At 45.3% G+C, this 121,896-nt stretch overlaps 18 protein-coding genes, 1 long non-coding RNA gene and 2 pseudogenes across 39 annotated transcripts; 10 read left to right on the top strand and 11 right to left on the bottom strand.

The window, feature by feature from the left end:
* Positions 1-310: 310 nt before the first annotated feature.
* Positions 311-13,279, top strand: LOC6595767. 3 transcript variants are annotated; one of them, XM_026989853.1, is made up of 3 exons: positions 311-2,070; positions 12,732-12,920; positions 13,161-13,279. In XM_026989853.1, exons 1-3 carry the CDS (start codon positions 414-416, stop codon positions 13,277-13,279), a joined length of 1,965 nt encoding a protein of 654 aa, XP_026845654.1. In that variant the 5' UTR covers positions 311-413. The 3 variants fall into 3 exon arrangements, with proteins under 3 accessions (XP_026845654.1, XP_026845653.1, XP_026845655.1); XM_026989852.1 differs by having other exon boundaries at positions 12,669-12,920; XM_026989854.1 differs by lacking the exon at positions 12,732-12,920.
* Positions 13,280-23,038: 9,759 nt separating this feature from the next.
* On the bottom strand, positions 23,039-26,910 carry LOC6595769 (A-kinase anchor protein 9). The gene is made up of 4 exons (XM_026989545.1): positions 26,809-26,910; positions 24,542-26,741; positions 24,358-24,486; positions 23,039-24,300 (listed from the first exon to the last, which is right to left on the bottom strand). Exons 2-4 carry the CDS (start codon positions 26,732-26,734, stop codon positions 24,058-24,060), a joined length of 2,565 nt encoding a protein of 854 aa, XP_026845346.1. The 5' UTR covers positions 26,735-26,741; positions 26,809-26,910; the 3' UTR covers positions 23,039-24,057.
* A 2,920-nt stretch (positions 26,911-29,830) lies between these two features.
* On the bottom strand, positions 29,831-33,507 carry LOC113566011. The gene is made up of 5 exons (XM_026989691.1): positions 33,463-33,507; positions 33,288-33,410; positions 30,677-30,841; positions 30,485-30,609; positions 29,831-30,397 (listed from the first exon to the last, which is right to left on the bottom strand). The coding sequence occupies exons 3-5, from the start codon at positions 30,747-30,749 to the stop codon at positions 29,831-29,833; spliced, it is 765 nt and encodes a 254-aa protein (XP_026845492.1). The 5' UTR covers positions 30,750-30,841; positions 33,288-33,410; positions 33,463-33,507.
* On the top strand, positions 31,476-32,396 carry LOC113565992. The gene is made up of 3 exons (XM_026989587.1): positions 31,476-31,511; positions 31,955-32,030; positions 32,088-32,396. The coding sequence occupies exons 1-3, from the start codon at positions 31,476-31,478 to the stop codon at positions 32,285-32,287; spliced, it is 312 nt and encodes a 103-aa protein (XP_026845388.1). The 3' UTR covers positions 32,288-32,396.
* LOC113566012 lies at positions 32,492-33,293 on the top strand. 3 transcript variants are annotated; one of them, XR_003408881.1, is made up of 4 exons: positions 32,492-32,711; positions 32,851-32,883; positions 32,942-33,086; positions 33,145-33,293. It is a non-coding gene; the product is annotated as an uncharacterized LOC113566012 (long non-coding RNA). The 3 variants fall into 3 exon arrangements; XR_003408882.1 differs by having other exon boundaries at positions 32,848-32,883; XR_003408883.1 differs by lacking the exon at positions 32,492-32,711 and adding an exon at positions 32,769-32,785 and having other exon boundaries at positions 32,851-32,859; positions 32,916-33,086.
* Positions 33,508-33,808: 301 nt separating the features above from the next.
* LOC6603850 (alsin homolog) lies at positions 33,809-35,731 on the top strand. Of its 7 annotated transcripts, none has more exons than XM_026989539.1 (3): positions 33,809-35,294; positions 35,358-35,390; positions 35,585-35,731. In XM_026989539.1, the coding sequence occupies exon 1, from the start codon at positions 34,011-34,013 to the stop codon at positions 34,716-34,718; it is 708 nt and encodes a 235-aa protein (XP_026845340.1). In that variant the 5' UTR covers positions 33,809-34,010; the 3' UTR covers positions 34,719-35,294; positions 35,358-35,390; positions 35,585-35,731. The 7 variants fall into 7 exon arrangements, 4 of the variants coding, with proteins under 4 accessions (XP_026845340.1, XP_026845339.1, XP_026845337.1 ...); XM_026989538.1 differs by lacking the exon at positions 35,585-35,731 and adding an exon at positions 35,447-35,526 and having other exon boundaries at positions 33,809-35,219; XR_003408867.1 differs by having other exon boundaries at positions 33,856-33,870; positions 35,358-35,526.
* Positions 35,732-36,242: 511 nt separating this feature from the next.
* On the top strand, positions 36,243-38,239 carry LOC6603848 (alsin homolog). Of its 4 annotated transcripts, none has more exons than XR_003408868.1 (4): positions 36,295-36,309; positions 37,799-37,831; positions 37,890-38,034; positions 38,093-38,239. XR_003408868.1 is itself a non-coding variant. In XM_026989546.1 (3 exons), the coding sequence occupies exon 1, from the start codon at positions 36,450-36,452 to the stop codon at positions 37,155-37,157; it is 708 nt and encodes a 235-aa protein (XP_026845347.1). In that variant the 5' UTR covers positions 36,243-36,449; the 3' UTR covers positions 37,158-37,658; positions 37,799-37,831; positions 37,890-38,034. The 4 variants fall into 4 exon arrangements, 2 of the variants coding, with proteins under 2 accessions (XP_026845347.1, XP_026845348.1); XR_003408869.1 differs by having other exon boundaries at positions 37,796-37,831; XM_026989546.1 differs by lacking the exon at positions 38,093-38,239 and having other exon boundaries at positions 36,243-37,658.
* Positions 38,240-38,753: 514 nt separating this feature from the next.
* On the top strand, positions 38,754-40,745 carry LOC6604003 (alsin homolog). 6 transcript variants are annotated; one of them, XM_026989928.1, is made up of 3 exons: positions 38,754-40,166; positions 40,307-40,339; positions 40,396-40,540. In XM_026989928.1, the coding sequence occupies exon 1, from the start codon at positions 38,958-38,960 to the stop codon at positions 39,663-39,665; it is 708 nt and encodes a 235-aa protein (XP_026845729.1). In that variant the 5' UTR covers positions 38,754-38,957; the 3' UTR covers positions 39,666-40,166; positions 40,307-40,339; positions 40,396-40,540. The 6 variants fall into 6 exon arrangements, 3 of the variants coding, with proteins under 3 accessions (XP_026845729.1, XP_026845727.1, XP_026845728.1); XR_003408917.1 differs by adding an exon at positions 40,599-40,745 and having other exon boundaries at positions 38,803-38,817; positions 40,307-40,540; XR_003408916.1 differs by adding an exon at positions 40,599-40,745 and having other exon boundaries at positions 38,803-38,817; positions 40,304-40,540.
* A 550-nt stretch (positions 40,746-41,295) lies between these two features.
* LOC6595768 (alsin homolog) lies at positions 41,296-46,371 on the top strand. The gene is made up of 5 exons (XM_026989924.1): positions 41,296-43,873; positions 43,931-44,555; positions 44,619-45,782; positions 45,849-46,000; positions 46,067-46,371. Exons 1-5 carry the CDS (start codon positions 41,518-41,520, stop codon positions 46,288-46,290), a joined length of 4,521 nt encoding a protein of 1,506 aa, XP_026845725.1. The 5' UTR covers positions 41,296-41,517; the 3' UTR covers positions 46,291-46,371.
* Positions 46,372-46,600: 229 nt separating this feature from the next.
* LOC6595770 lies at positions 46,601-48,688 on the bottom strand. The gene is made up of 2 exons (XM_002021315.2): positions 48,232-48,688; positions 46,601-48,156 (listed from the first exon to the last, which is right to left on the bottom strand). Exons 1-2 carry the CDS (start codon positions 48,686-48,688, stop codon positions 46,691-46,693), a joined length of 1,923 nt encoding a protein of 640 aa, XP_002021351.2. The 3' UTR covers positions 46,601-46,690.
* Positions 48,689-53,819: 5,131 nt separating this feature from the next.
* On the top strand, positions 53,820-54,598 carry LOC6595772 (endocuticle structural glycoprotein ABD-5). The gene is made up of 2 exons (XM_002021316.2): positions 53,820-54,080; positions 54,166-54,598. The coding sequence occupies exons 1-2, from the start codon at positions 54,069-54,071 to the stop codon at positions 54,568-54,570; spliced, it is 417 nt and encodes a 138-aa protein (XP_002021352.1). The 5' UTR covers positions 53,820-54,068; the 3' UTR covers positions 54,571-54,598.
* A 493-nt stretch (positions 54,599-55,091) lies between these two features.
* On the bottom strand, positions 55,092-62,387 carry LOC6595773 (ankyrin repeat and BTB/POZ domain-containing protein 2). Its single transcript, XM_002021317.2, has 8 exons — positions 62,010-62,387; positions 61,845-61,925; positions 61,450-61,790; positions 57,570-59,694; positions 56,761-57,505; positions 56,055-56,418; positions 55,666-55,993; positions 55,092-55,594 (listed from the first exon to the last, which is right to left on the bottom strand). The coding sequence occupies exons 1-8, from the start codon at positions 62,385-62,387 to the stop codon at positions 55,352-55,354; spliced, it is 4,605 nt and encodes a 1,534-aa protein (XP_002021353.2). The 3' UTR covers positions 55,092-55,351.
* Positions 62,388-81,242: 18,855 nt separating this feature from the next.
* Positions 81,243-81,845, bottom strand: LOC113566008 (copper transport protein ATOX1). Its single transcript, XM_026989671.1, has 3 exons — positions 81,676-81,845; positions 81,524-81,599; positions 81,243-81,376 (listed from the first exon to the last, which is right to left on the bottom strand). The coding sequence occupies exons 1-3, from the start codon at positions 81,679-81,681 to the stop codon at positions 81,243-81,245; spliced, it is 216 nt and encodes a 71-aa protein (XP_026845472.1). The 5' UTR covers positions 81,682-81,845.
* A 638-nt stretch (positions 81,846-82,483) lies between these two features.
* LOC6595738 (aldose 1-epimerase) lies at positions 82,484-83,747 on the bottom strand. The gene has a single exon (XM_002021319.2). It carries the CDS (start codon positions 83,663-83,665, stop codon positions 82,562-82,564), a length of 1,104 nt encoding a protein of 367 aa, XP_002021355.2. The 5' UTR covers positions 83,666-83,747; the 3' UTR covers positions 82,484-82,561.
* A 538-nt stretch (positions 83,748-84,285) lies between these two features.
* LOC6595739 (probable fumarate hydratase, mitochondrial) lies at positions 84,286-85,966 on the bottom strand. The gene is made up of 3 exons (XM_002021320.2): positions 85,761-85,966; positions 84,685-85,693; positions 84,286-84,615 (listed from the first exon to the last, which is right to left on the bottom strand). The coding sequence occupies exons 1-3, from the start codon at positions 85,899-85,901 to the stop codon at positions 84,356-84,358; spliced, it is 1,410 nt and encodes a 469-aa protein (XP_002021356.1). The 5' UTR covers positions 85,902-85,966; the 3' UTR covers positions 84,286-84,355.
* A 1,202-nt stretch (positions 85,967-87,168) lies between these two features.
* On the bottom strand, positions 87,169-88,561 carry LOC6595740 (aldose 1-epimerase). Its single transcript, XM_002021321.2, has 2 exons — positions 88,452-88,561; positions 87,169-88,368 (listed from the first exon to the last, which is right to left on the bottom strand). Exon 2 carries the CDS (start codon positions 88,339-88,341, stop codon positions 87,211-87,213), a length of 1,131 nt encoding a protein of 376 aa, XP_002021357.1. The 5' UTR covers positions 88,342-88,368; positions 88,452-88,561; the 3' UTR covers positions 87,169-87,210.
* An 847-nt stretch (positions 88,562-89,408) lies between these two features.
* On the bottom strand, positions 89,409-90,749 carry LOC6595741. The gene is made up of 2 exons (XM_026989458.1): positions 90,285-90,749; positions 89,409-90,190 (listed from the first exon to the last, which is right to left on the bottom strand). Exons 1-2 carry the CDS (start codon positions 90,357-90,359, stop codon positions 89,534-89,536), a joined length of 732 nt encoding a protein of 243 aa, XP_026845259.1. The 5' UTR covers positions 90,360-90,749; the 3' UTR covers positions 89,409-89,533.
* Positions 90,750-90,807: 58 nt separating this feature from the next.
* Positions 90,808-91,673, bottom strand: LOC6595742 (ORM1-like protein). 2 transcript variants are annotated; one of them, XM_026989459.1, is made up of 3 exons: positions 91,439-91,673; positions 91,220-91,389; positions 90,808-91,154 (listed from the first exon to the last, which is right to left on the bottom strand). In XM_026989459.1, exons 1-3 carry the CDS (start codon positions 91,613-91,615, stop codon positions 91,019-91,021), a joined length of 483 nt encoding a protein of 160 aa, XP_026845260.1. In that variant the 5' UTR covers positions 91,616-91,673; the 3' UTR covers positions 90,808-91,018. The 2 variants fall into 2 exon arrangements, with proteins under 2 accessions (XP_026845260.1, XP_002021359.1); XM_002021323.2 differs by having other exon boundaries at positions 91,220-91,371; positions 91,439-91,668.
* A 1,223-nt stretch (positions 91,674-92,896) lies between these two features.
* LOC6595743 lies at positions 92,897-94,690 on the bottom strand (annotated as a pseudogene).
* A 3,183-nt stretch (positions 94,691-97,873) lies between these two features.
* LOC6595744 lies at positions 97,874-99,667 on the top strand (annotated as a pseudogene).
* A 531-nt stretch (positions 99,668-100,198) lies between these two features.
* On the top strand, positions 100,199-106,690 carry LOC6595745 (mediator of RNA polymerase II transcription subunit 1). Of its 2 annotated transcripts, none has more exons than XM_026989526.1 (4): positions 100,199-100,330; positions 100,396-101,682; positions 101,768-103,860; positions 104,963-105,282. In XM_026989526.1, the coding sequence occupies exons 1-4, from the start codon at positions 100,291-100,293 to the stop codon at positions 105,203-105,205; spliced, it is 3,663 nt and encodes a 1,220-aa protein (XP_026845327.1). In that variant the 5' UTR covers positions 100,199-100,290; the 3' UTR covers positions 105,206-105,282. The 2 variants fall into 2 exon arrangements, with proteins under 2 accessions (XP_026845327.1, XP_026845326.1); XM_026989525.1 differs by having other exon boundaries at positions 100,202-100,330; positions 104,958-106,690.
* Positions 106,691-121,896: the final 15,206 nt, after the last annotated feature.

Raw genomic sequence — 121,896 nt, 5'->3', positions numbered from 1 at the left:
TCACAGAAAAACTCAAGACACATTATGGGTACCGCTATGGCCAAAACGCTCGTTCTAAGACTCTCGTTTACCTGCTCCCTCTCTACCTGTTCGAACTGCAACTCGAACATCGCGTTTGGGGCTGCGTGGTTCGCTTCAAACTTGTCTCAAACGACAAGACAAAGCTGCCCCAAAGTCCGACTTGCAGAGCGAGCTGGTTTTTCAAAAATCTTCGAAACTCCGAGCCGAGCGGACGTGTGAGCGCGAGGAGCGAAAGAAGCGAAAGAAGCAGCGCGGAAAAGTAGAATCCAGCGAATCCAACGAATCCAACGAAACGAAACGATCGCGATCGCGAGTGAGATGTGCCGCATCTGAAGCGGGCTACGGATTAAGTGTTGCGGGTTACGGCTTACGGCTTACGGGCAGACGATTCAATGGCCAGCAGACGCCGCCTGCAGCTGCTGCTCCTGCTGGTCCTGCTGGTTCTGCAGTTGATCGGCACCACGCCGGCGTCTCGCAGCCTCAGTGTCAACGGGAACAACATCTGGCGAAGAGTGCGTCTCGTGACCAGCCAGGAGAGCGATCGCAATGCTTACCAGGTGCTCAAGCCGAGCAGCCGCAACTCCACCTCCACCTCCACCTCCAAGAGTACCACCACAAGTCCAAGCACAACTAGCACTAGCACCACATCCACACCCACATCGACAGCCATTCCTCCACACTCACAAAGATCAGCAAAGCAATTGGATCTCAACTTTCCGGGCAGCAACGTCTCGAATGCCGCCCGCCTGGAAATGTCCACGGAATTCTTCGTGGTGCCCACTCTGACGGCCAGCAGCACCACCAGCAGCAGCAGCTCCACCACGTCCACGCCCACGAGGAGTCTGGGAGCCAGAGCCCGATCCGCCAGCACACCCCGAGACAGCCAGGGGAACAGTAGCGGCCACGGACACAGCCACGGCCACGGCCATGGCCACGGTACCCCTCCAAGCATCGTGTCCACGCACCTGCCCTTCGCCGGACTCCGGAAGGAGCCGTGGGTGGTGCCGGTGCTGGTGCTGGCCACTCTCACCATGCTCATGATGGCCGCCTTCGAAATATTCGTGCTGTTCAAGGCCTGGCGAACCTCGCCCTCGCGACGTCACCTCTTCCTGGGCCAGATGCTGCTGCTTGGACTGTTCGCCTGCGCCAGCCTGGGCGCCATTATTACCGCCCAGCCCACGCTCCTCAGCTGCGGGGCGATCCGCTTTGGGGTGGGTGTTGCCTACGCCCTTGTCTTCGCCGCCCTCCTGGTGAAGTGCGTCTTCCTGATCAGCCTGAACGGGGGAGTATACCTGCCGGCACCATACCAGGGCCTGCTGCTGCTCTTCGCACTTCTCATCCAGGTGGCCATCGGGGGTCAGTGGCTGCTTACCCAGCCGCCCGAGGTGTACACCACCAGTGTGCCAGTGATGGGCAGCGGATTCCTCTCCACAACGGTGGCCTCGCAGACGAATTACTCGGCGCTGTTCTACCCCACGTCATACACCACGCTGGACGGAACGCCGGAGATCTACACGAGAATTGCGGCGGTCAGTACGGTCCTGATCCCGCTGTGTAAGACGCAGTTCTCGGAGCTGCTCTTCTCGCTGATCTACATCGTGTTCCTCATCGTGTTCATCGCCGTGCTGGCCATCAAGTCGCGCGGAATACGTGACAACTACCGCGAGGCCACCTACATTGGCCTGGCCATCGGCGGCGCCATTCCCATCTGGCTGGGCTGGATGCTGTGCGGCCTGGCCGTGGCGGAGCGGCACAAGGACGCGTGCATCGCCTTCGGACTGGTGGCCACCTCGGCCACCGTCTTCCTGGTGATGTTCATGCCCAAGGGCAGGCAGCTGGCCGCCATGGGCAAGGAGGGGCTCTACGTCGAGGATCGGGAGGAGCAGTTCAGCTCTCTAAGTCGCGCTGGGTCCGGCTACTCGCCCTCCTTCTTCCACTTCAAGCCTATCAAGTACGGGGTGATGAGCGGCTGTGGGATTCCCAACTCCGCCTCCAATACGGGCCAGGGCCTGAGCTCCAAGCACTGTTCCAGTGCCAACAATGGTGGAGGTAAGTCCGTCTCCATATCCATAGAACCGTAGATCCATATTCATAGTCTTTGGATGTGTCACAATTTCTGCAAAAGGTCACCAGTCAATAAGTCTGTCAAAATGTACGAGCACTTGGACCCCACCTAGATCGGATTCAATACCCCCATCCCCCACCCCGATGATTGCCTTTGCCCCTTGTGGCAGCTGTCAGTCAGTTCCTGTTAGTTTTGTAATAACTTTCTTTTCTTGCCTCTTGCCTCTTGCCTCATGTGCACGCGCTCCTAGGGGTGGGACTGGCAACCTCTTGAACTTTTATGTTTATCCATACGTTCGCTCTTTCTAAAAGCAAAAACAAAAAAATAAAAAAACACACATTCAAGAAGAAAGAAAAGCAAAAGTCTTAACTTTCAAAGTCAGCTCAGCAAGAGCTCCACCAGACGGTAGCCACGGCGCACAGTGGTTCACCGGCATTGGAAAGGGAATACACAATGGGAAGTACAAAATATGAAAAAGGAAAAGGTCATGGCATATATGTTGGTCTTCTAATAGTACTGTTTCATAGTATGTTTATTTTGAATCACAATTTTTAGTCATTTTCTTTGTTATAAATTATTCGGCATCATAATCTGCCTTCTTCTCCGCTGCTTTTGCTATTTTGTATGCAAATTTGTGCGCTTTCTTTCTCTGTTTTTCTAGCTGAAAATTCTTTGCGGTGCATTTTTCTAACGCCCAACCACTGTGCAGCGGCGGCGGCATTAACTGGGCTTAAAATTGTTTTGCCAGGCCGTGTAATTGTTTGGCATATTAATTTTCCCGACGCCGCGCCGCAGCGTCGTGTAAGCCAAGTGCAGAAAGAGCTCACATGCAGAGATCTGTCTGTCTGTCTGTCTGTCTATCCATCTGTCTCTATCTCTAAGTATCTCTATGCTCGTTTGGCTCCATCTGTATCTCTATCTCCGACTCTGACTCTGACTCTGTCTGTCTGTCTGTCTGGCTGCTGCTTTCGTTTTCGTTGTGAGAACGAACGGGCGAAGTTCGTGGCCAGAGTCTTTTGATTAAATTTCTTTTGCTGCCACTGTGCCGTGCCGTGGCTTAAGCCATTTCTGATGATGCAAATAAAGCCATCATCAGGAATGAAATTTACGATTCCAGATTTCACATCTGCCCATTAAGCGGTGTTAAGTGTCATGGAAACGGTCGCGACCCGGCCCCAAAAACAAACGCTTGGCAGATTGTCAAAGAGCAACCCCAATGAAAAGAAGCACAATACAAATGTCTCTGCAATTTTTGGCTATTTACGATCTACAGATTCGCCAGTGTCAATATTTTGCGGGATTTGTATTTATTACGATTATGAGTATGATTATGATTATTAGTTTTTGTCTCTTTTCTAAACAATAATAAAAAGCCCTAAAAGGCTTTCAAAACTTCAGCTTTCTAATGAAAGGAAAAGTTGTGTGTGCGCCGCATGTGTGTGGCAAGTGGAAAGAAAAGAGAGGCTTGAGCTGAGGAGGAATGTAGGGTAGCACATCAATGGGTGCCGTGCCTGCTTTAGCCATGTAACACTTTACGTAATTTAATTAAAGCAAATACATCAAAAATGTATGATTACAGTCAGCAAAAACATTTTCAATGGAAATGGGGCCAGGAAAACTTCAGGCCACTCAAGTGGAAAACACAGCAGAATTGCTCCAGTGAAAAATTAATTATTGATCCATTTCACAAACATTTCACAAGGTAGCCCAAAAAGGCTTTAATAAAACTATTTTCCCTTTTAGAGATTTCCCTTGTCCTAGAACAAGTTCTCGTGGCTTTAATCCCAGTTAAAGCCCTTTGCCTAGGTAAGGGTATAAAAGCTGCAATAATTTACCAAATTATAACAATGCGCCTCTGGGCCCAAGTAGGAAGCGTTTTACATGGCAGCTACTTGACGACGACGACGACTCCGAGTCTTTGTATGTGAGCCACGCATGAAAGCAAACAGAAACAGGGCCAGAGCCAGAGCCAGAGCCAGAGCTGGGCCCAAATGCAGCTGAAGCTCGAGCTGCAGTTGGAGCTGAAGCTGAAGCTGGAGCCACGGCCCACAGCCGAAACGATTCGTCGTCAGCCCAAAGTGCCTGTGGGCAGCCTTAGCCTCAGCCACAGCACAGCCACAGCTCAGTCTGACTCTGGGCCTCAGATTCCTCTACCAATTCGGAGCGGGGCGGCTCAGTCTTCGTTTTCGTCTCAGCTATCGGCGCATAAAGAAAGCCAGCAACGACAGACGACAGCCAAAGACAGACAAAATATAGGTAGGTACGTATACACTTATAGATAAATGAGAGATATAGTGCCCTGGCACTCGCTGCATACCCGCGTACATACAAACATTTGTACATATGTATGTATGTATGTATGTATGTGTATACTCGTACGTCAAACTGTCTGCAATTGAAAGTGCATTTGAGAGGGGGGTAACAGCCAAAGAAACAGCAACAACAACAACAACAGCAACAGCGAAAGAAACAACAGCCACAGGCAGAAACCTTAAGACCAAAAGACAAATGTCTGGAGACACACAAAGTACAGAAAATCAAAGTTGGCACAGAGCTTAACAAGCAAACGGAGCAAACATCAGCCAAGAGCTGAGCTGCCAGCAATCGCTGCTATTATCGTACTCGTACTCCAGACCCCCAGACCCCAGGTCCCAGGTCCCAGCACTAGCACCAGCCCATAGCCAAACCCGATCCGATCGGATCCGATCCGATCCCCAAACATGTGTGTGGGTTGACTCTTCGACTTCAGTCGAGCGGAGTGCGAGTGCCAGTCCCAGTCCCAGTCCCCATCCCAGTCCCAGTCCCCATCCCAGTCCCAGTCCCCATCCCAGTCCCCGTCCCAGTTGAGTGAAGTGAGCCAAAGGCACGGACGAGAGACGGCAAGGGTTCCGGCTTGATTAAGGGCAAAGAAAGAAAAAAAAGTGGAGCTGCATGTGGGCTGGCTGCGGCAGAAATTTACATAAGGCAATGAGGCAAGAGCAAAATCAAAAGTTTTTCCTCTTTTTTTTTGCTGATTGAAGAGCAAATGACTTGGGCAACGAACTTGATTTGGTAGTGGAATTGATGGCCAAATCTATTATAGGATTTCTTGATCCCTTTTAATCGTTTGGTCGAGGGATACTCACTAGGAGTATGGTGTGGATATGACACTGTTGGTTAATTAAAAGAGCCCCAAGTTCTCTGACTGACATATTTTACACTGAATGAAATTCTCTTATTCTTTTCACAAACCATAATATACTCGTGACAGATACAGAACATAGCTTGTTGTACATTTATAAGCTCAAAGAATGAGACTGGATACGCGTAAGCCGAAACCGCAAAGTCTTGAAAAATATTTCTAATAAATTTTTGATATCGAATTTCCTGCTAAGCCTTGATGTTTAGATGTGTGCATGTATGTATGTATCTGCCTCTGTATCTGTGTCTTTTCCTCTCTGAGGGTGTCTATAATCTGTGAGTGTGTGTGTGTGGTCGTAAGCAGTTCGGCACATAATTCACTGAGCAATTTGCAACAATAAACTAAACGACAGCTAACGGCGTTGACGCCAAGGAATGGGCCAGGGCCTGGCCTGGCCTGGCCAAGACACACTGGTCTCAAGAGCGACTGGGCAGGGGAGCAGTCAGAGTCAGAGGCCAGCAGCCAGCAGCATTCGCGATGATTGCCACCGCAGCCGCGGCCTCGGCTTCCCAGTCGAAGACGAGGAGACGATGAACGCAGATTGACAGCTCCAGCTCCAGCTCCAGCTCCAGCTCGAGTCTCTAGAGGCCCTACGCTCGAGGCCGCACAGGTCTGGTTTGCTTTGCTCGGCTCTGGCTCTGCCTAAAAGGATGTCGTGGGGCCTTGTCGCGATGTGGCCCGATATGAGCCGCCCGTTGTTTGAACGCGCGCAAACCGCTCGAAATGATACGAGAGTTCAAGGTTGCGGGACTGGCTTTAATTGAAGTCGCATTGTTGTAACAGCTCCGGCAGTGGCAACGGACAACGGACAACGGACTGCGGAGTGCGGACAACGGGCAACGGCAGCTGTCGACAACGAGCTGCGCGATGACAGGCCTAGTCACAAAAATAGATACGAACATGCCTCTGCACTATGTAGATACTTCCGTTGCTGCATGATCATGATGTTATCATTATACACTGCCCTGAAGTTGGCCAAAGAGATCCGCTGCTGAGGAGAGCCGCAACTCATTGACCCTTTTTGTGGAGAGATGCCACCGCTAGGGTGTCTCGTCTTCGGCTTGTGGGAAAGCCTCAATTTGGCCAGTTGGTCAGTAAGACGGGCCGGGCCCATCAATCTGTGCATCTGCCTTGCGGTCTTTGTTCTCTGGCGACGACGCATTTTTTTGTAATTTTATTGAGTGACTTTATGCCAGGCAGCCACATCCATAAAATCAATCATTCATACTTGTACCCATGGAATCGAGCAGAGCAGAGCAGAGCAGAGCGGACCCGATCAGACCTTGGAAGGTTAAAGCCGTACTCGAGAGCCGTCCCGTCCCGTCCCGTGCCGTGCCGTGCGGAAGTTTTTATCTATGAGTATTTGTCTTGCATGTTTATCGATCGATGGGGATTTGTCAATAAAAAGCCGCCCCAGGGAGGCCACAATTCATTTAACTGTGCCCGGTCCAGAGATTGTTTTTCTTATTTTTTCCACATTTTGTGCTTTTTTTTCTTTTTGCCAAGCGCAAACTTGAGGATCTAACACTGAGGCTAAGCTTGAGGTGGAGGTTTGATTGGGTTATTGATGGATCTTACACAAAGGTTGCCTCATTGTCATTAACCAGTTGGCGTTGGCCAACCGATGATCGGCCCAAGGAGAGCCCATTAGGAATATGAGAAATGAATAAATGATTGCCACGATTTGTATTGGTTTTTTTCTGCAAAGATCTTTTCTATTTTTAAGAGTACATACATACATATATGGAAAGTATTAGGTTTCCTGCAAGCAAGTTCTAAAACATTCAAGAATAATATGAATACTAAAAGTTAAGGATCAAATAGTTCTTATGTTTTGATTCGAGAAAGTGCTAGGGTAGCAGGAAGGCTAGGAAGAAGAACTCCTAAGCTTTTCAAACTGAAATTCTCAACTAACTTTACAAGAAATTGGAATGGAATCGATAAGCTGTCAATTACCAGTTCCAATTTTCAATTTAAAACCGAAAAAAAAACAAAAAACCAATAATAATTTCAATCGGAAGATTTCTGCTAACGTTTTCTTTGTTCAAAGACCAACAGCCATCCATGGAGTGCCTTGAGGCTATTGTAGGCTATTGAAACGATTCGACCAGCATCAGCTGTCGAAAATATGACACAAAAAAAGATTCGATTAGCCTCAATTGTTCTAAGACCACTTCAAGCCAAGACCAAAGACTGAGGCAACGAACTTGAAATTGAAAAACCAAGAAAAACAAAGGAACAGAGCAGAGCAGAGCAGAGCAGAGCAGAACAGAACAGAAAACTTGACAACGATTGTGATGACGATGCGATGCTGCATCATCAGCATGCTGATGATGATGATGATGATAATGATGATGAAGATGGCGTAATGTACAAATCTGTGAAGTACGTGTCGTTGAGTATCGTATCGTATCGTATCCAACTCCAGTCTCTGTGTCCGCGTCTGTGTATGGTGCCTAATATATGAGTTGGGTAAACGCTGCCAGCACGTGCTTGAAACGAGCGTCACTGTATATTACCACAAAATTATAGCGGTTTGCAATAAGAGCCGCAGTCAGGCAGTCGGAGCCAGACCCGACAGTTGGATACTGGATACTGGATACTGGACGCAGAAGCGATGATATTTAAGTTTTGCCTAGAAGTGCCAGCAGCCAGCATCTAGCATCTAGCATCCAGCATCCAGCATAGAGCAACGTAATCGATAACCAGTTCCGAATTGCGGCAATGAAACCGAAAGCGGAAAAGCCAACCACCCAGCTCTCCGCTAACTTCCCAGCTCGAAGCAAGTCAGACCAGTCCGTCCAGGTCGGGACAGGCGAGTGTAGAGGGAGAGTGGTGTGTGGGGTGTGGGATGTGGGAAGTGAGCCGTGCGCCAACTGCACATACTCGTACGTTAAAATTATTACGCCAAATTGGCCAAGAGTGTAGCTCTTCCCTGGGTGCTGCTCTTACGGTATCTTCCTGAGTGGCTCATTGAAGTGCCAGGGATGCAAAGTAGAAGTGGGGTGGGGGGAACTGGAGAAGGGTCCGATTCGGTTCGGTTCTAAGCGAGTGATTGATTTAAAGGTCTTAAGTGTTAAGTGCCAAGACACTGCCGTAAATCAGTGGAGATAGTAAAATCCGAAACTGAACAATAAAGCCAGATCGAAGATTTATGCTATCCTCTATTCTAATATATTCTATTATATTATATTCTATTCTATTCTATTGAAGATGCAAGACTGCATAGCAAAAATCTTGGACTTGGACCTACGTATAGGATATCTTAGCACATCTCACAGTGAAGCACTCTTAGCCGCTTTGAATGTAAATTGAATTGTAGCAATTTGAAGGTCATACGCCCTTAGCCGAAATATGCAAATTGCCAACGGTTGTGGCCATGTGAAAAATGCTTTTCTTCCGCCTCCAGATGGGAGGGAAAAACCGCTCGGCCGCTGCCGCGCGCATGACAATGAACTCTGAGCCAGGGGGAGGAAAAGGTAGGGAGTAAGAGGGAGAGGGAGATGGCATAGAACGAACGTGGCCAATTAGTTATAATGCTGCTTCGTGATATCACAACATCTGGCAACTCACTCTCAAAGACCCCAGACAAGAGCAGCAGTCTCGGAGCTGCTGCTGCTGCTGCTGCTGCAACTACTCGTTGGGGGCAGAGAAAGAGAGAAAGAAAGAGTCTAGGACGGAGCCAATAAGGAAAAAAAGCGACTCGACGCTCGCCAAAGAAATTACTCAAGTCTGCAAAGTATGTAGCAACAAGCAACAGCTACAAAAAGATACTTTGCTGTGGTAAGAACAACAGCAACAATTGCAACAACAGCAAGAGCAAGAGCAGCAGCAGCAGCAGCAGCAGCAACAAAGGCGAACAATGACAATCTGCACGTAGCAATCAGTCAACGTGCGGCAGTTGGTTTAACTTTAGCTTGTTGCCAGCCAGGAGATAGAAGATACTGGGCCTTAGCCTGGTCGCTGCGAGGGGGAGGGAAAGGGAAAGGGAGAGGTGTAGCAGGGGTAAGCCGACAAACTGCAAACTGCAAAATGCAAAACGTGGCTCAGGGAGTCGGCGTCTCAGGCGCTGGCTTTTACTTAGAGATGGGCAATTTTAATGAACATTTCCAGTCGCAGAACGAACGAAAGAAAGAACGAAAGAAAGCAAGAAAGGGGAAATAATTAAATGCAAGTGGGGAAAAGTAAAAACGGAAAAAGTGAGGAATCCGAAGGGAGCAAATAATGAGGGAATAAATTGTCTCACTTTAAATGGGAATAAATTATACATAGAATTTATACAGCATGCAAGAATGAAATATTTATAAGAAATTGTTCCTTGAATAATGATTTTTTGACTTTCTGCAGGTTAAATTCTAAAAGGGAAAATACTTCAGACCCAATTAACCGATTTCTAATATGCATCACGCTCAATTTTATTCGAAATATTCGTCACAAATGTTTTCCCAGCATTTCCTCTTCTTTCCCCCCATTTCCCGTGGTATATTAAAATTTAAATTCACAGTCACGTCTTCTGTCATCCCTAAGAATCTATGGTTTTCCCGATCCATGTCCGCCCACACATTCGCGCACACACTGACATACTGACACTACCACAGAGACAGATACAAAGAGCGGAACACGCACACACACACACGGATGCCGGCTGTACCGCAGTAGAGCCTAGGCCTGGGTCCAGGCCTGGGTCCGGGCCTGGTCATACATATTTGCACTTAATTAACGTTTTTCGTTTCGTTTCATTTCGTTGGCCGACAGTGGAATATCCGGGGGCAGTGGTGGCATGAAGCGAATATGAGGGGTACTTAATGCAGGCGAGCATAATCCATAATGGCCAAATCAACGAATGAGCCGACAGACTGCTAAAATCAGAAGCTACGGGGCCAAGACTGTGAGGGAAAAAGAAAGAAACTTTTCCCCCAGCTAAATGGAATTAAGCCAAATTTGCCGCTTCAGCTGACGGCGCTGGCGGCTGCTGTCTGGAAACTAGTTTCTTTTTTGCGCAAAACGCCAAAGCGTGCACACAGATACAGCATACACATACAGACCACAGATGCAGATGTAGATACAGATGCAGATGCCGACACATGCATTTTCATTTTCTGACACATAATTCCACATTCGAGGCAGCAGCCGCCGAGGCAGGCGAGCAAAAACAAGCGAGCTTAATTGCAGTATTTGTTCTAAGTTAATTAGAAAAGCAAGACCGCAAAGCGAGACCAAGACCAAGACCGCGGCCGCGGCCGCGACTAGGAAAGTGCCACACGAAACGAGGGTAGTGGTAGTAGAGGGGTCGTGCCACGGACGGGGGCTAGCATGTGTGTAACTGTTGCATTTAACACTGTCAAGAGTTCAGCAGCAGCAGCAGCCTTAGACCTGGAGTGTTCCTCTTTTCAACCGCTTTTCCAGCCTTGTTTTTGGCTCATTCCCCCCTCTCTTTCTGTTGGCCATTAACACAGTTTCAGCTAAGATTCAGTTAGCTCACAGAGCTGCTGAAAAGTAAAATAATACACATACGAGTATGTAATAGTAATAATAATATAATGATAATAATCATAATTTACAGGCAGCCACAGCCCAGCTACCGGTCAGAGAGCAGTTGGATGATTGGCTTACATTTGTTAGACTTTGCCAGCTGCAAGCTTTGCAGCCTTACATGAATATGAATACATATGAATAAAGAGCTCGGCTAATGATAAGCCCAGTTCATGATTGTGGCCCGCGATGGCCGAAGAACTTTAAAAAGTTGGTTGAGTACATGATTTATAAATAGCACAGCAATTAGGCCTGGCCTGGAATGGGTTTATCTTAAGGCAAAATGGACTTCGAGTTGTCTATAGAAATACATACATACATATACCATAGATCATGCAATTTAAAAAGGTCCAAGATATGACCCACAAAAAATATCTTCAGTTTCAAAAGGTTCATAAAATGCTTAGTAAAAAAAATGTTGTGCTCGTTAAATATTTTTCACTTGAATCATCTACTGCTCTAGATCCATTCCTAAATAGTTCAATCACTTCTCAAAATATTCCCATCTATACTCCGATCTGTTTCGAAATAGCAAACATTTATTAACCCCATAAAGATAATGGGATAATGAAGGTCACATCACACAACCCAATATATCGAAACGAACTAAAAAAGCTTTTGCAAATCCAACACAAACCCATTAAGATCCCAATGAACATCGCTCGGGTTTTTGCTTTTTACCAAATACCCATAAATGGGAACGCACTCAATGAGTATAGCCATAGCCCGAGTTAAATACAGTTCGGAGCGAAACTTTCTCTATGGCTTGAGGGTGTTGTGCGCTGGGGCCAAAGGTAACCCACGGACATGGGAGATGTCCCACATGGCAGATGGGAGATGGGATTGTTTGGCATCATTAAGATCGCCATAAATTGGCCGGCAAAAGTGTGAAATATGGCAGTGTAATTTCCATGAATTGGGGACATCTGTTTCCGAGCTGTGGGTCAGGCCAATTATGACTGGCCCAGGCAAAAGTTGTGACATCTTCACTGATTTATCTACCATTATACACATGTACATATACATATATGTACATTCGTTTTTATACGCATATAGGATTTAAGATCTTAAAATTAACAAAAATATACCTATATATATATATTATATTTATTTGTTTATTTATTTTTTTACTTGTCATCTCATCCATATCCATATATACTCGTATCATCACAAAATCAACCGCAACCAACACGAAAATCTACGTCTACAACGAACCCAAAAACAATAACAAAAAACATTTCATCATCATTGCAACGTCAACAACATAAAACCTCCGACTTCTCCCTATCGTAAAACTCTTTCGATACCATCTTCCTATCATTCTCCATCTCCGAAACCTTGTCAATATAATGATTGAAATATATTCTCGACACGCTCACGACACACACACACACACACACACACACACACACACCACACCACACCATTGCATATGTCATTACATAATCTATTCATGGTTGTTGTTTTTGTAATATTTTTTTCATTATTATTATATTCATCAATCATTTGGAACTGCTTTTTTCGGGTTGGCTTGTCTCTTCCGGTATTCGTACCTTTTTGAAATTTAATTGAATTTACATTTATTGTCAAAAATTGTCTGCCGCAATCCAATAATTACTGTATGTACATATATTTGTCCTATACATAAAATCAATATCTCTGTGGCTCTATCTCTGTGCGTGTGGGTCACAACTGGTTTCGTTATTGGTTTGGTAAACTTTACACACGGCTCTGGGCTCTGGTCTCTGGTCACTGGCCACTGGTCACTGTACTCTGGACTCTGGGGACTTTCAATCACACATGCACCCACACACCACGAACCACAAAAACCACCACCTCTGATCACCACACGACACCACACCCCACCAGATCGGGTTGCTTTGGTCACCGCCGCACCGCCGAGCTATACACGTATGTATCACTATTTTCCAGCACATTTGAGCCCGCACCCGTTCTGTTATTATCCACCCGCACCACCACCACCACTGCCACCGCAACCACCGCCACCACAGCAAGCTGCACCGCCCACGCTCACGCCGTTGACCCTCAAACAGTTGGGCAACTCCCTAACCTCCATGACACAAGCGGCGCAATTGGCCAAAACGTTGCGCTATGCGCCAGGTAATTTATTCACACATATGTATTAGAATATCTGATATCAGGAAATAATACTTACATACATATATGTCTATATGTCTCTCCCTAAAAATCTATCATTTATAATATTGCGTAAGATCCTTTTGAGCCTTTTCGCATTCTAAGGATATCTATCAGCTATCAGTCCTATACTTCATAAGACTCCCCATTCCCCATAAGAACCAACAGTATCTACAATTTTGAATATCAATTTATCTGATATAGGCATGTTCATACGACCCGACGAAACGAATCTGTACACGACGCTGGAGCCGACGTTGAGCACCAATCCGAATGTTTACTTCCAACGCAGCGGAGCCGTCCATCCCGGTATCCTTTACTAGTATCGAAGGAATCGGAGTATTCGAGAGAGTATCGAAAAGTATCGAGAACACTGGAACTGAGTATTTTTTTTCCCGTAATATTAAGTTACGGCTCCCAAGGAGCAGCAATAAGCGAAATGATATTAATGTATCATTTCGAATAGTGTAACATTTTTTTGTCATAACTGCTAAGCTCTTCGAAAGTAAGAAAAGTTATGCGATACGAAGGATTAACTACACACGACTTTGTATGTATAATTAAATAGTGATCTAAGATTCAAGCTCATCTTGTACCCAGGAATTTTGATATATTCTAGCGGGTTCAGAGAGAGGGACAAGTGGAAGCCGAGGCAATAGAACTGCAATGTGTAGTCCTAGTTAAGAGATATGAACCATCTACACTGGTTATATTTTACACAATAGTTTTAGTTGCGATATGATTGCACGAGAGGTCCATCGAAATATGGTAGTCTTAAGAATTATATCCTTTCATTAGATGATTTGAAAAGCAGAAGGTCGAATTTTTTTTTTTTTTGTTTTATTGTCCAGCGCTTAAGCTGCTCTGATATTAAAATATTAATAAGCTCAAGATCGCGGAGGTAAATATTTTTTGTGTTTAAAATCAAATGTGAACGAATGTTAATAAAGAAAATTAAATGGGAGTAAAAGTATCTTGAAATTTCGAGCTACATAAGATGAATCCTTTGCATTCAATATTCGTTTTTATAGAAATTACATATATGCCTCTGTCCATATCCATACTACAGTAAGTAATAAGCTTAATAAACATTTGTCTAGCCAAGTAAAACGATCGGTTAAGCAAACACGAAAATGTTGTACATACATATAGCAATGGCCCCGAGCACAGGCATACACAGATACATATACCACACACCATACACACACACGCACTCTCACATACGCACACACTCAATACACACGATGAACAAACCAATCTCAATAAAAGAAAAGAAAAAAAAAATACAAAAAAGAAGAACATCTTGCCGCACTCTCAATTACCACACAGGAACATCAGCATCATCAGCAATAACGATTACAATTACAATTAAGTATAATTGCAAATTATTGGCATTGCAATGCCTATTAACGCCTCCTGGAACAGTGGAACAGATGGACCAGATGGACCAGTGGCAGAGAGGGTGAAAGGGGGATTATTGGATGCCAACGCGGCGCTGCATGTTTCAAATAATTTGTTAACGCCTCTCCGATTGAGATTGGGTGCAAGGCAATGGGCGGCTGCCCATCGTCGTTGTTTCGAAATGTTATCGTAGATAAACGTTCGACCATTATCGCCTGCTTCTAAGTACTGTGCGAGTATAGAGCAATTCCCATTGCAAGACACGACGACGCCTCTGATGACTTGACCCCATATATGGCAAATGGTCTAGGTCTATGTCCAGACCATGTCCAGATCCAGACCCAGATCCACGTCCAGGGAGTACCACAAATGCATGCCGAGGGCGTGTACAGCAAAACACTGGGAGGCGGATGGTGGATGGTGGACATGGAGGAAGGAGTCTCTTCATCCTCACATTAATTAAGTGCAACAATGCGGTGAAGAAGAAGAAGGCGAGGGGATAGCAGGGGGTGCGAGACTGGAATAGGAAAGGATGGCAACGTTCACATCCACATCTCCAGGCAGTCACATCGTTCGTATTAATGACATTTCTCACGAACATTTTACCAGAACAGTCAACACAAGGAGCTGTCCTAGCTGAATGCACTTGGAGAAAAGGTATATGAAGTTGAGACTACAAACATAATATGTACATATGTACGAAAGAATTTTGCAGAACAATATTCAACTCTATGTTTCGTCACATTCTGAGTGAAAATTAACGAGTTATTCCTAAACTGTGCCTCAAGCTCTCCAGTGCCTACGAGGATGATTCCACATATGGATTTTTTTCAGTGATGCCACAAGCTGGAGTCCAGTGGCAGGGTCCAGTCCCAGAATCTGCTTCTCTCTTTTGCAGCCGCCTCGCTTCAATTAGGCGCGCCTTCAAATCACAAGTCAATCAAAGTTGTTAGATTTGCCGTCCTCGTCGTCATAGTCATAGTCATAGTCGTGGTCTTGGTCGTGGTCGTGGCCGTCGTCTTCGTCGTCGTCGCCGTTGCCATCGCCATCGCTGGCGGGTTGACATCTCCTGACATGGCTCACAATGTAGCAGGACCCTGGAGGCGGCAGCATCAATTACAACATCCATGACAGGCACAGCGTGAAATGTTTGTACATATCTTGGCGGCGCTTCCGAGGGGACCAATTAGCCCTAAGTAGGCATTTCAGATGGACTTCTGCAATTAGCCAAAATCGAATCCAACAATTTCATCACAGGCCTCACCATTCCTTTACCCATTCCTCTATTCCCATCATCATCATCTTAGCCACTACCACTACCACTACCACTACCATTATCATTATCCATCGTTATCAATGTGTCTATCGTTGCGATTTATTTGATCAGTCGATTGTCGATGCTCGCTACCTTCATTCGTTTATTTCCCTTTACTTCCCAGTCCTTCCCCTTTCCACCGCCCGCCCAGAGGCGTGCCTTCTGACGTGCTAATGGCGTTTTGGTAACGCTTTATGGCATAATGGGTATTAGCCAGGGAAGCACGATGGCCAAGCATCAAATGCGGCCTGGAGCAAAAGGATGGCGAGGGAGCTGAATGGGCAGCTGCTGAAATTCGTTAGAGATGAGCTTTGACCAAAGACAGGGAAGTACCGGAAATGGGAACATAACTTTTCCTGGGATCCTCCAAATAAAATCCTATCTGATCAAATCTGAGTGGAAATTACAGTGGTAGTGCAAGCAGTAGTTCCAGCCAAGTGGCCAACTGCACTCTTCGACTCTCACTTTACCATCTCTAGCGTTGGCCGACTGACGATCGCCAATGCCTGAGGTATGAGGGATCTCTATCTGCATCTGTATCTGGGATCTGTCTGTGTCTGTGTCTATGTCTGTGTCTGGGTCTGGCATGGTCTAGCCCGGCTTTGCTGTACATTTTTTTTTTTTTGGTCATAATAATTCGCGTTGTTCGTTTGTTGGGGCATGTTACCAATAACGCTATGGGCACGGGGGCACGGAAACGGGTATGGGTACGAGTAAATTAAATTACTTGCCTGGCCGCACCATTAACCGTAACATTATCCTTGAATGAATGTGCCATGGGAGGGGGAGGGACGAGGCGAGGCGAGACGAGACGAGACGAGACGAGTCGCTGACTATGGGGGCTGGGCTGCGGGTACTATTACAGCTATTATTGTGGTGCAAATGTTATGACCGCTTTATAGAGAGTGCAGAGCAAGGAGCAGAAGACGTTGGCCAAGGGCCCTAAGGGCAGCATCACGTTGCTGATTTGATGGGGTTTTTTTTTTTGCTCTGGCGGAGGAGACCTGAGCTGTGCCTGAACGATCGCTGGATGATAAGCTTGAAGAGAGGAACTGGTACTGCGTGCATTGACCGCACGGCTTTGCTCTCGGCCCTGGAGCGGTGTTGACGTAAGTTGAAATTAAATTTGTGTACAGGCCCAGAGACGAGATGCCTTCCGAGTACAGTTAACCTTATTTAAGTGCGCCACGCACTGCCAAACTCCAACTCCGAGCTCCGAAAGGGGGAGGGACGGACGCGACGCGACGCGACTCGCCTCGACTCGACGGCAGTCTCAGTATAGATCCAATTAACAGTACCCAGAGCGGAGAGACATCGCTCTAACCACGTTTCGCCTGTCCTCTCTCGTCCGTTCTGAAGGAAGTCGGGCTGCAGACCCAGACCCAGCCCCATCCCCAGCCGCAGCCGCAGCCGCAGTCGCAGCCCAAGTCGAAGTCACAGTTTTGTCGCAAGCTCCTGCTTATAGCATAAGTATATGTATCTCTGCCAACTGGTTCTGTTCTGCGTTCGGCTGGCTCGGCGCAGATCGCTTGGAGGCAAGCTAACCAACACCTCTCCAGTTCTCCAGCTCTCCAGCTCTCCAGTGTTCCAGGTATCGGGCTCTCTGCTTAGAGAACCGGCAAATGCAAACGGCAACCCGGCATACGAGTTTATAGCGGATGCGTAAACGTAAACGCATTTGGCTCAAATGCCGTTAGGGCCTTTGACTAAATTGCATGGCCACATGGGCCCCTTTGGCATCGACTCTGGCTGTGGCTGCCGCTTCGGCTTTGGCTTTGGCTTCGGCATTGGCATCTGCTATTTGTAAGTCGTCTAGTGGAGACGCCAGTCCAGGCTTGGCAAAAAGATTTTCCCATTGACATTTTGTCGCAGCTCTTGGTCTGCTCCCTTGCAGCTTCTCCTCCTCCTCCTGCCAGAGAAATGCTAATGCATTACATAGTTTGCGATCGAAAGCCGCCCAGATTGTAGCCCCAATATAGGAGTTGACTCTGCGCGTAAACGAAATGAAAGAATCCCATTTGACGTAATCAACAACAGAATGTGGGCAGACCGCCCGAAAAAAAAAAACAAACAGAAAGTAACAGAAAAGAAGAAAAAAAAGTTTTGGGTCATTGATTTCTTTCGCTATCTTTGCATCTTAACGGGTTTTCTTCACTATTTTGTAATGGGCCCAAGATCAAGATCAATGTACCAGAGTCGAGTCAAGATGTTTCTGGACGCTGAGGTTGAGCGCACGTTTGAGTATCTTCCCTTTTCTGTAGAGAGCACGCAACTGAGCCCCCATTGATTAAATAACCATGGTCCAAGTAATGGAAATACGAAGATGGCAAGGAACGTTGGGTCAATACGAATTTGGGATACACTATCCGCAAAGTACCCAAAATACGGCTTGGAATGGCTGGGCAAACCTTCATTCATACCCAGAACAATAAGAACAGACATTCATGATATTCATTCTCATTGGATATCCATCCATATGAGGGGATCCCATAGAAAGAGCATCGCTTGGAAGAGCAAGATCGCGTCAAGTACCAACTTCTTAATTATTTTTTATGATCTTCTTTCAACCGACTACCGTCTCACATTTTGCTTCTTTCTGTGGGCTTTCTCACAAATCCCATTTTGGTTGCCTTTTTATGGCTGGCTGGCTAGCTGGCTAGCTGCCTGGTCTTTAAATGCTTCAGGATTGTTTGAATTGAATTGAAATAAATTGGGTCAACGTGTTCCAACAGCGATAGATGGAAGATTGCTGTCCATTACAAGTTCATTGAGATGTTTCTTCATCTCGAATTCATATGGCAATACCCAAGGAGCGAGGGGTACAGAGTGAGAGGTAAATTGTGCATGATAATTATGATTTATGTGTAAAGAAAGGCCAGTCAGAGATTTCTGGCTGGGTAGCAAGGTAGCAAGGAGGCTTGTTACGAGTGATAATAACATTTTTATGAATAATGCATTTAAATCAAACAATGGGGAGAGAAATGCGTAAATTTTTTTTAATTGAATGCCTCTCTGTATGGGTGAGAAATTGATTGCAAATGCTTATGAGGAAAAGACATCATACGGTCAGTGAAGCTGTGCAGTATAGCTGTGCAATGGACCCAATTCGATTAAGGATCCTTGGGGAAAGGAAACCATTCAATTAACTGGCTTAGAACTTCGTTTGGCTGCCCAGCGATCTTTTTTACAGTGCCATAAAGTACATAGACCTTTTAATGACTGCGAATGTTTGCTTCCTACTTAGGGGCTTCAATCACGATCTCGGCATCTTCAAATCATCTTCTAGGGATCTGCATCTGCCCTGCGCATTGTATGCAAAATCGAAGTAGAAAGGGGGAGAATAAAGAACACAAAGTCGTGCGCTAAATATAAAATTTAATATTGCAACTTACACATGTTTCCGAGTTGCTCCAAATGGCTGGGCCCGACTTGGCCTCCCTGGGTCTCCTCCACCTTGATGATTCGTTCTGTTCTGTTCTGTTCAGTACTGTTCTGTTCTGTTCGAGTTCAGTTCGGTTTCGGTTCGAGCTGGGCACAGCTAAAAGCTCTCACGAGGTTTAGCTGGGGGTTCGGGGTTATTTGCTGATTTTTACGACTATTTCTATCTTGAAGATACAAGTTTATTTATGGCCCGGGCTCTCCCTCCCTCTGTGGTGAGTGCATAAAATGCAGAGAATGACATTGCAACACCCAGTAAGCAGGATCCGATCCGCATCCGAATCTCAAACCAAATCAGAATGGAAATGCTGATGGTGATGGGAGTGGGTATAGCTATGGGAATCGGTACCAATAGCAGGGCACTAAACATGCCGTATGTACGAGTATCGTACGAGTATGTGGCTAAGATGACTTGAGTTTAATGTGGTTTGCCGGCTAAATGCAAACGCATTGAGCGATCCAGGCCGAGAGCCACTGTGGGGGCCACCAACCATCACAGCCTGAATGCTAAAAGGGTTCGGGCTCGGCTCGGGCTCGGGTTCGGGCTTAGGTCTGGGTCTCGTTCTGGGTCTAGGTCCGGGCCCGCTTCTCTTTTTTTGTACCTCCTTTATATTGTTGATGTGCCTCATTAGGAGTGGCCAGTGGAAACCAGTTACAGCAGGAGCAGCAGGCGGAGGCAACAGTCAGACCCCAGACAATTGACAATTTAAACGAATTTCTTTCAAACACAACACTGACATAGCCCCGGCACAAATGACGAATAGTTGTGGATCCCTCAGCCAAAGTTTACGCATGAAATATGCACCACCAGGAGGCAGCAGCCACAGCAGCAACAGCAGCCGTAGCAGCCTCAGAAGCAGTCAGGAGTTGGCAGTGTCCGAGGACGGGAGACGGTGGGACAGAGGGACGGGGGGACGGACAGGAAGCATGTATGAAGTGTCATTCATCTGGCCATAAACGCATTATTCAATATGCTGGGCAAGAGGAGCGCGATGGGAGCAATGGGATGGGAACTGAGCTAGACAAACGAGTGATCGGTAGACGTAGACGGACACCAACAACAGCTACAGCAACAGCTACAGCAATAGCAACAGCAACGACGACGACGGCTGACTAAATGCCTCATACTGTGCTGGCCCTGGGGTCTGGGGTCTTGTGGGGCTCAGGCAGCCACTGCTGCTCCTTGACTATCTGTCCGGTTCAGTCCGTTTGTCTGCTTAGTTTTCAAGGTTAACAAGTTGCATTTGCAATTTGGGACTAGGACTGGATCCGACTCAAGGCTCAGACTCAGGCCAAGAAGAAGGATTGTATCCACCGACAGACAGATAGACAGATAGACAGAGGAACGACCCATCGACATCGTCTGCCGGCTGGGCGAACTTCCATGCGACCGCATCAATCGTTTGGTGAGAATTAAATGCTTATACCTTTTGTTTGGCCAGTACCATCTTCTCTCCCCAAGTCCCCTGCCCCCCCTCAACAGCTCTTTCTTTAATGAGCGAGCGACCTGCTCAATAGCCCGAACAGAACCAGAACCGAAATCAAAGAGCCCAACAAAAGTACAACAAAAAGCACTCTCATCGAATCAAATGATACCCTTGGAGGGGCCAAGCTAAACGATTCTGGGAGGAGTTAAGGAACTTTTTTAAGGAGAATCGAAAAAGAAGAAAATACGTTTTTTGAATACAAGAAAAAGAGCTTTGTTATAAGGAATTTTGTTTCGTAACAGAAACATTTTTATACCCGATACTCAAAATGAGTATTGGGGTATATTAGATTTGTGGTGAAAGTGGATGTGTGTAACGTCCAGAAGGAATCGTTTCCGACCCCATAAAGTACATATATATATTCTTGATCAGCATCAATAGCCGAGTCGATTGAGCCCTGTCTGTCCGTCCGTCCGTCCGTCCGGCCGTCTGTCCGTCCTTATCAACGCCTAGTGCTCAAAGACTATAAGAGCTGGAGCAACGACATTTTATATATATATATATTTACAAGAATATTTCAACATTTTGTCCCGCCTACTTCCGCCGGACGGACGGAAGGACGAAAATCTGGGGCATCCACAAATCTCAAAGACTATTGAGGCTAGAGTAACCAAACTTGGTATCCACACTCCTGTTAGATCTCACTATTAAACGTATATTTCCAAATCTCATAATTACTCATTAAAAATCAAAAAGAATCATTATACAATAAAAATCAAAAATAATAATTATATTATAAATGTTTTGATCCAAAAATAATAATTATTCGATAAAAAACAAAAATAATAATTATACAACAAAAATCAAAAATAATAATTATTCAATAAATACATAAATGTTTTGATTCAAAAATAAAAATTTTTCAATAAAATAATTATAATAATAATTCTTCAATAAAAATCAAAAATAATAATTATAATAATAATTATTCAATAAAAACCAAAAATAATAAATATACAATAAAAATCAAAAATAATAATTATTTCATAAAAATCAATAATAATTATACAATAAAAATCAAGGATACTAATTATAATAATAATTACGCACAATCATACAAAATTACCATATCTATCAGATTGCCGAATCTGGATCGGAACGGATTATTATTATAGCCAAAAGTAAGAAATCGACAGCGGCGTCTGGAGGCGCCGGAGGAGAGCCATACTGACTAAGTATCGCGTATAAATGTAGAGTTTCGGTCTCCGCAGCAACTCACAACGTTCCCCCTCGTTTGTTTTACTTTTACTGTGGAAATAGTCGAAGGAGTTTTCAATTATTTTTAACCATCGAACCAATTTCGAGTAACTTCCCTCCAAAAACTTTCTTCAAGAATATTCGCACCATCTTTATGCGCTGAGCCGAAGAACCAAAAACTGAGGATTGCGAGAGCATTGGAGCGGGTACTGTGAAATAATACGACGCTGATCTATTATTCGCCAGATTGTAAAAATGTAAAAATCACGCTTTCGTGTTGTGTATAAATTGAATGCAATTTATAAATGTCCAGCATAGAATTAAATCCCCAGCCGTCGGCACAGTCCACAATCGGCTTGGTGATGGTGATTTTTCAAAATAAACAACCTTGAGACGGGGCCAGCTCCAGCTCCAGAGCCATAGCGAGAGCCGAGAACAATTGCCAGCGCAGACCAGAGCAGACCCCTAGAGCACGGTCAACAATAGACAGCAGCCGCAGCCCAAAAGGATCCGCCAGATGCCGGATCGGATCGGGTCCCTTGGAGCCACAGATGAAAAATTGCGCCAATTGAATTTGGCCAGCGATTGTGGTCGATTGGGTCCTCATTGGGTGCTGGCTGCGGGGGGCGGCCGCACGAGATGCGCGGTATGCGGAGTGCCAGGGAGTGCAAGCGGTGGTAAGTCCGCTGGGCGGTCGCTTAGTTTTCAACGCATTTATCAATACCCAAGTGGCTTGCCCCTCGCTCCTAGGGCCAGCCCGGTCCATCGCGGTTCCGCTTATCCTAGTCAAGGCGTTGACAATGCCAGGGGCGGTGTCAGGTCACTTCGTTTAATATATACGAAAAAAAATATCTACCAAGCTGCCGCCGTCTCTGACTGAAGATGAAGCCACAAAAGCGATTTGCCATAGCTTAAATCATTCATGGGTGATAGCCACGAGGTATGGCCCAGCTTTAGGAATTCCTATTCCAACAATGATGATTTGATGCGTGATTTAAGTGGCTTCATTCACACATTCAAATTAAAACTCATAGAGTATTTACATATACGTACGTTACTTTTCAAGTATTATAACTTCCTGCATGTCCAGAGATTTCCATATATTTAAAAAACCCCATAAGTAGTGTTTCTACTCGATACAAAATATTGAAAACGAGTGTAAATAATGAAAACGTTTTGAGCCGCGGCAAGGGTCGCTAGTTACTATGTTCCAATGTTAATTCTTGAACTCCGTCTATCATCTATCCACTTAATGACTTATTTTATTCGAAGCTTAAAATATTTAATCTGTTTTATAATTATCCGCTCCTGTTTTGTTTTCCGCTACATCTGTCTCTCTCTCTTTCACTTCTTAGACAAACAACTCGCCTCCGACAGGATGTGTGTGAGATAGAGAGAGAGTGTCAGTGTGTCAGAGAAGAAATTACTATAATTTGGCACAATTAAGAAGTGTATGTAAGATGTATATTAAAATATTTATCGACTTAGCATATACAATGTTGTGACCACACTAAATACATACGGTTATTCTATAAGTATGTTAGTAAATAATTTATCAAACTGTATATACTCGTACATTGGCATCTAACTTCTAGGTAAGTTAATAGAAACTAGCGACTAAGCAACAAAAAAGTGTGAACAGAAATTCGTACTAAATAAATTAAACGACAACAATAAGCAACTCAAAATACACATTTCCCTTAATTTTGCTAGGCAGAATCTCGGCAGGTTCGCCAGACTAGCATAAGTATCCTATTAGATTGAAAATTTCGAACGATATTCGAGCAAAAAAGAACATTTAAGTACTTGAATCAAAAACAATATAGGAAGTGTTGATTCGGGCTGCGAAACTTGTTATACCCTTGCAAATAGGTCATTCCTGTAATCTATACATATGATTTCGTCATCTATTTATCCAAAACATATGAAAGTACAGTTTTTGTTAATATATCCTTGGAAACACAAGCGGTTTTCTCTTAAACATGTTTGTTAATATGGAACTAAAGTGCATTTGTATAGGATTATGCTGCAAATACCTGTTTTTAACCAAATAACTCTAAAACTGGGGCCCTATTAAACAAAAAAGAAAGGAAAGAAACAGACGGATGGACGAACTTACGAGTATGGCTAGATCGGTTCGCCTATTGATGCTGATCAAATGTCTTTATAGCATCTACTGAAATTCATAATACCATCCGCAAGGGTATTCAAATGAAACTAAATTGGCAGGACTACTATGGGTTAAAGAATTTCATTCTTCTGCCTAAGAATGCTCTGACACTGCGCGCAGCTCTTCCATCAGCGAGGGCATGACCTCTCTCTCCTGCACGGGACCAGAAGCAGCAGCAGCGAGCAGCATGTTCAGCTGCAGCATATCGGAGCGACAGGCGGCAACGCCTTCGCTTAATTGGCACAAATTTGGCTGGCAACGTTGACTTCGCTCGATCAGATCCAGGATGAAGCTGTTGCGTGGGCGACCCGTCTCCTTGGCGGTTTGCTGAACGAGCTGGAGGAAACACGGGGCAATGAATCGAGCGCTGGATTATGCCAAGATGAGCTTTACCTTCTTGTAGTCATCGATCAGATTGGCAACTTCATGGGCGGGTTCAAGAGGCGTTGTGCTGGCCGTGGATTTGCCCGAGTCCGATGCCTCAAAGCGTGCACGTTCCGCGACCAAAGTTTTCTCTAGCATCTGTGAATATACAAATGACAGTTATTCACATTTAATCAGGGCAGCAAGACTTCACCTTGATCTTGACCAGATCCTGCTCGTGCATTCCAGTGACCTCCGCCAGCTTCAGTTTGATTTCTGGGAGCTCTTCAGCCTTTCGCTGGTACAGTCTACCGTTTCGCAGTTCTTTGCGTAAAAACTTGGCCAGCTGTGGCCAGCTTTTCGCACTGTGCAGTTTTCTTCCTGTCTCCATTTCGAGGACTTGTACTAGCGAGCGCAAGCAGTCCACTGCCTTGTGCTCCTGCCGCGTCCTCTGCTCGCGCTCTTCGAGTAAACCTTTCACGTGATTTTGTAGCCGTTGTATGTTTATCGAATCAACAGAGTGTATCTGCAAATTCTCTTGGAATGTCTCTTTCAGCAGCTCCAGCTCCAGACGATTCTCCTGGTCCTTGGCCTGGCTCAACTGTTGCAGATTTTGCAGCTCTTCATTTTGTCCAGCAAAGAGGTCATTCAACCTATCCAACTCGACCGTTTTCTGTTGAAGCTGTAGTCGCATATCCTGCTCCATTTGTTGAGTGGCTTGCAAGGCCTCCAGGAGCTGACGCCAATCAGCTTCCATTTCAGATGTACTCTTGATCTTCGCATCCTGTTGCTGGAGAAGCTTCTGGAGCAGTGAAACAGTTTGCCTTTTCTGGGCGTTGACTTCTGCCAGGTGCTTCTCCAGCACCTCAATGCGTTGTATCAGATTTGGGTCGTCGGCTTCAGTTTGCGTGCTTTGGTTTTGACAGTTTTCTTGCACTTGCTCCTTCTTCTGGTCCATCTTTATGAGCTGCTCTTGCAATATCTCTGCTTGCGTCGATTGAAAATCTAGTTTGGCCCCTGCTTTGACCATGGCTTTCTCCAGCCTAAGACACTCATCGGCGTAGTTTTTTAGCTTTTCACTGAGCGCACTTTCCTTCAAAGAACTTTCCTGCCTTAGCTTTGCCAGCTCGATTTTCTCTAGTTCCAACTGCAGTTTGGCGTCTTCGCACTCCGAACACATTTCTGCATATTGCCTGTGCAGTCGATGTACCTCCTGCTCCATATTTTTTAATGTCCTAAGTGCCTCCAGGAGATTTTCGCTGAGGACTCCCTTTTCAACTTGCAGGGCGCCAAGAGAAATAGTTAGTTTCTCCACCTGATCCAGCTTCAGGCCATCACTTTGCCTTAGTTTCCCTTGCTCCAAAAGCTGAGCTTGCACAGTAAACTGCAATTGCTCCAACTGTCGCTGCTGCTCCTCATTCTGTGCCTCCAGTTGGGACATGACCATCAGCTCCGATTGAAGCTCGTTCAGTGAATTTTTCAGAGTGGCTATTTCACTGGTCTTGCTGTTGATCTCCTCGTGAAACTTTAAGCTATATGTGTGCATGACGTCTATGCTGGTTTCCCTGCTCAACTTTTGCTGATAGTACTGCTTGAGATCCAGAAACTCCTGCTCCTTTAGGGCCAACAATCGCTCTTGCGTCAGCAATGTATCATTTAGCTCGGCAATGACCTGACGCAGTTGCTCCCGCTCGGCTGTAACACCGCGCAGGGCAGTTGCTTTCAGTTCCAAATGATACTCGAGCTTGCTTTTCTCGTCCAGCAGCTGCTTACACTTTCCCGTCATGAGTTTGCTTTCCAGCTCCATTCCGGCCAAGGCCTGCTGCAGCTGCATCAGCTTTTCGTCGTGCTCCAGACCCAACCTTTGTATATCCTCTAGGAGCATCTTCTTTTGCTTGCGGAGCACATCTATTAACTGGCGCTGGTCCACGAGACGCGCTTCTTGCTGCTGTGCTTCAAAGGAGTCCCCACAATTGCCATCTACGTTTTCAAATGTAGACGAAGCGAGTGGCAATGGATGTCCCATCTCATGCTGCTGTTCCAGAGATGCACACTTGGCATGCAGTCGCATTGATTCCTGTTGCAGTCTCTGATTCTCCATCAGATATTTGCGCTCCTGGGCATACAGACGCTCCAGCGTCTCCAGGCGACTGTGTTTCTGTGACTTTAGCTCCTGCTTGTACCACTGCTCAGACTTCGCGAGCCGCTCGATTTCGCTCCGCGACTTTAGCAGCTCCTGCCTAACAAGAAACATTGATTTCTCCGGTTCCTTGTCCCGATCGCCGACCCTGCCTTGCTGCCATTTGCTACTGGGGCTGGTTCTAGTTCCCTCATCGCTGGTGAAACTGAAATGGCCGGAGTCGTCTGCCAACGCAGCAGCAGCAGACCACTCACAGTCCGAATCCATTGCAGTGCTGCGAAAATAACATTTTGGGTGGGTGATATCATGGTCAAATACGGGTTTTGTGGGCGGTCTCTCACCTGATTTGGCTGATGCTGTGGCTGCTGATGGGACACTTCAGTGGATCTTTTTGGAGAGTTTTAACAGTAACATATAATGTGACCAGGTGCAACAGCAAACAATTAACAACAAACTACATTTTAAGCAAAATAAACATGAAACGATGAAAACACCCCGCGAGCAAACAGCTGTTGGCGGGTACACAGAATGTGACCAAGCTCAGAGAAGTAAAAAAAAATACCAACAGAGTTAAAAACAGGATAAATAGAAACCCAACCCAACAAATAAATTATAACTTTAATTTTAATTTATATTTATTTCAGGCTTTTGTTTCATCTAACATATGTAAAATATTTAATTATCTAGTACAGTACCAGTGCTGCCAAAATGTCAGAGTCAAAACCAATAGACTAAAACAAGAAAAAAAGCTAAAACCAAAAAATAATTAAAAAACGAGAGCTGGTACGCTGTATACTAATATTACTTACATACATATATACATACCTTTCTATTAATTTTTTGTTTAATGTGGAAGGGAGGAAGCTCTCGAACTTGTCATTCCAGATGGAATATATATAGGAACCACATCTTTACACCTAATGACCTATTTTATTACAATTTTTAATTATTTTATCTGTAGATACGTAAAAATCAATACATTTTTCTTATATCTCTCCCTCTCTTCTCAATTCATCAAAATCCATCTGATCTGATCCAGATTTGGCAATCTGGTAGATACGCTTGTTCTTAGTTATTCTGCGCTTGTAGTTTTCTAATATGGATACAAAATTTGTTTGCTCTAGCACTTATAGTCTCTGCGATCTATTCCCTTATCAAGACAGGCGGACAGGTGGATTCTGATAAGCGAAACTGATCAACAGAAAAACTTCCTTCTAATATATAACTAATATATATCTAGACTCTTCGAGTACCAGGTATAACAACAGAAATTAAACAAATTGTGATGCATAACACTTGATTTATTTGTAATAACATAATCGAATTGAAAAGAAAAAAAAACTTTTATATGCCCAAAAAAATATCTTTTTCCGGCCTGCTTCCACATACGTACATTGTTTTTTATATAACAGAAGTTGCTAGCGTGCTGGTGTAGGTGTAGCTTTGGTTTGAAGTTCCTCCATTTCGACGATATCCTTGTCCATCATTTCCATTGGTGCCCGTTCCGGTATTACCATTATAATTACCCCGCCAGTTACCAGGACCCATACCATTGCCATTATGGTTATTACCACCACCCATTCCAATTGGTCCACCCATTCTATTTGGCCCACCCATTCCTCCGGATCCCATACCGTTGTTGCCCATTCCGTTGTTCCCCATGCCATTTCCATTTCCCCCTCTTCCACCCATTCCATTCATTCCGTTTCCTCCACCATTATTACCACCATTATATCCACCACCCATTCCTATTTGTCCTCCCATTCTATTTGGCCCACCCATTCCTCCGGGTCCCATACCGTTGTTGCCCATTCCATTGTTCCCCATGCCATTACCATATCCCCCCCGCCCACCCATTCCATTCATTCCGTTTCCTCCACCGTTGTTACTACCACCCATTCCATTTGGTCCTCCCATTCTATTAGGTCCACCCAATCCGTTCATTCCGTTCCCACCGCCGTTATTACCACCACCAATTCCATTTGGGCCTCCCATTCTATTTGGTCCCCCCATTCCATTCATTCCGTTTCCTCCGCCCATTTGATTACCACCCATTCCGTTACCGTTTTGTCCACGTGCACCAATTCCATTTCCACCATTATTACCGCCCCCATTTACATTGCCTTTTCCCATTCCACTACCACCCATTCCATACCCAACACCCTCTTGGTCGGCTTCACGTTTCCTACGTTCCAGTGCGACACCTAAAAATCAAGAAAAATTACAACTTCATCGTTTTCCAAATGACATTCCTAAAGACAGCTTAAAAAATTTAATTAACTATTTTTACCAACGATATAACTTGGTTTATTTGTTGCAAGTTGGGCAAGCCGAGTACAATTTCTAACCATATGCATTGTAATCATTATAATTGTTGTTGCCAGTATTTGTATAGTTATTGTAATTATTGTAGTTGTTATTGTTATAATTGTTGTAGTCATAATAGGGTCGAGATGTGGTGTAGGTGTTATAGGGATTATAGGTTGGATAAGCGCCGCCAGGCCCATAATATTGGTTCCCATTGATTCCCACGCCAGGTGACGTCCCCATGCCCATTGGCAGAATGATTAACGGTTCAACGATTATGTTAGTACCACCCGTCCCCACCGCTCCGGCACCATTCTGCGGAATCATTGGCATCATGGGTACTGGTCCTGCAATGTTCATGGGTTGCCCCATATACTGAGACTGTGGAATCGGAGGATAATATACCCGGCCGGGAACTGGAACATTCATGGGAACTGGGCGAGGAGGCATTGGCATTGGTCCGGGTATTGGCATTGGCATTGGTATGGGCCTAGGCAATGGGACTTGCCGAGCTGAACGGTTGTGAAATGTATGCGATGTCTTTGACTCTGATTTGTATTCGTTTTCGGGATCTGTTTTTGATTCCATGTATTCCAGAAAAGCTGGTAAAATGAGGAACAAAAGAAGAAATTGAGACATGTCAGAGAAACATTTTTGGAAGTGAACATAACGCAGTTTTATATTGTCCTAAGTGGAACTGCCCGAAAATGGTAGATTTATATTATAATAGTAAGAATTGTAGCTGGGCACGGACGGATTATAGAAATATGATGAGGATCCTCCTACAGCACGCCTTTCGTAGTTCAGATACGATGGATAGGTAAGACCAATTGAGAAATAGAGTTGGTGCTGACGCTGAGGCTGTTGTAGAGGCCTATTTAGTGGTTGAATCGCTGACTGGGGAAGGGCTTGACGCGGTTGCTGGACAGGAATGGGATACGGTGGTGGTAGCCCGGGACGTGGTGCAGGTGGAGGTGGAGGAACTGGCAACCACTGAGGCGTACGCCGAAGTCGGCGCAGAGCTGGCGGGAAGAAGAATAGAAATACGGACCCAGTTTAGCCAGCAAGTGAGAGGTAAAACAAATAGTTGTTGGTCGATGTGACGGGCCTGGTGGATCGGGCAAGGGGATACCCATATTGAGCGTAGGGACTCTGAGGCCCTCTGGGGTAGCAATTGTAATAGCAAGGTGGGGTGGGTGGCACTAATTGGGGAACATTCGCTGCTCTTGTCTGGGGATAGGGGGGTAATCCAATGCCTGTGGAGAGGGAACCAGGCACGTTAGAGCGGAGCGGGTAGTTACAGTTATACGGATAGTAGGGACTAATAGTGCAGGGCGGATACTGTCCCAGGCCCCTGTTTGGTAGCTGGGACTGCTGAGGTCCATCTTGCACAATGACCAGAACGTTGGCCTGTCGTTGTCGTTCAAGAGTGGAGGAGGAATCTATGTTTTCGTAATCGTTCAGCAGCTCAAAGTCATTTTCCCTGTCCGGCATGATTTTCGGTCGGTTCGGTTGGGTGCGGTTGGTGCTCTTGATCGTGCTGGTGAGTGTGGTGATGCTACTGCGAGTGTTGGCTATGGTCTGTGTGGTATCGATCGTGAAAGCGTTTGTCTTCTGATCTGAAACGTACCAGTGCCTGAATGTGACCGAGGGATGAAAATGGAAACTAATTTTGTACGAACCTGCACTCATTTGCTTCTGCTCCACCTCCTCACACACTGGATATTGCCCGCATTGATTTTCCTCAAGCTCATCTGGAGCATTGCATGGAACTCTAGAGATTATGCATCTCTCTCCCGGAGCACACGCAATATCCCGACAATCGCGTCCGAATTCTATTTAATTAAGGGGAATATTTGAATGAATTTTTAATATTCTACGGACTTTTCTCTCAGAACTTACTCCTGTACGCATGCACATCGGCAGCTATGACCAGGATCGTGACGAGCACGCAACAGCTAACGATTCCCTTCATTTCCAAATGTGTTGTAGACTGACAGCGCACTGATGGGATTTCCCTCTGAGTTGTCTATCCTATGTGCGGTTGACTTTATACCATTTTTAAATCTATGGTTGAAAAGCTTTCATTATTACATCTCTTAAATTAAATGAACACATTTATGTGCCAGTTCACATTGGTCAGAGGGAAATTGCATTAAATTTCATTGATTAATTAAACCAACTTGTGTGATAGTCATGGACTATTTGCCAGCCCATATTCGAAGAGAGGTAAACTTGTATTCATATACTGGCCATTTTGAAATAAATTAACACATTAAGTGCCATTAGAGGCCTTGAACTTTGTCTTCGGTAAATAGTTATTTAGCTTCTATTATTCGTATAATTTCATAATTGTATTTATTTTAAATATTTTCAGCACCTCCTTCTCCTCCTCCTGTTACTCCTTCTATTACTACTATCTCCTGTGCAATGGGGATATCGCGAATCTAATTTGCTCCTTTACTCCTTTAAACACGTTGAACATCGAAACTATGAAAGTTTATATAAGATAATAAAATGGATTTTCAGTGATCGTAATACATTTCTATTGAAAATGGCTTTGAATTTTATATTTGCTCCTTAAAAGAGGTAACGGAGTCAACAATTTACAGATGTTGGAAGATTTTATAGCTCGATTTAGCCCAACACGAGGTATCTTTGATCTACCAACCAGATAACATGTAAAAAATCACATGGTGTAATGTCGTGTCGGGATGTGATTCCATCTCTAAAGCCCGTATGCAGTGCGAAAAAGAAAGCCTGCCAATAGAAAGCGAAAGGGAGGCATAGATATTTGGGAGCAATACTCGTAGAAATGGTAGTTAACTTGGGCCCTTGTTGTTTAATTTGTGTATTTATGATCTTCCTCTTAAGTCTTAATTTATTCCCAAATCCTAATGTATGCTGATGATGTCAAGCTATGTTTTTCCGAACCGAAGTCCCTGCTATTTCCTCAATCTAATCTTGACGCTCTCAATAATTTTTGTTTAATTAACCTTCTTCCTCTTAACATTCCTAAACGTAATGCCATGACTTTTCATCCCTGTAAGCCTTACCACTAATCATGCAGTATATGTATGTATAGATCTGCCATTAAATACACCGAACATGTCGGAAAATAACTTTCTGGATTAGATCCTAGGGTCTTCGCCTACCGCCGCGTCATCATGAGCCATCCAGCCCAGCTTTTGTTTTTTGGGTCCGGCCCACATTCATACGCCGCCGATTCAAACACTGGGATTCAGCTTCAAAGCGCGTAAGTGAATGAAGTATATAATTGTGGATATATTTTGAAATATATCTTCCTTCACAGACCTTCACTTATGTACCCTACGCTTTGCCTCAAACCGAGTTGTATCCGGTTTCCTCCCGCCAGACGGAGTCCTATCCCAGCAGGACAAAACCGCACCCCTTGCAAGATCCGAACCTAACAAGACATCGTCATCCTTCGACCGGGCCATCAACAAGGACAACAAGGACTTTGACTATGCCAACCAAAGGAGGGGCTACTAGATTCTAGATCTTAAGCGCCAGACCAAGAATTTTCGACTTTCAGATTTTCTGAGTTTGTAGTATCCCTGTCCCGTTCCGTCCCGTCCCGTCCCGTCCGACTAGACATTACTTTCACCTTCAACTCTGTCTTTCTATAATTTAACTTATGGCTTTAACTTATATCGCTTATAGTGTAACTGAGCACAGTTAAACTTCGAGCAACAAACAATCAAATGGCAGCAGTTTGGAGAATCGTTTCGCCAACTTCGGTCTTGGATATCGAAAATCCCAAAAATGAGTACCGGGTATAAAAACTGGGATAAGTATGTAGAAATAGTAGGCTGTGGAATCGAACAAAACTTAGAAAAAATCCGAACAGGGAAAATATTCTCGGAAATATTCATTCAGTCCCCAGGTCTCGGCTGGGGAACATCAAAATTTTGAGGTGATTTTTTTTTAGTAAGCTAAAGTTATATCCAGCAAACAAAATAAAACAAAAAACTCTCCGCACTCTTACTGGTTAGAGAAATGTAAAATCTGCTGAGACTTTTCAACGTTTCTGATCTTTCGCTTCTCTCCAGCAGGATATAGCCGTAAATCCATATCCACATCCACAGGTTTGTTGTTTTTTGATTTTGGTATAACGCAGAATAAAGAAGACACAGAAAAGGAAAGGTAGCTGCTGCTGGAGCTTTGCTGGTTACACACAATTGTTAAACATTCATTTCAACTCCCTCTGGAACTGGAACTGGAATCGGGTTATTGCATCCTGGCTAATAGCACTCAATAAATACACTAAATAGAAGCAGCCATTATCTGGGTACGAGTTGAGAATCCGAATTGATAATCATAACCATTCTACTCTTTTCTATTAACAGAAAAAAAGGCTCTGCTCTTGATGGTACTGACATTCGTCGCTTTGGAGGTGGGCTCGAATGTTCGTGGATCGCATCAATACGATTATTAATGGAATTTAAAGGCTTTTATGGTTAATAGTTAAAATCATTAAAAAGTTCTTTACCCATTTTTTGTATTGTTTTCTTTGATTTATGTGATTGGGTTTCCTTTCTGACAGGCACATGTGGAAGCTGGAAGTTGTGGGAAGGTCGTCGCCGCTAAACTTATTGCCTCCCCAATTCTCTCTCTGCAAAAAGCAATTTCAGTAAAATGAATTTCAAGTGGCAGGCAGACTTCACCTCGCCTTCTCCTTTTTTCGTTTGAAAAATTGTATAAAATAGTACAATGAATTTACGCTTATAAAAAGTAATCAATTGTATTTAATATTACTTCTCCTTTTAAAATCTCGATTGAAAAGCTCTTATCTATGGTTATATGTATAAACCATAAATGGTTTTTGGGTTTATATGGGTATATGTAAATGTTCAAAAGCTATTTCGTTAACAAAAATGCTAGCTATAGCCTTATATAAGCCGAAATGAAATCACTGGACGTCACCCTGCTGGGGATGCTCAGAGTACCCCCAATGCTGATTGGTATTTTTAGTATTATTTTGGTATTTCTAGGGCACGGGCACACTAAACTCAAGAAACCATCACAAATGGAATCCCATCGAAAACTCTTGTTAAAGATCCTGGCAAGGCAAGGTGCGTCCAAATTGCGATCGTAGAATGTTCGATAGCCATGCACTGAGTGGATAGTGAATCCCAATGCGCGTGCGGCATGTGTCGTGTTACAAAACTTTGGCCCTGGCCAAATCCAACAACAACAAGAGGTGACGAGTACTATGTGCAGTGCGGCCAATGACAAGGCAATGAAGGTAGCTGTGACCCCTGGCGATGACGAATCCTTCATTATCGATCACGACGGCACGCCGCCACTGACACGACCGCCCGCGCTACGGATCTGTCGCATAGGCGATGCTGACCGCGGCGGGGTGCTCCAGTTGACAACAGACCACTCCCTTTACTCGGCTCAGTTGCAGACAAACAGGAGCTCGCTGGACCTCACCCTACTACGTACGGACGTTGTCGATGTGGACTACTGCAGTGGCAGCCTGGAGCTGTTCGTGGTGCTCGCTAATGGTTCGGTGCAGCGCCAATTCATCACGGGCCTCGGGCTGGATAGGTACGTGCACCACCCGCATGCCTGGCAGACGCTGAGCTTCGATCCCCTAGAGATTATCGACGAAGGCGTCCGTATACGTCGTGTCTGCTGCTCTGCCCAGGGTGTGGTCTTTGTGAGCGCCAACGGCGAGACATATGTGATGGGCAGTTGCGGGGAGGTCTTCAAGGCGGAGCTGCAGCCTCGGCACATGCGTCTCTACGAAGAAGGAAAGGAGCTGCTGGATTTGGCGGCGGGAAATGAGCATTTCGTGATGTTGGTGGCGCCCTACAACCTGGCAGATGATGTTCTACAATTCCCGCTGACAATTGCCAGACGGAGTCCTATCCCAGCAGGACAAAACCGCACCCCTTGCAAGATCCGAACCTAACAAGACATCGTCATCCTTCGACCGGGCCATCAACAAGTACAACAAGGACTTTGACTATGCCAACCAAAGGAGGGGCTACTAGATTCTAGATCTTAAGCGCCAGACCAAGAATTTTCGACTTTCAGATTTTCTGAGTTTGTAGTATCCCTGTCCCGTTCCGTCCCGTCCCGTCCGACTAGACATTACTTTCACCTACAACTCTGTCTTTCTATAATTTATCTTATGGCCTTAACTTATATCGCTTATAGTGTAACTGAGCACAGTTAAACTTCAAGCAACAAACAATCAAATGGCAGCAGTTTGGAGAATCGTTTCGCCAACTTCGGTCTTGGATATCGAAAATCCCAAAAATGAGTACCGGGTATAAAAACTGGGATAAGTATGTAGAAATAGTAGGCTGTGGAATCGAACAAAACTTAGAAAAAATCCGAACAGGGAAAATATTCTCGGAAATATTCATTCAGTCCCCAGGTCTCGGCTGGGGAACATCAAAATTTTGAGGTGATTTTTTTTTAGTAAGCTAAAGTTATATCAAGCAAACAAAATAAAACAAAAAAACTCTCCACACTCTTACTGGTTAGAGAAATGTAAAATCTGCTGAGACTTCAACGTTTCTGATCTTTCGCTTCTCTCCAGCAGGATATAGCCGTAAATCCATATCTACATCCACAGGTTTGTTGTTTTTTGATTTTGGTATAACGCAGAATAAAGAAGACAGAAAAGGATAGGTAGCTGCTGCTGGAGCTTTGCTGGTTACACACAATTGTTAAACATTCATTTCAACTAAATAGAAGCAGCCATTATCTGGGTACGAGTTGAGAATCCGAATTGATAATCATAATCATTCTACTCTTTTCTATTAACAGAAAAAAGGCTCTGCTCTTGATGGTACTGACATTCGTCGCTTTGGAGGTGGGCTCGAATGTTCGTGGATCGCATCAATACGATTATTAATGGAATTTAAAGGCTTTTATGGTTAATAGTTAAAATCATTAAAAAGTTCTTTACCCATTTTTTGTATTGTTTTCTTTGATTTATGTGATTGGGTTTCCTTTCTGACAGGCACATGTGGAAGCTGGAAGTTGTGGGAAGGTCGTCGCCGCTAAACTTATTGCCTCCCCAATTCTCTCTCTGCAAAAAGCAATTTCAGTAAAATGAATTTCAAGTGGCAGGCAGACTTCACCTCGCCTTCTCCTTTTTTCGTTTGAAAAATTGTATAAAATAGTACAATGAATTTACGCTTATAAAAAGTAATCAATTGTATTTAATATTACTTCTCCTTTTAAAATCCCGATTGAAAAGCTCTTATCTATGGTTATATGTATAAACCATAAATGGTTTTTGGGTTTATATGGGTATATGTAAATGTTCAAAAGCTATTTCGTTAACAAAAATGCTAGCTATAGCCTTATATAAGCCGAAATGAAATCACTGGACGTCACCCTGCTGGGGATGCTCAGAGTACCCCCAATGCTGATTGGTATTTTTAGTATTATTTTGGTATTCCTAGGGCACGGGCACACTAAACTCAAGAAACCATCACAAATGGAATCCCATCGAAAACTCTTGTTAAAGATCCTGGCAAGGCAAGGTGCGTCCAAATTGCGATCGTAGAATGTTCGATAGCCATGCACTGAGTGGATAGTGAATCCCAATGCGCGTGCGGCATGTGTCGTGTTACAAAACTTTGGCCCTGGCCAAATCCAACAACAACAAGAGGTGACGAGTACTATGTGCAGTGCGGCCAATGACAAGGCAATGAAGGTAGCTGTGACCCCTGGCGATGACGAATCCTTCATTATCTATCACGACGGCACGCCGCCACTGACACGACCGCCCGCGCTACGGATCTGTCGCATAGGCGATGCTGACCGCGGCGGGGTGCTCCTGTTGACAACAGACCACTCCCTTTACTCGGCTCAGTTGCAGACAAACAGGAGCTCGCTGGACCTCACCCTACTACGTTCGGACGTTGTCGATGTGGACTACTGCAGTGGCAGCCTGGAGCTGTTCGTGGTGCTCGCTAATGGTTCGGTGCAGCGCCAATTCATCACGTGCCTCGGGCTGGATAGGTACGTGCACCACCCGCATGCCTGGCAGACGCTGAGCTTCGATCCCGTAGAGATTATCGACGAAGGCGTCCGTATACGTCGTGTCTGCTGCTCTGCCCAGGGTGTGGTCTTTGTGAGCGCCAACGGCGAGACATATGTGATGGGCAGTTGCGGGGAGGTCTTCAAGGCTAAGCTGCAGCCTCGGCACATGCGTCTCTACGAAGAAGGAAAGGAGCTGCTGGATTTGGCGGCGGGAAATGAGCATTTCGTGATGTTGGTGGCGCCCTACAACCTGGCAGATGATGTTCTACAATTCCCGCTGACAATTGCCAGACGGAGTCCTATCCCAGCAGGACAAAACCGCACCCCTTGCAAGATCCGAACCTAACAAGACATCGTCATCCTTCGACCGGGCCATCAACAAGTACTACAAAGACTTTGACTATGCCAACCAAAGGAGGGGCTACTAGATTCTAGATCTTAAGTGCCAGACCAAGAATTTTCGACTTTCAGATTTTCTGAGGTTGTAGTATCCCTGTCCCGTTCCGTCCCGTCCCGTCCGACTAGACATTACTTTCACCTACAACTCTGTCTTTCTATAATTTATCTTATGGCCTTAACTTATATCGCTTATAGTGTAACTGAGCACAGTTAAACTTCAAGCAACAAACAATCAAATGGCAGCAGTTTGGAGAATCGTTTCGCCAACTTCGGTCTTGGATATCGAAAATCCCAAAAATGAGTACCGGGTATAAAAACTGGGATAAGTATGTAGAAATAGTAGGCTGTGGAATCGAACAAAACTTAGAAAAAATCCGAACAGGGAAAATATTCTCGGAAATATTCATTCAGTCCCCAGGTCTCGGCTGGGGAACATCAAAATTTTGAGGTGATTTTTTTTTAGTAAGCTAAAGTTATATCAAGCAAACAAAATAAAACAAAAAAACTCTCCACACTCTTACTGGTTAGAGAAATGTAAAATCTGCTGAGACTTTTCAACGTTTCTGATCTTTCGCTTCTCTCCAGCAGGATATAGCCGTAAATCCATATCCACATCCACAGGTTTGTTGTTTTTTGATTTTGGTATAACGCAGAATAAAGAAGACACAGAAAAGGATAGGTAGCTGCTGCTGGAGCTTTGCTGGTTACACACAATTGTTAAACATTCATTTCAACTCCCTCTGGAACTGGAACTGGAATCGGGTTATTGCATCCTGGCTAATAGCACTCAATAAATACACTAAATAGAAGCAGCCATTATCTGGGTACGAGTTGAGAATCCGAATTGATAATCATAATCATTCTACTCTTTTCTATTAACAGAAAAAAGGCTCTGCTCTTGATGGTACTGACATTCGTCGCTTTGGAGGTGGGCTTGAATGTTCGTGGATCGCATCAATACGATTATTAATGGAATTTAAAGGCTTTTATGGTTAATAGTTAAAATCATTAAAAAGTTCTTTACCCATTTTTTGTATTGTTTTCTTTGATTTATGTGATTGGGTTTCCTTTCTGACAGGCACATGTGGAAGCTGGAAGTTGTGGGAAGGTCGTCGCCGCTAAACTTATTGCCTCCCCAATTCTCTCTCTGCAAAAAGCAATTTCAGTAAAATGAATTTCAAGTGGCAGGCAGACTTCACCTCGCCTTCTCCTTTTTTCGTTTGAAAAATTGTATAAAATAGTACAATGAATTTACGCTTATAAAAAGTAATCAATTGTATTTAATATTACTTCTCCTTTTAAAATCCCGATTGAAAAGCTCTTATCTATGGTTATATGTATAAACCATAAATGGTTTTTGGGTTTATATGGGTATATGTAAATGTTCAAAAGCTATTTCGTTAACAAAAATGCTAGCTATAGCCTTATATAAGCCGAAATGAAATCACTGGACGTCACCCTGCTGGGGATGCTCAGAGTACCCCCAATGCTGATTGGTATTTTTAGTATTATTTTGGTATTCCTAGGGCACGGGCACACTAAACTCAAGAAACCATCACAAATGGAATCCCATCGAAAACTCTTGTTAAAGATCCTGGCAAGGCAAGGTGCGTCCAAATTGCGATCGTAGAATGTTCGATAGCCATGCACTGAGTGGATAGTGAATCCCAATGCGCGTGCGGCATGTGTCGTGTTACAAAACTTTGGCCCTGGCCAAATCCAACAACAACAAGAGGTGACGAGTACTATGTGCAGTGCGGCCAATGACAAGGCAATGAAGGTAGCTGTGACCCCTGGCGATGACGAATCCTTCATTATCTATCACGACGGCACGCCGCCACTGACACGACCGCCCGCGCTACGGATCTGTCGCATAGGCGATGCTGACCGCGGCGGGGTGCTCCTGTTGACAACAGACCACTCCCTTTACTCGGCTCAGTTGCAGACAAACAGGAGCTCGCTGGACCTCACCCTACTACGTACGGACGTTGTCGATGTGGACTACTGCAGTGGCAGCCTGGAGCTGTTCGTGGTGCTCGCTAATGGTTCGGTGCAGCGCCAATTCATCACGGGCCTCGGGCTGGATAGGTACGTGCACCACCCGCATGCCTGGCAGACGCTGAGCTTCGATCCCCTAGAGATTATCGACGAAGGCGTCCGTCTACGTCGTGTCTGCTGCTCTGCCCAGGGTGTGGTCTTTGTGAGCGCCAACGGCGAGACATATGTGATGGGCAGTTGCGGGGAGGTCTTCAAGGCGGAGCTGCAGCCTCGGCACATGCGTCTCTACGAAGAAGGAAAGGAGCTGCTGGATTTGGCGGCGGGATATGAGCATTTCGTGATGTTGGTGGCGCCCCACAACCTGGCAGATGATGTTCTACAATTGCCGCTGACAATTGCCAGACGGAGTCCTATCCCAGCAGGACAAAACCGCACCCCTTGCAAGATCCGAACCTAACAAGACATCGTCATCCTTCGACCGGGCCATCAACAAGGACAACAAGGACTTTGACTATGCCAACCAAAGGAGGGGCTACTAGATTCTAGATCTTAAGCGCCAGACCAAGAATTTTCGACTTTCAGATTTTCTGAGTTTGTAGTATCCTTGTCCCGTTCCGTCCCGTCCCGTCCGACTAGACATTACTGTCACCTTCAACTCTGTCTTTCTATAATTTAACTTATGGCTTTAACTTATATCGCTTATAGTGTAACTGAGCACAGTGAAACTTCAAGCAACAAACAATCAAATGGCAGCAGTTTGGAGAATCGTTTCGCCAACTTCGGTCTTGGATATCGAAAATCCCAAAAATGAGTACCGGGTATAAAAACTGGGATAAGTATGTAGAAATAGTAGGCTGTGGAATCGAACAAAACTTAGAAAAAATCCGAACAGGGAAAATATTCTCGGAAATATTCATTCAGTCCCCAGGTCTCGGCTGGGGAACATCAAAATTTTGAGGTGATTTTTTTTTAGTAAGCTAAAGTTATATCCAGCAAACAAAATAAAACAAAAAAACTCTCCACACTCTTACTGGTTAGAGAAATGTAAAATCTGCTGAGACTTTTCAACGTTTCTGATCTTTCGCTTCTCTCCAGCAGGATATAGCCGTAAATCCATATCTACATCCACAGGTTTGTTGTTTTTTGATTTTGGTATAACGCAGAATAAAGAAGACAGAAAAGGATAGGTAGCTGCTGCTGGAGCTTTGCTGGTTACACACAATTGTTAAACATTCATTTCAACTCCCTCTGGAACTGGAACTGGAATCGGGTTATTGCATCCTGGCTAATAGCACTCAATAAATACACTAAATAGAAGCAGCCATTATCTGGGTACGAGTTGAGAATCCGAATTGATAATCATAATCATTCTACTCTTTTCTATTAACAGAAAAAAGGCTCTGCTCTTGATGGTACTGACATTCGTCGCTTTGGAGGTGGGCTTGAATGTTCGTGGATCGCATCAATACGATTATTAATGGAATTTAAAGGCTTTTATGGTTAATAGTTAAAATCATTAAAAAGTTCTTTACCCATTTTTTGTATTGTTTTCTTTGATTTATGTGATTGGGTTTCCTTTCTGACAGGCACATGTGGAAGCTGGAAGTTGTGGGAAGGTCGTCGCCGCTAAACTTATTGCCTCCCCAATTCTCTCTCTGCAAAAAGCAATTTCAGTAAAATGAATTTCAAGTGGCAGGCAGACTTCACCTCGCCTTCTCCTTTTTTCGTTTGAAAAATTGTATAAAATAGTACAATGAATTTACGCTTATAAAAAGTAATCAATTGTATTTAATATTACTTCTCCTTTTAAAATCCCGATTGAAAAGCTCTTATCTATGGTTATATGTATAAACCATAAATGGTTTTTGGGTTTATATGGGTATATGTAAATGTTCAAAAGCTATTTCGTTAACAAAAATGCTAGCTATAGCCTTATATAAGCCGAAATGAAATCACTAGACGTCACCCTGCTGGGGATGCTCAGAGTACCCCCAATGCTGATTGGTATTTTTAGTATTATTTTGGTATTCCTAGGGCATGGGCACACTAAACTCAAGAAACCATCACAAAAACATGAAAACTTATTAGAAACTTGGAATCCCATCGAAAACTCTTGTTAAAAATCCTGGCAAGGCAAGGTGCGTCCAAATTGCGATCGTAGAATGTTCGATAGCCATGCACTGAGTGGATAGTGAATCCCAATGCGCGTGCGGCATGTGTAAATAGCCTCCAACCATTTCGTGCAATTGCGTCGTGTTACAAAACTTTGGCCCTGGCCAAATCCAACAACAACAACAGCGACGAGTACTATGTGCAGTGCGGCCAATGACAAGGCAATGAAGGTAGCTGTGACCCCTGGCGATGACGAATCCTTCATTATCTATCACGACGGCAAAGCTCTGCAACTCCATTGGAAGGGTGTGCCGCCACTGACACGACCGCCCGCGCTGCGGATCTGTCGCATAGGCGATGCTGACCGCGGCGGGGTGCTCCTGTTGACAACAGACCACTCCCTCTACTCGGCTCAGTTGCAGACAAACAGGAGCTCGCTGGACCTCACCCTACTACGTACGGACGTTGTGGATGTGGACTACTGCAGTGGCAGCCTGGAGCTGTTCGTGGTGCTCGCTAATGGTTCGGTGCAGCGCCAATTCATCACGGGCCTCGGGCTGGATAGGGACGTGCACCACCCGCATGCCTGGCAGACGCTGAGCTTCGATCCCCTAGAGATTATCGACGAAGGCGTCCGTATACGTCGTGTCTGCTGCTCTGCCCAGGGTGTGGTCTTTGTGAGCGCCAACGGCGAGACATATGTGATGGGCAGTTGCGGGGAGGTCTTCAAGGCGGAGCTGCAGCCTCGGCACATGCGTCTCTACGAAGAAGGAAAGGAGCTGCTGGATTTGGCGGCGGGAAATGAGCATTTCGTGATGTTGGTGGCGCCCTACAACCTGGCAGATGATGTTCTACAATTGCCGCTGACAAGCAAAGAGGAGACCGAAGACGATCGCGCGTCCGTCAAGTCGCTGAGCAGTGGAAACTCTGTGCGCAGCTTTGCCGCAAACACGAGGCACCTGCTTCATCAGGGATATGCCCTGCTGCACACCCAGCTATTCACATTCGGAGCCTCCAACAATGGACTGCTCGGAACGGGGGATCACATCCGACGAGCCAATGTTGCCCGTCTACAGAAACTGGACAGTATGGGTGTGTGCAGCATTGCAGCGGGGCTGGAGCACACGGTGGCACGCACCCTAGACGGCAGGCTGTACCACTGGGGCCTGAACACTCACGCGCAACTGGGCGAGGATGTGAGTGCGCCCAAGGAGATTACCATTGCGGATCAGGCAGCTGCGTTACCCCTGGAACAAAACTCTGCACTGGAGGCCACCTGTGGCGACTACCACACTTTGCTGCTGAATGCGTCTGGACAAATACAGTCGCTACAACCGCCACCTCCAATGCGACACCTGCAGCAATCCAGCACCTACGCCCAGACGCTGCTGCAGCTGCAGTTGGGTGCAGCCTGGCCCCACCAGTTGCGTTTGCTAATGTGCTCAGGCGGGTATACTGTGCATAATCAACGTCAGTTCCAGCGACACTACCACTACTACCTAAGCCACCTCCAGTCGCAGCTCCAGCTGCTGCTCAAGCACCGCCAGGCCGTCCAAACTCTTCAAATTTGGCAGCAGCAATCCTCGCTGGACGCCCTCAGCGCTCTTGGCCCGCTGCTGGTCAACTGGGAACGAATGCTCTGTCTGCTGGTGGCCACACTACACTCCTTGGAGGGATTCTACCGGGCTGACTTTGTCCAGCCTGCCGATTTGCTCTTCATCTGCTACCATAAGGAATACATTGAGCTCTTCGAAAGCTACACCAAAGCCTTCTGCAACGTTTACTCGGTGAACGGATTCGGCGAGGCGGTGGCCTCGATTGCCGGCCTCAGCAGTCCCCTCGCGGAACTAAACGAGGAAAGCTATGTGACGCGGCTGTTCCAGCAACCTTTCAGCATCCACCAACTGTTCATTCAGTTCATGGAGCTGTTGGTAAAGACGCAGCCCGAGTATAACGAGCATCGCCTGGCCTGGACGGAGTTCGCGCGGCAATGCTGTATTAGCCAGGAGCTGGCTGTGAACACCAAAGATTTCTGGAACAGCAACGATCGCAACCCACGCATTGTGCAGTTCAGACGCAGCCAGCGACGGGTGATCCTCACCTCCGCTCTGGTTCCCCTCAAGCTGGTCAGCTCGGTACTCAGCATGACCAGCAACAGCTTCATCCTCTTCTCCGACTTCCTCTGTCAGGTGGAAGGAAAATCGCTGTACTCCTATCCGCTGACCACATTATGGGTGTGGTCGGAGGGCGAGACTGGCCTGAGGCTGACTACACCCGAGAAAAGCTTTCTTGTAGTCACGCGCTCCCAGGAGATGCGCAAGGTGTGGCTCGATCAGCTGCAGTCGAGCATCGTGTCTGCTCTAGGGAGACCTCTGGGCAGTCCAGTGCCCAGTACCCGCTCCACGGGCTACGAGTACAGTCGCGAGCATCCGAAGTACGCCAGAGTGAAGGCGTGTGGCACTTGGAGGAAGGGAGTCCTTCATGGCAACTGCTATCTGGAGTATCCCGATGGTAGTGTATATTGCGGTGAAGTCAGTCAGGGAATAATAGAAGGTGTGTTTCAAGGCATTCTTGTGTATAACCTATAACCATCCCTCATTTTCTGTGTAGGTTACGGCAAAATGGTGATTCCCTCGACGGGTCTCTATGTGGGCCATTTCAAGGGCAGCCGCTTCCACGGTCATGGCCTGTACGAGATCCACTGCAAGGACTCGCACGAGAGCGAGATTTACGAGGGCAACTTCTGTGAGGGCCTCTTCCACGGGCATGGGATGATGCGCAACAACCGCTACATCTATGTGGGAGAGTACCAGGCCAACACCCGCTGTGGCTATGGCGTCATGGAGGACTTGATCAGCGGCGATAAGTACATGGGCATGTTTGCGGAAAACAAGCGCGTGGGCATCGGAAGTTGCATTACCAATCGAGGTGACTACTTCGAGGGCAGCTTTGCCGGCGACGATCTAGTGGGCAGTGGGGTAGCGATATTCGAGAACGACTACTACTACGAAGGTGAGCTTTCGCTGCACGGACCGAATGGGCGGGGAGAGTACTACATGCCCAGCGGGGATGCGGGTATTGCGGGGGCATCAGCAATGGGGTCCAGCGAGGAGAACGACGACAATTACGAGCTTATTGGCAACAAGATGTTTGGTCAGCTCAGCGGCAGCTGGGAGACGGTGCGCGTGCAGGCTGGCGAACTTGTGCTGAACCGACGCTTTCCGAAATACCCCAGGTGAGTCCTCTTGGCCACGTTCGAGGCATGTTCATCTTTTGTAAAACTTGCTTCTTTGCTTAGTTCCCTGGGCCGAAAAGTCGTGGATCATAATCGCAAGTGGCGTTCGTTGTTTCAGAACTTTGAATCTGATCTGGCCAGTTGCACGGCCAACACTAGCTCCGGATCCACTCTAGCAGCTGTGTCTGACAGCACACTCAAGAAACCAGCAAAACCCTCGCTCAGCACGGCCCAGCTCTGGAACTGCATATCCGTGTACATGAGCAAGCAGCGGGCACGGGCGGGGTCCAAGCCAGGAAACTATTTCAACAATATTTTGCTCAGTCTGCCGCTGCCTCAGAAATCGCCATCCCCAGTGGCCAAGGCAAGAACAACGACAACTGCATTGACCAAGCTGCATGCGGAGGCTGCTTCGGCACTGGATTTCCTCGGATTTCCCCCGCGCCGCATTCACTCGCAGGAAGCGCTGAACAGCAAGCAGAGCGGTCTGCAGCGAGCTGACAGCCTACTCTCCATGGGCCACAACTCGACCAGGGATTTGGACACAAGTAGCTTGGCCAGCTTTCAGCTAGATCGCAGTCTTCTGAACAGCACCTTCAATGGGGATGGCCACGAGTCTAGTACGCTCAACGAGAGCTTCGGTAGCATGACACAGAGCAGCATTAACAACAATAACAACAATGTTTCCAAGCATACCAGCAACGGCAGCGATTGCTCCATAACCTCGACCAACTCCTCGACGAGTGCTATGCTGGAGCAGGTGCCCAGTTTTGGCATGGCCTCGACTCTAACCGAGCAGGATGTCGCATCCATTCGTGTGTATCTGGAGCAAGCCTTCAAGGATCGCCACCACCCACTGCACGCCCTGAACGAACGGATTGCCAACTGCTTCCACTACTCCTACGGCTATTGGAAGGTCAAACCCACACCAATCCTGGCCAAGCAGGCCATGCGCGAATGGGAATCCATCTCCCGACGCATTTACCGCTTCGTGCGAAAAATGTTTCCAGCGCTGCCAGAGGACTATTGCCACTTGGAGGGCAGCAGAGAGGTGATCTCCCACATTACTCTGCTGTATCCGCTGGTGCTCTCGGAGGGCATTTACTCTACTCTTTTTGTTCTGTATGCTAACAAATACAGCCGCAAGGACGAGATGTACAGGCAGAACCTAAATCATGCCGAGAAACTAAACGACCAAGAACTTGTGGTCCTGATGGGCCATGAGAGGTGAGAGTATACCTTAAAATGCACACATTTGGAAGCCACTGCAATCAAATTCTTCTTTCATTGCAGTTTTCTTCACACTGTGATGCTGGACCCCAAGTTTGAGGAGTCTGTGCAGACCTTGAAGCAACTGCAGGAGAAGTTCAGTCCACAGGACATGTTGACTGTGATACAGCGCAGTACGCAGCTGCTAACAGAGGCGTATGAGCATGCCATGTCAGGTGAGCATATTAGCTAGATCGCTGCCCATCGTTTCGATCATTGATATCCATTGTATCTACTTGCAGCCAATGCCGCCCAGCTCAATGCGGACAACATGATACCGCTGACCATGCTCACCATGCTACGTGCAGCCGTACCCCATTTGGGTGCGGAGCTAGCCCTGCTGGACGACCTGACGGGTGGACCGAATTTCCAGGCAGAAATGAATGGGATGGCGGGCTATTGCTACACTACTCTAAAGGCTGCCTACGAGCATGTGACTCTAAAGGCTCTGCAAAATACGCCCTGAGTCCTAGGCGAGGCTAAGATGTTATATATGGCAATGCTTATCAATAATTACGATTTGGAGATGTTATGTCTCGAATGGAAAGCTTTAGAGCATACAATTTATGCCAATATTGATAGTTGTTTGGCTTTACATGATGTACGATTAGAGCCCGTTATATTATCTGTATATATGTAGTTCTTGGACGAACCTTGTGCAAATACCCCTCATAGGCTTACGAATGTTATTTATATACATATGCATATATATGTACAGTCCAGTGTGTGTGTGTGTGGACGCTCGATCGCCTGTCGATCAGTGTAACAAAAGTGTATCTATATCTGTTTCATATATTCTAAGCCAAACACCTTAACACATTCCGATTATTTACCAGAACAAATAAATTATATAAATTTAACTGCTCTTAGTTTTCGACATCCGCATCCTCATTGGAATCTTGCTGAGCTTGCTTCGTGGAGAACATGCAGGCGGACATGTGCTCGGAAAAGTGAGATTTGTCAAATTTATAGAGAATATACTTTTCGGGAAAGGTGGTTCCCTCTTCGTTGCTGTACACCAAGATGACATGGTCATGCTGCCGGGCGATCTTACGTTTGGCCAAATAGGCCAAGGCATAAACGCCCTTGCGGAAAATGTTTTGACGGTGCGTGTGGAATTTTTTGGTGCGGAACGAGAGCATGGTCACGTTGTAATATAGCGACACGTAGTCCTCCGCAGAGCGCATGTGGCTGACAAAGATGATGGGTGCCTCTGGGCGGAAGTGGGCAATCTTCTGTACCATGCGCGTCGTCACACCGATGACAACAATTGCCACAGCATGCACTTCCATGGCGGCACTGACCACAGCCCGGGCCAAGCCATCAGCGCCAGTATGCGATCTATCGCAGTAGGGAACCTTGGAAAGCGCCTCGGGCGGGATCTTCTCGAAGATGGCGTTCTGCAGAAAACTGAAGTAGAATGACTGCTCTGTCTTGTGGCCTTTGACCAGGTACTTGTCCGGATAGTAAAATGTGTAGAAGTAGTGGGCGGGGTCAATGCGAATCTTCTTCTCATAGATCAACTCGGGATCGAAGATGATCGGCTTCTTGGCCGCGTATACCAACTGCAAGAAGCACTCGGCATCTGGACACAGTTGCATGACATCGGGAACTATTTCGGGCTCGGCAAGTTCCACAAGGAAGCCATCATACCGCTTGGTAGCCCAGTTTATTTCGCCATCGCATCCCTTGACCTCGTTGAGCACCAACCGGGCATAGATACGCAGATTCTCGCACTGCATTATAGCCATGCATTTTTCCAGATTATCGAGGTACTTGGCGGTGCCAACGATGTTGGAAACTACCACATTGACTCCTACCTCGCGGGCAAATGTAAGATCCTCCAGTTCCTCGTATGATACCCGAAACTTGGAGCAGCGTTTTGGGAACAAAACGGGCATATATGACTCAAGCATTCCTCCACGGGCTACACAGCAGTTCAGATGATCTGGATGCACGCTGTGCACCACCAACTGGATCTCATTGCCGATAAGGATGAAGTCATACTCCACGATATCTCCCAGCAGGAAGCGGGCGTTCACATATAACATCAACGACGAGGAACAGTCGGAGAACTTCCGGTCGACAGTCAGTGTCAGCTTGTTCCCTTTCTTCAGCTCCACACAGCTGTTGTCGCCCTTATACTGTTGTGGGTTGAGGTAGCCCGAGTACTGAAAGCGCGGCGAGAGCTTCACCAAAATGGTGGATACGACTGGGAAGCCGTACTCCTTGGACACGCTGATCTCTGCTTCGCGCAGCTGCACGACCAGTGACTGATTGGAGCTCTGGGTGCCCACGAAGAGATCTAGGGCAAAGCACCGAACGCCATTGCCTAAAAATAGGGGAAATCCATCATACGGGTACGGGTACCTTTGAGGCAGGGCAGCTGTTTCCCCAGGCTACTCACGGAGAAAGGTCTTGAGTTCCTGATCGCACCCAAGCATTTTAGACAGCTGGATGCACTTGCGATTATCGTTGGAATCGGGACCATGGCGCGAGCTCAGTACCTGGAAGCCGGAAAAGTAGCTATGCCAGCGATTCTCCTCTTGGCACTGCCAGACGCCACACAGATCCTCGCTCAGCTCCTCGCCACCAAGCTCTTCATCCCCGCTCGATATGGACGGATACGAGAACCTGGACTCCATGAGTTTCAATTCGTTGATATTGTAGTTAATGCTGCCATCGTCGTCGTGACCCAGCAGGTGGAAGAACGTCTCGCGACGCTGCAGGCTGGTCAGCAGCTCCTTGGCCCGCAGCACCTTCTCCACATCTACGGCGATGACCTTAAGGCGGGTGAAAATTTTGTCGATGGCAGTCTCAATTGTAGGAGCCGCAGACTCCAAATATTCCTCAACATCCCCCATTAAAAAATTTTAAAAATAAAATAAGTATAGATATGTAAATGTAAATAAACAATTTGAAACTGTCAAATCAGATCTTTGTATAACAAGGATTTTTTACAAGTATTTTTATCTAATTTTTCCTGATCTTATACTTATAACTTTTGTTGCTAAAAACCATAAGAAAATGACGATATGATATGCTATTCTTATCGATCTTTCCTCTACTATATGACTAAATATGTTAAACAAATCATTAAAAACATTTTAACACGCTTTATTAAGCCTATTATCCACAAAACAGGGTTTTCAGCTAATTCTGCTACTATGGCAGCTATGTAATTTAAGTAGAGATCCGATTGTAAATAAATCTTACTGAGATCTATGAAATTATCCTCAATCAAGAATGGTTTTTCACCATTGATTAATTTTGAACTGATTGTCCTATACAACGGCATGATATATTGAAACAATCTTGGCGGCTGCCACTTTTTACAGCATTCATGCCATGTTATCGTATACCACGTTTAAGTCCATGTCCGTGCCGAACCCAAGGAGGTTTCGTGGTATTTTTTCTGTTCTTTGCCACCTAGGAATTTTCCAATTTCTTTTCTTTCTTCGTTTTTGTAAACTTTTCCACTAATAAAATTAGTTTGAGGCGCAGGTAACTTTATTTTGTTACTGCCGCTGTATCTCATTTCGGATTTTCGGTTTATGTTATTTATTTGCCTGTTTTTCCCGCAGGCGAAAATGTTAAATATAGCACCGAGCGTCAAGTGAAATGTTTACAATGTGAGAGAAAGGTAAATGGAAACGGACGGAACGGGGAAGGAGGAGGAGGAGGAGTAGGGCACAACAAGCTAGTCATAACTAAGCGTTTTAGAATCTTTTTAGAATCTTGTTTCCAACAAACATCATGGAGTTCCACCCCGAAATGGCAGAAGGCAGCGGAAAACAGAAGAAAAAAGAACATCCAAAAACATAAACATCCAGGAATGTTTAGAGAATAAAAATGTTCATATTCGAAGCGAGTTTTCATCTTTTTTTCCCCGCATTTTCCTCTCTCTGTTGTTTATTTTCTCTCGCCAACTGACAGATACTCGTACTCGTATACCGCCTGACTAAGGCCCCGAGTGGAATCGGGACTGGGAATCGTTCTGGATGGAGAGTGGAGAGAGGTGCTGACTGGATGCTGACTAGATGACTGGGTGTGGCCGCAGCCATGTTTAGACTAAGCAACCGATCGCGATCGTTGAATTACGAGTATACTCGTAGAACTTCCTCTGCTCCAATCACTCGAGTGCGAAAAACCGCTTGAACTTTGATGCTACGAATGCTGAACTGCACTCATCGATTCTCCTCCTTCCATTCTCCATACAATTAATTTTCCCCCCTTTATTTGTGTCCGATTTTAGAAAAAAATTTCTATGCCAGAGGGTGGCGTGGGTGGTGGGTGGGTGGGTGGATGGATGGATGGATGTATGGACGGATGGGGAAGATGCTGCAGCACTCTGCCGAGGTGTGGGGCTCTTGGGGCTGCCCATCTGCTGCCACTGAGCAAAAGCATAAATTGCCCGGCTCCTTCGCTCAGATCGTGTGCCTCCCCTGCACTTGAGTATATATCTTCCTCTCCCTTTCTCTCTCTCGCTCTCTGTATGGCGCGCTCCCTCTCTCTCTCTCTCTCTTTCTATTTGACTCGCTCGCACGCCCATTCATTTCGTGAATAGAATTTTCGAAATGTCTTTGAGTTTTCAAAATTTTGGAGCGTAGGTGCAGTGCGTCTCGTGGCGTCAACGTGTACGGTTCACTTTTCACTAAATGTACATTCGCTCGGAAAAAGAGAATAAATTCAAAGATCAAATCCACCTGCATACATTTTTTTTATCAGTTCAAAAATTAATATCCAAATTAAATTGAATCAACTTGAATCCGAATCTATGTTATATTTGAAGTGCTGCTCTGGAACAGGCAGAGACAGGAACGGAGACAGGAACAGGATCAGGATAAGTCGGCGGCCTGCCAGGCGGAAGTGGGCGTACATTTTCCAACTGTTGCCAAGTTAGCCCACACACACACACACAAACACACACACAACCACTCACCCACAACCACACACACACACACGCATAGCGTTGATAATTTTTCATCTTTCCAATATCCCACTCGACTGGCAAAATATTCGGTTTTTGGCTTTTGGCTAAAAATATTTAAAAATCCAAAAATCCACTCGTGTCTATGGCGAATGCCTCTGTTGCTGTTGCTACTGCTGCTGCGGCTGCCTGTTTTTCATAATTTTCAGTTTTATTTATTTATCCTATACATATAGGATACCCATATAGTCAAGTAGACGTCCGTCTCTCTGACAGTCTCTCTCTCCCGCTCCCTCTCACGTTGCGTGTGTGTGTGCTTCGTTTTCGTTTTTCTTTGCCTTTCTGCTGGCAACTGTCGAAAGTTTTTGCGCTTTTCGCATTGCCCATTTCATTTGGCATGTCGTCATTTTTGTTTATTCCACCGCCAGCACCACACCTTACCACACCACACCGCACCGCACCGCACCGCACCAGACCAATCCAATCACTGCCCAAGCTCCCTGCTATCTGCTGCCCCTGGCCAGCTTTCGCACCAGCCACCACCCTTGGCCATGCATTTTCCTTGCGAATGTTCCCACATTTTGGCGGCCTTTGTCTTGGGAATATTTTGGAGTAGGTGGATGCTGCTCTTAATTGCCAGCCTCATGAAACAAATCACAATTTAATAGGCATCCCATCCCCCAACCCAGTGGTTTACAACTTCCTTGCTTAGATACATATACATATATGTATAAATACATACAGACTATACGTATCTACGATTCTATAGAGAAGAGTACACTGGCGTACTCGGTCGTACATTTGGCATGGGGAGACAGCTGTGTGCATTGGCAGATGCCATCAGCATCGGCATCGGCATCGGCATAGGCATAGGCATCATCCTCATCCTCATCATCATCGTCCGTCCCAGCGCGTATGTGGGGGAAGTCCATAAAAAAAGAAACCAAACCAGCACACAGTTATAAAAATAAAACTATTTTCGTATGGCATGTGCATATAGACCCTCGATCATTAGACGGCAGCGATGATCAGCAGCAGCCGCCTCTTGGCACAGTTTTCCAGAGCACCGATTGGTCCATAAATCAATCGAAGCAAATTAATTTAATTCAATTTCTAAACACGCTGAAGCAAAAAACCGTCCGCCTCGTGGTGCCATGTGTTCAAAAAAGTCCGAGGTTTTCGCAGCTAAATATATTGTAAAATATACAAAGATCAAAATTCTAGTCGATTTGTCTTTTTCCGCTTACTGGCGTTTTATTCGATCAACGACAGGAAAGGGAAAAAGGCGTATTTACTATGAGTTTATCCAACAAACAACCGACCCAATTCAGCTTAATAATAGGTGAGTACATCCCCATCATATCTATCTTTGCAAAGTTCCCTTGGGGACATATTTTATCTAGCTAATCAAAGTCAACAGCTCCAACGATGCATTCGAATCATTTTGCGGCCAATTTAAAAACATTATCATCAAAATTTCACAATTTTCCCTTTCATTTATTCGAGTGTGGTGTGTGCAAAGAGAAGAGAGTTTCTCGACCAATGGAGATGAATAATGCGAGAGTCTCGCACGATTTCAATATGTATAAATGTCCAATTTTGTCAAAATTTGTAGAGAATTCCTAAAGACAAAATGGAAAATACCTATTATAATTACATATAACATTTCCTACAACATTATAATTACAAAGTTGATTAAGTCAAAGAAGTATTTACTGTACAGATAACTTGCCCAAACAGAAACCTCTCCATAGTAATCGCAAAACATACTAGTATGTACTCGTATGCGACGAGGTGACTAATTTCCTAAAATATACAAGTATCTATACATTTTTCAAACACAAACATTCGATTTCGGCACTTGAATTCCACAAAATTCCAAAAACTTACAATTTCTGTGGTCTTTGCAGCTCACTTTTCGATCAAAAAACGCCAACCCAACCTAAATCTGGAAACGTTCATTCATCTGTACTAGTATTGTACATAAGATACTATATCTTTCCGCCTATTCGAATATTTCAATTGCGCAAAATGTACTCCGAATTCTTCGCGTTCGATTAATAATTAATTATTTCACAGCCAGAACAAAGAAATATGCAAATCTGATTGCAAAAACCTTGCCAGATATTGCCGGTATAGTGAAATCGGACAAATTGCTTCACCCTCGCGCTGCTCGCCGCGTCGGCGGAACAAATTCAGATCCAAATCGGGGCATTCTTCGGTATTTCTGTAGCATTTCAAATGAAACGAAAATTAAATGTAAAATTTATTGTTGCATAAACAAAATGCCAAGAAACCGTATCCAAAATCGAACGATGCGTATGTGGCACCTTTAAGTATTTTGTAGCTGCCCCTCCATTCCTCCATTCCTCCTCCCAATGCCCCAACCTATCCACCCTATCGACGCTATCCACCTCCCATCTCCCATATGCCGCTCGCAACATCTTCATCTGACCGGCTGCTGCTGATACTGCTTCAGCCTCTGCTCTCGGCTGTGGCGGGTATGTAGAACAAATACTATATAGAAGGCTGGAGGAGAATGGAGAATTTAGTGCTGCCTCATGCCCAGTGGCCAAAAATAACATCAATGGGGGCACGAAACGAGGCACAAAACATGTTGAGGGTGGGAGATCAAGACTGAACGGAAAGGAAGGGGAGGGGAGGGGAGGGGAGCGACGCCGTGTGTTTGCTTTGTTTATAGTTTTCTTGTAAACAATTGCGGATGGAAAAACCAAATCCCCGACATGTTCGAGAAAAATCAGCTCTGGATGATGCCCAAAATCAAAACGATCGAATTTAAAATCGGACTGAACCAAAAGTGCAGAGTGGGGCCAGCCGATTCACCCCCAATCGACCTCCTCCACGATGATCATCGGCATGGACCGCAACTTATGTACATACATACATGGCGTCGAGTGTAGGATAAACAAGTGCATGGGGTGCCAGAGAGAAGAACAATAAGAGCCTGTACCAAGATCGGGAATAAATTAAGATTCTGCCTCAAATTGCAGCAGAAATTTTTGTTTAGGATCGAAGTTGGAGCGGAGCGGAGGGGAATGGGAATGGGAATAAGAATGGGAATTGCAATGCAAGATGGGAGATGTGAGATGGGTCTGATCTTTAATTAATTCTTAAAACGGGTTTCAAGTAAATGTTTGCAAATTCATATTGAACGAGTACGAGTATGCACGGGTATGTATATGGATATTGGTCAATAACCGGTAAGCAGGGCAGCGCCAATTTTCGGCAATATAAAGAGGTGTCTGGGCTGAACACGACTCAAATCAAGATCAGCTTCCCATCCAGACAGCAACATGTTCAAGATTGTAAGTATCGCCATCGCCGCAGAGATTCCATCTCACCTCCAAGGATTACCTCATCTGATGACCTCCACCTCCACCTCCACCACAGCTCATCATCTCGTTGGCCCTCTGCCTGGTAACGGTTGTTTTGTCTGCTCCAGTGGATCATGTCACTTCCACCACCCAGCCACCCGTGGCCATTCTAGAATCGTCGAATGAAAAGCACGAGGATGGTTCCTACAACTTCTCCTACCTTTCCGAGGACGGCACCCATCGGCGTGAGGAGGCTGTGCTGAGGAATCCGGGCACGGACAACGAGTACCTCGAGATAAGCGGCTCCTACTCCTACTTTGATGCCAATGGCCAGGAAGTGACCGTCACATACAAGGCCGACGACCATGGCTTCGTACCCGAAGGCGGTGCCATATTGCCGCAGATTTCGGTGGCCGCCAAACAAGTTAGCCAGCTGGTGGCCCAGCCCGATCTGGAGTACGCCAAGCCCCCAAAGCCCTAATAAAGATCTGATACTCGTACGAATCGAATCGAATTTGTAGTGTTTTTTGATTGAATAATGTGGTGGATTGGTTGATTCTCAAGGCTACCGTTCCCGTACAGAAGAATTTACAGAAGGGAAGGGAGTACTCTGCTGAGGGCCATGGTTGCATCCTCGATTTTTCAAGCGAGAAGCAAAGAACCAGCTGAAATCTATAATGGATTCTTACAACCTGTTTTTCTAGTATCAGTTTTTCTAGTTTTTTCAATGTATCATATTGGACAGCAACTCAACAAGGGCCTGTTCCTATAAGCTTCGAATTCATGATCTGCCTCCTAGCCCAATCACAAGATTGATTGTAAGTATCATAGCGGAAAACATCAGCAAGGATTTCCCCATAACTTAACAAGCTACTTTTTGTTTTGGAGACCAATGAAAGCCTTGGGAAAAATTTGACAAATACCTATGTAGATCGAGGAAATTCACTAAAAGGTACCGCCAAAGGAAATTAATTGGAATAAAAAAAAGGTTACGTTCTTCATTTAATGCAGAAACAATTTCAACTACAAAATAATAGCTAGAGGATCGGCTTCTTGACGATCCTGGGGTTCGTATAAGTTAACAGTGCGCTGAACAAATTGAGAATACAAAAAAAAATAAAAAAAAAGTACAACTAAGGTAGAGTCTTGAAGAAGGGGATCGGTATCCGGCTGGGAAATTATTATAATACATAAAAGCTCAAAGATTCAATTAAAAAAAATAATGTAATAAATACGAATTGAATTCTGTTATGGGGAGAGGGTTACTTCTTGACGGGCGTGGCCGGAGGCGATCGATAGGAGTGGACCAGGCCGCCGCCAGAATTGGGCTTGCGCGTCTTAAGGCGGGTCTGCAGGGTCTGCAAAAGGCCGGCGAGGACGTCGTGATTGGGTATCTTCTTGGCGAACAGTAGACGCTTCACCGAGTCATCGTAGGTGAGCAGAGCCACCATATTCTGAAGCAGGAAGCACTGGCAGTACTCCAGCAGACGATGGGCATTGTAGACCTGGGAGGAATGAATGTGGATATCATTGAGATTCGTTCAGGTGGTATTGCTGGAGGAGTACGGTGGCTCACCTTGGCATGTATGTACATGGCCACCACATTGTCCACATCGACCATTTCGGAGCAGCGAGCCTCTGTATATCGGAGCAGACCCTCCAGCTGGAAGAAGCTGGCCGCAGCCATTAGCTCGAGGACATCTCCATGGGCCACATCTAGAGAGCCGCATCCGCCGCTGTAGAGGAACTGCATGACCAGTTGGAAGATGTGATAGCGTATATCGTTGATCTGGACCGTGGGCGTGGAACTGGCATCGCTCAACTTGGAGCTAAGCATGCTTTGGAAGCGCGGCGAGGCTGTGACCAGGACGATCTTGTGCCCATAGAAGATCTTGCCCTCAACTCTGAGTAGGGAAACGAAAGTATTACCCACTCAAATGGATATATTTGGGTCCTTAATCTCACCTAAATGTGACATCGCTCAGTTCCGGGTTGTTCACGAACTTGGGATCTATGCGAGAGCCCTGGACTGGCTGCATCTGTGGCTGCTCCTTTACCGGCTGCAGCGTCTCCCAGCCAAAGCAGGTGGCAAATATGTCAGCCAGCAGCAGGGTGGTGCCCTCGTTCTTGTTCCGGAATATGTTGAAAAGCAGCGGCAGACACTCGCTCACGAACTGAGCGCTGTAGTCGTCCGGGCAAACCTGGAGGAAGTCCTGCAGCAGTTGGTCGATAACAGCATCCAGCCGCAGCTCGTGCGCCGCCGACAGGGCATGCATCCAGCAGTGGAGAGTCCAAGGTACCCCCAGTTTGCGCAGTTCAATGGTTATGTCTGAAATTCATAGAGATATACTCTGTGTCAATTACATACATATACTCGTACATATGTACATATAAATTTCACCAAATTTAAGCTTATTCTTCATTCAATACACATTCTCTGGTAATTCGATCAACAATAAAAATCACATTTTTTCAGCACTTAAATATAAAAATAGGTTGTAAACAAAGCTCTTTCAACGTTTTTGCGCCTCATCCGGTTTTAAATTAAATGTTGACTAGCTTCAGCCGACTATAAACAAATAATAATGAATGTGCATTCATTTGAAATAAGTAATCCAGGGATTCGTTTTTAGAGCCATTTTGTTATTTTCGAAACTCTCCCTTAACTCACCCAAATGGTTGTTCTCGGCACTGTGGTACATGGCCTCCTGGAGTCGCTTGATCTGCGTCTTGTTCAGCAACGGTAGAATGTCCTCGCTATTGGCATTGGTCGGGATATTGCCTGGACCCCCTCTTACTCCAGCCACATCGCCCTCTGCCAGCATTTCCTCCAGTGAGAGGACATCCCGAGTGCCAGGCAACACGGGATGGGTGAGCAGCTTGCGCAGGCACGACCGATGCCCGTGGGCGGCGGCAACGGAGATAGCACAGAAGCAGCCTTTCTGCGCCGATCCCGCAAAGCAAAGGGAGTCCTTCTGCTGGGTGGAGAGGAAGGCGTTCGCTCCATGTGCCAGCAGGAGGGCCACGATCTCTAGGTTGCCCGTGCCCGCGGCCAACTGCAGCGGCGTCAAGGTACACTTTTCCTCGCTGCTGCGAGCTCCGCCCTCAACCTTGCCGCCCCGCTCTAGCAGAATCCTCAGAGCCACGTAGTTGGCGCGACTGGCGGCGAAGCTCAGGGCTGTCCAGTGCTGCGTGTCCGGCAGGATGGCCGGATGGCCAGAGCTGCCGGCGGGCGGCACCTCCACATTGGGATCGCAGCCGGCGTCCAAGAGCGCGTGCAGAGCCACCTCGTCGTTGCGGATGCTGGCAACCATCAGGGCTGTCAGGCCAGCGCTGTTCTGGGTGTCGTAGCGGGTTGTGGGCGGCAGCAGTTGGGCAGCCTGAGCCAGTAGCTCGGCGCGGCCAGTCAGAAGCAGCTGCAAAGAAGATGGACAGGGATTAGGTTTTGCAATGGGTACCGATATTAACCATCGCACTCACCTTAAAGGCCACTCCAATGGTGGCGCGCCTGCCCAGCTCTGAGGTATCCTCGCCAATCCCGATACCAATTCCACTAACCACCGGCGAACTGGAGCTGCTGTTACCTGTGCCCGTTCCCGTTGAGCTACTGGAGCCCGCATTGAAATGAGTCTTCTTGGTGGGCAGCTCCTCATCGTGGGCCACGGGACGGATAGGACAGTCGACGCCCGGGAGCAGGAGCCGGGCCGCCTGCATCACATCATCCTTGTCTATCATCAGAGCGCTGCGATGCTCGGCATGCGCCGAGGCGACCCTCAACCATTCGGCCAGGGGGGGAAGGACAACATAGGCGCGCTCATAGCACAGCTCCTGGACATGATGGCTGCCAGTATTATTGGGCGGCACTGGGGCGGCTTGGCCGGATCCCGATCCGGAGGCGGCCAGCAGCTCCGTGTGCTCCAGCTGGGAGCAGCGCATGAAGTAAAAGAGCGCAGCCAGAGCGGAGCCAGAGAGGGCGGCGCCCAGCTGGAACTCCTGCTGTGTGCGCAGGGCTTTCTCCTTGAGCTCCCGGATGCTGCCCACGCAGGTGGCCAGGGAGGAGGCACTGGCCCAGCAGGGCATGGTCAGAGCACCGGAGGCAATGCGTCCCGCATTTAGATGGGCAAAGGGCTGCAGCAGACCCCAAACGTCACCCGAGTTGGCTATGCTCTGGTCGAGGGCGGCCGCTGTGCTGCCGTTGCTACACTGCAGCATGATCTCCTCGAGGAGATTCTCGACGCCGGCACAAAGATACACTGCGGCATATTCATGTATAAACTTGCCGAGTCGAGCGTCGGTCATCCAGCGATAGAAGCGACCGACGGACAACTGGAGGCCTGCTCGCGAGGACTTGCTCTGCTTCAGCGCACTCTCCCCCGGCACGGCGAACATGGCCGCCGCACGCATGCAGGCCTTGGTACAGGAGTCGGCCAGAGTCGAGCAGAGCACAACCCGGAAGGCACCGGCCACCTCCTGCTTGGAGCACATTCCCAATCCCGCCGAGAAGCGCTGGATCTCCCTAGCAATTCTAACTAGAGCCCGCTGCAGCAGGTAGCCCAATCTGGAGACGACCTCCACGGCCATGTGCTCCGCCTGCTGCTTACAACGGCCGCCCCTCAGCACCCGTATGATGCACTGCTGGCTCCACGGCGGATGCTGCAGCTCCACCAGGCGGTTGTGCGAGTCCACCCACACAAACTCGTCGGCACTCGTACTGGTGATCACCGTCTCCAGGGAGGAGTAACGGCCCAGACGTCTGGCTGGCTCGGAGCTCTCCGATCCGGCGCTCAGACTGCTGTACGTGCTGCTGCTCGTCTGGGAGCGCAGTGTGAGCATGGCCAGCTTTATGTCCTCCAGGCCTGTCCCGCTCCAGGGTGCCTTGCCCGCCGGCAATATGCCCCGGTGTCGTCGAGATCGGGTGCTTCTATTGGTCACTCCCGCCGCCAGCCGATCCTCGGGCAGAGGTCCCAGGGTCATGCCTCCTGCCGGGGAGGAGCTGTGGCCTCCCGTGTCCGACATGCTGGCATGGCCCGAGCTCCGGTTCTCATCCGAGGAGCTGTGGCATTCCTGTACGCGCTGCAGTGCCCGGAATTGATCGTGCTGGTGCGTTCGTGCTGGCGGGGGATTCCCACTGGTCGTGCTCGTGGCCGTGGTGGGTATGCCCAGTGTGGGTCGGCTGGGCGAGGTCTGGCTGAGACTCCCACTCAGCTGCGGAGGCTGCGATTTCACGGGCGTACTCTGGACGGTCAGGCGAGCGGGACCCGCCACCGCTCGCTGGGGAATCAGCGCCTTGGTGGCTCTAACGGGCGAAGTCATCTGGCTGGGAAGCGGAATCTGGCCTTGGCTCAAGGCGAGATTTCCCGGGACCCCCACCTTGTGCCCCACTCCCTTGTTGGGGTGCTGGGCTAATTCTTTGAACACCCGAGGTGCTGGCGCAGCCATCGACACCGCCAGACCGCTGTGTGGTCCATGGGGCGACAGTGGAGTCGACTGCTGTTGCTGCTGCTGCTGTGATGGCTGCAGCAGAGGCGGAGGCATGGGAGGCAGCCCAGTAATCTGACTGGGCGCCGGGAGCTGTCCGAAACTGGGAGGCAAGTTGCCAGTGGGTCTGCAAGAAATAATATTCATTATATAAATTATATTATATATATATATATATATATTTGTAAAATATAAGTCTTACAATGTTAATCAAAGCGGTTGCCCAGGAATAAAATACTTAAAAAACATCGATAGTAAACATGGTGACAGCAGGGGATCTCTTTAAAATAGGTATTATATGTTTCTCTCTGTTTCATAATTTAGCACCCAATTTTATATTAAATACCGCTTCATTTCCTTAACCATAATACAAAAAGTTGTATTAAATAATAACAACTGAGAAAACTAAGACAAACAAAGGCTACGTCTAACGTGGACTCTAATCTCTCTTCACACCATGATACCAATCTTCTGGTTAGACGCGAGCCGTGCGCTGAATCAGTGGCACGTAATTAAAAGTGGATGCACACACGGGGACAAGATGTCTAAATTCCGTCATCAGGTCGGGATTCGGTAGGAGTTGTTCTCAGAACAGGCTCATAAGAATCAAATATCTTGGTGAAAAACGAGGCGAACAATGGGAGAGCTTCTAGCAATTGTAAATATTGGAGAGGATATTTTGATTCGTTGTCAATATAAATGAATATTGTAATATTAGATGATGCAAGACTGAGAAATTTTCTGTATTCTTTCTCCAGTTCAAAATTTCATTTTGTATTCGAAAGTAGGTTTATCTTAGTCCCCACGATTCATTATCGCATTTCTTTGCGAGTTCCCCATGATTATCGTCTTCTAACTGGGCTCGGCCAAAATAAAAAACAGCATAAACAAATGATATTTAAAGCCAGTTACGATGTTTCATTTGCATGCGAAAAGTCAGTCGTCAGAGTTGTCAAAATCTTTTCATTCTTTTATGAGTGTATTCTTTGTAGAATGCAGAATAAAAAACACAGAAGAATGAAGATATTTCGCCCAACCCCAGAGTGGTCTATGCTGTAACTTGAGCTCCGATTGACCCAAATTTTTAATTTCGCCGTAGCCTGACACATCTTCCATTGTCTATCCAGACGAATCTACAACTGTTCTGTGCTAAATAAGATTTATGGACAGCAGCTGAAATTTCTTTGGGACTTGTTGCCATGATCCCATTCCTAAGGAAGCTTGATTAGTCTTTTTATTGTCGTGCAGTGACCTTTCGTTTGGTTTTTCTTACAAGCATTTTATTTGACATTTTTTTTTTGAATATCAAACTATTATTTGTTTTGGGAAATATGATTTGGGACCACTGATGGTCTTGGATTTGTATATTTCGGATGTTATAAAATTAGTTGGCTTGTCTTTAAAATGGTTTCCTAATTTGTATTCAGTTTGATTTTAATGTGAGCAGTTTTTATGTGACATTAAATGTATGAATGATCCACATTAAAAGATTCAGAATTGTTTATTCAATTGCTATAGAAATATGTAGTTTATTCTGTCATATGCAAATTTGTGCTCTATAGACAACTTTTACGATTGTTCTTTTCTGTAAATGTTTTAATGAGTTAAAAAAACGGACCTAATTGAACGGATGCCTTTAAAAATGATCAGCATTTTTGGCAAAGAGCTTTTTGACTCGGCTTTCTAATTCTGTCTGGCTTACCGTGGGTTTTCCATCCCAAAACTGACTCCTTTCCCTTTTCTAATCAATTTCAATCAATTCTCTACCTATAAATCCCTTTTCTACTCAACTTTCACAAAAGAATTGCAGCAGAAAATATATAAATGGAAATGGAAAAGAGGCAACAAATAATTGCGTATAATTTTAAATATTTTCCAGTACCGTCTGGCTGCTCGTCGCCACTCCTGAACGTAGCTCCAGTCGCACGAGTCCGTCTCCGCATCGTGGCCAGGGTCGTTGTCGTCTCCGTCATCATCATCATCATCATCATCATCATCAGTGGCATCAGTGACAGCAGTGGTAGCATCAGATTTCGTTGGACCGACCACGGCCAGAGTTGGCTTTGCCACCGTTTCCACCAGAGCACTGGCTCGCCGGTAATTGCCTTCAATTCTGATATTAATTACGCCATTCTGCACGCTCTCAATGTAGGGCGGCAGTTCATCATCCGCCCGTTCTGCCCGTTCTGCCCGTTCTGCCCGTTCCACCCTATCAATCCCCTCCTCCACGGCTCTGGCCTGCTCCACCTTCTGCATCTCCACCTCCTCCTTCTCCACCGCTTTGTCATTGGACTTCAGTTTCTGGGACATTTCTTGGAGCAGCTGCGAGTGCAGTTCTTTGGGCGATAACAATGGTGAGGCTGCTGCAGCTGCAGCTGGAGCTAGAAGTGGAGCTGAAGACGGCGGCTGGATCTGGGCTTGGGTTTGCGGTTGCAGTTGCACTTGCGGTTGATTGCGATTGATGGAGTCCCCAAAGTAGATGACCACCTTGTGGTTGGCCGGTCGCGTCCTGCTCGTGTCCTCCACCCAGTCGGGAAGCTCCTCGATGGGCGTGGGCGAGGGTGTCTGTCCGGGCCGTGGCATTGGCAGCTTCTGCTGCTGCTGACACATTTCGCTGTTCCGCAGCGACTGCGGCTGAAAGTTCTTGAGAGAAATGCCCCGCCGTCGCAGGATGAAGTTCTCGTTCAGCATCCTGCCCAGGAGGGATGTGGAGTTCGCTGTAGGCGGTGGCAGGGGGGGCGGGGGTGCCTTCTTGGATCCTATTTTGTAGTTCCGCAGCTCGCGGCAGAGGCTGCAGGAGCAATCTTTGGTGCAATACATGATTGGGTGCTGTTTTGATTTAGTTTGGTTTCATTTCACTTCGACACGGCCACACACTTCCTCTTTTTCTCTTCGTCTTCCTATTGGCACTTTTCTTTTCTTTCTTTTTCTAGTCCCGATTCCCGATTTCCTTTTGCTGCTTTTGCTGCTTTTGCAGCTGTTTTCTATGTTACTCGCACAAATAATAACAACAATTATGCAAATTATAAATTATCATTGCTCTCGTGCTCGGCGAGCCGCGACCGAAACTCAAAATTCGAAATTCAAAGCTCCAAAAGTCGAATGTCCGAAAAAAAAATTCCGACAGTCGCCAAATTTCGAACCCGCATTACCGTTCGCTCGCGCACATCAAGCTCGACTGAAAAACGAAGCTCACCTGAGCCGCGGCGGCGGTTCAAAGTCAGACAGAGCAGAGCCGTGCCACAGCTGCTGGCGCTCTCGGCTCGGCTCTGCTCCGCTCTGCTCTGCCCCGTCATTGTCTACGCGCTGCGATATCTGTTTTTCCTCATTTTCACAGCGCGTTTTGGGCCTCTGGAGCCCCCAGAGGCGGGCCACCTTGCGCACATAGGGTCTTTGGCATGGCTTGGCTTGGCTCGGCTCGGCTTGGGTAATTTTTCCATTTGCTTCTCAGCTGTGGGCCCAAAACAATGGAACAGCCATATCGTCGTACCGTCGCACCGTCTCACCGTCGCACCTTCGAATCGTAGGCAGCCAGCGTTTGAGGGCTCACTGTGCGGCAGTAGTGCCTGTAAGGTACACGAATTGCTCGTACTGAAACATTGCGAGTACGAGTGTATCTGTGATTTTTCATTTTTCCTTTTGTTTTTTTTTTTCTTTGTTGCTGCTGGTGATAAAGTGATTTTCAAAAAGTCACTGCGACTACTGGCAGTGATGCTCAAAGAATGTTGTATAGCCAAAGGAATATTATTAGCTCCAGCCAAAATAATTGAAAATTCCATTCCATGTTGATTATTTTGTAGAAAATAGCAAAAAACATTTTACTTCTAAAACCAAATGGTGGTAAAACAAGTATTACGAGTATATTTATAGCAGAGGGCAGAACTGTTATAAAATAAAAGATGTCTAAGATATTGAATTGTTCCCTTAGATACATTCAGTTTCATTACATGCAAATACCCCTTACATTTCTATGGGTATTTTTATAACGAATATTTATTTGGCTTCAAGGCAGTCGCAGAAACACTGCAAACATCATCTGGCTTATCCCGCTCCAATAACGTGACTGGACAAAGTCTCACTCCCATCTCTGATAGCTACTCTGGCTCTGAATTTAATTATGTATAACTGTTTGGCGGGGCCAAGGGAGATCTCTCGCACCATACCACACCGCACCGCACTCGAAGGTTATACAATCTTGACACCTATCAGATAGTTTTGCCAGCTTCCTTGCTTGCTTCGGCGCGCAGGCTGGGCTGGCAGTCCCCCAGTCCCAGTCCCAGTCCCAGTCCCAGTCCCAGTCCCAGGCCACAAGATGCTTAGATTCTAAGCAAAGCTCGGCCTGACGTATGTGTTCTGAGCATGGGCTTGGGCATGGGCATGGGCATGGGCAGACGTGCGTAGGCTTCGAGATACATCTACAAGATACGTTTCATGTGTGGAGCAAATAAATTGCCGAGCGTAACCTGCCTCTAATGATTTATACTCGTACTGGCCTACGAGTATGCGCGCTGACATAACGGCTTCTTGAGGTTGCCTTGGCGTTGGCCTTTTGTTTTTCCTACCATACAGACAGACAGCCACATATCCATATCCATAAGTACATATATATGTTTGTATATATGTATTTTTTCGGCAGCAGCTGCAGAAGCTTCTTTTTTGTGGACGAAGAATGGGAGCGGCCCCATGGCTCCACCACAACCACGAAGCGGAGCACAATTGCAATTAGAAAGCCATGACCATTTGATCCAAATACCCGAATAACCCCAAAACAAAAACCGAACATAAAAAAAAACGCCGCCCACGTAATACGGAAAACTCTACTCTACGTTCCTCTAACCATCTCCCATCTCTCTACCTGTCCGATTATACAATAACTTTCTTCACTAGCCGCCGCGGCGGCTGTTCCTAGGCCAGGCTTCAAGTGCTCTGCTCCACTGTGGATTATTAAAAAAATTATGCTCTAAGCAATTTTCGCATTAAAAAGTTTAATTTACGGAAAAGTAATGACAGGCCATAAATATGCTTACACCCATTAAGCAGCCGAGCTCCACACTCCATCCACACTCAGACACAAAAGACCTCCCAAAAATTAAAAACAGAAAAAAGAGCAAACGAAACGAAAACCAGAAAAATATATACCAAAATGTTTAATGTAATATTCGCGTGTTTATAAAACAACTCGGCCACAAAGGAGAAGAAAACAAATCGAAACGGCTGGAAAACGGTTGGCCGAAAAGGCAGTAAGTGCAAGTTACCCAGAAAGTACATAAAAAGAGAAGTATCAGTACCCTTGGAACTATGGAGAGATACATATGGGTATGTGTGTCACCCAACTAATGGGAGTTGGGTTGGTGTTCGGGTAGCCTCTAATGCGCACATCAAGATTTAGGAACTTTCGTTTTTCATGCCCTGACAGTATTAGACAGGAAATGGTTTTCGGTTTTCAGTTTTCAGTGTTCAGTTTTAGATTGTAGATCATTAGAACCAACTCTTCAAGTAAGATCATTAATAATCTTTAGTTGGCAAAAATATCAGCGAATTATCGGATGGAAATGGAAGTTAAACCTGTGGCAAGGTTAGCGCTAGCACAAACACACAAAATTTGTGCCTAATGTCGTTCGAGGCTCGAGGCGACCAGAATTTGTTGGATAAGATGCGTGGTGACTTCACCGAATTTTCTTCATTTGGTTTCCCTTCCCCCTACCCTTAGCCCAATGCAAGATATTTCTACGTTTGATTGACATGGATTGCTTAAGCCCCGCTTTTCTTCGGCTGAGTCATGGTCTGAGTCTGGGAACAGTAGAAAATCGTTTTCGAAACTTGGATATAGAAATCTTAATGGCATTTTGTTCGGAAATTTAAGATATTTTGAAGCAAGCTTATAGATATGATTGCCTGAATCTGAATCGTTCGACATTCTCATCTATTATTGCTATTCCTTCAATTGGGGTGATTCTACGAGGATTCGTAGAGGCAAAATACGAATATCTGCCAGGAAATCTCACATATGTACATCACCTCTTCACCTGCATTTCCTTCATGTGAGCCATGACCAGCCCGAACTGGTATCCCGACACCATCAGTGACAAGGCAATTGGCTGTAACTGTTATGAAACCCCAACATCTGACAAATTGCTACCTATTCCGAGTGCTTCGTGGCCCTATCATATCATCACATCTTGCTGATTAGAGTTTAATACGCGGCGTCCCCGACTACCACTGTGACTTCAGACTGCCATCCAACAAGATTTCCGCATTCAACCACATCCCCAACATCAATTGGAGATGCGCCCAGCCCGGAGAAGATGAGGATGAGACTGCGCAGAGCAACCGACTTCGCTTCCGTTCGAAGACGGCGACGAAGACGAAGATGAAGATGAAGATGAAGACGGGGGTCGCTGCTATCTCGAACGACTTAATTAGTCCGTCCGTCTATCCAGATCTATCAACAGCCTGTGCTCTGTCATTCCTCGCTCGGCAACAGCTGCTCTCAAATCTCCCACACTTTCGCGCCTCGGATTTTCCATTTTCCATTATCCATTATTTTGGGCTTTTGTTTTCTGGTTTTGGCTGCATTTCGTTTTGTGGCTTCGGTTTTTGGCCGGTCGATTCTGTAAGTTAGCTACGAACTCGTATATTTGGACAAACACCGAAAAGTATCTCACAGATCTAGCTGGGGCTAGCGTGGATTGTGTTTAAAAGAGTGTATCAAAGTATCTGTATCTGTATCCATCTCTGTATCTGCATCTGTGGCCTGTGTGTGTGAAAGAAAGTCGCGGCCTGAGCTCGGGCAAGGTAAAAAGGTAACAACATTTTCACTTGCCTCACGTCGCGTCGTCGCATTATTTCTTGTACTCTCTTTAATGCTGCGTTCAAAATTACACTGAACTGAAGATGCTACACCGATACAGATAGAGATAGCTATACGGAAAGGGGTACGGAGGGGCACTCGGGTTTGTTGCCCCTGAGAGAGAGAGATGGTTGGCAGAGGCAGAGGGCCCTCCTCCTCCTCCTGCCCAGTCCCATTGTCATTGACTTTGTTAGCCACAAGTCGCTGCTGTTGTTGCTGCAGCTGGAGCACGAGTACGAGTACGAGTATCTGCTACCTGTTCAACAATTCGCCGTCTGGCAATTGTGGCGAATTTTTCGTACATTTTTGCTATTCCAGTTCGTTAGCTATTATTATTTGATTCCCTTTATTGTGGGCCCTCTGCTAATTATTCACATTTTGCCGTTTTCACTTTCGTTTGTGTGAAATATTTCCAACTGTCATTTGTTTGTTGCTACTCGCATTTCAAACTTTTAATTGCCAGCAACACACAAAAACGAAGCTACAATAAAGTTTCGCAAAATGCCAGTCATATTTCTGTTTCCCCTGTTTCCTGCGGGGTGGGCTGAGATTTCAATCAGCAATTGTCTGCCGCTGCCACTGCCTGGCGATTTCTCAATCGAGCTTGAACTTTGCGAGGAAAAAGACCAAAACCTTAACAGAAACCTTCATCCCCAGCAACACTCGACTTGACGCGTCTCGAGCATCAATCTCTATATGTACCTGTATCTGTATCTGTATTTTTACCTCAAGCTCTAGTTTCGTTTTAATTGAATTAGTCGTGTCTGACTGGGCTGGTCCGGGCCAGGCCCGCATTTAATAATTATTCATCTGTGCCTTCGCTGGGGTCGTAAAGCCAGTTTGTGCTTCTACGAGTATCTTCTTTTTGTGGCACACATCCGGAGTGATCTTCTTCTCTCTGCCTGGGGGCTTCCTGCCCCCTCTGCATCCCGCTCCGACTGTGCTGACACTAATATTTTCCAAATTAACCTTGACCGGCTTCACAATGCGAAAACGAATCGCAGACAGATCGTTCCCGTTTGGTCTAGAGACCAAGAAGATATCTGGCCAACGGACAAACAGACAACACACACACACACACACACACAAGCAAAAAAAAAAAACAAACAAACAATACATTATGATTTCCGAAAATCGTCTAGCGTCCGCCATTCCTACCAGCCCCAGCTCCTACGTCAACTTCTTTAACTGGTGTTTTCTTATTTGTTGTTCTTGTATCACTTCCGAAAAGAAGTTGGTCGACTCCGGCCAGAACAAAAGTTTATTGTCCGTTCAACTTGGTCTGTCTGACTGCCCTGTCTGTCTGTCCCTCCCTCACGCGGCAGTGTTCTTGTGTACCTTGCCGCCTCCCTTCACGCCTTTGTGCACAATTATGCATGCAAGTGTCCCAGTCCAAAAATAGTTGGCATTGCTGGTGGCGTGGCGGTTGGGCGGTTGGAAAACTTTTGAGCCCACTGGTACACGTACATATCTCTGAAGACCGATAAGAAAGCAGACAAGAGCTAAAGAAATGTTTCAGATCCGCTTAGAACAGACTGCCACACATTTCTCATGATGGTACATGAGCATAGGAGTAAATACAACCAAATCATTCTGAGTACTTAAATATTCTTTGACATTTTTGGGGTATTAGATGGGTTATTTTCATCATTCATCATTTTTATACCCGATACTCAAGAAGAGTATAGAGGTACATATATTAGATTTGTGGGGAAAGTGGATTGTGTAACGCCCAGAAGGAAGCGTTTCCGACCCCACAAAACATATATTATCTTGATCAGCATCCCGCATCCCAGTTCTCAGAGACTATAAGATCTAAAGGAATTTCAATTTTGGTCTAAGCTCCTGTGATATCATACTGAAACAAGTTCGTTTCAAAGTTATTCCACGCCCTTTCCGCCTTTACAAAGGACGAAAATCTGTGGCATCCACAACATTTAAGAGAATGACCATATCTTTTAGAGTCTGGATTAGAGCGGATTTATGTATATTAAAGCAACAAGAATCAAATCAATATGCAGTGGTTACTCAGCCTCCTACACGTTCTAACTGAGAATGTTGTGTATGATTTTAAATAAATAATGGTCTTTTGGGGGGTTAAAAGTTATCTTAGTTGGGGTTTCAACTTCGTTTTAGGGGAGCTTTTATCTTGAAAATTGAAACAATATCAAGAAATTGATGCCAAAAAGGTGTAGTATATTTTGTGGAATATTCAAAATTATTTTTCTAGATTTCTTTTGCTTATTAATTTGTAATTTCAATTTTTTTCACCATTTCTTTGGCACCATAGTCGTCATCTATTGTTTTAATTTCTAACTATGCGCTCATTGAATAGCCGACTTTTTGTTGCAAAATGTTAAAAGTTTAGCTACATTCTTTCATGGCGACATCTAGCGATGTATATATGAACAGCTGCTGCCGCTTGCCGCAAGGTGGAGCCACATGGAATGTAAAATATATACGAAAAATGAACACTAGAGGGCAATAGTGTTGAAGTAAAATGTAGTAACGAAAAAATGATACGTGAATTGGTCATAAAAAGAGAGGGACAACTGAGCCGTGATGCCTGTTAAAACAGCGACTTCCCAGCGGGAAGATTTTAATGAACGGTTGGAATTCGAAATTAAAACTTAGACACGGAGTTCCAAAAAAGTCCCAATTCGATTTCGCGTTTATTCGGATTATAGGAGAATTATAGGAGACATTGAGCAAATAACAATTAAATATTACTACCCGACATCAAAATGATACTGTCATTCCTCTTCAAGGGCACTTGAAGGGTCAACAGGATCGAGAGCAAAGCCAATTTCGAACAATAAAATAGGCATCACCGTACTGACGGACTTTTCAGCAAAAGAGGACTTGGTCTTCATGCAGCTAACGGAATCCATAGCCCCAAGTCCAGCTTCTGTAGAAGCAGACCAGCAGCCAACTGTAGCAGTCTACGAAAATCGCGAAGTGAGTTCCGAAACACTCTTGCGAGGGGACTTGAAAGTCTTGGAGAATAGTGGGTAGTAGTAGTAGTATACGCAAGGAATAATTTTAAGTATTTTAACTTATTAACATAACAACGTTTTATTAATTAATACACATAAATACGTATGAAAGTCAATGATTAATATCCGTTGCCACGTATTTGCCACGCACTTGGTCAGCGAGTACTGTGCCAGTAATATTAAGTAATGTGCCTTTGAAATAAGAAGTAAGGGCTATCTTTGATGAAATTTAAGTGGCAAAGGGAGTGCAAAAGCCTGGGCAGTCAACAGGAGAGTTAGGGGATAGTTGGGTTGGGTAAACAAAGTTTGAAGATTTGCTATTGAGTTAAGGTGTAAAGGGCATGAGCTGGGGGAAGAGGTAAGGAGCTAAAATCGTCAAGTAAATTTTCAAGAATATTTATAAAGAACACTACCTATTAAGCAAAACATACGAATATATATGTATATATATACTATAAAATATAAAAAGATATCGAAGGGTTGCTTGTAACTTGTAACATCGCCTATTTAAGCCAGGTACTCAAAAAGCACAGGGGTATAACGAGACAATAAACTGCTAGAAATAGAGGAAACGGACCATGTGTGCAGACTTTCGTGCTATCTATCAAGCTGTTTGGGCTGAAATCTTTAAGCACACTTTTAGCTGTGTAATATCACAAGAGTCTGGATACAACATTTTGTTATTCTAAGCGCTCATCGAGATAAACAGACAGACAGACAAACGTGGCTATATCGAGTGAGCTATTGGTGCTGATCAAGAATATATGTATGTCCCACCACGAAAGTAATGCATACATATGTATATATATCCCTAAACTCTTCGAGTACCGGATATAATTACATTGGCCGAGTCTCGTGTATCCTATTTTCTCTCAGCCCTCCTCCTCCCTGTGTCTTTCTCTTCACCGCTATCTGTGAGAATCTAGCTATTAAAAATGGCACACACCCCTTTCTGCCACCATAAATTTGTTCATAGAGATACCTATGTGTAGCTATGTACATACATTTGAATATGTGCGACCAGAATCAATAGCGAAATTAAATAATTTGTTGGAAAATCAAGTTGTGCGGGTGAAACATAAAGCTACATATTATGGATATTACTAGATTGGGCATTAGAAACCAGACCATTAGACCAGACCTGCAACTAAGCTCAAGAACAAATCATCGATATTTAGTATGGTATGGTTACGTTATACTCTTTCTACACTCTTCTACGAGTATTCGCCTTGGGTTTATTCGATTCCAATGGGATTGGACTCACCTTCGTGGCTTTGGCCGCAATATCTCATGATTGGCATCGGTTATGCAAAGCGGGCTCAGAGCCCCAGCCAGATGTGCCACGCCCACACGCTCCGTATCCCAATTGTGGCGGGTGGGCATTTTGAGTGTGTACGTGCGTGTGTGTGTGTGTGTGTTTTTTATGTGTTGTCCTTGTTCTTTCTCAGCCAAAGTCAGAGGTCGAAGTTCAGAGTTCCAGCTGCTGCATTTTCCGGCTCTGCAAAAAGTGAAATAAACAAGCATTTCGATTAAATAATGCACTGACAATTAATGGGAAAGGTAAGAGGAAAGAGGGGTCTCTGGGCAGCAGGCTAGACGCTCCACAATGGTCACTGCAGCCGCAGTGCAATTAGTCGCTGCCGACGTCGTCTCCACTTCCTCTGCCCATAATAATTAACGCTGCCTCCTCCTCGCCCCAGAGAAAGCTCCTCCAACTGGGGACTGGACTGGGGAGACGGCCAGGCCAGGCAGCCGCCGGGGTAGAGTCTTGGGCCATTGCGTGTTTTGCGTCATTGTGATGGCAAGTTGATCGTCTGTTGATCGTCTTGCTAGTCGCTAGTTACTCTATAAATGGTCACCGGTCTCAGTCTCAGTCTCAGACTCAGTCTTTGTGTCCGTCTCAGTCTCAGTCTCCATCACCGTCTGAGTCGTAGTCGTAGTCGGAATGGTGCGTCGTCTGATGGAACATCGTCGTCGTCGTCGTCGTCGTCTTCGCGGCTGGCTGCAGGTGTCGATCAAGAACTTTGGAGCCACATTGGCATGCAATCAATGCCGTTCGATTTCATTTCACTGGAAATTGTTTTTGCCGGCATAATGTCAGACATTTCTGCCATCCATAAACCATCGTAAAAAACCAACAACATTTTCTCTCTCCAGCAGCTGCTTTTCTTATCGTTCCCGTTCTCGGCATAAATGTCCCCCAGCCCGCGACGAACCTCCAATCAAGTGTGCCGTTTGGTTTGTGTTTAATTTTTCTATTGAATGCTGAAAGCGATCTTATCGGAAGTGCTCGAGGGGGGCAGAGGAAGCCCGTCCGACTCAAGTGGGGTGGGGGGGGCAGTGAGAGAGTGATGATGGTGGTGAGGATGAGGATGCCATATAGCATCATATGTATGTGCATATGTATGTACTTTGGTATTCGAACAGGTTCCAAATAAGTAAGAGCTATGATTCATATATGGCGTCTGTCTCTAACAAACTAGATATCATGATGTACCGATATGGATCATATTTTCTGATTAGAATGAAAGTGTTAGAATGCCTTGAAAATGGTTTAAGAAGAAGAGAAACTGAATTAGAAATAATTATGTATTTTTATATCGCATACCATAGCTTTTTGTTGAGTGACTGCAACTCAAATTATACCACGAAATGTGAGCAGAGAAAATAAGCATCATCATATTATATGATTCATGCTCGAACGTCCCACATATTATATACTTATTATATATTATATGAACAGCCCTCCCCCATAGCTGCGCATGACAAATGGGCTTGCTTTTCGATCGATTCGACCTTGCTATACGAGCATTCGACAAACAATTTGAATACTTTTGCCATGTTTTCGATCGATTCAAATACTCGTATGTACATACATATGTAGATATATTTCACAACGTGTGGGTGCCTTGCGTTCATTAATGTATCAATCCAATTGTTTGATCTACGACCCCTTATCAGTCTGCTGCGGAAAGAGGTCATCTGCGCAGCTCCTCTCCCTGGCGTCTGGGAGATTTCTTTTTAACCGTTTTTTTTTGTTTTGTTCGTTTTATTTTATGTCTTCGTTTCAGGCTGCGCATTAATTAGCTGCGCTCTGGCCTGACACTCAATAATCGACAATCAACTCAAAGAACGTGGATTGACACCCATATAAATGGCAGCTAAACCTAAACTGCCGCATTTTAAATGGCATTAGTCGTCGTCTCCATTCTTATGCTCGTAACCGCAACCCAACCTGCTGCTGGTTGGCTGGCTAGCTGGCTGGCAGATTTATGGCTCTGTCTCTGTCTCTGGGCCTGGGCCTGGGCGAGAAAGCACTCTACTCAGATCTCTGGCAAAGTGTTACTCTGGCCAGCAAACCGATATCAAATAACCCACTTTATGGCTCTCTAACAAACTGTCAAAGTCTGTCTGCTAAGCTAATGTTCTGTTACTCAATCCGATTGGAATTACCATTTCCGATATAAGGTGAAAGATATGATTTCCAGGAAATTAAGAAAGAAGACGAGTCTATTTATTTTCAATAGTTTTTCCCCTCTCTCTCTCTCTCTCTCTCTTTCCGTGGTTGTATGAGAATATACTTTTGCCAATAGCATAAGAAAATATTGTTTAAAGAACTTGAGAAGTAGCAGAGTATATGGTCGTAGTGGTAGTATTGTCTAAGACTATCTTAGTCAAGCTAAATCAATTTTAAGATCTGCTATAAAACTTGAAGAACATTCTTTGGGAATAGCAACAAATGTGGGAAATTTCTACCAACCAAGTAAAGTGCCAGCCAGGTCTGCAGATTTTCTGGTGCCTTATGAGTAATTTTCATCTTCTCTTTGGCAGCTACCGCATTCCAAAGAGAAAGGCCAGCTCGCAGTCGAGGTTCCACGCACACGCAGAGACACGCAGAGATACGCGACCGAAGGTTCATTGCAGAGGTTGAAGCAAAAGAAATTCCATAATTAATATGCCGCACATGCGACTAACTGTTTGAAGTCCGTTCCAGACCCATTAATATGCAACAATGTGCAGCTGGGAATCCAAGTCCAGTCCATTCCGTGTGGGAGTGTGACTCTGATTTTCTGAATGTGGCCACATGTGGGTCCGATTCTAAGGCTGGTCAGGTGGCGGGCGTTGGTGGATAGTGTTCGATTGTGCCCATAGACCTGACACTAATAGATGCGGCCTTCTACGCCCTTAACGCATAATTTGCATAATAAACCAGAATATCATTGGTTTATGGTTGGGGACCTATCGCGTCCCTCCATTCATTAATCATACAAAAGATTTACGCTGAAAATTCCCAATAATTCCAAGTTTTTTCTCCCCATCTCCCATCTTCTGCTTGTGCCTCGAGCCCCGAATGTTTGTCTTTGGCCTGCGGTTCGATTTGGTTTGGTTTCGGTTTGCTTCGGTTTCCACTTATTACAAAGATTAATTGCATAGCTTATGCAAATCCAATGTCATTAGCCATTTATAGATAGTTGCGGTGGCAACATGGCCAGGCACAAGAACTACGAAAACAACTCATTCCAAAGGAGAAAAAGAGAGTTTCGGCGGATTTTGCTATCTAAACAATTTCATCGATGAATTTATCACCAATTTGGTGGGCATTCTTCTCGTTGGGCTACGAGTATGTGGCAAATGAAAAGTATCTGATTTCTGGGGCACTGTCTCCCTGATTCCCTACCTACTCTCTCTCTCTCTCTCTCTCTTTTTCTCTCTCTTACCTTGGCGGAACCGGCACCTCTCTTGTGGGTCGCGGACACAAGCGCGTGTTCCAATGGCCCAAATGATAACCGATCCCCGGATGATTCGCTCCCCTCCACGAGAAACCCAGTGAGGCAGCAAAAATTGAAACGTTTTGTAACTGATACTTTGGAATCTGCTCGTCGTTTCGTTGTATTTGTGTTTGTATTTGTATTTGATTATTCGATTTGTGATCCCCCAAAATTATTGAGTTGAAAGCAAACACTGAAAAAATTTCAAGTGGCCTGATGGCCTTTGGCTACGATCTCTTGGGGAATGTGTGGCTGTGAGAGTTTTATATTTTTATAGGATTTTTAGTCTCAGAAGAGGCTAACATTTTCCAAAAGGAACTCCCAAAGTAAATTACTATTTGCATTAAATATTAGAAAATCATTTTCATAGACTAAACAACTTTCAAGCTTTAAACATATTAGAATTGTCAGCCAACTAATCCCCAAAAATTGCCGCACCTCTCTAATTACATGCATCAGCTGTGATGCAGTCATCGTATGATTGACTCGGACTGGGAACCAGTTGATCTTAATTTGATTTCAGAAATGCTTTCAGCAAATACTCGTACCGTACCCAAGGCCAATCCAGATCCAGGGGCCTTGTTGTGGCAACCAAAGAATCTGTGGAGTGCCATCATTATCTTTCCTTTTTCTGTCGCTTCTTCTGCAGCTGCTGTCTGTTTTTCTGTCTTTCTGTCCGTTCTGGATTTGATTGCATGTGTGTATAAATTATATATGTAGTTATACATATAGGAAAGAAAAATTTTGATTTATGTCAAGAGCGAGACACGAATATTTTTTGGGGGCTGTCGCTGCCGTCTGCTTCTTATTTACCTTTAATAAATTCAAAATTAAATTTTCTCTTAATTGCGAGCCCGAGACGAGGTCGAAGTTGGGCCCACGACAAGCCAGAACTCGATCGGTTCGGTCCAGGAGAAAGTGTTTCTCTGGCTCTGCTCTGCTGCAGTGTCTGCTCGAAATTAGGTCACTTGGCTGGGGGTTTTGACTGGGGTATCGGCTCGTCATGGGCTGGGGCTGGGTCCGGACCGGGACCCAGCAAGCCACAAGCTGGTTATCTGGTTAGAGTCGCCGCCGTCGCCTGCTCTCTCGCTCATTGACATTTAAATTATTTGCTCGAGCCGAACCGAAAAAATGCCACCGAACCCGAACCCGAGCCAGCATTTTCTGTTGCTGTTGTCACGTGATGTCAGCAAGGGGCAAATGCCAATAAGAAAAGGAAAATAATAAAAAAAATTTTTCATCTTAACTGACAGTGAAATAAAATACGAGTGTGCCCAGCGTGGAGGGGCTTATGCAATCAGAGGACCAGCAGCTCTGGGTCTTAATGGACAATTGGCTTAACGAGAGACAAAGGGCCACTCCCTGCCCGCTCTCTTTCGCCGGGTGACAGCGACAGCCCAAAGTGGGCTAAAGAGTCTTGGGCAGAGTCAGAGTCAGAGCCAGAGCCGCACACACAAAAGGGCCGATTGAGCGCCCATCAAACGAGAGCAAGAGCTGTAACAGCTGGTGATTAAAACAAAGCTCCACCTAGGCCAAAGAGCGAGAGAGCTCTATCAAAGCCAGTATTTCTATTTATCTGACGCTGATACGCTGTTTCCATCTCCACAAGTATTTCCCTGATTCTCCGCCACTCTGAACCCTTTCCCTTTGACAGCCGCGCCATAAAATGGCCGCATAATGTATCAATAATGTCAGCCATAGAATCTGGCTCGAACCTGGTCGATTGGTTTTGGTTCGCTTGTCAGGTGTGTCGGCACGAGCGGCTTTGTGGGCTCCCCCGCCTGCTCCCGCTACCCTAACCCAATGGCCAACCAGCAGTTTCTAACAATTCCATGAGACAGCTGTGCCTGTCCGTGGGTCTAGGCCTTTGTTAGAGTTTATTCGCTGATTTATACCATAAAATATGTTCAGTGTACCCCCAACTCAGGCAGTGCGGTATGCTAGAATTTACGGGAATGTTGAAATTTGCGAAATGATCAAAATATTAACATATAGCCATGAAAATCGAGCTAAAGAACAATAATTTATCCAGTATAGAATCAAGTAATAAATTCAATTGACTTTTAAGTGCATAAGAAGTAAATTTACTTCATAAAACTTCATTATCTTCCCAATAATTCCCAATTTAGATAAATTTAACATTTATGTATGTCTTTGAATAGAGTTAGTTCTCCTTTGCTCTGTCCCTGTCCATCTTGTGTGCTGTGCTCTTTTTGTTTCTCGTGATTCCTATTCAGATCGTAAACAAAAACCGCAGAGGTGTCAAACGTCAAAGCTAAAGTCAATAAAAATAGTTTACCCCTGGGTGAACACTATACATATGTATTTATATATATATGTATATATCTAAGACCATACATTCGCTTGTGTGTGTATATGTGTTTGACTATTTACGAGCTTGTTTGTTGTCCACTCTAAACCAGAACAAGGAAAAAAGAGCAGAGTGTGTCTATAAGATACACAGATACATGCATCGTATTTCTAGCTTATTGCCAAATGTTTTGTCAGAGTTCTTAACAAATAAACGGAGTTCCCAACGAGCTTCAAACTGAGATCCAAATTGAAATTGGGTTGCGACATAGAAATACCAAAAGAAAAGAGCAAAAAAGAGTTTCCCATGCGGGTCTTTAGCATAATTTCTGATCTGGGGGGACCGACCGTTGTAAGGGGGCCGCATTTGCATAGGTCTCCAGCTATGCCGATCTGTGCATGTTCTCTATTAGTAAATTTATTCCATCGTATTATGAACATTTTAGCCAAAGAATCAAATCATTAGGGTACGGTTTCTAGGTGTGGTGTGGTAGCTACTTGTCTCGAGATCCTCAGAAGCTCAGAAAAATCAAATAAATGGGAGATTTATGAGATAAGAGATATGGCTAGTTAGAGATAGGGATGTGAAACCAGAGAAATGTTTGGTTATTTATTCATTCGATCAGGGTGCTTTTTTTCCAAATTTTATATTCAGATTAAACTGCTCTAATATAGAGAATTGAAGATAATACAGAACCCATTCTGTTAGAACTATTTAAGTACATACACCATACGAAATTCCTTCTAATTCATATGCTATTTCTTAGTTAAAGGTACCCAAAATATATAAAACTCTAATATAGTACTCACTTTTCTAGGTATCCTATTACTATGTCTCGAGCGGATATTCGAAATCCAAAAAGTCTCCAACTGCGCGCGCGGTGCACCTTCCACTCACTCGAAACTCTGGGTCACTCCACTCCTTGTCGGAGCATCCGAGTGATTAGTCAGTTAATTTACCTGCCAGCCTCCACTTGGCTACTGGATCACTTGGCACAGTATGTACGAAATTGCCTGCTTGCAATTAATTTTAAAAAAAAATCGCTTTACTTTCACCTACTGCTAGCTGAGTGGCGACCAGCAGAATCAACGTTTGCATTCCATTTTTGCATATTTACACAGACGGATATTTAAATGCACATTTACAGAGAAACACCAACACACCACCAAGATACATATGTAGATGCATACACACACGCTCCCAGAGAGCGTTTTCGATGGTAGTTGTTTGTATTTATTTTTCTGGTATTCTATTATATTTTGTCAGGTTTTCGGTTAACAGGAAAATTTACTCTATGGTTGTATGGGAAAGGCTGTATGTACCGAAAACAGCTTTTCGCGCATATTACACGCCTGCTCGCAAACACAAACACAGATACAAACAGGCACAAAAGGCACAGATGCAGACGGTGATAGACAGTGGGCGGGGGGAGACATTGGCCGCGGGGCAGAGGAACTGGCAGCGCAGGAGAATCGTTCTGCACGACGAACAGTCAAAAACACAAATGAAACTTCTTTGGGGGAAAAGTATTTTTACAGACCAACCGATCTACCGACACCGACCGACCGAAGGCACGCGCAATAGACGACGACGAAGAGGCAACAATGGTTTGATGGTCTGTTGGTCTGTTGGCCTAACTCTGGCTCTGGCTCTGGCTCTGGCTCTGACTCTCAGACTCAACTGGTCTTGAGCTCTCCGTTTTGAGTGAGTATTTTGTTGTTGGTGTTTGCTCGACGCGAAACCAGTTGATCTTGTTTTTTTCTTTCGTTTATTGGTCGTTCAGAGTCGAAATTCTACGAGAGCTGCCTTCGTACGAGGCGGAGGCTGGGGCTGCTGTTGTTACATGACTGGGGCTCTAGCTCCTTCGCCCAGTTCGTGTCCTAAGTCTTTTGTTTTGTTTGCGTTTTGGGTTTGCGCTCGCATCGCATTGCATCGCTAGCATCGCCTGAAAATGCCTGGGCACTACGAGTATTATCTATGAGCTATTTACGCTTAGCATTTTTCGCCTCCTGTCTGCTGTTTCGTTGGTTGTGTGCCTTCCTTTTGTCCAGCTTTGCTCTCGTTATGGCCAAACGGAGCTCGTGGGCTTGGCACACGCTCGAAACTGAATCGAAACTGCAGTGCTCGGGCCATAGGAATTTTCATTGCGTCGACAGGTTTGGTCGTCTTCTCTCTGGCTGCCTCTCGCCCCGTCTCTTGTCTCTTGTCTCTTGACTCTCGTCTTTCGGTGTTGTGCCCCCCGCTCCACGATAGAGAGCTGCAATTTGCACTGCAAAATGCTGGCTACTGTGTTCCGTTCCCCCAAAAACTTACGTATACTCGCAACCAGGCCAGCCAGGCGTAGGAGTTGCTAATGGTTCAATGAACCACCGGGCACAGGACTAACTAAGGAGACCAGGGACGAACATTCGTTCGGCATCCGTCACAGAAGTTGCTATTGAAATGACCTTGCCAGGCGAGTGTGCGTAAGTGTGCGTGCACTGGCAGGCTCTGAGAGATTTCTTACCCTCACAAACGTCACAATTTATTTTGGAATTTATGGCCAGAGTTGGGCCCTAAGTTTAGTTTAGTGTGCCATTGTTCTGGCCGTCGGTTCTCCTCACATCTCTCATGACAATAAACACAGCCGCAGCCGCGGCCAAGACAACGCGTTGCAACGGCGGCACTTTTGTCTGCATGTGAGTGCCAGTGTGTGTGTGTGTATATGTGTATATTTGCGAGAGTGCGTATGTGCTTTCAGCCAAGATCGCCGCCAAATGGTAAACCAGTCGAGTCCTGTCCTGCCAATGCCCCAACGATCTGCGAGCCACTTGACCAGGCGAACCAGCCAACTGGTTAGGACTTGCTGCAAAGCATGCGCCAAGGAATTTTGCCAACGATTTTCGGAATGTCTACAATGCACCAAGTGTGCATGGAAAAACATCCACAAAAAACGTACTCGCACAAGAATGAAACCAACAAACTCGGTAGACCAGACTGGTCCAGACAAAGGGGGGTGATGGCCAAATTTTGACACAAACTTGATCTGCTCGCGTTGCAGAGTTTTACTTTTTACTGCAGATCAATCATTGCAAATCATTGGGTTGCACATTTTATCAGAAACCAATAGATCTTTGTATACCCCAATAATAGATTCCTGCTTATAAGTTGCTGACAAAAATTACAGATAATTATAATCCCAACTATCCCAGCAATACACCCAGCGCTCGGGAAAACAACAGGAGATTTCCTGGACTAACTGTTTATTTTACTGTGGGCTATTTGAACGGTACTTGAGTCGATAATTTGATCTTACCAATGACTGGGGATGAACCTTTTATGATGCTATCTAAACGAATGGGACATGGAACAGGGGGAAGGACGTGACTACGACTGTGACGTTTGTTGTGACAGGCTGGTTCGTCCCTTGCTGGGTTCTTTATTGTTTGGGGTCGCTGCATGGGGCATAAATCAACAGGAGTCGACACACTAAGCCGAGCAACAACTTCAGGTAGCAACTCTCAACAACCAAGAGGCGACATAAAATTCCAAACGGAGAGCTGAGTTGCGTCTCCCTCTAAACTCAATTAGTCCAGAGTCTTTCTTTCTTTGTGTGTGACGGTTCTGCATTCCTTGCATGCCACACTGGCATTTGATTGATAATTTCGTTACGCCCCGAACATGGTCCACAGAAAAAAAAAAACAGAATACAACAGAATATAAAAAACAGAAAAAAGGAAAATGAAAAATATTCATTTTGATATGTGTGGTTTGCCGTTGCCAGAGATTTATGACGTGTGCATGCTCCCTCCTCGATTGTTATAAGAGATGACCCTATGAGACATGACTATTTGTCGTTGATTCGGTGAGACAGCAATCCCCAGCCGCTGCTCCAGCCTCAGCCCTATAACCAAGGCCCCCCAAGGCCTGCATCTGATCGGGAAGAGATTAGGCTCGGCAATAAGACGATTTCCGTGCCACACATTTCAGAACGTGTTTAACGTTTTTGGGATGGCATGAAACGGGAATATTAACGTCTAGGAATTCCATACACTCCCTTCATTACATTCTAAAAGTATGTACGAGTATGTCAGTAAGTAAGTACCTTAATCACTGTAAGAAACTCAATTGAATATGTGAGACTTGGTAGCTTAGTTAAGATTTAAATATATTTGTATGTATTTGTTATTGAAAAAAATGTTTGATATTAAAATTCGTTATCGAGCTACATATGTGTAATCATAAGAGGGCAATTGGCATACGAGTGTATCATTTATTGGCTACTACATTGGAAATATATGCACTCATAATTATTATACTGCATAGAGGCAAAATCTTGGCATTTTGTTTCGATTTAGATTTGATTGATTTGTTAAATTGAATTTAAAATTCTTCTTCGAGTAATAAGTAATGAATAATTCAACCCTTTGGTCGGCTAACTACGAGCTACTTATAACTTGGGCAAGATCGAATACTAATGTAAATTTGTAGATAATTCCTATTTATTTTTGATTAAGTTTAAACTTTGTCTTCGTGTTGTACGAGTGTACTCGTAGTTGTGTATGTGTATATCGGATTTTGGGTAAATCTTGGGTATCACTGAACGAATGGATCAAGCAGCGCCTTCAGCTCGAATGGTTCGATGTGTATGTATGTGTGACATGTGACATCGGCAATGTGTGGATTGACTCGAGATTGACCCTCGTCTCGTCCCGTTTAGACTTCAAGTTTCAGTTTGCCGTATTTCTGAAACTTGCTAAAAAACTCGTCTCATTTCTTCACACCGATGTACGAACTGCTTTTGCCGGTCTTGCGCAGCTGTTCCAACAGTTCATCGGACGATAGATTCGACGTGACAGTAACCGTTCTCTCCTCCAAGTTAATGTTGACTTTTTCGACCTTATCTATAAGAATTGCGAACAAGACTTTAGTTGGTTGCCACAATAGAACCCACAGCAGAATTTACTGTCACTGTCTGATAAGGGGACATGGCATTAATTAGCCTAATACCTAAAACTAGGCCATTTCATTTCTGCCTTTTTTATACCTACCGCCCAATTTGCCCAGAACGCGCTCCACGGCACTGGCACACCCGCCGCAGGTCATTTCCACCTTGAATTCGTGTACCTGATAGAAGAAGTACGGGGGGTGGTGGTGGTGAAAATTCCAATACACACTGCGAAAATATCTGATGGATACGTACGGTCATTCTGCTGCTACTGCTGCTGCTGTGACGACTGTCTTCCGTCGTCCTGTTGTAGACTTGCGGTAAATTAAACAGCTTGGCGGATGGAATCGATCGCTTATTGACGTGGCAAACACCTATTTCTGCCCTTTATGTTAAGAAAAAATATCTGAATCTATCTTTTCTGAACCTACTAGGTGTATATTAGGGATGTTAAATATATATTGACAAATTATATCGATATATATTTTTTTATTGATATAATATAATAGTATAGATATTTATATGGGATGTATTATAATAAATCATCCACGGAACTAGTATTCTATTCAACTATATTTTTCTGTTGTGTCACGCCGTTAGATTAGATATACCGAGTTTTGATTATAATTATCGATGCACACAAAAATATCGGTATTTTTGTGCGATAAGCGGAACTTATCGGCGTTTTATAGTGTTTTATATTTTAAAATGGCTATGGTTCAAAAACATTTTCCTGCAGGCTGGCAGAAATATTCTTCAAAATACCATGCAATACCCCAATATTTCTTCTACCGATATTCTATGGTCAAGTGGGCGGTTATTTTGAATACCCGAACGTCAAACGATTATGTGGATGAAATAGATTGTTCTTCAAAAAATTTAAGGGTTAAATTTAGAGTTGGATAATACCCAGTTTATTTATTAATCTACAAACATTTCGAGCTGTATGTGAGCAGAGTCTTTGGTGCTGTTCAGAAAAGATATGCATATACATACATATCTGTGCATCTATTCAATATCAGTTTTACACAAAAAATATATGAGAAAACTTAAATTAAATAAGTTTTATGATTTTATCCTTTATTATTGAGTGCAAATTTAAGATTTTGTTTTGTTATCAAGAAAAAACGTAGCGTCATAACTAAATTCGTTTGGGGCAGGCACCGAATCTGTAGACCACCTGATGGTCATACAACTGTCCAGGATTAAGGACGATCGATGGGAAGTCATCGTGATTCATGGCATCGGGATACTTTTGGGTCTCCAGGCAGAAGGAGCCATGCCGCACATAGTGGGCCCCGGCCTTGCCAATGTTCGGAGCCCCGCCGCGGTCCTCGTCAGGAAGGTTGTTGGCGGTATAGAACTGTACCCCTGGCTGGTTGGTGTGCACTTCCATAAAGCGACCGCTGCAGGGATGGACAACGCGGGCCACCAGCTGGACACGATTGGGCGGCACGTCGACGCAATAGTTATTATCAAAGCCGTGGATCGGACAGTTGGCCAGCTGTCCAATGCGCTTGCCGAGGTTGACAAGGCTGGAGAAGTCGTACGGAGTGTTGCGGATGCGCATCAGCTTCCCAGTGGGAATCTGCTCGAGGTCCGTGTCCACAATCTTCTGGGCCTTGATCATCAGCATGTGCTGCAAGAGGGTATCCCTGCCGCTCCCATGGCCGGCTAGGTTGAAGTACGCATGGTTGGTGATATTAACGCATGTGGTGGCTTTGGCCCTCGCCTCGATCCTCATGCCAAAGCAGCCCGTGTCGTTCAGCGAAAAGTTGATGTTGACGGTAACCTCTCCGGGGTACCCTTCGTGGCCGTCCGGCGAGACGTGCTGGAAGGTAACGCCATCTTTGTGTATTCCCACCACATCCCAGATAACGCTGTCGAAGCCCACAAAGCCGCCGTGGAGCTGATACTTGTCCCTGAAGTTGCGGCTCACACTCACTTCCTTGCCGCACAGCTTGAAGCGGCCCCGGGCGACTCGATTCGCCACCCTTCCAATGGTGGCCCCAAAGTATGCCGGCTGGTTGCGGTAGTAGCCAGCAACGTCATCGTAGCCCAGGCAAACATCCTCAAGCTTTCCGTCAACGTCCGGCACATTGATCCTCTGGATGATGGCCCCCAGAGTGATAATGGACACGCACATACCCCGGTCTGTGCTCAGCGTGAAGCGACGCACCTGATCCGTCTTTTGAGTCATGGGATTGACAGCGATGCCGAACATATCCTCGATCACGCGCACCATCCTGCCAGCTACGTAGATTTACCAAAACTCCAAATTTTTACTAAACCAAAAATGCGGGGAAACCAAAATTTGGATACGACTCTGGTGAGAAACTGAGAATTTGGAAAGCAATGCAAAGGCTGAAAAATGCCAGAAAGGTCAAGACTAACTTAGTGATATTTTTTGTTAGAGACTTTTTGTTAGTCTCACACCCAAACAGAAATCCATCAACCATTAATATTTCTGAGGCTAGAGACTGAGAGACTAGTTAACATGGAAACAAACTTCATATAGTGTCCTATCATATGACAGTTTATCTTAGCCTGCCCATTTGGAAATACGATACGCCATTCAAGTCTGGGTAGTCTTAACTAAATAAGAATTAACATATACAAGCGAAGACTTAGTGTTTAGCGAGATTACAGGGCCTAATCGTTTTGTTATTTGATTGGGGATTTAATAAACCACCGCAGTTGTCGCTGATAGATTATGTAATCAACCAAATTAATCAGCAAAAACTGAACTACTCTGAACTCTCAAATCCCAAGTGACTAAGCTTTTTGAGTAATAGGAATACTCAGTAGATACTTCGTTCTCGGTGTTCCAAAGGAATGCAAAATATAAATAGGCACCGCGTGCTCTGATAGATCTGAAATAAACTTTATTAACAAATGGGAAACAAGAAGAATATTGGGCAAGGGATCACAATGCCTAGCTGGGACCCAGCATCTTTTCTGGGCGCACCCACTCGTCGAAGTCCTTTTCAGAGATGCCCGCATTGAGGGCTTCCTGCTTCAGAGTGGTCCCATTAATGTGCGCTGTCTTGGCTATCAGGGCCGACTTGTCGTAGCCAATGTGAGGATTGAGGGCAGTGACCAGCATCAAGGACTCCTTCATTATCTTGGCTATCTTCTCTTTATTGGGCTTGATTCCCTGCACGCAGTTGATACAGAAGCTAGTGCAGCCATCGGCTAAAGAGTGGAAGAAAGTGGAGAGTCTATTGTACTCCAGTTTTGGCTGTGATGGGGATAGAGACATACTCAGAAGTTTGATGGATCGCAGCACGTTGGAAGCAATCAGCGGCTTGAACACATTCAGCTCGAAGTGGCCGCTGGCACCGCCTGTAGTGACGGCAAAATGGTTGCCCATCACCTGGGCACAAATCATAGTCATGGCCTCGCACTGTGTGGGATTAACCTTTCCCGGCATTATCGAGCTGCCCGGCTCGTTCTCAGGGAGCAACAGCTCCCCCAGTCCGCAGCGGGGACCCGATCCCAAGAAGCGAATGTCATTGGCGATTTTCATGAGGCTGGTGGCCACAGTGTTGAGGGCCCCGTGCACCTCGACCATGGCATCTCGCGAGGCCAGGGCCTCGAAAAAGTTGGGGGCCACCACAAAAGGCAGCGAGGTGAGCTTCGCGATCACCTTGACGCAGTTCTCTGCGAATCCCCTGCGCGTGTTCAGCCCAGTGCCGACGGCAGTCCCGCCTAGGGCCAACTGATAGACTCGGGGCATCACCGCGTCAAGGCGCTGTAGGCCGTTGGTCAGCTGTTGGGTGTAGCCACTGAACTCCTGACCCAGAGTGATGGGCACTGCGTCCTGGGTGTGGGTGCGGCCGATCTTGATAATGTCCCTCCACTCGGTGGCCTTGTTGTTCAGGGAATCGCGCAGCTTGGTCAGCGCGGGCTTCAGCTGCGTGACCAGTGCCGTAGCCACGGCAATGTGTATGGCCGACGGGAAGGTGTCGTTCGAGCTCTGCGACTTGTTAACGTGGTCGTTCGGATGCACCGGATCTTTAGAGCCCACAGTGCCGCCCAGAATTTCAATGGCCCGATTGCCGATCACCTCGTTTGTATTCATATTCGTTTGAGTACCAGAACCCGTCTGCCAGATCGGCAGGGGAAAGTGCCCCTCGTCGTAGAGCTTTCCCGAAATTACCTCATCCGCTGCACTTGATATGGCCGCGCTAATCTTCGAGTCCAGTCCGTACTCCTGGTTGACCTCTGCAGCGGCCTTCTTCAGTATCCCCATGGCCTGGACAAGGTCCTTCTGCACAATCGTAGAAAGATCATTCAGGAAGCGCTCACAGTTGATCAGGATCAGCCCAAACACTTACCGGCATACGCTCCTCTGTCCCACCAATACGGAAATTTAACAAACAGCGCATGGTCTGTGCGCCATAATAACGATCCTCAGGTACTTGCATAGACCCAAGAGTGTCGCTTTCTACGCGTGTCGTTTTACACTCGTTGGCCATAATTCCTACCTTTCTCTTTCTCTGGTCCGAATCGGTTAGTAAAATATAAACTAAGTCCAAATGTATATCACAGACTACGACATGAACACATTAAGCAAATGCTACTAGCAGATTTTACAGCGCATCTTTTGTTCAATTTAAAATTCGAATTTATATGCCATAGCCTCCTATTTAACCTAAATATTTTTGTGTTATAGAAAACATGTTGTAGAACAAATTATTACGTTAGTTTGATGCCTTTTTTACTCATCACTTTTTTACTACTCTCAGTGGTATCTCATTTGTCTTAAATAAAAGCATGTTTTAAATTTTGCCTTGCACTAAGCTAACGTACTGGAAACATATTTGACTTTTTTGTTCAGCTTCAAGTTGGAGTGAGAGACTTTTATGCCCTATTCATATTTTTATAGCCGGTACTCAAAAAGAGTATTGGGGTATATTAGATTTGTGTTGAAAATGGATGACTGTAGCGCCCAGAAGGAAGCGTTTCCGACCCCATAAATGATATATATTTTCTATATCAGCATAGAGCCATGCTGAGTCGATAGAGCCATGTCTGTCCCTTCGTCCGTTCGCGGTCCGTCCGTCTCGTTTGACGCCTAGTTCTCACAGTCCATAAGAGCTGAAGCAAAAAAGCGAAATTTCGTATCCAGGCTCCTGTGATATCCCATTGAATCAAGTTTATTTCCGACCCCACAAAAGACAAAAATCTGTTGCACCCACAATTTTGAAGATGCAAAAAAATTAAACACGCACCATCATAGATAATGACCATATCTACAAGATTGCACATCTGGATCAGATCGGATCATTCTTATGGCTACGCAGCGCCCGACACGTTCAGTCTCTCCCGCACACACTCTTTGTCGTTCAATGTTAGCGCCGTCTAGCGGAGGAGAGCCTGACTAAGTATCGGGTATAAATGTAGAGTTGCGGCCGCAGCAGCACGTTCCCCCTCGTTCTGTATATTTTCTTTGAATATATGTAACTTTAAATAAGTTCAAAAGCGCATTCTGCGATTTTGACGCGTTCAGCTTCTAGATAGATTTAAGTGACGCAACCTTGTGACTCCCCCCCGTTTATGTATATTTTGTTCGGTTTAACTGATAGACTAGTTGGCAGGCAGCCGGACAGAAAAACAGACAAACAGACAGACATGACTCCCCATTCATGCTGATCATGAAGACGCAAAACAATTGCCACCAGAATGCAAAGGTGATGTGCTGACCCCAAACCTGAAAAAAACGACTACAACAATACTCGAGCATCGCCTTTAAAATATCCAGCTTTATTTGATATCTAGTAGCTTTCACTTGTTGTTACAACAGCACTTCCAGGACTCCTCCACCTTGAACCAGTACATGACCTCATGCTGGTATTTTTCGCCGGGCTCCAGAAAAATCGAAGGGAATTCGGGATGGTTCATGGAGTCGGGAAACTTTTCGGTTTCCACGCAAAAGGAGCCGTGTTTGACGTAGTGAGTGCAGTCCTTGCCAATCATAGGGAACTCGCCGCTCTTTTCGTTGGGCAGATTGTTGGCCGTGTAGAACTGCAGCCCTGGTTGATTTGTCCATACCTCCATGACCCGACAACTGGGAGGATGAACAAGCTTGGCGATCATACTCAGGCCCGGCTGCGTACTGCCGCCATTGACCACAAAGCAGTTATCGTAGCCATCGATCAGACTCCCGCCGAACTGCATGAGGCGGTCGCCCAGCAGGACGGGCAGCCGCAGATCGAAGACCGTATCATCGACGTCGACTAACTGGCCGGTTGGTATCTGTTGATCATCCGTCTCCACAATCTTGCTGGCAGCTATCTCCACAGTATGCTCGGCCAGACCCTTGGGCCCAGCGCTGTGGCCGGCCAGGTTGAAGTACGCATGATTGGAGATATTAACAACGGTTTTTCTGTCGGTGGTGGCCTCGAATTGCACGCCAATGCGATTCTGGTTGTCCAGCCAGTAGGTAATGAGGCAAGTCAGTGTGCCCGGGTAGCCCTCGTGGCCATGCGCCGAGACATGGCGAAAGACAATGCCGTCCTCCGTCTTCTGCACCACCTCCCATATGACGCTGTCGAAGCCCACAAGGCCGCCGTGCAGCTGGTACTTGTTCTGGAAGTTCTTGGTCAGCTCGACCTTTGTCTCACCCACCACGTATTCGCCGTTCGCCACTCGGTTAGCGACCCGTCCGAGGGTCCCGCCAATGTAGGCCCCTTTGGTAGCCACGTAGCTCGCAATGTCATCGAATCCCAAGCAGATGTCATCGACCTTCTCATAGGCATCCGGCATTCGTACGCTCTGGATGATGGCGCCCAGTTGAATCACCGAAATGGACATCCGGTTCGAGTTGGTCAGCGTGTAGCGGCGCACCATCTCGGGTGCCTTTGTGAAGGGATTAACGGCCAGGCCAAAGATCTCCTCCTCCAGTGTGATCGGCATTGTGGATATGTGATCGGGTCTTCTCAGCTGGAATATCTTATAGGGTTGATTTCCCTTTCACAAACAATTTACATTTGCTGCCAGGTCGACGTTGATCCGCTTTGACACACCTTGCCTACTGATTATGTCGTTCTCGTCTCCAAAGTCGTTGAGGTCGCGAACACCTTCCGCAAAGTCAAATAGGGCACCAGACGCAGACTACGCCAACAACGTTCTCGGACGACGCCAACAAAACTGATTGTGATTGCAGTGCCAACGCTTTTTATTGCTGCCTGTGGCCGATGCCTCAACGTAATGGATGTGATGTGTATCTGTAGTTCACACATGCACAGACAATCTATTTCCTTGGGGGCGCGGCTGGGTTTGTCGTTCAAAGTTTACATACATATTTATAATCGGAGCTGCTGGCCCACCTTTGTGATCCCCTTCCAATGTTAATAGATTCCAAAATATTCATGAGCTATTTATTTAAAGATTGTATAAAAAAAATTTTTATAAGCTCTTAGATTGACTGTTATATGTACAATGTCCCTTAAATAAATATAGATTTTAGCAACATTGTACAAGATTTGAGGTTTCCTCTTGTACCCCAATAAATGCCATCCTTGGTATTCCGATTCCGACTCGTCGATGCATAAAATTTTCCATTCAAATTACTGAAAATACAGTAAATTATCAGTAAATATAAGTACCAGTACAGGATATGCAGCCAAATTGCTTACCACCCGTCTTGAACTTCTTTGTTATACATCCACCACTTATTGAAACCTTTATACAAATGATTTCGCAGTGCATCACCAGCGTCTCCTGAGTAGTACCCGAGGTTACCTAAGTTGTAGCCACATATTTTGTTGCCAACAACGAAGTGGTCATATTCTGCGTACCATGTATTATCATCGAAATCAACGAGTTGAATGTGCAGCATATGAGGAGTAATATTTGTTAATATATACAATTTCTCCAAGCCAAGCCAAAACTCTCCAGCTAAAGAACCAAAACCATCAATATACGAGCCCTCAGAAAAATTCACACTTCCATCGAAACGTCTTTGCACGACCATCCAGCCATTGCCATTTATACATGGAATATCCTTAAATGGGGCGGCAAAGGGTGCGAAGCCAGTAATTTCAATTAATTTAGTGGACACTAGATTTGTAATTTTGTACCCTCTACACGAGGATATATTCTCGGATTACTCATCCTTCTGTTTGATGTTGATTTCAGCTAACTGGGCTGTGGTCTCTAACGCAGTCACTTCCTTTTTCAGTTTTAATATTGTAGACTCGGCCGTACTTATACTGTTAGTTACTTGGGCGAGTTCCTGATTCTTGTTTTCGATAATGGTTGCATCTAGCTTGACATTGGTCTCTAATGCAGTCACTTTTTCTTTCAGTTGGCATATTGTAGACTCGTTTAACTCAATGATGCGTTTATAATCGGCAATCTGTTCTTGGAACTTCTCCAATTGTGTGTCATGGATAGTTCCAGAATTTGGTTGATCATCTTTAGCTTGGGTGTCAAGAGCATTTTGAAGCTCAGTAATTCGATTTTGCATTAATTTTATGTTCATATCGTGCGCAGCAGCGTTTCTCGTAGTCATTTCATTGTTTATTTGTATTGACGCTTTCAACGTCGCTATCAGATCACCTTTGTCCCTGCACTTCTCATCAAAGAATTGTGCCTTTTCCTTATGAATCAATAGCTGTGATTCAGCTTCGAATAATTTTCCTCCCAGATCCTTGATAGTCGTAGCATTACTTTTGCTTTTAGCCTGAAAAGTTCTCAGAAGCTTCAACAATAGTTGGTGGTCTTTTACTTCATCCACGTCATCTTCTGAGTCACTGCTTAGCTAAAATGTGTGCATGTTTTATATACAATATATATTTAATGAATGTACAATGTACAAAAAAGACTTCATTTGGCATACATATGTATGTGCTTACATTACCGAACATTATCGAGCTGTTCTCAGGCGCAGATCCTTCCTGGGATAAATTGTTTAACGTCATTTCACTCATTTTGATGAACAAATTGTAATTGGGCCTAGTGTTGGAAAAAGTTACCTTCTTTTCGACTTATTTTTGTGTTATCCAACACGCATAAAAACAGCTGATCTAAAAATAATTTTAAAAGCATACATAAAAATTACTTGAAACCAAATTTATCATTTGATACGATATTTTTGTGGACTCTTTGGCCATAAAAACACATCTTGATACTTAGGAGGAGAGCATTGAGCAAGAGCGCGGCAGTGTAATACGCTATAATTATGCGCGCCATTTGTTTTAAATTTAATGAACGGCTTCGTGCGAAAGCATCAGCTTCCTAAATGCTCTGGTTGCGTCAACGACCCCGAATTCAGCAAGAATGGAATGGGAATCCTCGACGGAACCCAAACATCATCCAAGAATTTGCATTCCACAAGCAATTCTACAATTAAGTTAAATAAAGCAGTTCTTGTTTAAATTTAGATTTACAATCCAATTTAATGTCTAGTTTTAATATAGAATTTTCTGAAAATTCTGCCCGCTCCTCCATTCTATACATACATACATAAGGATTGGGTCAAGAGCGAAGTCGTCAGAGCATAAATATGTATGTATAACTTTAGGGATATACGAATATTTGTATGTACACTTTGTAAGAACTAAATAAATGCGCTTTGAGCACCTGGCTCCTAGTACTTGTTTATGTTGAACAAACGCACGCCATGGAACTGTGGCAGCTTGGGAAGCGTGACGACAACCAGGGACACAAAGTTGGCTATAAAGTGCTCGGTACTATTGCGGGTGTACAGACAGGTGAGCAGGAAACTGGAAGCAGAAATGCCAGATTAAATATACCAAACTGTATTTCATTAAGAAACGGGTGCACATACAGCACAATAGGGACGGCTGTTAAAAACTTTCGGGTGGTAGTCATCTGGATGCCGTCGTCAATCTGCTCCCAATGTGTCCAGCGGCGGCTCGGGTCGTTCTCAATGCTCAGCCAAGGAGCTCCCTTAATGATGTGCAAGAAGTACAAGTGGGCCTGCGCAAACAATGAACGCTAAGAAAATAACCAAATAACCAATATATCGGAGGATATATTGTCTTACCGCATTGTGTATCAGGTTAGTCGCTGTCCAGGCCCAAGAAATACTGACAAAGGGCACAGATAAGAGTATCAAGTGAATCGACAATAAACCAAGGAAGTACGCTAGCCAAAAGCCACGTGCACTCAACCAGGAGCTGTTGGGGTTTGGCTCCCCGTGACCGCCGGCAATACTCGTCATCGAATTTGATAGTTAATAGTCGAGTCAATAAATTTTTTATAACGTAAACAAGTTGTTTTGTGTTCTGGGCGATGATGTCTTCTGATGTCTAATCGATAATCGATAGGTTCTAGCAGCCCTGTGGCGCCCAGCAGCACATTTTGTGCTATGTTATAATTTAAATATCAAACATTACCCAAAAAGACATATTTTCGACCAATCATTCACATACATATATCCATATGTTCTTCTATATTGTACCACTAACCATACAGTATATAGATGTGCCAGTTCATACCACGAAAGCGTCACACACTGGCTAGCGCGTTCAGTACCCCAGATTACTGAAGCGTCATCATGAGAGAGAACGCAGAGAGAACATCTTTGCATGTATTAGTACACACTCAGGTCTGGTTCTGTTTTGCCTCCAGCATGTTTTAGTGTATGGGTGCACATGCATTCTCACGTACTTTGCGTGTGTGTGTTTACTATTGCTGGCCACTAGAACTGAAATTTGAGTTTGGTTCTTGTTTCGGGTCTTTTGATGGACTGACCTACCGCCACAAAATAATTGAAGAATGGGCAGGGGGTTGGGGTATGGTACACTAGGGCGCGGGAAATAAAATAAAAGCTGTTATTTGTTTGATTTATACCACAAAATATAAAATATTACAATAATATAATTGCACATTTATTTCCTTATCTTAAGCAGGTTGATTCTAAAAACACACACGCAAAGTACGTGAGAATGCATGTGCACCCATACACTAAAACATGCTGGTGGCAAAACAGAACCAGACCTGAGTGTGTACTAACACATGACCAGATGTTCTCTCTGTGCTCTCTCTCTCATGATGACGTCACTCTGGGGTATTGATCGCGCAAGCCAGTGTGTGACACTTTCGTTGTATGAACTGGCACATCTATGTATGTATGTACATATATACAGTATGGTTGGTTAGTGCCTCTATCAATAACTAGTTGAACAGCTCGAGCTAATCCGAGGAAAATATACTGTTCGTATACCCCATTTCTTTTTATTGATGTTAGCATCCTGCTATCCAAGCTGACTTGAAACCCAGTTAATAATGCATTTTTTCGCAAATTGGCATGTTTTTGAACTATCATGCAATTATCTGTGAAAACAGATATAGATATATGTACATACATATGTATGTACATATGTACTTATATACAAAATTTCTTTTCCTTAAAACATATTCTGCATTCATTGGAGCCTGACATGACAAAAATGTCATTCTATAATATTCTCTTTGACCCAAGGGTATTTCAAATAATGCGTTGAGAAATATTAACACTCAGAATATTTATTTTTCATTGTATAAATATGTATGTATGTTCACTGAATTGCGATGATGCATATGTGCATTTTCGGAACTAGGGCCTGCATCTGTCGAGGAAGCGTGGATAAAGACACACCTCCCGAATGTGATAGCGGTTAAGCAGCCAGCAGAGGAAACGCTCCAGGCCAAGACCATAGCCGCCATGAGGTATTGTTCCGTAGATCCTTTGATCGGTGTACCAATAGTAGGGAGTCGGATCGATGCCTTCACGCTTATAGCCGTTCAACAATTCCTCGCTGTCCCAAATCCTCATCGAGCCGCCGACAATCTCACCCACGTTTGGCAGCAAGACATCCACACTCTCGGTCAGCCGCTTGTCCTCCGGGCAGCGGGACATGTAGAATGATTTGATGGCCACGGGGAAGCGACAGAGTAGAATGGGTTCGTTGATAGTGTCGGTCATCTTGCGCTCGGGGGCCTCGGGTATGTCCTCGCCAAACTCGTAGAAGGTGCCATCATCTTTGGTCACGTTGTTTTTCTTCAGCCATTCGATAGCGGCCGCGTAGTCCATGCGACGGAATGGCTTCTTCGGTGGTTTGAAATCCGGGTTGAGCTCCATGACCAGGTGGCCATATGGCGACTTCAGCACCCGATCCACAACATCGCAGACCAAGTCCTCGAGGCGATCTAACAGATCGTCGTAGCTAATGAATGGACACTCTGCCTCAACGTGGGTGTACTCCGCCAAGTGTCGGCGCGTGCGACTCTGCTCGGCCCGATAGCTCTGGGCAATAGTAAAGACATCGCCCAGGGCGGGCAGACAGGTTTCCAAGTACAGCTGCGAGCTCTGGGTGAGGAAGGCCTCCTCGCCAAAGAACTGCATCTTGAAAAGAGTGGAGCCGCCCTCTACTTGTGTCTGTACCAGTGTGGGAGGCGTCACCTCGTTGTATCCGCGATCAAAGTAGTGGTCACGGAAGGCTTGCATCACGACGGATCGCATCTTGAGCACCTTGGAGGTGTTCTCGCCCCGAATCATAATGTGCCTGTTGTCCAGCTGCACGTCGGGAAGAGCCTCCTCGTTGAGAATTGCATCGGCTCCACCTGGAGGAGCCAGACCAATCAGCTCCCAGTAGTCCACATGCAGCTCATGGCCACCGGGTGCGATCTTCCCCGAAGGCACCGCTTTCAGTATGCCATAGAGTACCACGGAACTCTCGGTACTCAGAACCAGGGCTTGGTACGTTTGGCACAGCAAATCAGTGAGCACACATTGCAGGAAGCCGGTGCCATCCCTTAGGGTCAGGAACATCAGCGCCTTGCCCTGCCGCCGCAGTCGGTGCACCCAGCCAAAGATCTTGACGCGAACTCCCCGGAATTCCGGTCCTTTTGCGATTTTGATTTTGCGGGCCTTTGGCAAGCTTGCATCTTCTAAAATCCTAATTTTTTTCGCCTCCTCCAAGTTCAGTTGGCGCTTCTCCGCGTCCTCGGCTTCGCGGAGCTCCTTGTCAACATTCTTTTGGCCATCGCGTTGCAGCACCTTCTGGATCTTCTTTAGCTGAGACTTGGAAGCTGGCTCAAAAACCTTAGACGGCTCCGAGCTATCCACATAGATGGTTTCGTAGGGCTCCTCACTGCCCGCTAGCTGCATTGCATGGAGAACCGTCTTGAAAGGCTTGCTCTGGGTACCGTTTCCGGAACCGTCGCTTCCCCGTTTCTCAGATGTATAGATTCCACTTGCACTCATAGTCGTCGAAGTTTCCCAAAAACCACCTTCTACTTCAGAAAAATGTTTCACTCTGCACGAGTAGCTGTGCTTGAACTGCTTTTATATCTGCCTGGCGTTCTTGATAACGACTCAATATTCACGCAATAGGCATTGCAAAATTTCATCAGCCAATTGAAACACTTTTTTATATATCGGTACTTTCCCCGAAAATGTTATATGACGTCATCATGAGAGAGAGAGCACAGAGAGAACATCTTTGCATGTGTTAGTACACACGCAATATCCCAGCAAACCAACTAACGTGCCATTATATATTAATCTGAAAAAACATACAATAACATATTTTTGTCGAAACATCCCAGCAAACCAACTAAAGTGCCTTTTGCGAGAGTTCCGCAAAATGCTCGCAAGCGAGCTCGCTAGCGAGCTTGTGTACGAGCGATATGGTTTTGTGTCGCAAAACGCTCGCAAACGAGCCAAAAATGAGCTCTACTTCTTGTGTCGCAAAACGCTCGCAAGCGAGCTTGTGTACGAGCGACATGGTTTTGTGTCGCAAAACGCTCGCAAACGAGCTCGCAAGCGAGCCAAAAATGAGCTCTACTTCTTGTGTCGCAAAAGCGTGCGTTCCTTGCGCCGTCATTTCAATTATTTTCGTCGAACTGTGCAGTGCTAAGTTAAAAATCTCTACCATCTCTTACGCATTTAAAAGAAATTTCTGCCAATCGGTAAGTACATTATTAATAAAAGAAATAAAATGTCTTACAAAAGAAAAAGCCGAACATATATCGGAGAGGCTCGACACGTGAGATTTTGAGGTTAAATTGAATCATAGGCAAAATATATCGGAAGTTTTTCTCCTGGCTGGGACCAGACTCCAAAAAGTGTGTAAGAGGACTTCGAACCACTTTAGCACTACGAAGTAAGTTTTACTATTTTAGCTTGTGTAATTCCCCAATTTTTAATATGTTTTATATTTTCTACAGATGCATTTAAACAGAAGTTTGCGCTCGACGATCAGGATTTTGACCATACGACTCAAAAATATTTCCAGTATGCTCAGCAACGGAAGGCTAGATTAGAAAAAAGTGATGCAAAAAAACTTAAATTTTGGTACATAGTTCATACATATTACATATATACATTAAATTCATTTCATATTACAAATTAAAAAAATTTTTTATTACGGAACAAAATGGGAATGGGAACCAAAAAACTCTCGCAAAAACTATTTCTTGCGAGCCTTTTGCTACATCGTTTGCGAGCCTTTTGCGATATCATTTATGAGTCTTTTTTGATACTGCCACTAACCATACAGTATATAGATGTGCCAGTTCATACAACGAAAGTGTCACACACCGGCTTGCGCTATCCGTACCCCAGAGTGACGTCATCATGAGAGAGAGAGCGCAGAGAGAACATCTTTGCATGTGTTAGTACACACGCAATATGTTTCGACAAAAATATGTGATTGAATGTTTTTTCAGATTTTTTGAACTCTCTCAGGTCTGATCTGTTTTGCCACCAGCATGTTTTAGTGTATGGGTGCACATGCATTCTCACGTACTTTGCGTGTGTGTGTTTACTATTGCTGGCCACTAGAACTGAAATTTGAGTTTGGTTCTTGTTTCGGGTCTTTTGATGGACTGACCTACCGCCACAAAATAATTGAAGAATGGGCAGGGGGTGGGGGTATGGTACACTAGGGCGCGGGAAACAAAATAAAAGCTGTTATTTGTTTGATTTATACCACAAAATATAAAATATTACAATAATATAATTGCACATTTATTTCCTTATCTTAAGCAGGTTGATTATAAATTATACAAATTATGCAAACGCCGTCGGTTCTCGACGTTTTGTTTATATTTATATTTATATTATATTATATTTATATTTTTGTTTATTATAACTAAAACAATGATGTACATATCTAAATATACAATATAAGAAAAAATATATATATACTTAAATAAATATGCATAAATATAAATGGAATTGGTTTTACATATATTTCAAATCAATTGTCAATCGCGCGCTTTTCGACGGGAATCTGCAAAGTACAAATTTAGATGCGGGTCGCACCTTGAATACTCTCATGGACAATACCCATACATTTTCTAATTCAATTATAAAATATCTTATGTACATACATATGCACATAAATATTAAAGTTTATTACATTCGTATATTGCATGAGGGTTTTCAAAATTACTGCTGCCCGGTCAGCGTCGAGTCGGTGTCTCGAGAGAAAGAATACAAAAACAAAATATGAAAATATGAAAAAAATTGTGCGTCCCTTTTCATATTACTTTCGGCTCGCAAAAGATATCATAAACGGCTCGCAAAAGGCCCGCAAGAGATATCATAAACGGCTCGCAAAAGGACCGCAAGAGATATCATAAACGGCTCGCAAAAGGCCCGCAAGAGATATCATAAACGGCTCGCAAAAGGCCCGCAAGAGATATCATAAACGGCTCGCAAAAGGCTCGCAAGAGATATCATAAAAGGCTCGCAAAAGATCCGTTTTTGAGCTACCGAAAATGAAACTTTCACTGCCACAAACTGAGCGACTAGTGATTCATTTTCTTATCGTTTTCGGACCTCAATTCGGTAGTTTTACACGGCTGAGTTCCGCTTAGCTCTCGTTTGCGATATCTTTTACGAAGTTTTGGTCCACTGGGAAAACAGATCAGACCTGAGAGAGTTCAAAAAATCTGAAAAAACATACAATCACATATTTTTGTCGAAACATATTGCGTGTGTACTAACACATGCAAAGATGTTCTCTCTGCGCTCTCTCTCTCATGATGACGTCACTCTGGGGTACGGATAGCGCAAGCCGGTGTGTGACACTTTCGTTGTATGAACTGGCACATCTATATACTGTATGGTTAGTGATACTGCTCTGGGCTCGAAAAAAATATTTCTTTTGATATTATTTTATATCAAAAACGACTCATAAATGATATCGCAAAAGGCTCACAAATGATATCGCAAAAGGCTCATAAATGATATAGCAAAAGGCAAAATATATATTGCGTGTGTACTAACACATGCACAGATGTTCTCTCTGTGCTCTCTCTCTCATGATGACGTCATATAACATTTTCGGGGAAAGTACTGATATATAAAAAAGTGTTTCAATTGGCTGATGAAATTTTGCAATGCCTATTGCGTGAATATTGAGTCGTTATCAAGAACGCCAGGCAGATATAAAAGCAGTTCAAGCACAGCTACTCGTGCAGAGTGAAACATTTTTCTGAAGTAGAAGGTGGTTTTTGGGAAACTTCGACGACTATGAGTGCAAGTGGAATCTATACATCTGAGAAACGGGGAAGCGACGGTTCCGGAAACGGTACCCAGAGCAAGCCTTTCAAGACGGTTCTCCATGCAATGCAGCTAGCGGGCAGTGAGGAGCCCTACGAAACCATCTATGTGGATAGCTCGGAGCCGTCTAAGGTTTTTGAGCCAGCTTCCAAGTCTCAGCTAAAGAAGATCCAGAAGGTGCTGCAACGCGATGGCCAAAAGAATGTTGACAAGGAGCTCCGCGAAGCCGAGGACGCGGAGAAGCGCCAACTGAACTTGGAGGAGGCGAAAAAAATTAGGATTTTAGAAGATGCAAGCTTGCCAAAGGCCCGCAAAATCAAAATCGCAAAAGGACCGGAATTCCGGGGAGTTCGCGTCAAGATCTTTGGCTGGGTGCACCGACTGCGGCGGCAGGGCAAGGCGCTGATGTTCCTGACCCTAAGGGATGGCACCGGCTTCCTGCAATGTGTGCTCACTGATTTGCTGTGCCAAACGTACCAAGCCCTGGTTCTGAGTACCGAGAGTTCCGTGGTACTCTATGGCATACTGAAAGCGGTGCCTTCGGGGAAGATCGCACCCGGTGGCCATGAGCTGCATGTGGACTACTGGGAGCTGATTGGTCTGGCTCCTCCAGGTGGAGCCGATGCAATTCTCAACGAGGAGGCTCTTCCCGACGTGCAGCTGGACAACAGGCACATTATGATTCGGGGCGAGAACACCTCCAAGGTGCTCAAGATGCGATCCGTCGTGATGCAAGCCTTCCGTGACCACTACTTTGATCGCGGATACAACGAGGTGACGCCTCCCACACTGGTACAGACACAAGTAGAGGGCGGCTCCACTCTTTTCAAGATGCAGTTCTTTGGCGAGGAGGCCTTCCTCACCCAGAGCTCGCAGCTGTACTTGGAAACCTGTCTGCCCGCCCTGGGCGATGTCTTTACTATTGCCCAGAGCTATCGGGCCGAGCAGAGTCGCACGCGCCGACACTTGGCGGAGTACACCCACGTTGAGGCAGAGTGTCCATTCATTAGCTACGACGATCTGTTAGATCGCCTCGAGGACTTGGTCTGCGATGTTGTGGATCGGGTGCTGAAGTCGCCATATGGCCACCTGGTCATGGAGCTCAACCCGGATTTCAAACCACCGAAGAAGCCATTCCGTCGCATGGACTACGCGGCCGCTATCGAATGGCTGAAGAAAAACAACGTGACCAAAGATGATGGCACCTTCTACGAGTTTGGCGAGGACATACCCGAGGCCCCCGAGCGCAAGATGACCGACACTATCAACGAACCCATTCTACTCTGTCGCTTCCCCGTGGCCATCAAATCATTCTACATGTCCCGCTGCCCGGAGGACAAGCGGCTGACCGAGAGTGTGGATGTCTTGCTGCCAAACGTGGGTGAGATTGTCGGCGGCTCGATGAGGATTTGGGACAGCGAGGAATTGTTGAACGGCTATAAGCGTGAAGGCATCGATCCGACTCCCTACTATTGGTACACCGATCAAAGGATCTACGGAACAATACCTCATGGCGGCTATGGTCTTGGCCTGGAGCGTTTCCTCTGCTGGCTGCTTAACCGCTATCACATTCGGGAGGTGTGTCTTTATCCACGCTTCCTCGACAGATGCAGGCCCTAGTTCCGAAAATGCACATATGCATCATCGCAATTCAGTGAACATACATACATATTTATACAATGAAAAATAAATATTCTGAGTGTTAATATTTCTCAACGCATTATTTGAAATACCCTTGGGTCAAAGAGAATATTATAGAATGACATTTTTGTCATGTCAGGCTCCAATGAATGCAGAATATGTTTTAAGGAAAAGAAATTTTGTATATAAGTACATATGTACATACATATGTATGTACATATATCTATATCTGTTTTCACAGATAATTGCATGATAGTTCAAAAACATGCCAATTTGCGAAAAAATGCATTATTAACTGGGTTTCAAGTCAGCTTGGATAGCAGGATGCTAACATCAATAAAAAGAAATGGGGTATACGAACAGTATATTTTCCTCGGATTAGCTCGAGCTGTTCAACTGGTTATTGATAGAGGAGTGTTTTGTTTTTTCATCGGTATATTTACGGTATATTTTCAAAACGAGGCGGTATATTTTGGTATTTTTCTGAGGGTCAGACAATGAGCCCGCGGTCACACTAATGGCCATTTTGTTGTTTTGCGTTGAAAAAATTTTCGTCATGGCTTAAATTTTGCAAAACGGAGAATAGTGTATATGTACATATATGCAGAGCTATGATAGTAAGAATAAGGTGATTCAATGATAGTTTACAAATGATTGAGTGAGTTGTTATAAAAAAGCAGAAAACAGACATAAAAAAGATGAGTGGAACAAATGCAAAATGCTCGGCGGGGGCGGGAGGTAAGTGGCATAACGCCGATGTGGAAATTAAAAAAATACTGAATGTGATGGAAACTATTCCATAGGTGGCTTTGGTAGTCATATACCCAGCATTGAGGAGAAGAATAGGCAAATCCAACAGGAGACCATGATGGAGAAACTGAGAGCAAAGTACCGGAACAAGCCGAAAACCTATGAAGAGATCAAGAAGTCGGTGAGAATGTATTTCATTGAGAAGCACTATGCACTGGATCCGCTGTGCAAGGCAACACTGCAGTCGGCATTGGACAAGCTTCAGCATTACATCAAGGTTACCTCGAGGCATGGTCTCGTGGAGCGATTGGAAAGCCTGTCCCGGCAATTGGGTCTCAAGTTCATGGAGGATCAGCAGCTTCTGTTCATTTCCACTGATATGTTCTATGTGGAAATTCTTCTCGACGCCAGTGGTAATCTGTCGGACGTCAAGGTGCATCACGAATGCAAAATAGAGCAGCAATCGAGTGAATTGGTGAAATGCCTAAAGTCCGGAGACTTTGCCGACTTCACCGTCCAGCTGGAGGGTCTGTCCTCAATTTACCAACTCAATGCCGAGCCAAAAGTGAAGAAGAAGGCGTTTGTGGCCTTGCAGGCCATGGAAACGGACATCTACAGTCTCTATAGTCATCAGATGCAAAACCGCACCGGTGACAGCTACGATATCATGAACAGCTCTGCCGTTGGTCTGGTGCTGCAGCGGCGCGGCGGTCATCCCATGAAGCTGACCTACTTCTGCCCGCCCATACACCTCGCGGAGGGCGAATCGAAGTTGGCAAGCAGCGAGTTTAGCATTGATCAGGTGATGCACAGCAGCCACGGCCTAAGTGCCACCGTTAACCTGGAGGGTTCCTCGGCCAACAAACTTCAGATTATGCCCATTTTAAGCTTCAGTCGCGATCCTCAAACAGGACTGGAGCTGCCCACGTATGCGCAGCTCAATCAAAACAACTCTATGCTGATGCCGGCCACATATGTGTTGCGTCTAAACAAGCCGATGCCCGTGTGTTACGAAACCCTCAAGGGTCTAGGTCTGCCAGGCGTGGAAGGCATGGCTGCAGCACCCTCGCCGCCAGTCGCCACCGTGCTCAATTTGATTGTGCAAACCGCCTCTAAGCAGGCGATAAAGAACACCCAGCGAGGCCTCTATGTCAATCTGCCCAAGGAGACGCACTGCTATTTCTTTACGGACAATCGCAAGCTGCAAGGTACACTGATATCCTCCCTTCCCTTCACAGAGCCCGCCCAGGTACCCAAGATAATGACGTTTCTGAAGAAGCAGGCCCTCTTCTACACGCTGCTCGCTAGCTGTGTGCGAGAACAACAGAAGCAGTACAATGGTGAGTTCTTTTCTATATATTCTGTCACGCTCTGTTTCATGCGTAGCTCTCTCTTTCTCTTTTTTCTATCTCTCTCTCGGTGAAGACATGGATAGCACTGTGATATTGGAGGTGACGGCCGTTTCCTTCAACCAGATCACTGTGGAGCTGCAGCACCCCTATGAGGAGTCGCTGGCCACAGTGGATTTTCTTCTGGAGGATGGCCAGGCCACATGCAGCATCTATTGTTTGAACAACGAGTACGAGGTGCTCTCCCAAAAGCTGACTCGGACTGTGCGGAAGGTCCTCTCCATCCCGATGGTCATCTACAAGCTGCTCAAGTGTTGGGATGAGGAGCATCAGTTCAAGCTGCATGGTGTGATTGGTTCTGGAGCAGGCGCTGGTGCGGGATCCGGAGCAGGAGCTGGAACAGGCAACGGAGGCGGAGTCGGGACTGGACTTGCTCATGCCCATAATTTTAATCAATTTGCCATGGAAGCGGGACCTTCGCTGGATGGCAGCCTGCCCAGCGGAGGCTTCACCAGCATCAACAGCCTCAAAATGGAAGCCAAGTCGCGCTCCCTGGCAGATGCTTTTGTGGCGTCCACCTCGGCAGCGGCAGCCATTGCCAGCCTAATAAATCTCAAGCGTGAAACGGATCCTCAATCAGCCCTTGGCCCTGTGTCCTCGGGCAACTCCAGCAGCTCCGGCAGCTCATCCACCGTGCTGGCGGCGGCCAAGGCGACTGATCATGAGATTGCCGACAAGTATAAGAACATTTGGAAGGATAAAACACCGAATCTGAAGCACTGCGTCAGCATAACTCCCATACCAGGTGACGGTAAGACAGGAGGAGGAGGCGCAGGAGGGGGTCCCGTGGGAAGCAGTGTTGGCGGAGTAGTTCCAACAGTGGATGTTCAGCGTACAGGTGGCATAGAGATAATACCATTAAACGCACAGAGCCAGACCAGTGGAACTCGGGACGGGGGAAGTGCGACCACCACAACGGCACCCACTACCATTACCATAACTCCGATAACTGGCAAGGACCCCGCCAAGGAATCGTCCAAGAAGAGCAGCTCTTCAGCTCCTGCCGGGGTAAGTATAGCCACGAAGCGCCCTCATGAAAGCAGCACCAGCGCTTCGTCTTCGTCAGCCGGCAGCGGAGGCAGCAGCTCCTCCACATCTTCCACCGGCAGCAGCAGTTCATCCTCCACAGATACACAGAAGGAGAAGAAGCGCAAGAAGAAACGCGATGATTCTCCCATGGGACCCCCGGAGAAGATATACTCCCGACAGAACTCTCCAGCTGCGGGGGGAGATGCCTCGGCTACCGGGGGCGTGGTAAGAAAGTTTTCCTCTCCCTCGTCCTCACCCAAGGCTGGTGGATCCGGGCAGGGCATACTGTCTGGCGTGCCCCCAGCACGTCCCAGTCCCAAGCATTCGCCCGTCTACAGCAGCCCCAAGCACAACACCGCCTCGAACAGTCCCAAATCGCCGTTTGGGACGCACTCACCCAAGCACGGCTCCTCGGGGAAGCCGAGCATGTCCACTCTGAAGAGTGCGGCCACAGCGGGAACTAGCCTCAGTCCCAAGGGTGACAAATCAACGTCATCCGTAGGCCCTCCTCCTTCAGCGTCTGTAGGATCATCGACAGGAGCTAGCGCCAATCCCAGTCTGGTGCGTTCCTTTGCAAGCGTTGGAGCACCGCCACCACCACCGCCTGTTCCTCCCTTGAGCAGTGCCATCAGTAGCAGCAGCAGCAGCAGCAGCAGCTGCAGCAGCAGCGGCAGCGCCGGCGGAAGCAGCAGTCAGCAAAGCGGCAGCTCGGGCATTAAAAAGGAGAAATCTTCAGCCGCGGGACCCTCGTCGTCGTCGGGTGCTTCTTCTGGCCCCTCCGGTGGTAGCGGCGGCGTCGGTGGTGTTTCTCCAGCCAGTGTGGTGTCTGTCGCCAGTGTAGCTGCTGCTGTGGCGGCTCTGAAAACCTCCCAACAGCAGCAACAACAGCAGCAGCTCAAATCATCTGTGGCCAGCTTGTCGCATCTGGCAGCTGGCGGCAGCTTGGGCAGCTATGCGGCAGCTGGAGGAGCAGCAGCGGTGGCTGCAGCGGCGGCAACGGTGGGAGCAGGAGCGGGAGCAGTGACAGGTGCTTCGGCCTTGGAACTGAGTGCTCTGCGGAAGGGCCTGGCGGGAGGCGCGGTAAGTCCGTATTCATTATAAGTGCTCCTCCACACCACACCCTCTCCCACCATCTACACCGGCTCCGGCTCCGCCTCCAATCCTAACCCGTAGTTGGCTCTCTAGCACTTGTCCTAAAAAAATGCAGACTAAATCCTTAAACGTATCCTTAAACTAATGCAAGCGTGTATCTATATATGATATAATTGTGAAAAGATTTGTATTCGCTTTAGTTCTGCTGTAGTTGAAATAATTATAATTATTATTTAGTTGTTTGTGTGTTAGTTTTTCTTTGCTTAATCTTTGTAAATATATATATATATACAAATTATCCTTTTTTTTTGTCATATCCTGCATCAGTTTTTATTTTCTATTTAATCCCTTAATGTAGTTATGGTTATGGGGCTCTCTCCAGAATCCAGATCCTCCAAGCAACCCTCTAACCTTCTTTATCCTGCACTAAGAACGTATGTACGTAGATACGAGTATTTATACGAATGTTTTGAGCTCATTGTTTGCTTTGTTCCGCACCAGCAACTGCATGTTTCTTCCACTAAAACATATTATCCGCGCGAGGTTATCGTTGTAGCAATGACTAGTTTTTGTGCACGTTTAGATTGGTTTCCGATCTGGTGGTAATGGTGTATTTGCAGCTGCATTTAAAACTTTTGTTTGTGCACGTGATATTGTTTGCTTCTGTATTGTTTCTCAGTACGTATTCTGTTTGTATTTTAAATTATGATTCCTAGCTATTCCATTCCATACTCGTACAATTATAACCAGACCTCAGTAGAGCATTTGGCTTAAAAAGACTTTCTTTTCGATTTGTAAATAAGTATTGTATTCTTCAATGCCTTTGCAGTGGTACTTAAAAGCTTATTACATTTTTAAGCGAATTACTAACGGGGTCTGCTTCTCTTCTCTCTTCTCTTTTTTCTCCACTCTCTGCCCAAAAACATACAAACTCTTTTTGCACAATTTTCATAATTTGGTTCCTCGTTTTTGATTGTTATAATTTTTGTGTTTCTTCCGGTTCGTTTTTGGTTTGTGTTTGCTCCTCCGCCATGACACGCACGCACACGGCCACACACCACCACACCCCATGCTTACTTTGTCAGGTTAGTTTGATGACGTCGACGGCAGCTTTAGCAACAGCAATCCCAGCAACAGCAACAGCAGCAGCAGCGGGAACGGGACTGGGACTGGGACAGGGACAGGGACTGGGACAGGGAGTGGGAACAGCACCGTCAACGTCAGCGGCAGTGGGAGTGGGAGTGGGACCAGCGGCATCAGCGGGAGCAGCACCAGTACAAGCAGCAGCACCAGCAACGTTCCAACAGCAGCAGCCGGGAGCAGCGCCACCTAGTAGCTGCTTGGCCACTAGCGGGGCCAGCAGTAGCGACGGAGGTGCAAGCAACATCACAAGCGGAACATCCTCGGAGTATATGGTGAAACCCAGCAGCCAGGAAGGCCTCAAGCTGACCATCAACAAGACGGGGAGCAGCAAGAGCTCCAGTTCCGGCGCAAGCTCATCAAGCATTGGCATGGGGAAGACAAAGGGCCCCAGTAGTGGCTCGAGTGGCGGTGCATCAGCCTCGGCTAGCTCCTCGAGCTACGCCAAAAAGCAGCACACGGGCCTCAAGCCCGGAGTGAACAGTGGACCTGCGTCCAAGAAAGCCACCGCGTCCACAGGAGGAGCGACAACAAGCGGCGGCGCCTCCTCCTCCAGCAAGCATCTATTTCAGAAGGCCAACTCGTCGGGCAACTTAAGCAGCAAGCTCAGCGGATCTGCCAGCGGCGGTGGTGTACTGCTGACTAAAAGCAATAGTACCAATTCCTTCCAAGAGCACAATGCCCCCAGGCGTCGTCCCAGTATGGGAGGCTTAGCCAGCAGCGGCGGTGGAGCAGGAGGTGCTCCACGCAAAGGAGGTTCATCAGCGGGTGGAGGGAGCTCATCGGGAGCCGTGTCTCCAGCAGCTCTCACTGGCTCCATGTCCCAGCCGCCGCCTCGATTTGATCATCACACCGACATGATGACCATTCTACAATATGCATCACCCACGATGGCCGCCAGCATGGAGGGCTTCATTAAGGGACTGCACAACAAGTTTCAAATACCCAAACTATCGCAGCGCGGAAGCGGTGGCAGTGGACGGAGCACACCCAGCAGCACTGAGCAGACTTCGACAACAGCGACTTCGACAGTTGTCTCGGCCACCACTTCCAGTGCACTGCCAGATCCGGACACGAAGCCGTCGGCAGCACCGCCTCCACCAGGCAACGATCTGCTGCTGAACCTTAGCACCACGGCGCCAATGCCCTCTGGAGATGGCATCGATGAGGAGCTTCTGGCCAGCCTGGCTGGCGAGTGACACCTTTCGACGTTCCTGTTGTTCTTATTTAAAGCTAAACTAAAAGATATCTTATGTGGAAACGTTTGGTTGCTGGGCTCAGCAATTAAGCTGCAACAATACTCTTTCTCGTATTTATGATTATAGCATATGTTCTCATTACACTTACATTTTAAATAGATTCCCAAATTAATCCGTAAACCGTATATTATATAGCATTGTACTCCTATTTCACGACCTGCATCTGCATTTCTGAAAATAATTAAACAGTTGCAACATAATTTTGTAATATTCAGTTTCCTCCAATAAGTTTATTACGGATTTCTTAATCTCAAAATAGGGCGACACAAGAAATTTGGTACAAAATCTCAGAGATTATCACGTGCTGCTTGTAAAATTATGCAAAGTCTAGGAAAAAAAACTTATGTTAAACTATGATTTACAGAATGTATTAGGAAAACATTTATTGACAGCGATAAGATATTGTGTGTGTGGACCGATCGCTCTAAATATTATGTAAAATATAATTCGTATAGAAATATATATATTTTTATTCAGTTGGAGACTTCAAATGTACATTTACTGGGAAGCCAAAGACCGTTTCTTAATGTTGAGCGATTAGAAATCGCATATAAGCATATTAAGCATCTTATTTAGCAATTCAAAGACATACGATTATGTACATATGTGTGTTGTTCATGAAGAAATCAATTTCTTCCTTCCTTCCTTCCTTCATGACATGCAAATAAGTTGAGTTGCCCATTTTTAATTGTCTCGGCGCGTCAAAGAACGCAGAAGATCCGAAAAACAAAATAAATATATAATGACACTCCACGCCCTCAAATCAACGATGCGGTTAACCATCATGGTGAAGTCAGCGAGATGGAAACACAAATTCATTGCCGGGGTTGCCAGCAATGGAAACATGTGTTCGTGGTGTCCTGATCCACCCTAGGACCCCACACGCACGCACACTTGTATCCTGATTTCAGTGGCAACGTAACGGTAACCGTACCGTTAGCGTTTTGCTTTTATTTCCGCTCCCCGGCAGCGGAAGACAAGTCAGAAATTTCATAACCGCCAGCAGGAGCCGCTTCACTTGAAATTCAATTATTCCTCGCTTGCACAGGGCCCCGCAGGGGATAGAGACCAGTACATGTGTCCATACATGTATGTACATGCATACACATGTATGTACGAGCATGTGTATGTGCATCTGTCTTTAGATATCGTACAAATCTGTGATTTATACACGTTGTATATCTTTGTACCCTATCAAATGTGAGAATCAGGAGCAGAATCATTATTTGAGGTACCCGAACTTATGAATGGATAGATTCTACAGATCCGATCCTAATGAGTCGGATCAGCTGGTATAGTATATATTTGACTATGGTTTTACCGAGGTATCGATGGCTTCGACTTCATCTGGTGTTTATTCCGGTTTTCCTTTTCTTTTATTGGACCAGTTCAATTTTTCTAGCTCAATTGGTTCGACAGTCTGTCTCTTGGGCTTCCTGGTGGGGGTTGGGGAAAAACCAGAACCACATTAACAATTTAATGAACCCCCATGAAGCCGCTTGCCACTTGATTGTGCCTGTGGCTTGCCTCATGTCTTGCCCTGATTGGATTCAGTTGATGTTTTATCTGTTCCTTCAAGCTGCAGCTTTAACGATTTCACATTAGGACACTCCCTCCACAGGTACAAGGAACAGACTCTTGCCATTGTTGCATCGACAAAAGCAAACCCAATTTACATAGAATATCTTGAGGTTATCGGATCCCGCTGCTTCCTCTAGCCGCAAAAGTGCGCCTGCAGCGCTTTTAATATGCAAAGCGGGCAACATCCGGATGCAACATCGCCCACACCCCACACCCCTCACCCAGAGCCAAGCAACACCACTCCCGAGAACTCGCACTGCCAACTTCGTTTTTCAGGATAAACAGTTTTAGGCGGGAGAGAGAGAAAAGAAAAACCAACATTTTTATGCGAAACTCTTGCCCTTTGCCTGCAAGCCGGCATCCAGCCTGCACCTCCACTAACTTCTCAAGTTAACTCGGTTGTTGACTCGGTTAACTTTGACCTAGGGGCGGCTTACAGCAGGCCATAAACGTCGAGTCAGGCGATAAAGTTAAAGCTGATTATGCGAGTATGTTTTAGGTAAACTATCAAATGCAAATGGGGGGCTTGGCTGGCAAAGTGGAGATGAAGGAAGATGCCGAGATTCTGCGATTTCACAGTCCGTGAAATACTCTTAGTTGTGCCTCAAATGAATATCTATGCACCTCAATATTAACCAGCTTAAAGATATCTTTCACCAAAGCGCCATGGGGCTTGCCTTTAAGCCGTCGTAACTTCTTGGGAAATCCATAAACTCACTTGCCCTATCAGACCAAAGCTGCAGGTAAGCGACATCCCCATCCCCAATCCCCAATCGCCCATCTACATCCACATCGCTATTTGCAGATACGACAAATGCATTTGGAATGCAATTCAATTTCCTTTTTGGCCCGATCCGCGTCCTTGGCGGTGGCTTTCACTGCTGCTATTGTTGGAATGTTGGCCTTAATTTACCAAAAACGTTTTTCCAGCAATTTACTGCAGGTCGCTGCGACATTTCACTTGGCATGGCTTAATTTCCAATTGACACTGGGATATTGGCGGTGGATTAGTTTCGCCCCCGTTCGCAAATCAATTCCCGGAGAGCGATCTAGAGTTCCATCCCTATCCCTATACCCATCCCCCTCACCTTCACCCTCTTTCTTACCATCAGCCAGGCCATTAGCAAATATGTTAAACTCTGTTTGCACTGAGCTTGAGTTCAATTACGATTACATTGTTTGAGTATTTTGGGCTCGGGATGTGAAATGCGAACGGGAAAATTAAGTTCGATTAAGAGGTATGCCAAGGTGAGGAAAATCTTTGAAATGCATTAAAGGCATACGAATCTAACTGAAACATACATGTAGGTGTGACCGCTGAGACCACCTCCAGGAACATACCCATATACGAGCATAGTAGATGCATGCAAACAATTAACAACTTTATTTGTCAGACATTTACCTTAACTGAGAACCAACTCCTTTCCACAACTGAATATACAAAGTTTCAGAGGAGAAAGGACAAACCACGTGACAGCAGAGGCTTTAATGAAAATTGTTTGTTTGCTTGGCTTTTTTTGGACAGGTGAAAAGTAATTGAACTTGTTGCCAAACTTTGTCCATCAGGCCGACCGACAGCTGTTGTCTGATATAATCTGCCTTCCACCTTGGGTGACTTGGCTGCAGGAGCTGCCAGGGGCTGTCGTCATACGCTCCGTTTGCGCTTTGATGTATGATATGATTTGTTTTATTGCCTCGTCCTTCCTAGCCTCCTTTCCTTCCTCTCTGCTGGCCGTCACCACAGACCACCAGTCTAGCTTGGAACATTTTTGAGAAAACTTTTTCGGAGCAAGTTTTCGGTTTTTGTTCCCTCCCTGTCCCCGTCCCCCACCCTTCGACAGGCCCACTTGCATTATCTTACGAGTAGCTGGCGGTCTGGTTTTGGTCTGTTTGTTCAGTTGGCCGCAAATTATTTGAATTCGGCTCCCCGCCCCACTTGAATTCCCGTCGATTAATCTTTGGGGTATCTGAACTTGTGTATTTGTGTGTGTATTTGGGATTTGTCTTTGTGTTGGTTCTGTTTGTTTGCAGTTCGAAAATACATATATCTACGTGCACTTTACAGGCTTTTATAGTTTGCTTTGATAATGTGTCAGGAAACTATTTCTCGATGGCTGTTGGCCAGCTTTTCGATTTAGATTTTTGCCTCTGGCTAAGTTTTGTGCGTGTGGGCGTGGCTTAAACAAACTTGGGACGAACTGGACGGATTGGACCGAAAGTCCAAGCCGGGGTATGGAAAATTTGAATAAACGTTCAAAGAAATGCTAAAATGCAGCCGTCAAACATCCCAAAAGTCCGCAAATGTATGACATTCACCACATCTGGCAATTTAGAGGATTCAAATGCCTCACAAGCCCCACATTCTGTGGCTTTGCTTGCTTATCACGTCCTCTGGAGTAAGTGATTAGGGCTATCATAGCCCCTGGCCAGGATGGAAAAGTTCCAGAGGTTCGCAGCACGGATTTCGCTTCCTCCCCTTCTATATTTGGATACCTTTCATATCGTTGTGTTTGTTTGCGTATATGGAATTTTAAGGGGCACGGAGCGGCGCTGTGGGGTTGCTTATTGTAATCAGAAATCACCCACAAATCGAGAACTTGCCCTGACTACCCAACGTGAACCTGGACGTGGACCTGGAGCTGGTTGTGGGCCCATCCGTTCACAAACATGTTCCTGGCAGGCAAGCGTGTAAATGCAATTTCCGTTTGGTGCAACCGGAATTTCGTGCAGGCCATGTGGGATCGGAACGACCGACTGGCTGGTTGACTACCTGACAGGTGGACTGATGGACTGATGGACTGACTGGCAGACCAGAAAGCCATAGGGGGGGCTGCCATTGCAAGTGATGTTTTCGATGGCTCCAGCGTGCCTTAAATCGAAATTCCCTTTAATAAGTTAATTGGCTAATGACAGAAACAACTTAAAAATACAATATAGTTTACTTATTATCATATTAAATAAACTGTTTCAAATCTTTTGTATGATTTTCATAAGAATGAGCTCAATAAAATTTGTGAGTGATTTCTGTGATATCTGATGTACCCTCGCTGCAATATTGAAATCGTGAATGACACCCCTTGGCCCTGTCCTTGTCAAGTGCAGCGTTATTGCAGCGCTCTGCCCGGTGCCCCAACCCCCCCATGCCCCCCATTCCCATCGCCATCCGCACCCATTCGATGGCCATTTCGCTTTATTGCTTTCGGTATATTGATGCTTCATATGGCTGCTGCCGGTCCTTGCGAGCTCATTTTATTGGAATATATTTTTATGGACCGTTGACTTCTGATTCTCCTTGTGGCTGTTGTTCTGTTCTACTGGGTATCTTTTATAATAATTTGATGTGCACTTATGGTATGATATGGCATCATATCATTTATTCTAACAGGAAGTGGCGTTTTTCTTTGAATTGAATCCGAAGAGGTCCCTACTCGTAATAGTCCAATTGATTTAATTTATAGCACTGTCCATAATTTAAGGAGCACAGGGGCTTATCCCCAAATTGAGTAAATTCTCCTGAGTTTTCAATATTTGCATACAAGCAAACGAAAGGTGAGCCCGCATATGAGACAACACCACCACAAAGCGCATTTCTCTTACTCATCTTTGACCTCATGTCCTTTGCTTTGAGTATCAAATTTGCTGTCTGGCTAGCCAAAAATGTCCTGTGCCATTGTTGCATTCCTTAAAAGGCATACTTTAGGGTGTGCTTTAATCCGAGCCCAAGCCTGCAGACACACCTTTTCCTTATGTGAGTTTTCAATTTACTCCACACAAAAAGCCTTCGTGGGTTATTCTTTAGATGCCCCCAAATGGTGGAGAGCAAGCAATTATAAAAATATGAAAAGCCCAAGCCCCTTGAACAGGAGCAATTTGTCTTGCAATTAACTTAAGGGAAGGAAGCTACCATCTGGGGGTGGCATCCACTTCACAACTCAAATTTCGAGGGAGGTCGGAAGAATGCTGCTCCCATGGAGAGGAGCAGGTTGGCGACTCCCGCACGCAGAGCTATCGGAGGTTGTCCTTCAATAAAATCAGACTTGCACCTACGAATGTATGCGTTTAAGCTGTCCTTAATGAGTCATCCGCTCATCCCTAACGCATTCTCGCACACATGTATAATCATGTACAATGAACACCTTTTGTTGTTCCCATTGCTTGCGCTTGAAATGTCGTCGCGACATCGCTTGACACTTGAACGGCGATAAGGACGAGAAAGAACAGGGGAAGGACAAGTTCAAAGCAAATAGAAGAAAACAGACCAAAGCCCACAACAGCGGCAGGACCAACAGGACGAACAGGACCAGCAGGGCAGCTGGGGAGAAGTAAACGCTATGTAAAAGACACACAGAGACTTACATTTAATGGAATGCTAAGGCACAGCACTTATGCACAATAAAAAGTACAAGAAAAGTCATACGAGTCGTCGGCATTGTCACATGGTCATGTCATCCCACTCCCTTACCCTCATCACGTATTTCTCGTACCATACCCATCCCCGACAGCCCTTGAGGGCTATCCCGACAATGCCGAATGGCGGACTACGGCTAATGCTTCCGTTTCCGGTGTGCAAAGGGCAGCATCAGAAGATGAAGCCATCTAGCCTGCTAGTGTCCCCTTATTGTCGGCTTCCTGCAGTTTGCCATTCACATCCGCTTGTTCGGTCCAATTGCAATCACATTACAAGCCACATTTAATTTAATTTCTTGCGGAAATATAAAAGAAATAAAAAGCAACAGTATACATATATGCCAGTGTGACCATCATGGTCTGCTGAGGGAACCTCATCGTTTGGTCAACTTTCTGGCTACATTTTGGTTCGTTAATACTGGGGGCTTTCTCCCTTTGGAAAGACGTCCTTCGATTTTTTGACTCCAAGATAGCAGTGCAACCGCGAATTTTACTCATTCGTGGGTGGAATCTGCTCTGCATTTCGAGTGAATCGCACGAGCGCATGCGTTGACTTTGACTCCGCATCGCCCACACACAAAACATTTTTGGGGTCTCACTTCATCGTCAATGAGGAAAACCTGTTGCACGCTGTTTTTACCAAAACTAAGAGTTATCTCAAATTTAAAGCGCTTAATTTTACTGCAGAAAACATCCAATTGTCTCCCTAGTTTGTGAGTCTCTTCAAATAATTTGCTCCTAATTGTTCCCTTTGGCCTTCATTCTTGGACAGCTACAAAAGATTTTATTTGATCAGCTCCGTCTTGCCAAGGGCTATCCACTGAACCAAGTGGATGGAAATTTTATTCTTTGCAACTTTCCTTCGATTCTTTTCCCTGGAAATCTTTTTGCACAAGTGGCAAACCGCTTCGGGGGCTTTGAAACTTGTTGCTTTGATCAGCTAGCAGGTTACTCGTAAAGAGGAGATTTTCGCATTGCGCATTTCGCATTTCGCATTTCCCTTTCTCACTTCTTAGTGACTACAGTGTCCCAGGGACAGTTTCTGCGCCCCAGCTTATTATTATATTAATTCAATAATTCATTAAAGCAGCGGAATGACAAGCCGAATAATATCATCAGCGACAACTAAATGCTACTAAAGTCCACAGACTACTAGTGGTTCCGGTGCTTCCAAATAGAGCCGGTGTCTTTCCTTTTCTCTCTATTTGAAGCTGTTGCAACCACGTAATTTTTCATTTCAACCAAACGGAAAGTTTCCATAACGATCTCGGACCCTGATTCACTGTTTAGTGGGGAAGCCAAGAAATTGACATTTAAGAACAATTTTGAACGAATTTTTAATGAAATATGCAAGATGGAGATAAGAGTTGCTATATGGCTATATTAGTACTCGTCTGTCCATCCATCTTTCATTGGTTTAAAGATAAGTTCATTTAAAGAATACCAATATTGAATTATATGTCTTTTTTCTGGGCATTTCCTCAGGAACAATTTTATTCAAAACTGTTGCCCAAATTGCGGTAATGGATCTGCACTCACGTCAGCTTAAAAATGGCCAACGGCAAACACAACACAACTCTTAACTGCCCTTACACCATACTCTGTAGTTGCTTTTATAATGAAGTGGAAAACAGGCTGTCAGGCCGTGCACAGCAAAGCGAATCGAATGGAAACGTTTCATTTGTGTTGCATTAACATGCAGAGCCCTCTCAATGTCATCCGCGAAGTGGTTCCGGCCATCTATAGGTTCAATTATATTTACTGACTGCCAGCACGTGCACGCTGCCGGCCATTACCATGGGATTGGCTGATTAAAGTAGGATTGCTGGGGATAAGTACGCTGCAACGTGCTGGCCGGCCCTGACCGGATCCGGCCGCTACCGGAATCTGAGTTGCATCTTATGTCAGTGTAACAATTATGCACATAACAACGCCAGACAATGATAATTATTTTCCCACAGTTCCAATCATGATTAATTCTTGATTATTTCATGCAGCAAAAAGTGCTGTTAACTTTTTGTTATTTGTTTACTATACCCTATAATCTATAATTATATACAGGAATGGGATGGAACTATATGGATTCAAGAAGCCATTTGCAGCTACATATATACAGCATAGGATATTTTGCATATATATTCAGGTGAAAAGTACAATATAACAAAATTGTTCACCAAAATAAAATGTACCTAAAGAAAAATCGCATATAATTAGAAAACTCAGAACTTTGTTGAAATTTGTACAAGTTTAATTAAGAAGCCATGCTTCAGGACAACGACCACTTGCACTCCTGGCGTTCTTGGTGTGCCTGGTATTTTCCTGTTCGTTTTCGTTGCTGAACTTTTGTCGGACGCCTGTCAAAGTCATTGGGAATTGAAACAAGGGCCCAGATGGCCACCAGAACTCCATTCTTCTGTCCTTCCCCCAGCATTCGTCTTTGTTTCCATTGACGGCACTCAACGACTCGGTATTTGCTGCCATTTGTTGTTGCTGATGTTGTTTGTCACATACGTGCTGCAGACACTCACACACACACACTCACAAACATACACACACATAAACACAGCCACGTGAACTCAAACACACACACACACCTCAGATAATGGTGCTGTCAAAACCGCATTGAACAACATCAATCATACGCACTGCTGTGCGTTCTTACATGGTCTCATCTTGGAAGTGACGTGACTTGAAGCGAACCTTCACTCCAATCCTCTTGCTGTGGGCACCTTTGACATCTACCCGTTGAAAGGAGGGGGGTGGGTGGGTTTGTAGGTAGGGCACTTGTACGAGTATTCGGTCCATTTGCCTGTTGCCACTTTATTTTTTTATACTTTGATTAATGGCATCTGAAGAGACCTTGATTTCAGACCATGCCAAACACGGCTGGAACTAAAATTAATTAGATATTTGCAGAGAGATCATGTGAAAAAAGACTGTTTCTGGCTGTAATTAAGTCAATCTTTAAGGATGAATATTTCATGTATTCTGCAAGCGTTTTCTGGGGTCTTTTTCCCAGTCACATCCACATGCACATCCCCACTGTTTACCCAGCAGGTGTTGCCCACTTTTATCACAATTCATCAAATTAATAAGTCGCCGTAAGCTGATAGCCATCAACTCTAGAATATGTGTGTGGGTTGGGTTGGGCTGGGGCTGGGCCCGTGCCCCTGCCCGTGCCCGTGCCGTCCAGAGCTGTCTGTCTCTATGTCCTGTTTGAGCGAATTGCGTCGACATTTCTAATAATAACTGTGCGCACTTTCTAATTGCTTGCTGAAATGGCAGCCAGCGACAAGGCAAATACTCACATTATCGCAATGCGGACACGCAAACACTGTCACTGGCTCTGTGTACGAGTAGTAGCCCCAGCCGTTGCAATGACAAAGCCGCAATGCAAACAAATTATGCTGGTAATTATCATCCAACAGCAAGAAAGACAATGAGGTGTGACCGAAGAAAGTGATGGGTTAAGTGGTCGTCTATTAATGATAAAGCTTTAACAGGCTCCACAAAAAGTTTTTTTTGGAGTTCGTCGTTCTATATGACTTCTATAACTTCTACATGAACTCCATATATGTAAGCCCTTAGAATAATTAAATGGGATTTCCTTTCCATTTCCCGATGAATCTTATGGCTTATATTCATTTTGTTTCACTTCTAAAAATAGATAGAAATTTCTAAAATATCACTGAAGGAAAAATTGCTTATGTATTGAAATGTATTGAAAAGTCTATGTATTTAATACGGCCCATATTCCTTAATCCTTAAAAATAAATATGTCATATTACATTTGTAGGAAATATATTTAATATAAATAAATAAATATATATATTTATGTTAAATATTTTCATATTCATCAAAGTGAAAGTGAAAACACTTCCGTCTCAATATTTCCACTCTCGTGGCCATTATAAGGGCTCTCTCTCTCGCTTTCTTAGAGGATATTTCGTATTTGGCCTATTTACTTTTGGTCCTGCTCTTCATCTTGTTTAACCAAGATTTTCTCATCACTCTCTTGGCTGGTCTTCCAATTGTAATTAGGAATCCCAGCATTCCCAGTCAAGGAATCTGACTCCTCTGATTTATGGGTTCATGTGCCGGGAGTGGGGAACGCGCTCGACAGACGCGTTTAATATCCCGTCATTTGATTACTCAATACGAGTGGAGGAGTCAAGTGGGAGTAGCGAAAAGAAGAGAAGAGAAGTGAAGAGGACAAGAGAAGGGAAGAGTAGGAGAGGGGAGGGGGTCTCGCCACCATTTCCGGCTGTCTTGTTAGGCGTCTTCGTTCGCTCCGCATTTCGACTACTAATTGAGTAATTTATGCGTGTCTGTCGGTACGATTCCGCCACCCAACTGAAGGGAAGGGAAAGGAAAGGAAATGCCCTTGCATTTCAGACTTTGGGACAGTGTCGGGTATTCGCCTCCGCCTCCGCCTCCGCTCCCACACCAACCCCCACAAAGACTATTTAAGCCCGGCGGCGCGTTATCTATGCCGAATGCCGACGAAATTTTCGCCAGTCAGCTGGATCTTATATAAGCAAAGTGTTTGCTCTGGCTCAGCCCCTTACCCTCCAACTCTCTCAGTGTGTGTCGCAGCAAATTCCCAAAACGTGACAAGAAATGCAAAATGATTCCACGGCCTCTACCTTGATTGAAAAAGGCAAAAACGAGAGGCTCGGCAACCAGCGGAGGAGTAGAGGAAGAGTTAGGGGCCTGCTAAATTAATTTGACATTTCTTGTGGCGGGTATCCGGTGACGCTATCCCCGCTTGCCCCCCACCAGCTATCTGCCCCTGCTCCGTTGTGGATTCCCAGTCGTGATTTATGCTAAAAGAGTTCAGACCCAGCATTCCTGGTACCTGATGCCCTGTTACGGCTTATTCACACTTCTTACGGACTGATTAGCCCGAGGACTCGAACCGAGGCTTGGGTTTCCTATTCTATTCTCTCAGTTTTAATAAAACTGGTGGATTTTTGGTGGAGTAGATTTGTGGTGGAAGTGGATGGTGGATCACACACTCTACCCCGTTTAGGGCGTGATCTGGCGGCGAACTGGCTGCGTATCGGGTATACATGAAGAGCCGCAGTCCCAGCCTCGTTCTCACTTCCATACTATAATTTAATGTCCTTCAATGGCATCGTGTTTGAATTTCAATGAATTATTGAACTCATTAATTTGTTCGTTAGTTGTGCCAATTTTTTATAAAGTTGAATAATTTATTATTGATATTCGATCTATTAATATGATTAAAATCTGAAAAAAGTGGGACAGACATGGGACTTTTTATACGAATTCTCTCCTCTCTCTTGCTCCTCACTCCTTACTAGTTTTTTCTATCAAAATTTCGGGAGCTGAGGCTCACTCTCACAACTTAAGAGAGTTCGGGAACTAAATGGATTGGAGTTCTATGCAGAATTGAAGCAATTACGGCGTATCAAGTCTAAAACTATCAAAGGGCCGTTGGAAGCTCATCAATATATCGCCATGAAAAATGTAATACAGTGCCGCCCAACTGACCAATTCACCCAATTCACCAATTTTGATTTTTCTTTTATAGATAGATTATTTGTTAATAAAACTAGAAATTTTGCGGCCTCTAGGATATATATAAATAAGACAAAAATCATAGAAAAAATAAGAACACCCCTAGCAATAAAAAATAAATAAATTATTCAACAGATTGGGAGCCTTAAGTGTATAAGAAAAGGGGGTTCGATTACCAAAGTTGATTGGCTATTGCAAAGTGTTCTTTACGCTCTAGAGACTCTTGTGCATCATTTCTTATTCGTATACCCGATACTCAAAAAGAGTATTTGGGTATATTCGATTTTTGTATCTTGCTTTTGGGTGGAATTGCTCTACTCCTTTCGATTCAGCTATTGTTTCTGACATATATATATATCTAACAAAAGTGGAATGCTACTAAGTTTATATTATTAAGTTAAATTAATTGTTTCACATATATGTACCTAATAGGCCGGCAGTTTGTGTATTCCCCAATCTCGTCCATTCCAATAAAGCATTTCTATTTCCCGGCGTTGCTGGGGTATTTTTTGTTTTTTTACCCCATCATTACTACCATTAGCTGAACCTTTTTAAGCCATAAGGATAGCCGAACCAGCCCAAAGGAAGGCCGGCCACAAAGACAATGGCTAGTTAAGCTGTGGGTATGTCGGTGGCCCAAGTCGGGCTTTCCGCCTAGTTATGCATTCGAGGGACAAACCCAACGAATGGCTGGAGAAAATGCCAGGGATGGCTATTTGTTTTTGCTTTATGGTCCGTAACCAGAAAAGCCAAGTCGCCAGGATTGAGCCATCATTCTGTTTTCAAAAGCAAATTTTATTGTTCAATTGTTTTTTTGTTGGTCGTAAAACTTAAATTCTGGGCAACGAACAAGGGGGAGATGGCATTTTTCTTTACTCTCAATATATTGGTGATGGCATCTATGTATTTGTGATGTTCTATGCTAAACTTTTTGCATCCTGTCGGTAATATCCTGTCCGACATTCTTCTTATTATTTTGCTGCATCAGCTTTTGTTTTTATTTTTCTTTTTGCTCCATTTCCCTTCACTCCTCTGTGCTTCACTTTCGTTGAATGTTTTATAAAGTTTTCTGCGCATTTTTATTGAGAGTTTGACAAAGCGAGGTCGGGTCCAGAAGTTCTTCAGTTGTTTATATATAAACTTATAAACTTTATGGTTTTTGCCTGACGAATCGATACAATTGGAGGATCGGACGGGCTCCTCGGCCAACTTACATCGGTTAACACTGTCTGATTTATAAGTTTTTGTATGCTTAATCTTTCTTAATATCAGTATTCTGGAAATTATGTGTATGCTCTCTTCTTTCTGTGAAAGGATTCATAAAGTTCCCAGCAGATAAAATCTTTTTGTTATAATCTTTGCTCCTGACTTACGCCATTAATTATACTCTATAAGAGGCTTTATAAAATTGATCGCAAGTTTGTAACGCACAGAAGGAAGCATCTTATCTCATCTCCGACTCCATATAGTATGTATCTTCTGGATCCGGAGTGAAATTCTCGCAGCCCAACAATGCGTATGCTTCAAACAAATGGTTTTATTGGTCGTCCAAATTCAAGGGTATATACTCTTCGGAACACCAATGTAAGCTTACGTACGGTGTTTTTATTTCTTGAAAATTGTTAAACTCATTTCTCTTTGGCATGCTAATGACACTCTGTAGTTTTTTTCTTCTTGTTTTTATCTTTTTGTTGGCAACCAAGGACGCGATTTATTTGATGTGGTTTTTATCCAAATGGGCGTGGCAGCTCCGAAATTAAGGCATTTTTAATACGAGTCATTTGTTAGGAAGATTCTGCTCCAGGCCAGGATACAAAGCAGTTAGGGCTAAAACGGGTTTTATTCCCTATTTTTTTGTTTTTGTTTTTGTTTTTTCTTTTTGTTAGTTGTTGTTGTTGGTGTAACTGATATGTCTGGCTTGTTATTCATTAGGAAGTAACTCTTTTGTTTCCTTGGGGACCCGCGCTGACAAATTGCTTTCATCAGGTGATGGGGTTTCTTCTTCTTCTCCTGTGACCTGGTGAGGGCTACGGCTACGGCTACGGCTACGGCTACCCACTTGGCTAATGAGTGTTTCGTGTGCGAGTTTTGGTTTCTAATTAAAGTGACAGGATGTGTGGGCTGCTGGCCTATTTCCATTGCGGTTAAATTTCACGCTTGTCCGATGTACAGTGATAAATGGGATCGAATAGTTGATGGCGGGGTGAACACTAATCCAAAGCTCTCGTCTCTCTCGGCACAAAAGAAGCATTCATTTTTGGAATACTAAGAATGTTTCAGGAGAAAATCATCATCAGTAAACAATTGATCAAGTATTTGCCATTTGAGTTTTGCATTACACACTTATCAAGCCCTATGGAGTTTCTATCCGGGTATGCCTACCACGCCCCAATCAGAAATGAATCGACCTGATTTTGAAATTTGTTTGAATTCGCATTACAGGCCGTTCGGAATTTCTCCCTTTGCAACCGATGGAAAGCAATTTCCAGAATCATGCATCAAATTGCAATCAATCATATGAAATGCAAATATGCATACGTACACACTCACATACTAACACACAGGGCACTTAATCAACGGGGGGTGTCACTGTATTGAGGGAAACCTTTTTGGTCATTTCCTGGTGTTGGGAGGGCGGTTGGGGCGGGGGGAAATGTGTTTTTACGCTTGCTGCTCGACAGGTGGCAGGCAGCTGGCAGTCCCAATGACGGGTGTACGGGACAGGAGCATAATGAACAAATGAGAGTTTGAATTTCGATTGTTGGGTGGTATCCGCTTCCTAGGGATATCCATATGTGCTTTCAGGCTTCATGCTAAGATATGTTACGTTAATAAGAAAGATCTTTGAATGAAGAATAAAATAATGTTTTTGGGTATAACAAAGACTTCACTTCCGTTTCAGTTATATTGGCTGGAAAATATTTCAAATCATGTTTTTAAAACTGTCTGAGCTCTTACAGAATGTGACATTGCCACAGCCACTCTTAACTTGAGCCCACATGCGCACCAAAAATAAAAAAAAAAATCTTTCAGAAGGCAAATATTTGTTTGCGATTTAAATACGCTATAAGCGACTTGTCAAGACCCTACCCAGATCTCCAGCTCTGGCCCAGTCTCATTTGCATAGCTTACAAACCTCATGAGTACCCGCCCCATTTCAGTTTTAAGCCATAAATCCACAACACATGCCAGGAGCCGACGACCAGAAATGGAAAAGCCAATGGGAAATCCACACAGCGAAATCCACAAAAGGTAGAGCAGGAAGGCGAAGGCGAAGGCGAAGGAAACTACTTTTTACTGCTTGACACGACTCACAGACTTAAAGATGATACATTTATCATGCTAAGAAATTCGTGGGATAGTGGGATACAATAGCTCATTTCGGAGCCTTGGAAAGGAGCCTTTACCAAGGCTCCGAAATGCGCACGGAGAAAGTTTAAAAACGGTGACCAGCAAAATAAATTGAAAAGCTCAATTTGATTTCGATTTCAGTGATTTGAAAACTACTCATTGTGTATTCATCCCTCATACAAGTCGGGGCCCGGTGCCGCTGCATTTTCTTTCCAGCTTCTGAGATCCGGTGGCTATGACCAATTTCAAGCTTCTTCGTCAACTTGAGTACACCTCTCCTAAGTGGCTCTCTTTAGAAACTGGCTGGGGCTCCGCAACCACCTGACGTGCCTCGAGGCAATCAAATTGAAATTTATTTGTTGACCTTATTGGGCGCCTTATTTATGCCAGAGCACATAACATGTGTAAGCGTGAGCATACGAGTATTTAATGCTGTCTGACAGCCTTACACGGCTCCACCGTGCCAGGGCCATGAAACTCTCATTTATAACCAGGACAAAGACGAAGACAATGGCCCTGGATGGTTCGCCATCCCCATCCCCATCCCAATCCCAATCCCCACTTTGCCAATGTTCCAGTCACAGCCTGAACTCCCAGTCCACCCCCAGTCCCAGTCGCAGCTATTTTTTCAATCTCCACTAATTTATGTCAATTTGGATATTTATGTGCCGCACTGCGCAGTGTCCTGGCCAAAACTCCATTAGCCTCGACTCCGGAGTCCGGAGTCCGGAGTGGGCTGGCT

Source organism: Drosophila persimilis, unplaced genomic scaffold (assembly GCF_003286085.1).
Source record: "Drosophila persimilis strain 14011-0111.01,24,50 unplaced genomic scaffold, DperRS2 tig00000431-arrow-pilon, whole genome shotgun sequence".
Taxonomy (NCBI): domain Eukaryota; kingdom Metazoa; phylum Arthropoda; class Insecta; order Diptera; family Drosophilidae; genus Drosophila; species Drosophila persimilis.
The sequence above is the reverse complement of the archived record's forward strand: the minus strand, read 5'-3'. Positions and strand labels throughout refer to the sequence as shown.

Coding starts and splice junctions, on each gene's coding strand:
- LOC6595745 (XM_026989525.1), top strand. CDS start 100,291: ATGAGTGGAACAAATGCAAAATGCTCGGCGGGGGCGGGAG. Junction 101,683..101,767: donor ACAACAGAAGCAGTACAATG/GTGAGTTCTTTT, acceptor CTCTCGGTGAAG/ACATGGATAGCACTGTGATA. Junction 103,861..104,957: donor AGGGCCTGGCGGGAGGCGCG/GTAAGTCCGTAT, acceptor TTACTTTGTCAG/GTTAGTTTGATGACGTCGAC.
- LOC113566011 (XM_026989691.1), bottom strand. CDS start 30,749: ATGAAGGGAATCGTTAGCTGTTGCGTGCTCGTCACGATCCTGGTCATA. Junction 30,610..30,676: donor CGATGTGCATGCGTACAGGA/GTAAGTTCTGAG, acceptor TTAATTAAATAG/AATTCGGACGCGATTGTCGG. Junction 30,398..30,484: donor GGCAATATCCAGTGTGTGAG/GAGGTGGAGCAG, acceptor CACTGGTACGTT/TCAGATCAGAAGACAAACGC.
- LOC6595742 (XM_026989459.1), bottom strand. CDS start 91,615: ATGACGAGTATTGCCGGCGGTCACGGGGAGCCAAACCCCAACAGCTCC. Junction 91,390..91,438: donor CTAACCTGATACACAATGCG/GTAAGACAATAT, acceptor TTATTTTCTTAG/CGTTCATTGTTTGCGCAGGC. Junction 91,155..91,219: donor ACAGCCGTCCCTATTGTGCT/GTATGTGCACCC, acceptor TTCTGCTTCCAG/TTTCCTGCTCACCTGTCTGT.
- LOC6595767 (XM_026989852.1), top strand. CDS start 414: ATGGCCAGCAGACGCCGCCTGCAGCTGCTGCTCCTGCTGGTCCTGCTG. Junction 2,071..12,668: donor CAGTGCCAACAATGGTGGAG/GTAAGTCCGTCT, acceptor ACACCCCACCAG/ATCGGGTTGCTTTGGTCACC. Junction 12,921..13,160: donor AACGTTGCGCTATGCGCCAG/GTAATTTATTCA, acceptor TATCTGATATAG/GCATGTTCATACGACCCGAC.
- LOC113566008 (XM_026989671.1), bottom strand. Junction 81,377..81,523: donor CGTTCTGGGCAAATTGGGCG/GTAGGTATAAAA, acceptor CAATTCTTATAG/ATAAGGTCGAAAAAGTCAAC.
- LOC6603848 (XM_026989546.1), top strand. CDS start 36,450: ATGTGCAGTGCGGCCAATGACAAGGCAATGAAGGTAGCTGTGACCCCT.
- LOC6595768 (XM_026989924.1), top strand. CDS start 41,518: ATGTGCAGTGCGGCCAATGACAAGGCAATGAAGGTAGCTGTGACCCCT. Junction 45,783..45,848: donor GTCCTGATGGGCCATGAGAG/GTGAGAGTATAC, acceptor CTTTCATTGCAG/TTTTCTTCACACTGTGATGC. Junction 46,001..46,066: donor GTATGAGCATGCCATGTCAG/GTGAGCATATTA, acceptor ATCTACTTGCAG/CCAATGCCGCCCAGCTCAAT.
- LOC6603850 (XM_026989539.1), top strand. CDS start 34,011: ATGTGCAGTGCGGCCAATGACAAGGCAATGAAGGTAGCTGTGACCCCT.
- LOC6604003 (XM_026989928.1), top strand. CDS start 38,958: ATGTGCAGTGCGGCCAATGACAAGGCAATGAAGGTAGCTGTGACCCCT.
- LOC6595740 (XM_002021321.2), bottom strand. CDS start 88,341: ATGCCGATCACACTGGAGGAGGAGATCTTTGGCCTGGCCGTTAATCCC.
- LOC6595741 (XM_026989458.1), bottom strand. CDS start 90,359: ATGAGTGAAATGACGTTAAACAATTTATCCCAGGAAGGATCTGCGCCT. Junction 90,191..90,284: donor GCTCGATAATGTTCGGTAAT/GTAAGCACATAC, acceptor CACACATTTTAG/CTAAGCAGTGACTCAGAAGA.
- LOC6595738 (XM_002021319.2), bottom strand. CDS start 83,665: ATGGTGCGCGTGATCGAGGATATGTTCGGCATCGCTGTCAATCCCATG.
- LOC6595769 (XM_026989545.1), bottom strand. CDS start 26,734: ATGGATTCGGACTGTGAGTGGTCTGCTGCTGCTGCGTTGGCAGACGAC. Junction 24,487..24,541: donor AGGATCTGGTCAAGATCAAG/GTGAAGTCTTGC, acceptor GTATATTCACAG/ATGCTAGAGAAAACTTTGGT. Junction 24,301..24,357: donor TGATCGATGACTACAAGAAG/GTAAAGCTCATC, acceptor TGTTTCCTCCAG/CTCGTTCAGCAAACCGCCAA.
- LOC113565992 (XM_026989587.1), top strand. CDS start 31,476: ATGTCGTGTCGGGATGTGATTCCATCTCTAAAGCCC. Junction 31,512..31,954: donor TGATTCCATCTCTAAAGCCC/GTATGCAGTGCG, acceptor TGAGCCATCCAG/CCCAGCTTTTGTTTTTTGGG. Junction 32,031..32,087: donor GGGATTCAGCTTCAAAGCGC/GTAAGTGAATGA, acceptor CTTCCTTCACAG/ACCTTCACTTATGTACCCTA.
- LOC6595773 (XM_002021317.2), bottom strand. CDS start 62,387: ATGTATTGCACCAAAGATTGCTCCTGCAGCCTCTGCCGCGAGCTGCGG. Junction 59,695..61,449: donor TGGCGACGAGCAGCCAGACG/GTACTGGAAAAT, acceptor TATTTCTTGCAG/ACCCACTGGCAACTTGCCTC. Junction 57,506..57,569: donor CCATTGGAGTGGCCTTTAAG/GTGAGTGCGATG, acceptor TCTTCTTTGCAG/CTGCTTCTGACTGGCCGCGC.
- LOC6595770 (XM_002021315.2), bottom strand. CDS start 48,688: ATGGGGGATGTTGAGGAATATTTGGAGTCTGCGGCTCCTACAATTGAG. Junction 48,157..48,231: donor GGAACTCAAGACCTTTCTCC/GTGAGTAGCCTG, acceptor CCCTATTTTTAG/GCAATGGCGTTCGGTGCTTT.
- LOC6595739 (XM_002021320.2), bottom strand. CDS start 85,901: ATGGCCAACGAGTGTAAAACGACACGCGTAGAAAGCGACACTCTTGGG. Junction 85,694..85,760: donor GGACAGAGGAGCGTATGCCG/GTAAGTGTTTGG, acceptor ACGATTGTGCAG/AAGGACCTTGTCCAGGCCAT. Junction 84,616..84,684: donor GCGATCCATCAAACTTCTGA/GTATGTCTCTAT, acceptor TCCACTCTTTAG/CCGATGGCTGCACTAGCTTC.